The sequence below is a fragment of the Ranitomeya variabilis genome, chromosome 4, assembly GCF_051348905.1.
Source record: "Ranitomeya variabilis isolate aRanVar5 chromosome 4, aRanVar5.hap1, whole genome shotgun sequence".
In the NCBI taxonomy this organism is placed as follows: domain Eukaryota; kingdom Metazoa; phylum Chordata; class Amphibia; order Anura; family Dendrobatidae; genus Ranitomeya; species Ranitomeya variabilis.
This window is the reverse complement of record NC_135235.1, coordinates 671,811,132-671,955,310: the sequence shown is the minus strand read 5'-3', so window position 1 is coordinate 671,955,310 and position 144,179 is coordinate 671,811,132. Positions and strand designations below refer to the sequence as shown.

At 44.6% G+C, this 144,179-nt stretch overlaps 2 protein-coding genes across 6 annotated transcripts; one reads left to right on the top strand and one right to left on the bottom strand.

The window, feature by feature from the left end:
• Positions 1 to 38,115: 38,115 nt before the first annotated feature.
• LOC143766282 (uncharacterized) lies at positions 38,116 to 96,037 on the top strand. 5 transcript variants are annotated; one of them, XM_077253833.1, is made up of 13 exons: positions 38,116 to 38,253; positions 65,705 to 65,806; positions 65,975 to 66,124; positions 66,254 to 66,433; positions 66,508 to 66,631; positions 66,714 to 66,811; positions 66,931 to 67,021; positions 88,100 to 88,206; positions 88,336 to 88,515; positions 88,599 to 88,722; positions 88,806 to 88,903; positions 89,101 to 89,191; positions 94,248 to 96,037. In XM_077253833.1, the coding sequence occupies exons 3-13, from the start codon at positions 66,047 to 66,049 to the stop codon at positions 95,237 to 95,239; spliced, it is 2,163 nt and encodes a 720-aa protein (XP_077109948.1). In that variant the 5' UTR covers positions 38,116 to 38,253; positions 65,705 to 65,806; positions 65,975 to 66,046; the 3' UTR covers positions 95,240 to 96,037. The 5 variants fall into 5 exon arrangements, with proteins under 5 accessions (XP_077109948.1, XP_077109951.1, XP_077109947.1 ...); XM_077253836.1 differs by lacking the exon at positions 38,116 to 38,253 and adding an exon at positions 47,964 to 48,089 and having other exon boundaries at positions 94,251 to 96,037; XM_077253832.1 differs by lacking the exon at positions 38,116 to 38,253 and adding an exon at positions 47,964 to 48,089.
• Positions 96,038 to 114,969: 18,932 nt separating this feature from the next.
• LOC143766293 (uncharacterized) lies at positions 114,970 to 127,439 on the bottom strand. The gene is made up of 6 exons (XM_077253859.1): positions 127,395 to 127,439; positions 125,072 to 125,155; positions 119,353 to 119,505; positions 119,078 to 119,257; positions 118,872 to 118,995; positions 114,970 to 116,310 (listed from the first exon to the last, which is right to left on the bottom strand). Exons 3-6 carry the CDS (start codon positions 119,428 to 119,430, stop codon positions 115,652 to 115,654), a joined length of 1,041 nt encoding a protein of 346 aa, XP_077109974.1. The 5' UTR covers positions 119,431 to 119,505; positions 125,072 to 125,155; positions 127,395 to 127,439; the 3' UTR covers positions 114,970 to 115,651.
• Between the last annotated feature and the right edge of the window lie 16,740 nt (positions 127,440 to 144,179).

Genomic DNA, 144,179 nt, shown 5'->3' with positions numbered 1-144,179 from the left:
GGCGATCATTTAAATTCCTGTTTACACAGGCAGACCAAAGTAAATGAAGTGCAATGAGCCATCTGTATTAGATCACTAAAGGTACCTTCACACTAAGCGACTTTGCAGCGAGAACGACGACGATCCGTGACGTTGCAGCGTCCTGGATAGCGATCTCGTTGTGTTTGACACGCAGCAGCAATCTGGATCCCGCTGTGATATCGCTGGTTGGAGCTAGAAGTCCAGAACTTTATTTCGTCGCTTGCTCACCCGCTGTCGATGTGTTCACTTGTAACCAGGGTAAACATCGGGATACTAAGTGCAGGGCCGCGCTTAGTAACCCGATATTTACCCTGGTTACCATTGTAAAAGTAAAACAAAAAAACAGTACATACTCACCTTCTGATGTCTGTCACGTCCCCCGGCGTCCACAGGGTTACGCGCTGCTGCTCAGAGCTTCCTGCACTGACTATGTCAGCGCCGGCCATAAAGCAGGGCACAGCGGTGACGTCACCGCTGTGCTCTGCTTTACTACCGGCGCTGACACATTCAGTGCAGGAAGCTCTGAGCAGCAGCGCGTAACCCTGTGGACGCCGGGGGACGTGACAGACATCAGAAGGTGAGTATGTACTGTTTTTTTGTTTTACTTTTACAATGGTAACCAGGGTAAATATCGGGTTACTAAGCGCGGCCCTGCACTTAGTAACCCGATGTTTACCCTGGTTACCTGGGTGCTGCAGGGGGACTTCGGCATCGTTGAAGACAGTTTCAATGATGCCGAAGTCGTTCCCCTGATCGTTGGTCGCTGGAGAGAGCTGTCTGTGTGACAGCTCCCCAGCGACCTAAACAGCGACGCTGCAGCGATCGGCTCGTTGTCTATATCACGGCAGCGTCGCTGAGTGTGACGGTACCTTAAGGGCGCAATGTGGCTGCTAAGGTTATTGGCAGTGCAAGTCCTGTTTACAGAACAAGATTTGCTGCCAAGAGTAATTAATTTTTTATGCCATAAAAAAATCTATAGCAAAATTACTCTTTTTTTATGAAATTTTGCCCACACTTGAAATGTTTTCAAGTACATTGACGAGTAAAATGGATGGTGTCATTCAAAAGCACAACTGTCCCACAGTAAACAAGTCCTCATTTGGCAATGTTGATGGAAAAATAAAAAGAAGGATATTGGAAAACGGGGGATGAAAAAATGAAACTGAAAGGTCGCTGTGGTGGAAAGGCGTTTAAGACATTATGGTGAATTATCGAACGCCTGAATCAGCGCAGTAAGCTAAGGCATGAAGTCTATCAGCATGGATAAGAAATTGCTGAATTGAACGATTGATTTATTTTTCAGAATAGGAGGAACCTCAATTAATACCAGATAAGGAATTCAAGCAGATTAGCGTCATTTGTTACATCCGAGGCCAACACACTAGAATGAGGAAGCTAGGCCTTTATTTCTGCTAGTGATCCCAGATATCTGACCAACTCTTGTATTTCCTTCTGACTTGTCCAAGATTTTGTTGCCTATTCAGTTATCATTTGAAAATTAGTCTATATGTGTTGGGACTCTCTGATCTAGAGGAAACACCATACATTTAGTTGATTTTTATATTAATAAAACCCCTGATTACAGAATATGGACACCTTTGGGAACATTTTATTGTTACAGTTATGTCCTCAGTTGGGTTGGGCAATAATATTTGTCTAGAAGTCCTTGTTCTTGAAAATCCATGAGAAAATCTAACTTCACATGAATATGGTCCTTGGGATAATACTTTCCATCTGTGCAAGTGCCAGACAACCTTTGTTATCTTCAAAGATCTTTGTAAATCCAATTTATTATTGCCCCAAATTCACTAACATCTGGCACAGATAATGTACCTTCTAGACATGCCCGTGCTGCTGTTACTGTGCCTGTCGAAGAACGTTTAACAGAGAATTGTTCTTCGCTAGTCCAATTGACGGCTCCACGTGAAAGCAGAAGCTGATAGCCACTGGTGGATTGTCTGACTGTCTTCAACCCAGTCTGCATCTACATATCTGGTCAGTTAACATTCATCACTTGCAGGTAACCTTAGTTGGAAATACAGGGTTCCCTTCAGATAAACTTAGATTTCAAGTTTGAAACTTCATGTGTAGTACCTACTGCTTTTTTTCCTGCTTCCATCAAAAATATAGATAGGTTCCCTTTATATAGAAATGAAACAGTCAGCAGGATTGTTGTCATGACTCTGGACTGGATGATCCAGCATCCGTCCTGGTCAGGTCAGGGTTAACGCGAGTTGCCTCTCCCTGGTCTAGGGGCGGCTATTTAATACTGATGGTTCCTGGGTCAGGTGTTGATCATACATCCCTGTACTCGGTTAGTGGTTGCTGACCCAGGTTACACATCTGTAATCGTTGTGCCTCTGTGCGCGTGAGCTTTATTGTATATGACCCGATTCTCTCCCCTAACTTCTGCCTCTGTTTTCTGCTCGGTACTGATCTGTCCTTCCTGGTTCTCTGACCCCTTGGCTCGTCTCGGTTTACTCTTCGGGCTTGTCCCTGGTACCTCGCCCTCACTGACTACATTATTGTTCTCTGTCCTGTGCTCCATGCTCTCGGCTGACTTCCCATCCTCTCACACGGTAGCTATGCCCCTCTGCGTTCACGTGACTGCCTAGTTGCAGGTCCTGTGCATACTGCGTTCCTTTGGCTCAGGTCCTGGGCGCACTGAAAGGCCCTGCTCCTTACACTCCCGTCTCTCGGTCCCGACCCCCTGACCTACAGACAGTGTCAGGTTGGTGTCATCTTGCACCTATAGGATCACTGATAGATAATACTGTGCAGGCGCAGTTGGTGCCATCTTAGTGGAGACAATTTTTTTTATCAAGATGATGCTGCCGGCGCCTGTGCAGTAGCATCTATCGTATCGCTGATAGATGTTATTGCGCAGGCGTGCCTGGCGCCATTTTGAGGCAGAATTGTTTTTTCTGAATTTATTTAGACCTGCAAACAACATAATTAACCCCTTAACGACCGCCGATACGCCTTTTAACGGCGGCCGCTAAGGGTACTTAATCCACAGCGCCGTTAATTAACGGCGCTGTGGAAAAAGTGAATAGCGCCCCCCAGAGTCGGATTTTCTCTGGGGTCTCGGTTGCCGAGGGTAGCCGAGACCCCAGAAAACATGATTCGGGGGGTTTTTACCGACCCCCGAGTTGCGATCGCCGGTAATTAACCGTTTACCGGCGGTCGCAACAACAACAAAAAAAAACCGCGATTTGCCGTTTAATTTCTCTGTCCTCCGATGTGATCGCACATCGGAGGACAGAGAAATGTGGTCCCCGATGGCCCCCAATAGCCCCCCAATACTCACCTATCTCCCCCGGTGCTCCTCGTGGCTCCCGATGGGCGCCGCCATCTTTTTTCTGGGAAAAAATGGCGGGCGCATGCGCAGTGCGCCCGCCGCCCGGCACCCGGATGTTCTTTGGGGTCTCGGCTGCCGGGGGTAGCCGAGACCCCAAAGAACATGATCGGGGTCGGTTTGCACCGACCCCTGCTTTGCGATCGCCGGTAATTAACAGTTTACCGGCGACCGCAAAAAAAAAAAAAAAAGCGATCAGTTATTTCTCTGTCCTCTGATGTGATCGCACATCAGAGGACAGAGAAATAGGGGGATTCGGGGACCCTATCATACTCACCCGGGGTCCCTGGGTCCTCTTCGGTCTTCTCCTGCCAGCCGGCTTTTTCATCATGGCGGGCGCATGCGCAGTGCGCCCGCCATCTGCTGCCATCTGCCGGCCGGCAGGAGAAGACAAGTTGGGGCTAAAATTAGGGTTAGGGTTAGAGTTAGGGTTAGAGTTAGGGTTAGAGTTAGGGTTAGGGTTAGAGTTAGGGTTAGGGTTAGGGTTAGGGTTAGAGTTAGGGTTAGAGTTAGGGTTAGGGTTGGGGCTAAATTTAGGGTTAGGGTTAGGGCTAGGGTTAGGCTACTTTCACACTAGCGTTTTTTGGCTTCCGTCGCAATGCGTCGTTGGAGAAAAAACGCATCCTGCAAAAGTGCTTGCAGGATGCGTTTTTTCTCCATTGGCTTGCATTAGCGACGCATTGCGACGGATTGCCACATGTCGCATCCGTCGTGCGACGGATGCGTCGTGCTTCGGCGGACCGTCGACACAAAAAAAACTACATGTAACTTTTTTGTGCGACGTGTCCGCCATTTCCGACCGCGCATGCGTGGCCGGAACTCCGCCCCCGCCTCCCCGCACCTCACAATGGGGCAGCCGATGCGTTGAAAAAACAGCATCCGCTGCACCCGTTGTGCGGCGCTTACAACGCTAGCGTCGGTACGTCGGCCCGACACACTGCGATGGGCCGAGTACGACGCTAGTGTGAAAGTAGCCTTAGGCTTCTTTCACACTTGCGTCGGTACGGGGCGGTCGCAATGCGTCGGCCCGATGTACCGACGCACGTTGTGAAAATTGTGCACAACGTGGGCAGCGGATGCAGTTTTTCAACGCATCCGCTGCCCAGTCTATGTCCTGGGGAGGAGGGGGCAGAGTTACGGCCACGCATCCGTGGAAATGGCGGACGCGACGTACAAAAAAAAGGTTACATTGAACTTTTTTTGTGACGACGGGGGCTAAAGTTATGGTTAGGGTTGGGGCTAAAGTTAGGGTTGGGGCTAAAGTTAGGGTTAGAGTTGGGATTAGGGTTAGGGTTTGGATTAGGGTTGGGATTAGTGTTACGTTTGGGATTAGGGTTGGGATTAGGGTTAGGGTTGGGATTAGGGTTAGGGGTGTGTTGGATTTAGGGTTTTGATTAGGGTTATGGTTAGGGTTGAGATTAGGGCTGTTTTGGGGTTAGGGTTGTGATTATCGTTAGGGTTGTGATTAGGATTATTGATCGGGTTGAGATTAGGGTTAGGGCTGTGTTGGGGTTAGGGTTGGAGTTAGAATTGGGGGGTTTCCACTGTTTAGGTACATCAGGGGGTCTCCAAACACGACAGCCAATTTTGCGCTAAAAAAGTCAAATGGTACTCCCTCCCTTCTGAGCTCTGCCATGCGCCCAAACAGTGGTTTACCCCCACATATGGGGCATCAGCGTACTCGGGATAAATTGGACAACAACTTTTGGGGTCCAATTTCTCCTGTTACCCTTGTGAAAATAAAAACTTGGGGGCTAAAAATCTTTTTTGTTGGAAAAAAATATATTTTTTTATTTTCACTACTCTGCATTATAAATTTCTGTGAAGCACTTGAGCTTTCAAAGTTCTCACCACATATCTAGAAAAGTTCCTTAGGGGGTCTAGTTTCCAAAATTTGGTCACTTGTGGGGGTTTCTACTGTTTAGGTACATTAGGGGTCTGCAAACGCAACATAACGCCCGCAGACAATTCTATCAAAGTCTGCATTCCAAAATGGCGCTCCTTCCCTTCCGAGCTCTGCCGTGCGCCCAAACAGTGGTTTACCCCCACATATGGGGTACCAGCATACTCAGGACAAATTGGACAACAACTTTTGGGGTCCAATTTCTCTTGTTACCCTTGTGAAAATAAAAATTTGGGGGCTAAAAAAATCTTTTTTGTGGGAAAAAAAATATTTTTTATTTTCACTACTCTGCATTATAAACTTCTGTGAAGCACTTGGGCATTCAAAGTTCTCACCACATATCTAGATAAGTTCCTTGGGGGGTCTATTTTCCAAAATGGGGTCACTTGTTGGGGGTTTCTACTGTTTAGGTACATTAGGGTTCTGCAAAGGCAACATAACGCCCGCAGACAATTCTATCAAAGTCTGCATTCCAAAATGGCACTCCTTCCCTTCCGAGCTCTGCCGTGCGCCCAAACAGTGGTTTACCCCCACATATGGGGTACCAGCATACTCAGGACAAATTGGACAACAACTTTCTGGGTCCAATTTCTCTTGTTACCCTTGTGAAAATAAAAACTTGGGGGCTAAAAAATCTTTATTGTTAAAAAATATATATTTTTTATTTTCACGACTCTGCATTATAAACTTCTGTGATGCACTTGGGAATTCAAAGTTCTCACTACACATCTAGATAAGTTCCATGGGGGGTCTAGTTTCCAAAATGGGGTCACTTTTGGGGGGTTTCTGCTGTTTAGGCACATCAGGGGCTCTCCAAACGCGACATGGCGTCCGATCTCAATTCCAGTCAATTTTGCATTGAAAACTCAAATGGCGCTCCTTTGCTTCAGAGCTCAGCCATGCGCCCAAACAGTGGTTTACCCCCACATATGGGGAGTCGGCGTACTCAAGACAAATTGTACAACAGCTTCTGGGGTCCATTTTCTCCTGTTACCCTTGGTAAAATAAAAATTTGGAGGCAAAAAGATCATTTTTGTAGAAAAAATGCGATTTTTTTATTTTCACGGCTCTACGTTATAAACTTCTGTGAAGCACCTGGGGGTTTAAAGTGCTCACCACACATCTAGATAAGTTCCTTAAGGGGTCTAGTTTCCAAAATGGTGTCATATGTGGGGGGTCTCTACTGTTTAGGCACATCAGCGGCTCTCCAAACGTGACATGGCGTCCGATCTCAATTCCAGCCAATTCTACATTGAAAAAGTAAAACGACACTCCTTCTCTTCCAAGCTCTGCGGTGCGCCCAAACAGTGGTTTACCCCCATATATGGGGTATAGACGTACTCAGGAGAAATTGCACAACAACTTTTGTGGTCTAATTTCTCCTGTTACCCTTGTGAAAATAAAAATTTGGGGGCAAAAAGATCATTTTTGTAGAAAAAATGAGATTTTTTATTTTCACGGCTCTACGTTATAAACTTCTGTGAAGCACTTGGGGGTTCAAAGTGCTCACCACACATCTAGATAAGTTCCTTAAGGGGTCTAGTTTCCAAAATGGTATCACTTGTGGGGGGTTTCCACTGTTTAGGCACATCAGGGACTCTCCAAACGCGACATGGCATCCGATCTCAATTCCAGCCAATTCTGCATTGAAAAAGTCAAACGGTGCTCCTTCACTTCCAAGCTCTGCGGTGCGCCCAAACAGTGGTTTACCTCCACATATGGGGTATCGACGTACTCAGGAGAAATTGCACAACAACTTTTGTGGTCTAATTTCTCCTGTTACCCTTGTGAAAATAAGAATTTGTGGGCGAAAAAATCATTTTTGTAAAAACAAATGCGATTTTTTATTTTCACGGCTCTACGTTATAAACTTCTGTGAAGCACTTGGGGGTTCAAAGTGCTCACCACACATCTAGATAAGTTCCTTGGGGGGGTCTAGTTTCCAAAATGGTGTCACTTGTGGGGGGTTTCCACTGTTTAGGCACATTAGGGGATCTCCAAACGCGACATGGCGTCCGATCTCAATTCCAGCCAATTCTGCATTGAAACAGTCAAACGGTGCTCCTTCACTTCCAAGCTCTGCGGTGCGCCCAAACAGTGGTTTACCTCCACATATGGGGTATCGGTGTACTCAGGAAAAATTGCACAACAAAATTTGTGGTTAAATTTCTGTTTTTACACTTGTGAAAATTAAAAAAAAATGGTTCTGAAGTAAAATGTTTGCAAAAAAAAGTAAAATGTTCATTTTTTTCTTCCACATTGTTTTAGTTCCTGTGAAGTACGTAAAGGGTTAATAAACTTCTTGAATGTGGTTTTGAGCAGCTTGAGGGGTGCAGTTTTTAGAATGGTGTCACACTTGGTTATTTTCTATCATATAGACCCCTCAAAATCACTTCAAAGGTGATGTGGTCCCTAAAAAAAACATGGTGTTGTAAAAATGAGAAATTGCTGGTCAACTTTTAACCCTTATAACTCCCTAACAAAAAATTGTTTCCAAAATTGTGCTGATGTAAAGTAGACATGTGAGAAATGTTATTTATTAACTATTTTTTGTGACATATCTCTCTGATTTAAGGGCATAAAAATACAAAGTTTGAAAATTGCAAAATTTTAAAAATGTTCGCCATATTTCCATTTTTTTCATAAATAATCGCAAGTAATATCGAAGAAATGTTACCACTAACTTGAAGTACAACATGTCACGAAAAAACAATCTCAGAATCAGCGGGATCCGATAAAGCGTTCCAGAGTTATAACCTCATAAAGTGACACTGGTCAGAATTGTAAAAATTGGCTCGGTCATTAAGTACCAAATTGGCTCTGTCACTAAGGGGTTAAGTACACACTATACATGCGATCATGCTGCAGCGCAGGAGCCACCGCCTGCCTGCTGAAGTGACTTTTTTTTTTCAATATATATCGGTGACCTGTAATAAGCCATCAATATGAATAGCTAATCAGGGCACCACATGACGACCCCCCCACAGGTCCCCTCAGAGCACAAGCATATCATTAAATCAAAACTGAAAATAAAGAACAAACAACAACCACAAGACGGATTTCATCAACAAAGGTATCATTTTAATCAGTATAACGGCGCTGACCTGACACTGTCTGTAGGTTACTGTGCACAATCCTGCTGGCTGATTCCCTTTAAGTCAAGTTCTGTAATAATAATTCCACCACTTGTCATGCGCCTTGTTCCTCTGAACTCGATGCATCAATATTGTACTGTCTAATTATATATCACCTTAGAGGGCTTTTCCAATAAAAACATGTTACCATCTATTCACAGGATCATGGGGGCTGACAGCTGAAGCCCCTATTGATGAAAGAATGAGGCATTTTTATTTAATTCTTTTTAGAATGGATTAGCAATGCACATGATCCACCAACACTCCATTCATTCTCTATGGGCATGCCAGAAAAAGTCAAGTGCATCACTTAGATGGGGAATGAATGGAGGAGCGACACTCACTTCATTGTAAGGGCTCATACTCATTTGCGAGTAAAAAAACGGTCCGTAATCTGGACCGAAAAAATTGGATGCAAAATATGCGATTGTCATGTGAGTTCAATGCGATTTTTAATCGCACCATCCGTTTTACATCCGTATGACATCCGTATGCAATGCGTTTTTTTTCTCAGCAATTATTTTTATACAATCATTTACAGTGTTCTATGCCACAGTAAGGTAAGGTATATGTAAAAATGAACGGAAAACGGATGGTCCGTATTCCGTCCATTTTTTTCTCGCCCCCATTGACTTGCATTGGCAAGTCTTGTCCGAGAATCACAGCAAATCGCAGAATGCTGCAATTTTTTTCTCAGTCCGATTTCGGCTGAGAAAGAAATTACAAATGAGAGATCACCTATTGAATAACATTGGTCCGAGTGCAATCCGATTTTTTATCGGATTGCACTCGTCCGTTTTGCTCGCAAGTGAGTATGAGCCCTAACAGAGAGAAAAGTTCCCTTTAATGCAGATCGATTCTGGTGCAAAAGGTGGGACCTCCACTCACAGTAGGTTATAATACCTTGCTTTCACCGGAGTATGATGTGTGTATTTAGTCATGTTCATCCAATCTTAATAAACTGATAACTATGGCTGTGTGTATTTAGGCCTGTCTATTACCTGGTGATGTGAGGAGCTGAGGAACCTCCATCATGACGTTCTTGTACAGATCTTTGTGTCCTTCTAAATACTCCCACTCCTCCATGGACAAATAAACGGCAACATCCTGGCATCTTATAGGAACCTGACACATACAATGATACTGTCATCTCCCCGATCCCTTCATAGTGTTACTGTATAATGTCCCAACATTCCCAGCAGTGTCACCTCTCCAGTCAGCAGCTCAATCATCTTGTACGTAAGTTCTAAGATCTTCTGATCATCGATGTCCTCATGTATGAAGGGGTGAGATGGAGGCCCAGAGATTGGGCTCAGGGGTCTTCTCTGTCCCTCAGACACAGGGTCCTGACAGAGCTCACTAGAGGTCTTCACTACTATATAATCCTGGTTATGGAGAGACACATTAATAAATCTCACTACAGACATTTCCAGAGTTCTCACCTCTCCAGTCCTGTCCATCTATTATTCCCATAGATAAGAATGATGAAATGTGACGTCATCAGAATCTCTCACCTCTCCAGTAAGCCGGAAGAGGATCTCTAGGATGAGGTGTAACATCTTCTCCACCATTTTGTTACTGTTTCTTTCCATCCTTGAGGGCTAGATCAGGAAGGTTCTATTACATAGAAGATCTCCACTGAGAGGATAGATTATTGTACAAACCTGAATGGGAAGAAGATGAGCCGATGTAACATCATTAAAAAATCCCATGTAAAAAGTACGAAGGATGTTGAATACCATATATGAAAATAGTCACGTTCCCTACATACCAGTTTCAAAGCTGTAATCAATGTTGTGGTAGTAGTGATTTGTTATTTAAATACATACTGAATGGGGCCATGGGAACATTTGTGCTGGAGACAAATGTTTCTTAAAACAGGAGTGGTTTATTAAACTTGACTTGCTGTTCATCCACACCTTCCAACAGATATCAATAAATGTGACATTGTTTGCCCATCTCACCTCCTAATTTAAAAGTGAGCAGAGCAGGACTAATCATTTAAATAATTTATCAACCTAATCCTATATCACACTGCAAACTGTATTTATTTTACCCATCCCAAATGTTTAAACCTTGATATAGCATGAACTCAACTTTTGTATAACACACCAGAGGATACAGCACGGCCCTGATACATGTCGGATATCTTTATCTACTAATCAAACTTATTTGTATTACATAATACAAAATGACAATGCGACATGGATTCACTTCTCATAGACAAGCTGTGAGTCGGCACAGTGAAGGAGTCTGAGGTCAATAGCCAGGAGGTTATAACAATACAGAAGGAAGGCGTAGTCAGGTAACGGTCTTAGATCAAAATACCAGGAGAATAGGTGATCAGAGCAAAGGGTTAAACAAACGTATGGTCTGAACGAGGTCCAGGATCAGGTAGCGATTGGTCATCAAGCAAAGCACTAGGCACAGAGATCATAAACCACACCGAGCTGAAGCTACAGCTGGCAGCTATCTGGGACTGCCAGCCCAGGTAAGCAGTGAGTAATCAAACGAACAAGGAGCACCCGATGAGAGCTCAGCAGCTCCCACTCAGACAGCTCAGCATGCCCCTGCACTAGAATGGACGACTGAGCTGTCAATTAATGTGTTCTAAGACACACTGAGGAGTGGAATCATTACAGTACTTGATTTTCTAGCGGGGGCACTGGACCCCCAGGCAACTTCAGATGGAAGGCCTTTACTAACCACTCGGCCATCACATCTCAAACTAGGACAAAGGATCTCTCCACAGGTCCGCATCCCCTCTAGTGGATGAGGTATTGGAGGGAATTTCAGACACTACAAGAATCCACAACCCTTTGAACCTCATATTCCAAACCCCATCAACCAGAATCAGAGGCGGTTGAGATGAGGGAGATACTGCCGAAAGGACAAGCTCCTTTAACAGAGATTTATGGAAAATATTAAGGATGCAAAAGGGATGGAAGAAGCTTTATTCTGAATGCCACTGGATTGACCATGTCAAGGATCTCGAAAGGACCAATAAACTTTGGACCCAACTTCGCTGACAGCACATTAAAATTAATATTTCTAGATTACAACCAAACCTTATCCCCAATCTTAAAAACAGGACCCATTGAACGTCTTCTATCGGCCTCAGTCTTGGTGAAATTGAGAGGTCTCAATATTTTTTTGAACCTCCATCTAGACATCCCCAAGTCTCTGTACAGCGACCTCTACCCAAAAACATTCAGAACTAATCCTTGAAAACTTACCAAAATGGGGATGAAAACCATAATTACATAAAATCAAGGTTCCAGTAGACTGATTTACCAGACTGTTAAAGGCAAACTCAGCGAGAGGTAAAAACGAAGACCAGTTCTCCTGATAAGCAGCCACAAAGCACCTTAAACTTTGTTTCAAAGATTGATTCGTCCTCTAAGTCTGACAGCTGGTTTCAGGGTGGTAAGTGTCATGAATCCCCAATGGCTAGGGATAGCACAGGACAAGCAAAGTACAAATAAATAACGGACGAGCTCTAGGGTGATGGAACCTGGGCTGACCGCTGCCCTACGCCTGACCAACGCAACTAGAGATAGCCAGGGAGCGTGCCTACGTTGGTTCTAGACGCCACGCACCAGCCTAAGAGCTAACTAGTACTGCAGAGAAAATAAGACCTCACTTGCCTCCAGAGGAATGAACCCCAAAAGATATAGTTGCCCCCTCACATGTATTGACGGTGAAATGAGAGGAAGGCACACACATAGAGATGATATATATAGCTTTAGCAAATTGAGGCCCGCTGTAAACTAGAAAGCAGAAAGATACAAAAGGGGACTGAGCGGTCAGCAAAAAACCCTAATCAAAAAAAACATCCTGAGATTACAAGAACCCATGTGCCAACTCATGGCACATGGGGAGAACCTCAGTCCACTAGAGCTACCAGCTAGCATAGAGACATAATAAGCAAGCTGGACAAAAAACCAAACAACTAAAAATCAGCACTTAGCTTATCCTGAAAGATCTGGGAGCAGGTAGGCAGGAACCAAACAGAGCACATCTGAATACATTGATAGCCGGCAAGGGAATGACAGAAAGGCCAGGTAAAATAGGAAACACCCAGCCTCTGATGGACAGGTGGAAACCAAAGGCCGCAACCCACCAAAGTCACCCAGTACCAGCAGTAACCACCAGAGGGAGCCCACAAACAGAATCCACAACAGTACCCCCCCCCTTGAGGAGGGGTCACCGAACCCTCACGAGAACCCCCAGGGCGATCAGGGTGAGCTCTATGGAAGGCGCGGACCAAATCAGTCGCATGAACATCGGAGGCGACCACCCAGGAATTATCCTCCTGACCATAACCCTTCCACTTAACCAAATACTGGAGTTTGCGTCTGGAAACACGAGAATCCAAGATCTTCTCAACAACATACTCCAATTCTCCCTCCACCAGCACCGGAGCAGGAGGCTCAACCGAAGGAACAACGGGCACCTCATACCTCCGCAACAACGACCGATGGAACACATTATGAATAGCAAACGATGCTGGGAGATCCAAACGAAAAGATACAGGGTTAAGAATCTCCGAGATCCTATAAGGACCGATGAACCGAGGCTTGAACTTAGGAGAAGAGACCTTCATAGGGACAAAACGAGAAGACAACCACACCAAATCCCCAACAAGAAGTCGGGGACCCACGCGGCGACGGCGATTAGCAAACTGCTGAGTCTTCTCCTGAGATAACTTCAAATTGTCCACCACCTGATTCCAAATCTGATGCAGCCTGTCCACCACCACGTCCACTCCAGGACAATCCGAAGACTCCACCTGACCAGAGGAAAAACGAGGATGAAACCCCGAATTACAAAAAAAAGGAGAGACCAACGTGGCAGAACTAGCCCGATTATTAAGAGCAAATTCGGCCAGTGGCAAAAAAGCAACCCAGTCATCTTGATCAGCAGAAACAAAACACCTCAAATAAGTTTCCAAGGTCTGATTAGTTCGCTCCGTCTGGCCATTCGTCTGAGGATGGAATGCAGACGAGAAAGACAAATCAATGCCCATCTTGGCACAAAACGTCCGCCAAAATCTAGACACAAACTGGGATCCCCTGTCAGAAACGATATTCTCCGGAATCCCATGCAAACGAACCACGTTCTGAAAAAATAAAGGGACCAACTCAGAGGAGGAGGGCAACTTAGGCAAGGGCACCAAATGAACCATCTTGGAAAAGCGGTCACACACAACCCAGATAACGGACATTTTCTGTGAAACCGGGAGATCAGAAATAAAATCCATGGAAATGTGCATCCAAGGCCTCTTCGGAATGGGCAAAGATAACAACAACCCACTGGCCCGAGAACAGCAAGGTTTAGCTCGAGCACACACTTCACAAGACTGCACAAAGGTACGCACATCCCTAGACAAGGAAGGCCACCAAAAAGACCTGGCCACCAAGTCTCTAGTACCAAATATTCCAGGATGACCAGCCAACACAGAAGAATGGACCTCGGAGATGACTCTACTGGTCCAATCATCCGGGACAAACAGTCTTTCTGGGGGACAACGATCCGGTTTATCCACCTGAAACTCCTGCAATGCACGTCGCAAGTCTGGGGATACGGCGGACAATATTACCCCATCCCTAAGGATACCAGTAGGCCCAGAGTCTCCAGGAGAGTCAGGCACAAAACTCCTGGAAAGAGCATCTGCCTTCACATTCTTTGAACCTGGCAGGTATGAAACCACGAAATTGAAACGAGAAAAAAACAACGACCAACGAGCCTGTCTAGGATTCAAACGCCTGGCAGACTCAAGGTAGATTCTTGTGATCAGTCAAGACCACCACACGATGTTTAGCACCCTCAAGCCAATGACGCCACTCCTCAAATGCCCATTTCATGGCCAAAAGCTCCCGATTACCCACATCATAATTGCGCTCGGCGGGCGAGAATTTTCTAGAGAAGAATGCACATGGCTTCATCACCGAGCCATTAGAACTTCTCTGTGACAAAACCGCCCCCGCTCCAATCTCGGAAGCATCAACCTCAACCTGAAAAGGAAGTGAAACATCTGGTTGACACAACACAGGAGCAGAAGAAAACCGGCGCTTAAGTTCCTGAAAGGCCTCCACAGCCGCAGGAGACCAATCAGCAACATCAGCACCCTTTTTAGTCAACTCAGTCAAAGGTTTAACAATACTGGAAAAATTAGCAATGAACCGACGATAAAAATTAGCAAACCCCAAGAACTTCTGAAGGCTCTTAACAGATGTAGGTTGTGTCCAGTCACAAATAGCCTGAACCTTGACGGGATCCATCTCAATAGTAGAAGGAGAAAAAATGTACCCCAAAAAAGAAATCTTCTGGACTCCGAAGAGACACTTTGAGCCCTTCACAAACAGAGAATTGGCCCGCAGAACCTGAAACACCTTCCTGACCTGTAGAACATGAGACTCCCAGTCATCAGAAAACACCAAAATATCATCCAAATACACAATCATAAACTTATCCAGATATTCACGGAAAATATTGTGCATAAAGGACTGAAAGACTGACGGAGCATTGGAGAGTCCAAAAGGCATTACCAAATACTCAAAATGGCCCTCAGGCGTATTAAATGCGGTTTTCCACTCATCACCCTGTTTTATCCGCACCAGATTATACGCACCGCGAAGATCTATCTTAGTGAACCACCTGGCCCCCTTAATGCGAGCAAACAAATCAGTTAATAATGGCAATGGATACTGATATTTGACTGTAATCTTATTTAGAAGGCGATAATCTATACAAGGCCTCAGGGAACCATCTTTTTTTGCCACGAAAAAAAAACCTGCTCCCAGAGGGGACGAAGATGGACGAATATGTCCCTTTTCCAAGGACTCCTTAATATAATTCCGCATAGCTGTATGCTCTGGTAGTGACAGATTAAATAAACGACCCTTAGGGAACTTACTGCCAGGAATCAATTCTATAGCACAGTCACACTCTCTATGAGGAGGGAGCGAATTGAGCTTAGGCTCCTCAAAAACATCCCTATAGTCAGACAAAAACGCAGGGATCTCAGAAGGAGTAGATGAAGCGATTGAAATCGGAGGTGCATCACCATGAACCCCCTGACATCCCCAGCTTAACACAGACATTGTTTTCCAGTCCAGGACAGGATTATGAGTTTGTAACCATGGCAGACCAAGCACTAGTACATCATGTAAATTATACAGTACAAGGAAGCGAATCACCTCCTGATGAACGGGAGTCATGCGCATGGTCACTTGTGTCCAGTACTGCGGTTTATTCATAGCCAATGGTGTAGAGTCAATTCCCTTCAGAGGAATAGGAACTTCCAGAGGCTCCAGACTAAAACCGCAGCGTTTAGCAAATGACCAATCCATAAGACTCAGGGCAGCGCCCGAATCCACATAGGCATCGACGGAAATGGAAGACAGTGAAAAAATCAGAGTCACAGACAAAATGAACTTAGGCTGCAGAGTACCAATGGCAAAAGATTTATCAACCCTTTTTGTGCGTTTAGAGCATGCTGATATAACATGAGCTGAATCACCACAATATAAACACAATCCATTTTTCCGCCTATAATTTTGCCGTTCACTTCTGGACTGAATTCTATCACATTGCATAGTCTCAGGTGCCTGTTCAGAAGACACCGCCAACTGGTGCACGGGTTTGCACTCCCGTAAACGCCGATCAATCTGAATGGCCATAGCCATAGACTCATTCAGACCTGTAGGCGTAGGGAACCCCACCATAATATCCTTAATGGCCTCAGAAAGACCATTTCTGAAGTTTGCAGCCAGGGCGCACTCATTCCACTGAGTAAGCACCGACCATTTCCGAAATTTTTGACAATATATTTCCGCTTCATCATGCCCCTGAGAGAGGGCTAATAAAGCCTTTTCAGCCTGAATCTCCAGGTTAGGTTCCTCATAGAGCAATCCCAATGCCAGAAAAAACGCATCCACACTGAGCAATGCAGGATCCCCTGGTGCCAATGCAAATGCCCAATTCTGAGGGTCGCCCCGCAGGAAAGATATTACAATCTTGACCTGTTGAGCAGGGTCTCCAGAGGAGCGAGATTTTAAAGAAAGAAACAATTTACAATTGTTCCTGAAATTCAGGAAGGTAGATCTATCTCCAGAAAAGAACTCTGGAATAGGAATTCTAGGTTCAGACATGGGAGTGTGAACAACAAAATCCTGTATGTTTTGAACTTTTGCCGCGAGATTACTCAGGCTGGAAGCCAAACTCTGGACATCCATGTTAAACAACTAAGATCAGAGCCATTCAAGGGTTAAGAGGAGGTAAGAAGCAGCTAGACAGCAATTAAGGGCTAGGCAGCAAAACTCTGAAGGGAAAAAAAAAAAATAATAATTTCCCTAACACACTTCTTTTTCTCCTGCTTCAGCCCAAACAATTAACGCTTTGCGGGCCGGCTATACTGTCATGAATCCCCAATGGCTAGGGATAGCACAGGACAAGCAAAGTACAAATAAATAACGGACGAGCTCTAGGGTGATGGAACCTGGGCTGACCGCTGCCCTACGCCTGACCAACGCAACTAGAGATAGCCAGGGAGCGTGCCTACATTGGTTCTAGACGCCACGCACCAGCCTAAGAGCTAACTAGTACTGCAGAGAAAATAAGACCTCACTTGCCTCCAGAGGAATGAACCCCAAAAGATATAGTTGCCCCCTCACATGTATTGACGGTGAAATGAGAGGAAGGCACACACATAGAGATGATATATATAGCTTTAGCAAATTGAGGCCCGCTGTAAACTAGAAAGCAGAAAGATACAAAAGGGGACTGAGCGGTCAGCAAAAAACCCTAATCAAAAAAAACCATCCTGAGATTACAAGAACCCATGTGCCAACTCATGGCACATGGGGAGAACCTCAGTCCACTAGAGCTACCAGCTAGCATAGAGACATAATAAGCAAGCTGGACAAAAAACCAAACAACTAAAAATCAGCACTTAGCTTATCCTGAAAGATCTGGGAGCAGGTAGGCAGGAACCAAACAGAGCACATCTGAATACATTGATAGCCGGCAAGGGAATGACAGAAAGGCCAGGTAAAATAGGAAACACCCAACCTCTGATGGACAAGTGGAAACCAAAGGCCGCAACCCACCAAAGTCACCCAGTACCAGCAGTAACCACCAGAGGGAGCCCACAAACAGAATCCACAACAGGTAAGCAGATGAAAATGAAAAATCAATCCCCAGTTTGCTACAAAAATCTATCCAGAATTTAGAGTCAAATTGCAATCCCCTATTAGACACAATGTTAAGAGAAATCCCATGTATCCTTACAATATGAAAAATAAACAACCTGGAGAGTGTCTATACATTAGGAAATCTTGATAAAGGAACAAAATGAGCTTGCTTGCTGAATCGGTCAACTACCAACCAAACAATTTTCCCACCAGGCAGATGCAAATCCATGATGAAATCCATGGACAGGTGATTCCATCGTCGTTCTGGAATTGGCAATGGAGCCAACTCCCTGGCCAGTTATGAAAGACTTTAGCTTGTCTTTTATATCATATCATGTATGGACAGCCACCAAAAAAGCCTACAAATGGCTTTCCGTGTAGCAGTAACCCAAGGATGACCACTGATGACGGATTTATAAAACTCCTGTAGACGATGCAATGTGAGGTACAAAGGCACAAATAATTTGGACCCTGGAGTAGCAAAAGGAGGCAATGACTGGACTTTAGGGATCTTCTCTTCTAACTCCGCGATTACCATAGAAACCAAAATACCCTGAGGAAGAATGGAGGACGGAGGTTCTGGAGGAGAAACTGAATCGAGACTGAATGATAATGTGTCAGCTTTCACATTCTTAAACCCTGGCCTAAATGTGAAAGAGAAATTAAACCTAGAGAATAAATAATTTTGCTGATTCAATGTACGCTGGATTCTTGTGATCAGTGACAACAGTAAATTGATGAACCGCCCCCTCCATAAAATGCCTCCATTCCTTAACAGCAAGTAACTCACGATTCCCAACATAATAATAGATTCTTTCCTCAGATGAGAATTTTTTTTTTTTTTTTAGAAAAATAGCTCACAAACACAGGTTAGTCAGAGTTTTGGGCCCCTGCGATGAAACAACCCCTACCCAGACCTACAAAGCATCTTCTCCACAATGAATGGTTCTTGGACATTGGGTTAGATTAAAACGGGAGCAGACATTAAATATTCTTTTAATTTTTCAAAAGCTCTAATAGTATCCAGCGACCAAACCTTGAAATACGCCCACTTATGGTACATGCAATGTCAGTAAGAGGTTTAGCAATGTGAGAAAAACCCTTGATAAATTTCTTATAATAGTTGACGAATTCAAGAAACAAAGCTTGTTGCAAAGCTTTATGGTTACGAAGCTGAAACCAAAGGGGATTTCCGGAAATCCCGTCTCCACTATGCGATAAAACGCGCATGCGGCAGACCCGCGTAAACGGACATGAGGTGCGTCTTTTCAGAACACAGCATGTCTGTTACAATGCGGCGACGCTCCGTCGCCGCACAATAAATTTCCCATAGACAATCATTAGATGCGGTAAAACCGCATCTAATTAGTCACCTGCGTAGTAACTGCGGAAACGCAGCTCACTACGCATGTCTCCTAATTTAAATAAGCTCTTACCTGTTCCACCGCCGGAAGTTCCACGTCCACTGCAGTTCTCGCGATAACTTATCTTACCGCGAGAACTGCCCTGCACGTGACCAGGGGTTATCTCCGGTCACTAGTCTATTTCTCACGATCAGCTGATTGTGAGAACACTGCAGTGTAGGTGATCGTCGGAGATCTACAGCGGTCATCTACCGGCTCTGCTATGTCTGGATGTCAAGCATCCAGATTTAGCAGAGCTGGACTCATCGTGGGACACTCATTATTAAGGACCGAGCCGGACTCAGGGAGTATACTGTTGGTTTATTAGTTTTCTTTTTTTCCAGATGAACGAGGGCTTCGCTTGGATTACCAGCACAATAAAGATATTAAAACTGTGTGGTGTTTTATTTCACTAAAATACTTTATTCTGTATGTGTGTGTTTTATTAACCCTTTCACTACTATAGGATTAGTAATGGTAGGTATCTTAGTGACACCTCTTCATTACTAAGCTGGCTTAATGTAACCTTACAAAGGTGACATTAACCCCTTATTACCCCATATCCCACCACTACAGGGGAGTGGGAAGAGAGTGGCTAAGCGCCGGAATTGGCGCATCTTACAGATGCGCCATTTCTGGGGCAGCTGGGGGCTGGTATTTGTAGCCGGGGGGCAATATCCATGGCTATGAATATCAGCCCGCAGCTGTCTGCGTAGCCTTTCTGGCTATAAATTATAGGGGGACTCAACATCATTTTTTTTGGGGGGTCCCCCTATTTTTATAGCCAGTAAAGGCTAAATATACAGCTGCGGGCTGATATTCATAGCCTGGGAAGATCCATGGGTATTAACCCCTTCCCAGGCTACAAACTTCGGTCCCCCAGTTGTTGGCTTTCCCTCTCTGGCGCAGAAAATTGTGCAGGTGCCCACGCCATTTGTTTTTCACATTTTTTTAAAAAATTAAACAGATATTGCTTTTAAGGCCTGGGTCACACTTGCGAGAAACTCACACGAGTCTCTCGCCTCAATACCCGGAGTGTTCAACTGCATAGAAATACATGCAGCCACACACTCTGGTCCCGAGTGCCGGCGGCAGTGCCGGGTATTGAGGCGAGACTCGTCGGAGTTTCTCGCATGTGTGATCCCGGCCTAACTCTTTATTAACATTTTATTGTTTATTACTAAACATCGTGCTTGGTATTATCTATCTATCATATCTATCTATCTATCTATTGTATCTATCTATTATCTATCTACCGATATATCTATCTATCTATCTATATCTATCTTACAAAAACACACACAAATCCGCATGAAAAAAAAAAGCATGAAAAACGCATGTAAAAACGCAGGTGACCTGCCAGTGACCTCAGGTGCAGATTTTACCTGCGTCAAATCCTGAGCAAATCCTGATGCAATCCTGACCGTGGAAACATACCCTAAGGGTATGTGTCCACATTCAGTATTACATCCAGATTACCTGCGGATTGAACGCTGCGTACAGCCGCAGCGTTCAACCTGCAGCGTCCAGATGTTACAGCATAATGGAGGGGATTTTATGAAATCCCGTCTCCACTATGCGTGTGAACACGCATCCGGCGGCTCTGTGTTAACGGACATGCGGCGCGTCTTTTTAGACCGCAGCATGTCTGTTTACCTTGCGGCGACGCTCCGTCACCGCAAGGTAAATCACAGGGTCCTATGTATGGGGTGCGGAGATTCCGGATGAGTGAAATGAACACATCTGGAATCACCGCGCATACAGAAGGGGGCGACGCTTTGGGCGGAGCGGGTTTTCCACTCCCTCCAAAGCGCCATGATTACGAACCGTGGACACGTAGCCTTATGCTGACAAGATAAACCCCAAGAACAAAATATCCTGAACACAAAAAACATATTTCTCTAATTTCGTAAACAAAGAGTTATCCTTGAACATTTGTAAATCCACACAGACATGTTCCTGGTGAGAGTCTAAATCGGTTGAGAAAATTAGAATATCATCCAGGTAAATCACAACATATCTTCCAATGCAATTAGAGAAAATATTCCTAAAATTTGGAAAAAATAGCCTGTGCACTGGATAATCAAAATGGCCAAGATTTTCAAGTAGACCCTCAGACGTTAAGAAGGCAGTTTTCCACTCATCACCCTTCTGGATGCATTTCAAATTGTAAGCCCCTCTAAAATCAAGGTTACAAAAAACACTTAGACCCTAGAAGCTCATTATATACAGTAGGTCGGGGATGAGTGAAAGTATATAATTTTTTTAATTTAAAAACAAAACAAAAACACAGCAAATATATAGATAAAGCCATAGAACAGACATATTTTCCAAAACATCTGTAACGTGAAAAAGAATCCACATTGTGACCTTGTTTCGTCCAATTTTCATATTAACATAGGAAGGAGAAGGAGAGCGAAGAGAAAAGAGTAGAACTTCCGTCATGAAGAAAAAGACAAAAAGAGAAGTGTAGACAGGGGGAAAAACTAAAGTGTGAAGCGAGGATACAAAAACGGGATTTTGTTTGGTTATCGAAAATCGAGGCAGGGACGGAGGCCACCATGTTTGCTTACAAAAAAAATTTCGAAAGCTGCAGGGGAGGAAGGTAGTACAGATAAGACCCTTCCGTAAACGTTGGGTAACATATTCTTTTATGGTGGTTCTTCAAGGCCCAGACAAATTGTAAAGGCGAGCTTTAGGTAACTTGGCATTAGTGACAAGATTAAAGGGAATCTGATAAGCCCCCGATGTAACCAGAAAGATAAGAAAACAAGTTATATTATATTCACTTGGGGGTGGTCCGATAAGCGTTGCGGTCCGGGTCCAGCACCTCCCATCTTCACGCGATGACATCCTCTTGCTTGCTTTGTGTTGCAGCTCCTGCGCAAGCATACTGATTTGCCCTGTTGAGGGCAGAGTGAAGTACTGCAGTGCACCGGCGCCGGGCTTCTCGGAACCTTCCCGGCGCCTGCGCACTGCAGTACTTTGCTCTGCCATCAACAGCGCAGATAAAGTACGACTGCGCAGGAGCTGCGACAGAAGCAAGGAAGAGAACGTCATTGTGTGAAGATGGGAGGCGCCGGACCCAGACTGTGACGCACATTGGACCCAGAGCGTGATGCACATCGGACCGGACCACATAGGACCGGCCCTGGGTGAGTATAATCTAACACTTGTTTTTCTTATCTTGCAGGTTACATCAGGGGTTTATCTACAGAATTACAGAATGCTGTAGATAAGCCCCTGATGCCGGTGGCTGCATCTTATATACGAAAAAGTAGGTGACAGATTCCCTTTAATAGCACAATCATAAGGATGATGAGGAGGTAGTATCTCTGCCTCTTTTTCAGAGAACACATCTTCGAAGTCCTTCAGGTATCACGGCAGACCCTTCAGTCTAGTGGAGACTATTTGTACAGACTTTAGACATTTCTTGCAACAACTGGGGCTCCAATTAACTTCGCTCTGACACCAATCAATAACAGGATTGTGAAGAAGCAGCCATGGAAGTCCCAGTACCAACCTAGCAGGCAAAATATCCAAAACAAAACAGGAGATGGATCCAGACTGGAGTGCCCCCACTTGGAGCGTGAAATCCACCATTACTCTCTTAACCAAATTCCAGGCTAACTTTGTCTTGTCAATGGCAAAGATTTGAATGGGTCTTTCCAAACTAACTGATGCCTAGGTCTGAGGACCCCTCACATGATTATTCTCATCTGCCGGAACTAATCCCCTGACTGGGGACGTAGGGTAAAAAATAACCTACAGCTCTCCCTGAACACATTAAACTGTTTCTTCTCTCCCAAAAATTTAGAAAATGTATCAGGTTCAGGAGAGACCAACTGTGCATCAGAGGGTACTGAAGTCACGGGCACTGCTGGCAGAAGAGCTATAGGAAGTTTTCAAACTAATTATCTGACCCTGCAATTGATTTTGCGATGTTTCAAGACTCAGGCTTTCTTTAGCTAGGTCCACAATCATCTGTGTCAGATTCGCCACCTGGTCATAGAGCGTATGAACAGGATCCATACTGGCAAAAAAAGACAAATGTAAGGCCAGACGTAATGTGAGGGCCCCCTGCCAAACCTAACAGTGAGGCTGAGTTCACACGTAGCAGAATTGCCGCGGAAATTTCCGCGGCAATTCTGCGCCTCCTGCCGCGGGTATATCGCATGCAGAATTTGCATGCATATACCCGCAGAAAACTAGCGTTTTGCAAGCATAATTAGCTTGCAGAATGCTAGTGTTTTCCAAGCGATCTGTAGCATCGCTTGGAAAACTGACTGACAGGTTGGTCACACTTGTCAAACATAGTGTTTGACAAGTGTGAGCAACTTTTTACTATAGATGCAGCCTATGCCGCATCTATAGTAAAAGATAGAATGTTAAAAATAATTAAAAAAAATTAAAAAAAAGGCTATACTCACCTCAGCGGCTTCCGTTCCTAATGCTGTGTGTTCAGGACCTTCCATTGACGTAGCGGTCACGTGACCGCGGGTCATGTGACCGCGACGTCATCGCAGGTCCTTCACACACACCTCAGAAGCCGCTGAGAAGGTCGGGCCATCAGAAGGTGAGTATATCGCTATTTTTTATTTTTATTCTTTTATTTTTTACCACTTATATGGTGCCCAGTCTCCTCTCCTCCACCCTGGGTACCAACCGCACTTGATCTGCTTACTTCCCGCATGGTGTGCACAGCCCCGTGCGGGAAGTAAGCAGATCAATGCACTCCTATGTGTGCAGAATCGCCGCAATTCTGCAATTTTAATGAACATGCTGCGTTTTTTTCTGGATTGCGATTCTGCTCAGGAAAAAAATGCAGCATGTGCACAAAAAATGCGGATTGCATTCTATTACATAGGATGCTTAATGTTAGCGTTTTTTTCGCGGTTTTATAGCGTTTTTATAGCAAAAAAACGCGAAAAAAACGCTAACAATCTGCTACGTGTGCACACAGCCTGAGTGAGTTTAAATGGGGGCGCTTGTAATCAGTGGTGATAGAGGGGCTTATGTATGAATGAGGGCCCTATTTCCTTATCTCTCCTGACCCCATGTTACTCCTGACTGACTGAGCTCCTTCTCCTTTTATCACCCCAGACTGACTGAGCCCCCTCCCCCTGTATCATGCCTGATTTAATGCCCTCCTCATGTGTCACCCTGGACTGACTTAGCCCCCTCTCCCTGTATCACCCCCGACTGGGTTCCCTCCCCCTGTATCAAGTCTGACTGATTTAACCCCTCTCTTTGTATCACCTCCGACTGACTGAGCCCCCTCCCCTTGTATCACTTCTGACTGAGCCCCCTCTCCCCATATCTCCCCTTACTGACTGAGCCCCCTCCACCTGTATAAACCCTGACAGACTAAAGGATTTCTTCCCCCACCACTAAGAAAATGATGCCGTTCATAAAAAGTAGAGGCCTTATAGGTAACAGAGAAACGTACCTAAAAAGTGTATGGGGGGGATATGAGGGAAAGCTCTGCTTTGGTGTCACTCCTAACACCATACATAACTCATTTAGGGCCCCCATCACTATTAGGGTATGTGTCCACGTTCAGGATTGCATCAGGATTTGGTCAGGATTTTTCATCAGTATTTGTAAGCCAAAACCAGGAGTGGGTGATAAATACAGAAGTGGAGCATATGTTTCTATTATACTTTTCCTCTAATTGTTCCACTCCTGGTTTTGGCTTACAAATACTGATGGAAAATCCTGACCAAAGCCTGATGCAATCCTGAACGTGGACACATACCCTTAGAGGGTACATTCACATAATGTAAGTGCTGGAAGTTTTACAATGGAAATCCCACAGCAAATTACTAGCGGTAATCTCCACACAGATATTGCTGCGCTTACTACATCACAATCTCACACCTTTACCACTGACCTGATCCTTTGTGATGCAAAGGAGGAAATCGGCGGTGAATATCCAGAGCATAGAAGCACACATTGTTTATATCACATCCACAGAGTCGGTCACTTCACACCATGGATTTTCTCAGCGCATGGATGAGATTCCCACTACACTGGTGCTATACATCATTGGTTTAGCGGTTAATAAACATCAGGGGACATCTATCATCAAGTTTGCACCACAAGTGGGCACCAACCCCAGCTATAGCAATAAGTGTACTTTATTATATTATACCCTGATATTAGTGAGTTACCGCACAATTGGTGCTCTTGTATTAATTTCTATATAGCTACATAGCGGGCCATGAAAATGATTTTCACTTGTGGGCCCAAGGTGCTCCAGTGCGACGCTTTCTACAGCCGAGGAGAAGAGCTGAAGGTGTTAAATCCCTCCCCAACAGGACTCTCCACCACTTACCTGCAGAGCCGCACTCCACATATATGGCTGCTCTGTGCGCACAGGACCTGTGATGAGGTCACATGAGGGGAGGAGTCAGGGGTCACATGATCAGGGGCCTCAGTGTATGCAGGACTCTGCTGTGCTGGTTGTCATGGTGCTGGATGAGGGGAAGTTTATGTGTGGGGTCAGGAGGGGTTTACAGTGTGGATGTAGCAGAGCCGTGTGTGTACGAGGTGTACGGAGCAGAGCCGTGTGTGTACGAGGTGTACGGAGCGGAGCCGTGTGTGTACGAGGTGTACGGAGCAGAGCCGTGTGTGTACGAGGTGTACGGGGCGGAGCTGCGTGTGTACGAGGTGTACGGGGCGGAGCTGCGTGTGTACGAGGTGTACGGGGCGGAGCTGCGTGTGTACGAGGTGTACAGAACTGAGCATCGTGTGTGTACGAGGTGTACGGGGCGGAGCTGCGTGTGTATGAGGTGTATGGAGAGGAGTTGTGTGCGTACGAGGTGAACGGAGCAGAGTCGTGTGTGTACGGTGTTGAGCCGTTTGGACGAGGTGTATGGTCTGAGCCATATGTGTACAGAGCAGAGCCGTGTGTATGAGGTGTACGGAGCAGAGCCCCGTATATACAAGGTGCACGGAGCGGAGCCGTGTGTGTAGGATGTGTATGGAGCGGAGCCGCATGTGTACGAGATGTACGAAGTGCTGCCAGGTATGTAGGATATGTACGGAGAGGAGCCGCAATACAAATTTTTGGTTGGCTCTTGTTTTTCTATGCTATCAAACAGCATTTTACTTCTACATATAATTAATGCATTCCAGTTTCAGTACTTTGAAACATTATTATTTTTGTAAATATAAAGATGCAGAATATTTTGCTATGCCAACTTTCTGACATTTATTTAGAGGAAACATAGCAACAATTCCAAGAAGTAAAACCTGTCTAAACACTAATGCAGTTTGGTCCTAGGTTCAGTGACAAATAGAAATGAGCGCGCTCTAAAATGCTCGGATGCTTGTTACACAAACCGAGCAATTCCTAATTTTTGGATGCTCGTTTCGAGTAACAAGTATAATCGGAGTCAATGGGAAATCTGAGCAGACCCTACAAGAAGGTCTTGGGGGCAGTGAAAATTTTGAAATGAATGGAAAAAGTGCTGAATTGAAGGAGAACAGCAAGGGGAAGACCCCTGGAATCATCTTGGACTCCCAGATTGCTGCGGATGACAATTGTGTCACACTTTTACTCCACTTTAACCCCTTTCTGACCTTGGACGGGATAGTACATCCAAGGTCAGATCCTCTGCTTTGATGTGGGCTCCAGTGGTGAGCCAACATCAAAGCCGCGACATGTCAGCTGTTTTGATCCACCCGCCGCTATTAACTAGTTAAATGCCGCTGTCAAACGCTGACAGCGGCATTTAACTACCGCGCAGCAGGAAATGCGCTCATCGCTGACCCCATCACATGATTGGGGGTCAGCGATGCGTCAGCAAAGTAACCAGAGGTCTCCTTGAGACATCTATAGTTACTGATGCTGGCTCGTTGCTCACCATGTTGTGGACTCCTCAAAGTTTTGGAGAACCACACAAAAGTCAGACATCCATGCCCACTCTTCAGTTGTTTTGTGCAGAGGCTGACCAGAATACCAACAGGCGTATTGAAGCTTGTACTCAACAAATGGCATCTGCTGCTAACAAAGCCTTGCCAGCGTGTGTAGTGTGGCATTCCAGCACGTGGGCACATTGTACAACAGTTGATGAGCTGGCACTTGCATGGACTGCTGCAGCACTGCCAGAGCAGCTGTAGCCGACTTGCAGAAATGGGTGCGGATGTGATGTACCTTGACCAGAAACTCTGTCAAATTTGGGTATGTTTTCAAAAACCGCTGAACTAGCAAGTTGAGCACGTGTGCCAAGCATGGCCTAGCCAAGATTCGCAGCCACCACCAGGTTACACCCATTATCACATGACAATGTCTAGTTGGAGGTTCGGCGGCAAAAGCCACAGATCTGTCTGGTCTGTTATTCCTTTAAGTAACTCTGCTGCAGTGTTGTTTGTCTCCTTGACAAATCAGCTTTAGCGGAGCCTATTGCAGCTTCACTGAAGCCGTGCTGCAGAGCTTCCATCTGATGTGCTCTGAGATAACACATCTGAGATGGAGGATGAGCAGGAAGGGGTACAGGAACTGATGTAGCAGTTGGAGGAGACCATGTGCTGGTACACGGCGTGGACGCCACACTGGGAGAAAAAGTGGCGGTTGAGGACCGAGTACCCAGGGATGACTGCAGCCATAAGTCAGCCGAAATCCTCCTTGTCAACAACCCTAAACAACAACTTTTCCATGTCAAGCAGTTTAGTGTTTGGTTCTGTGGGTGGCTGGAAACTTTCTCTTTCGTTCCAAGACCTGGAGTAGGGACAGATGAATGCTGAATCATTTTTATTGAACAACTTAAAATATACATTTTCCATCTGTCAAATAACGTAAATGACATAATAATTCCATAGTATAAAACATAAACAAAGTATCTCCACTTCAATTCTCTAACCCACCCTAAACCCAAATCCCAACATTGCAGAGGACCATTTTCATTTTCAGATCAGTTCTAGAATTATGGAGTATAAAAGTTGGAGAAGGGGGAAAAAAATAAAAGTGAGGACTAATAATTAATAGTATTGTAAATATTCTCTCTCTAATTAGAAGATTTGTGGGTAACCCCGGAGTATCCAACCAAGGACTTTATATCTTTTCAAATTTGCAAATAGAGTTACGTTAGAGTTACCAGATTATATTATTTATCCTTCATTGTAGTTCTCCCATAGATGGAGGTTGTGTGTCTAACCAATGAAATGCAAGAACTTTACTTGCTTGAAATAAGATTCGAGAGATACCTATGAATAGGGTTAACTCGGTATCCACTCCATCTTCAAATAATCCCAATATACATACAGTGCCTTGCAAAAGTATTCGACCCCCTAGAGCTTTTCAATCTTTTCCCGCATATCATGGTTCAAACATAAACATACCAAATGTAAATTTTTGGTGAAGAATCATCAACAAGTGGAACACAATTGTGAAGTTGAACGAAATTTATTGGCTATTTAAAATTTTTGTGGAAATTCCATCCCAATAAGAAAAACCCATTAACCTTGATATGTCACCCAAATTGGGATTACGCCATAGTGGTGTGTATTTGGTGAAGCCCTTAATACCCATAAGTTTCTTTCACTTTATACACTAGCGCCAGTGTGTGAGTAAGGCCAGAGTCACACACAACATATAAAAAATCGGTCCGTTTTACACGCACGAGAATCGCACAAATGTTTCCGAAACAGTGATCCATGTGCAGTGCGAGGATGCGATTTCCTCGCATCAAACTATCCGTGTGACATCCGTATGGCGAGATTTTCTTGCCGGCTTGCAAAATGGACATATAACAGTTTTTTAAACCTGAAAGTAATTTAAATCATCATCAAGAACACTATTTATTGGCCCTAAAACAGGTGGCAGCCACCAATCTATGCAGTAGAGTCCCTGCTTGTGTTGGTGCATTTCTTCTTTCTGAGCAACATGTCAGATCTACTGACTTTTAACACCACAGAGCGTGTGCTTTACAACTGGGTACTTTCCCAATGTTTTGGGGAGCCATACCCAGTTATTGAAGATCCGAGGAGGCGGAGACGGATGTGGGTACATCCACTTTTGAAGCAACGGATCAATAAAGGACAATTCAACCATCTGTATTTTGCTCTGAGGACACATCCGGACAAGTTCTTCAACTATTGTCGGATGAGGATTCAAACGTTTGACATTTTGTTGGAGATTTTGCGCCCAGGGATCACCAAGAAGGACACCAGGATGCGCAAATCTATTTCTGCAGAGGAGCGCCTTATCCTTACGTTACGGTATGTATTCATCCTCTTTGTTTGTTTTTTTTTGTTTTTTTTCATGGCCTTATCCCTTTTTTGGAAAATAACCTTAATTGTTATGTTGCTTCAACATAATTTTTGCTATAATAATATGTTAGTGTTTAGAACATCAAAGCCATCGCATGTACTTAATTTTTCGGGAACCATTGCTTCTTAGTTATATAATCTTATTTTTTGCCAAGATTACACTGTTATGTGTTCCATTTTTTAATTTTTGATTATCATTATGTTTACTTTTAGATTCCTTTCCACTGGCCTTTCATATGCGGCACTGCATTTAGAATTTTTACTAGGCAAATCCACAATCTCAGGCATTGTGCAGGATACATGCTCTGAAATCTGGACAAGACTACATCAAAAGGTCATGCCTGAGCCTAAAATGGTTGACTGGTTGCGTATAGCCCAAGGATTTCAGGACACCTGCCAGTTTCCCCACTATATTGGAGCTCTGGATGGGAAGCACATCCGTGTGCGTAAGCTGCCGAACTCAGGGTCCCAATTCTATAATTATAAGCAGTTTTTCTCTGTAGTGCTGTTGGCCCTGGTCGACAGCAACTACAGGTTTATAATTGTAGATATTGGGGCCTATGGGAGAACTGGAGACTCAAGTCTTCAGTTCTTCCATTATGGTTCGGCGGCTGCGCAATAATGATTTGGATCTCCCACCCCCAAGTCACATACCAGGGGCTAATTTGGATGCGGTGCCTTACATGATGGTAGCAGATGAGGCGTTTCAATTATCAAGGAACATCATGAGGCCCTATCCACGGAGAGGCCTGGATTACCGGCGGCAAATTTTTAATTTGCGTCTCTCCCGCGCCCGCCGTCTGGTAGAGTGTTCCTTCGGCATTCTCTGTGCCAAATGGTGGGTACTGCAGTCGGCAATTCAACTGAGTGAAGGCAATGTCAATGGCGTGATAAAAGCATGTGTTGTTTTTCACAACTTTACAAGATGACATGATTGCCCATCATCTGCTGCTGATGAAGTTGATTCTGCAAATACTGTCTTGTCTACTACACGTGTTCTTCCTTCACGTCGTCACTGTCAGCCCTCGGGCCTAAAAGTTCATGATGTCTTAACAAATTTTCTTGTTTCACCAGAGGGATCGACTGTCTGGCAAGACAATGCTGTTTCTATCTAATTTTTTTTTCTCTTCCAACTTAATAGACTAATGTTCCTGTTTGAATTGTGTTGTGTTTTTTTTTTTAAATACAAATTTGGTTAAGTATTCACATAATGTATGTAGTCCTAACAATACATGACACTCATTGATTTAAAAAACGTTTTTACAGCTCAAAACATATATATATATACACTCACTGGCCACTTTATTAGGTACACCTGTCCAACTTCTTGTTAACACTTAATTTCTAATCAGCCAATCACATGGCGGCAACTCAGTGCATTTAGGCATGTAGACATGGTCAAGACAATCTCCTGCAGTTCAAACCAAGCATCAGTATGGGGAAGAAAGGTGATTTGAGTGCCTTTGAACGTGGCATGGTTGTTGGTGCCAGAAGGGCTGGTCTGAGTATTTCAGAAACTGCTGATCTACTGGGATTTTCACGCACAACCATCTCTAGGGTTTACAGAGAAAGGTCCGAAAAAGAAAAAAAATCCAATGAGCGGCAGTTCTGTGGGCGGAAATGCCTTGTTGATGCCAGAGGTCAGAGGAGAATGGGCAGACTGGTTCGAGCTGATAGAAAGGCAACAGTGACTCAAATCGCCACCCGTTACAACCAAGGTAGGCCTAAGAGCATCTCTGAACGCACAGTGCGTCGAACTTTGAGGCAGATGGGCTACAGCAGCAGAAGACCACACCGGGTACCACTCCTTTCAGCTAAGAACAGGAAACTGAGGCTACAATTTGTACAAGCTCATCGAAATTGGACAGTAGAAGATTGGAAAAACGTTGCTTGGTCTGATGAGTCTCGATTTCTGCTGCAACATTCGGATGGTAGGGTCAGAATTTGGCGTAAACAACATGAAAGCATGGATCCATCCTGCCTTGTATGGAGCATCTTTGGGATGTGCAGCCGACAAATCTGCGGCAACTGTGTGATGCCATCATGTCAATATGGAACAAAATCTCTGAGGAATGCTTCCAGCACCTTGTTGAATCTATGCCACGAAGAATTGAGGCAGTTCTGAAGGCAAAAGGGGGTCCAACCCGTTACTAGCATGGTGTACCTAATAAAGTGGCTGGTGAGTGTATATATATATATATATATATATATATATATATATATATATATATATATATACATACATAGTAGCCAAAAACATATTGGCATCATATGTCATTTTAGGCATATTAACCAGAGCAAACTATATATATTTTTTTTAAATAAAAATTTGGTTAAGTATTCACATAATGTATGTAGTCCTAACAATACATGACACTCATTGATTTAAAAAACGTTTTTACAGCTCAAAACATATATAGTAGCCAAAACACATATTGGCATCATATGTCATTTTAGGCATATTAACCAGAGCAAACTATAAAGCATAACATGCCAAGGACACAAATAACCTTACACCTAAAACACCGTTAATGGCAGCCAAATAACTATTACAAACAAATTACAGGTTCTGGTAGGTTGGGGGTGGTGATGGCGGGTGGCCAGCATGTGCGGAACTTGGCCTAGGTGGTTGACCAACCTGACTTTCAACCTGTGGTATGCCAGATATACAGTACATGGAGGATTTTATTGCAAGGATCTATCCTGTGTCTGAGGGAAAAATTGTTGCTGAGGGTAGAAGTGCATTAACTCCTGTGAACTGGATTGACCCATTTGGTCATACCCCCAATATGGCCATGTCGAGCAGACACATGTTGAGACCAGCCTCCAAACATGTGTCTGCTCAAGTGGCCAGATTGGGCAGGTGCTGTATACTCATACATTGGCCTAGGTTGTGTTTGTTGGTGGGTTTGGGCAGGCTGTGGCTGTGGTGCAATACGTGGCGGGGGTGCTGCTGCGACTGGTTCTGTTTGTTCCTGTGGAGGGTCTTGCACTGCAAGAAGGTTGTTAGATGACATTTGCCAACTTTCAAGATAGTTAAACACAGCAGTAGGGTTGTTTGGGTGTGTTGCCGCTTCTATCACTATTTGTAGACAACCTCTGGTCCGCAGCCTGAGCGAGCGCGGAATGGGACGCAAGTAGCGGGCAAGACTGTGGAAGTACGCTTCCTCCCCATCGTCATGGGCAGCTCTGGACAAATAGTCCAACACCCCTGTATCCACTTGCCTCCTGGTGGCAGTGGTAGAAGGCACCCTTCTGCGCCGCCCACAGTATGGTCTTATAGAAGGCTGTGGTGATGCATCCAGAGCCAAAGTTGGACTGCTGCTGTGGGCCCCTTCCTCATTCTCTGGATTGGCCTCCTGTGTGGCTGCTGGTGGTGGTGGTTGGTTGCTGGCTGTTGGTTGGGCAGATGGGCCAGCCACTTCGGCACCTTCCCCAATGGGGTCAATCACCACCTCAGAGTCAGATGCAGTCTCCCTTTCTGTAAGGTTTGAAACGCTGTTCTGGTAATCCAAAAATAAATAAAAACTTGTTTAAAAAACATATTGACGTTATAACATGTGTTGCGTTTAAAAGTTGACGTTCACGCCGGTATTGGTCCCTGCAACTCCGCCAGCGTCTATTGACATCATTCACTGCAAAGAAACACAAGAATTGTTTTAACTATCAAGCACATAACTCCAACAGGTACAGGGTTTGCAATCGCACAGAGGGAAATAAAAGTCCCTTTGTCCTATATAAGAGGACTATTGCTATTAACCCCTTCACCCCAAAGCCTGTTTTCACCTAAGTGACAGGGCCAATTTTTACAATTCTGACCACTGTCACTTTATGAGGTCATAACTCTAAAACGCTTCAACGGATCCTGCTGATTCTGAGATTGTTTTCTCGTGACATATTGTACTTCATGATAGTGGTAAAACTTCTTCGATATGACTTGCATTTATTTGTGAAAAAAACAAAAATTTGTCGAAAATTATGAAAATTTAGCAATTTTCAAACTTTTAGTTTTTATGCCCTTAAATTAGAGAGTTATATCTCATAATATAGTTAATAAACAACATTTCCCACATGTCTGCTTTACATCAGCACAATTTTGGAAACATAATTTTTTTTTGTTAGGGAGTTATAAGGGTTAAAAGTTGACCAGCGATTTCTCATTTTTGCAACAAAATTTGCAAAACCATTTTTTTTACGGACCACCTCACACTTGAAGTGACTTTGAGGGGTCTATATGACAGAAAATGCCCAAAAGTGACACCATTCTAAAAACTGCACCCCTCAAGGTACTCAAAACCACATTCAAAACGTTTATTAACCCTTCAGGTGCTTCACAGGAATTTTTGGATTGTTTAAAAAAAATTGAACATTTAACTTTTTTTTCACAAAATTTTTACTTCAAATCCAATTTGTTTTATTTTACCAAGGGTAACAGGAGAAATTGGACCAAAAAAGTCGTTGTACAATTTGTCCTGAGTAAGCCGATACCCCACATGTTGGGGTAAACCATTGATTGGGCACATGGCAGAGCTCGGAAGGGAAGGAGCGCCATTTGACTTTTCAATGCCTAATGACGTGCCTAAACAGTGGAAACCCCCACAAGTGACACCATTTTGGAAAGTAGACCCTCTAAGGAACTAATCTAGATGTGTGGTGAGCACTTTGAACCTCCAAGTGCTTCACAGAAGTTTATAATGTAGAGCCGTAAAAAAAAATTAATATTAATTTTCACAAAAAATGATCTTTTTGCCCCACATTTTTTATTTTCCCAAGGGTAGCAGGATAAATTGGACCACAAAAGTTGTTGTGCAATTTGTCCTGAGTACGCTGATACTTCATATATGGGGATAAACCACTGTTTGGGCGCATGGCAGAGCTCGGAAGGGAAGGAGCGCCATTTGACTTTTCAATGCAAAATTGGCTGGAATTGAGATCGGAACCCATGTCGTGTTTGGAGAGCCCCTGACGTGCCTAAACAGTGGAAACCCCCACAAGTGACACCATTTTGGAAAGAAGACCCCCTTAGGAACTTATCTAGATGTGTGGTGAGCACTTTTAACCCCCAATTGTTTCACTAAAGTTTAGAATGTAGCGAAAATTAAAAAATCATTTTTTCTTTCCACAAAATGATGTTTTAGCCTGCAATTTTATTTTCCCAAGGGTAACAGGACAAATTGGACCCCAAAAGTTGTTGTCCAACTTGTCCTGAGAACGCTGATACCCCAAATGTTGGGGGGAACCACTGTTTGGGCGCACAGGAGAACTCGGAAGGGAAGGAGCACTGTTTTAGTTTTTCAAAGCAGAATTGGCTGGAATTGAGATCGGACGCCAAGTCGCGTTTGGAGAGCCCCTGATGTGCCTAAACAGTGAAAACTCCCCAATTCTAACTGAAACCCTAACCCCAACCCTAACCCCAGCCCTAACCCCAACTCTAGCCCTAACCCCAGCCCTAACCCTAGCCCTAACCCCAACCCTAACCCTAGCCCTAACCCTAGCCCTAACCCTAGTCCTAACCCTAGCGCTACTTTTACACTAGCGTTTTTTTGCATACGTCGCAATGCGTCGTTTTGGCGAAAAAACGCATCCTGCAAAGTCATCTGCAGGATGCGTTTTTTCCCCATAGACTAACATTAGCGACGTATTGACACACGTCGCAAGCGTTGTGCGACGGTTGCGTCGTGTTGTGGCGGACCGCCGGCAGCAAAAAACGTTACATGTAACTTTTTTTGTGCCGACGGTCCACCATTACCGACCGCGCATGCGCGGCTGGAACTCCGCCCCCACCTCCCCGCACCTCACAATGGGGCAGCGGATGCGTGGAAAAACAGCATCCGCTGCCCCCGTTGTGCGGCGCTTGCACAGTATGCGTCGGTATGTCGGGCCGACGCAGCGCGACGGCCCCGTACCGACGCTAGTGTGAAAGTAGCCTAACGGGAAAATGGAAATAAATATATTTTTTAAAATTTTATTATTTTTCCCTAACTAAGGGGGTGATGAAGGGGGATTTGATTTACTTTTATAGCGTTTTTTGGGCTGATTTTTATGATTGGCAGCCATCACACACTAAAAGACGCTTTGTATTGCAAAAAATAGTTTTTGCATCACCACATTTTGAGAGCTATAATTTTTCCATATTTTGGTCCACAGAGTCATGTGAGGTCTTGTTTTTTGCGGGACGAGTTGACGTTTTTATTGGTACCATTTTCGGGTACATGACATTTTTTGATCGCTTTTTATTCCGATTTTTGGGAGGCGGAATGAACAAAAACCAGCAATTCCTGAAATTCTTTTAGGGGGGGCGTTTATACCGTTCCACATTTGGTAAAAAGGATAAAGCAGTTTTATTCTTCGGGTCAGTATGATTACAGCGATACCTCATTTATGTAATTTTTTTATGTTTTGGCACTTTTACACAATAAAAACTATTTTATATAAAAAAATAATTGTTTTTGCATCGCTTTATTCTGAGAGCTATAACTTTTTTATTTTTCTGCTAATGATGCCTTATGGTGGCTTTTTTTTTGCGGGACAAGATGACGTTTTCAGCGGTACTATGGTTATTTATATCCGTCTTTTTGATCGCGTGTTATTCCACTTTTTGTTTGGCGGTATGAGAATAAAGCGTTGTTTTTTGCCTTGTTTTTTTTTTTTTTTACGGTGTTCACTGAAGGGGTTAACTAGTGATATAGTTTTATAGGTGGGGTCGTTACGGACGCGGCGATACTAAATATGTGTACTTTTATTGTGTGATTTTTTTTTATTTAGATAAAGAAATGTATTTATGGGAATTTTTTTTTTTTCTTTATTTAGGAAATTTTTATTTTTTTTTTTTTTTACACATGTGGAAATTTTTTTTTTTTACTTTTTTACTTTGTCCCAGGGGGGGACATCACAGATCGGTGATCTGACAGTGTGCACAGCATTCTGTCAGATCAACGATGTGACAGGCACGTTCCACAGGCTTGCCGGCGCCTGCTATGAGGAATTCTCAGCAGACGCCGGCAAGCAGGGTCATCTCATGACCCGGAAGGAGTCCCGTGGCCATCTTGGATCCGGGGACTCCTTCCAGATCTCATCGCGTTGCTCCGGTGGGAGAGCGCAGGGAGCCCCCGTCACTGCGCGATCCCCCTCTATGCCGCTGTCACTATTGACAGCGGCATCAGATGGGTTAAATGCCCGCGATCGGCGAGAGCGCCGATCGTGGGCATTGCTTCGGGGTGTCAGCTGTCATATACAGCTGACACCCGCACCCGATCACCGCGGCGCTCAGCGCGAGACCGCGGTGATCGGCCCGCCGTACTAGTACTGCGGCTGGCACAAATGCAGTGCCGGCAGCGCCGTACTAGTACGGCGGGTGGCACGAAGGGGTTAAATGTAACACATATTTGGGTGTCATGTTGCTGATTTCGCATCCGCAAACAAGAGTTTAACAGTAACCTCACTAATAACCACATCACATATGATGTGTTCATGGTAATTTTTCTCATGAAGGCAATTTTTAATTTATTTTGTTAAAGGATGGTACTTACAAATTTCTTGCTGAACCTCATGAGGTCGCTCATCAAAATCGGGGAATATGTGGCGACAGATTGCCCTCCATGCTGCGTCTTTACGTGCGCGGTCCGCATAATGTGCGTCGCGTTGGTCCCATAATTCTGGCCTATCATGGACCAGAGCTATCAGCAGCTCTACATTTATGTGTCTGGCGTGCTTCCTGGTTTACTCTACAGCGTGGCCAAGAAATTTTCATGCCAAAGCTTCCTGATAATTTATGAGTCAATTTCCTGTCACCTGGAGAAGTCTTCCGTATTTCTCGCATTTCACACGCATGGTCCATGTGGAATCCGATTTTTTCTCACACCCATAGACTTGCATTGGTGAGTCTCGGCATGCTGCGATTTCACTCGGATCCTGAATACGGCCGAGAAAAAAACGGATGATAGGAGCTGCCCCACAGATTAACATTGGGCCGAGTGCTATGCGATTTTTTATATCATTGCACTCGGCCGTAATACGCTGTAGCGTGACTCCGGCCTCAGAGGACTCCTTCCAGGAGAAATCTCAGACTCCAGAGGTGAGGCCCATATCATTATGTAAAAGCATCGAATCATCTCTTACAATTGTCCAACAGTAATCTGCAAGCATTGATGGATTCTATTTTCCTTGATATCTTTTCTCCATAGCCACATTATCTTGGTGAAATCTCTCACCGGGCTCGTCTCTCACTGCTCCGCAGTTTGGTGGAAAAAGGTCTAGATGCGAATGTAAGAAATTAATCTTTAAAGACATGTTACAACCAAGATCCCAACGGTATGTGCACACAATCAGTAATCGCTACAGGTATGAGGCTACGTCAAAAGAAATCCCATGCCCACTATGCGAGCACAGACGCATGCAGCTCACCCCGTGGAGATGGACATGAAGCCTCTCCAGACTGTAGCATGTCAATTTCTCTGACCAAGACGTTAGTTTCCGCAATAGAAATTTCATCAGTAAAATATTTAGGACACGGTGAATCCGCATGGTTCAGTGATCACCAAGGATTCACCTGTGTTCAATAGACGGCAGCGCTTTGGACGCAGTGAACATGAACTGCTACTTCCGGATCGTGTGCACCTGGCCTTATATGTTTTGAAGAGATTTTCCACCAACTCTTCATAGTTACCTGATCTTGAGTTTCCCCAAAAATGTTACCACTAATGTGAATGCTACCCATGAAGGGCCGTATTTGCCACTAGGCACTTGTGGGCACATGCCTAGGGCGGGACGATGAGTGGGGGGCGGCACCTGAGCAAGTTTAAAAAAATAATAATAAATTTAAGTCTGATTCGCCCCGCCCACTCACCTCAGTCTTCCGGCTGCTGGGGGAGGGGGTTTCGGGCGAGTCACTGCTGAGGAGTGAGTGAGGAGAGGAAGTCCAGCAGAAAGCCTGGAGGAATCTCTGCGCAGCGCTCAGAGTCAGGTAGCTGCGACAAAGGCTTTGATACTGTAGTTCTGTACAGTTCAGACAATTAATTTCAATGGGCATCATGTTCTGCTTAATTTAACCTATGGTGGCGCTACAGGGAAACTTACTGGAGGGTTTCCACATGGACCAGAGGATCGTTGAGCGTCTCTCTCTGCTCCTAGTAGTGATGCCGCCCAACACCTCCCTCCCGTCACATTGAGCTGCAGCCCACACCTCCCTCCCGTCACCTTGAGCTGCAGCCCACACCTCCCTCCCGTCACCCTGTGCTGCAGCCCCATGCCTCCCTCCCATCACCTTGAGCTGCAGCCCACGCCTCCCTCCCGTCACCCTGTGCTGCAGCCCCACGACTCTCCCTCCCGTCACCTTGAGCTGCAGCCCACACCTCCCTCCCGTCACCCTGTGCTCCAGCCCATGCCTCCCTCCCGTCATCCTGTGCTGCAGCCCACGCCTCTCTCCCGTCATCCTGTTCTGCAGCCCATGCCTCCGTCCCATCACCCAGTGCTGCAGCCCCACGCCTCCGTCCCGTCACCCTGTGCTGCAGCCCCACGCCTCCGTCCCGTCACCCTGTGCTGCAGCCCCACGCCTCCGTCCCGTCACCCTGTGCTGCAGCCCCACGCCTCCCTCCCGTCACCCTTTGCTGCAGCCCCACGCCTCCCTACCGTCACCCTGTGCTGCAGCCGCACACCTCCCTCCTGTCACCCTGTGCTGCAGCCCCACACCTCCCTCCTGTCACCCTGTGCTGCAGCCCCACACCTCCCTCCTGTCACCCTGTGCTGCAGCCCCACGCCTCCCTCCCGTCACTCTGTGCTGCAGCCCCACGCCTCCCTCCCGTCACCCTTTGCTGCAGCCCCACGCCTCCCTCCTGTAACCCTGTGCTGCAGCCACATAGTTCTTGCTGTTCAAACCATGGACAGCTTGGATCACAGAGCGACTGCATAGTCGAAGCACAGTATGAAAAGCTAGCCAGGGAGAGATGTGACTAGTCCAGTGCTGTGGGGCTCATGCTGTATATAGGGAGGCTGTGTGGGGCTCATGCAGTATATGGGGAGGCTGTGTGGGGCTCATGCAGTATATGGGGAGGCTGTGTGGGGCTCATGCAATATATAGGGAGGCTGTGTGGGGCTCATGCTGCATATAGAGAAGCTGTGTGGGGCTCATGGTGTATATAGGGAGGCTGTGTGGGGCTCATGCAGTATATAGGGAGGCTGTGTGGGGCTCATGCGGTATATAAGGGGCTGTGTGGGGCTCATGCAGTGTATATAGGGAGGCTGTGTGGGGCTCATGCTGTATATAGGGTGGCTGTGTGGGGCTCATGCAGTATATAGGGAGGCTGTGAGGGGCTCATGCTGTATATGGGGAGGCTGTGTGGCTCATGGTGTATATAGGGAGGCTGTGTGGCTCATGGTGTATATAGGGAGGCTGTGTGGGGCTCATGCTGTATATAGGGAGGCTGTGTGGGGCTCATGCGGTATATAAGGGGCTGTGTGGGGCTCATGCGGTATATAAGGGGCTGTGTGGGGCTCATGCAGTATATGGGGAGGCTGTGTGGGGCTCATGCTGAATATAGGGAGGCTGTGTGGGGCTCATGCTGTATATAGAGAGGCTGTGTGGGGTTCATGCAGTATATAGGGAGGCTGTGTGGGGCTCATGCTGTATATAGGGAGGCTGTGTGGGGTTCATGCAGTATATAGGGAGGCTGTGTGGGGTTCATGCTGTATATAGGGAGGCTGTGTGGGACTCATGCTGTATATAGGGAGGCTGTGTGGGGCTCATGCTGTATATAAGGGGCTGTGCGGGGCTCATGCAGTATATAGGGAGGCTGTGTGGGGCTCATGCTGAATATAGGGAGGCTGTGTGGGGCTCATGCTGTATATAGGGAGGCTGTGTGGGGCTCATGCTGTATATAGGGAGGCTGTGTGGGGTTCATGCAGTATATAGGGAGGCTGTGTGGGATTCATGCTGTATATAGGGAGGCTGTGTGGGACTCATGCTGTATATAGGGAGGCTGTGTGGGGCTCATGCTGTATATAGGGAGGCTGTGTGGGGCTCATGCTGTATATAAGGGGCTGTGTGGGGCTCATGCAGTATATGGGGAGGCTGTGTGGGGCTCATGCTGAATATAGGGAGGCTGTGTGGGTCTCATGCTGTATATAGAGAGGCTGTGTGGGGCTCATGCTGTATATAGGGAGGCTGTGTGGGGTTCATGCTGTATATAGGGAGGCTGTGTGGGATTCATGCTGTATATAGGGAGGCTGTGTGGGACTCATGCTGTATATAGGGAGGCTGTGTGGGGCTCATGCTGTATATAAGGGGCTGTGTGGGGCTCATGCAGTATATGGGGAGGCTGTGTGGGGCTCATGCAGTATATGGGGAGGCTGTGTGGGGCTCATGCAGTATATGGGGAGGCTGTGTGGGGCTCATGCCGTATATGGGGAGGCTGTGTGGGGCTCATGCCGTATATGGGGAGGCTGTGTGGGGCTCATGCCGTATATGGGGAGACTGTGTGGGGCTCATGCTGTATATAGGGAGGCTGTGTGGGGCTCATGCAGTATATAGGGAGGCTGTGTGGGGCTCATGCAGTATATAGGGAGGCTGTGTGGGGCTCATGCAGTATATATAGGGAGGCTGTGTGGGGCCCATGCTGTATATAGGGAGGCTGTGTGGGATTCATGCTGTATATAGGGAGGCTGTGTGGGGCTCATGCAGTATATAGGGAGGCTGTGTGGGGCTCATGCAGTATATAGGGAGGCTGTGTGGGGCTCATGCTGTATATATAGGGAGGCTGTGTGGGGCCCATGCTGTATATAGGGAGGCTGTGTGGGATTCATGCTGTATATAGGGAGGCTGTGTGGGACTCATGCTGTATATAGGGAGGCTGTGTGGGGCTCATGCTGTATATAAGGGGCTGTGTGGGGCTCATGCAGTATATGGGGAGGCTGTGTGGGGCTCATGCTGAATATAGGGAGGCTGTGTGGGTCTCATGCTGTATATAGAGAGGCTGTGTGGGGCTCATGCTGTATATAGGGAGGCTGTGTGGGGTTCATGCTGTATATAGGGAGGCTGTGTGGGATTCATGCTGTATATAGGGAGGCTGTGTGGGACTCATGCTGTATATAGGGAGGCTGTGTGGGGCTCATGCTGTATATAAGGGGCTGTGTGGGGCTCATGCAGTATATGGGGAGGCTGTGTGGGGCTCATGCAGTATATGGGGAGGCTGTGTGGGGCTCATGCAGTATATGGGGAGGCTGTGTGGGGCTCATGCCGTATATGGGGAGGCTGTGTGGGGCTCATGCCGTATATGGGGAGACTGTGTGGGGCTCATGCTGTATATAGGGAGGCTGTGTGGGGCTCATGCAGTATATAGGGAGGCTGTGTGGGGCTCATGCAGTATATAGGGAGGCTGTGTGGGGCTCATGCAGTATATATAGGGAGGCTGTGTGGGGCCCATGCTGTATATAGGGAGGCTGTGTGGGATTCATGCTGTATATAGGGAGGCTGTGTGGGGCTCATGCAGTATATAGGGAGGCTGTGTGGGGCTCATGCAGTATATAGGGAGGCTGTGTGGGGCTCATGCTGTATATATAGGGAGGCTGTGTGGGGCCCATGCTGTATATAGGGAGGCTGTGTGGGATTCATGCTGTATATAGGGAGGCTGTGTGGGACTCATGCTGTATATAGGGAGGCTGTGTGGGGCTCATGCTGTATATAAGGGGCTGTGTGGGGCTCATGCAGTATATGGGGAGGCTGTGTGGGGCTCATGCAGTATATGGGGAGGCTGTGTGGGGCTCATGCCGTATATGGGGAGGCTGTGTGGGGCTCATGCCGTATATGGGGAGGCTGTGTGGGGCTCATGCTGTATATAAGGGGCTGTGTGGGGCTCATGCAGTATATGGGGAGGCTGTGTGGGGCTCATGCCGTATATGGGGAGGCTGTGTGGGGCTCATGCTGTATATGGGGAGGCTGTGTGGGGCTCATGCTGTATATAGGGAGGCTGTGTGGGGCTCATGCAGTATATGGGGAGGCTGTGTGGGGCTCATGCCGTATATGGGGAGGCTGTGTGGGGCTCATGCCGTGTATGGGGAGGCTGTGTGGGGCTCATGCTGTATATAGGGGGGCTGTGTGGGGCTCATGCTGTATATAGGGAGGCTGTGTGGGGCTCATGCTGTATATAGGGAGGCTGTGTGGGGCTCATGCAGTATATAGGGAGGCTGTGTGGGGCTCATGCAGTATATAGGGAGGCTGTGTGGGGCTCATGCTGTATATATAGGGAGGCTGTGTGGGGCCCATGCTGTATATAGGGAGGCTGTGTGGGACCCATTCCGCATGTGTAGTAGGCTGTGTGCGGCTCATGCTGTATATAAGGGGTTGTGGGGGGGTTAAAGATATATAGGGGGTGTCAGCATACTTAATTCTGCTCAATAATAAGTGATACAATTAATATTAATAAATTAATATTGAGTAAAATTATTTTCAAGCTATTGATTCGGCCCTCCACAACAGTCATGGTCTCTCATATGGCCCCTTGGGAAAATTAATTGCCCACCCCTGATCTAAAGACATGGAGTGAGAAGCCAACAGATGATAAAAGATTAGTCAGTTCTCTCACTAAATTACACATCCCATAAACTGTGTTGTATTATATATATTTTTTGTAATATGATTTCAACACTCCAATTAATTAATATGAATGATAGAGATATTGATTGGTTTTGTTATATAATATACAGTATATATGTATTTTCAAAGAGTATAGCAGAAAGCTAATTGAAAACTTCTCCAGCCACATGTCAATTGTTCCAAATGGTCAGTCTAAAAAACTGCTAGATCTGCCGCAAATGGCAAAAATCGCTGATGTGAAAGTAGCCACGTTCAGGAAACGCTGCGTTTTTTACGCTGCGTTTTTCCGCAGCGTCAAAAACGCAGCGTCCAGATGTTACAGCATAGTGGATGGGATTTCATGAAATCCAGACTCCACTATGCGTTAAAAAACGCATGCATTTTTGCCGCGAAAACGCATGCGTGGTGTGTTTTTTCGAAACGCAGCATGTTGCTACTATGAGCAAAACACGCAGGTACACCGCAGGTGACCTGCCAGTGACCTCAGGTGCAGTTTTGGTCAGGATTTTACCTGCATAAAATCCTGACCAAAGCCTGAAGCAAAACTGAACGTGGAAACATACCCTAAGGGTATGTGTCCACGTTCAGGATTGCATCAGGATTTGGTCAGGATTTTACGTCAGTATTTGTAAGCCAAAACCAGGAGTGGGTGATAAATGCAGAAGTGGAGCATATGTTTCTATTATACTTTTCCTCTAAGGCCGGGGACACACTTAACGTATAAAAAAACGGTCTGTTTTTCACGGCCGAGAATCGCACAAATGTTTCAAAAACAGTGATCCGTGTGCAGTGCGAGGATGCAATTTCCTCGCATCAAATGATCCGTGTGACATCCGTGTGACATCCGTATGGCATCCGTATGCCGAGATTTTCTCGCAAGCTTGCAAAACCGACATCTAATGGATTTATGTGCTCAAATGTTCAGGAAAACATATATACAGTATATATATATATATATATAATATATATATATATATATATGTCATTGAGACACATATATATATTCTGTATTTATATTTCATTCAGCGCGATATCTGTGAAAAGCCGGTAATTCAATTGCCGGCTTTGCATTTCTCCTTCACAAACCCGACAGGATATGAGACATGGTTTTCATACAGTAAACCATCTCATATTCCCATTTTTTTTGCATATTCCACACTACTAATGTTAGTAGTGTGTATGTGCAAAATTTGGCCGCTGTAGCTGCTCAAATAAAGGGTTAAATGGCGGACAAAATTGGCGTGGGCTCCCGCGCAATTTTCTCCGCCAGAGTGGTAAAGCCAGTGACTGAGGGCAGATATTAATAGCCAGGAGAGGGTCCATGGTTATTGGCCCCCCCTGGCTACAAACATCTGCCCCCAGCCACCCCAGAAAAGGCACATCTGGAAGATGCGCCTATTCTGGCACTTGGCCACTCTCTTCCCACTCCCTGTAGCGGTGGGATATGGGGTAATGAAGGGTTAATGCCACCTTGCTATTGAAAGGTGACATTAAGCCAGATTAATAATGGAGAGGCGTCAATTATGTCACCTATCCATTATTAATCCAATTGTTTGAAAGGGTTAAAAAACACACACACATGATTAAAAAGTATTTTAATGAAATAAACACAGCGTTTGTTGTAATAATTTATTGCTCTCTCAATCCATTTTCAGACCCTCGCTTGGCAAAACAATAAACACACAATATACATACCCTCTCTGATGAACTGTCACGTCCCACGAAGTAATCCATCTGAAGGGGTTAACTAATATTACAGGCAGAGCTGCGATAATCCACTCGCTCGTGCCTGTAATCCCCGGGTGCTGAAAGGAAAGCAGTGATGTGTACTTACATTCAGTCGCGGTGATGCGCCCCTGCTGGATGTTCTCATGAACTGCAGCCTGTGAACTTTTTCCCACGCTCCAGGTCATATGAGGACATCCAGCAGGGGCGCATCACCGCGACTGAATGTAAGTATAGATCACTGCTTTCCTTTCAGCACCCGGGGATTACAGGCACGAGCGAGTGGATTATCGCAGCTCTGCCTGTAATATTAGTTAACCCCTTCAGATGGATTACTTCGTGGGACGTGACAGTTCATCAGAGAGGGTATGTATATTGTGTGTTTATTGTTTTGCCAAGCGAGGGTCTGAAAATGGAATGAGAGAGCAATAAATTATTACAACAACCGCTGTGTTTATTTCATTAAAATACTTTTTAATCATGTGTGTGTGTTTTTTAACCCTTTCAAACAATTGGATTAATAATGGATAGGTGTCATAATTGACGCCTCTCCATTATTAATCTGGCTTAATGTCACCTTACAATAGCAAGGTGGCATTAACCCTTCATTACCCCATATCCCACCGCTACAGGGAGTGGGAAGAGAGTGGCCAAGTGCCAGAATAGGCGCATCTTCCAGATGTGCCTTTTCTGGGGTGGCTGGGGGCAGATGTTTTTAGCCACGGGGGGGCCAATAACCATGGACCCTCTCCTGGCTATTAATATCTGCCCTCAGTCACTGGCTTTACCATTCTGGCGGAGAAAATTGCGCGGGAGCCCACGCCAATTTTTTCCGCCATTTAACCCTTTATTTGAGCAGCTACAGCGGCCAAATTTTGCACATACACACTACTAACATTAGTAGTGTGGAATATGCAAAAAAAAGGGGATATGAGATGGTTTACTGTATGTAAACCATGTCTCATATCCTGTCGGGTTTGTGAAGGAGAAATGCAAAGCCGGCAATTGAATTACCGGCTTTTCTATAGAACACCGCTGCGTATTTCTCGCAATGCACACGCATGGTCCGTGTGTAATCCGATTTTTTCTCGCACCCATAGACTTGCATTGGCGAGTCTCGGCCGAGATACGCTGACAATCGCAGCATGCTGCGAGTTCCCTCGGATCCGAAATACGGTGGAGAAAATATCGGATGATGGGAGCTGCACCATAGATTAACATTGGGCCGAGTGCTATGCGATTTTTTATCGCATAGCACTCGTCCGTATTACGGTCTAGTGTGACCCCGGCCTAATTGTTCCACTCCTGGTTTTGGCTTACAAATACTGACGTAAAATCCTGACCAAATCCTGATGCAATCCTGAACGTGGACACATACCCTTAGGGTATGTTTCCACGTTCAGTTTTGCTTCAGGCTTTGGTCAGGATTTTATGCAGGTAAAATCCTGACCAAAACTGCACCTGAGGTCACTGGCAGGTCACCTGCGGTGTACCTGCGTGTTTTGCTCATAGTAGCAACATGCTGCGTTTCGAAAAAACACACCACGCATGGGTTTTCGCGGCAAAAACGCATGCGTTTTTTAACGCATAGTGGAGTCTGGATTTCATGAAATCCCATCCACTATGCTGTAACATCTGGACGCTGCGTTTTTGACGCTGCGGAAAAACGCAGCATCAAAAACGCAGCGTTTCCTGAACGTGGAAACATACCCTAAGTCACTGCCGACAGTGTCTGCATTAGTCATACTCGCCAATATGGAAGGCAGCACGAAAAGTGCCTAGGGCAGCATAAACTCTAAATACGGCCCTGTACCCATGCAGCCTTTTCCTTACCCGGCAACAGAGAAACTCCTCATCTTGAAGAATCTTACAAGTCTGAGGTCCAATAAAGTCCGTTTCCTTTATCATTGCTTCACTCAACCTTGGAAATTTATCAATGAGATACTTGAATGCTTTCACATTTTTATCCATTGTCTTTACAAAGTTCTTCATTGGGCCCAATGTGATATACAGTGGTGGTATCAAATTCTTATGTGGGCCAACAAGTGCTGGATGCAGGACATTATTACTCCCTGGCTAAAGTGAAAATTGGAGAGTGCAGTCTCTTATCGTAGTGATATTCTCTTGCACGACTATCTCACTCACACAGAAAGGAGCAGTAATTTGTGTCTCCACCCTGGAGACCAAGTAAGAGGGCAACCACCTTTAGGTCACCGCAGAGGCACCTCAACAGCTGCTTCATGTGATCAGAGGTTTCTATTATGGGCATACCCAACTGGAATTCAAAGTAACTGTGGAGACACAAGGGTCAGTGGGTGCTCTCGTCAGCTGGCCTGGCTGTCTTTAGAAAGAACGCATGAAATAGGGCTCATCCCAAAGAACGCCCATACTCCTTCCTTGTGGGCAGAACAGTACTCAGACAACACAGGGTGAGGGCAACTCCGCTCCATACACCTCGTACACACACGGCTCTGCTCCGTACACCTCGTACACACACATGGCTCCGCTCTGCACACCTCGTACACACATATTGCTCTGCTCCGTACACCTCGTACACACACGGCTCCGCTCCATACACCTCGTACACACACGGCTCTGCTCCATACACCTCGTACACACATGGCTCCGCTCTGCACACCTCGTACACACATATTGCTCTGCTCCGTACACCTCGTACACATGTGGCTCTGCTCTGTACACCTCATACACACACGGCTCTGCTCCGTACACCCATGGCTCCGCTCCGTACACCTCGTACACAAGCGGCTCCGCTCCATACACCCCGTACACGCACGGCTCCGCTCCGTACACACACGGCTCCGCTCCGTACACACGGCTCCGCTCCGTACACACGGCTCCGCTCCGTACACACGGCTCCGCTCCGTACACACACGGCTCCGCTCCGTACACCTCGTACACGCACGGCTCCTCTCCGTACACCTCGTACACACACGGCTCCGCTCCGTACACCTCGTACACACACGGCTCCACTCCATACACCCCGTACACGCACGGCTCCGCTCCGTACACACACGGCTCCGCTCCGTACACACGGCTCCGCTCCGTACACACGGCTCTGCTCCGTACACACGGCTCCGCTCCGTACACACACGGCTCCGCTCCGTACACCTCGTACACGCACGGCTCCTCTCCGTACACCTCGTACACACACGGCTCCGCTCCGTACACCTCGTACACACACGGCTCCGCTCCGTACACACACGGCTCCGCTCCGTACACCTCATACACACGGCTCTGCTCCGTACACCTCGTACACACACGGCTCTGCTACATCCACGCTGTAAACCCTCCTGACCCCACACATAAACTTCCCCTCATCCAGCACCATGACAACCAGCACAGCAGAGTCCTGCATACACTGAGGCCACTGATCATGTGACCCCTGACTCCTCCCCTCCTGTGACCTCATCACAGGTCCTGTGCGCACAGAGCAGCCATATATGTGGTGTGCGGCTCTGCAGGTGCAGGTAGGTGCTTGGGCCCCTGGTTGTTTATCATTATAATTAACCCTTTCGGGTATGGGCTAATTTGCCGTTTAATCCCATAGTGATGAGACCAAATCTTTCAATTTTGACCAGTGGCACGTTATGATAACTGGAACATTTCCCCATATCTTGGTGATTCTGTGATTTTTTTTTTTTTTTCCTGGCACATTGTACTTCATGTTATTGGTAAATTTGGGTCGATCTGTTTTGCATTTATTAATGAAAATATTAGGTATATGAAAGAATGAGCAATCTCCAAACTTTGATTATCCCATTAATCCAAATCATCACACTACACAAACCGTTAATAGTCACACTTCCTTCCTGTCGGCTTTACATCAACTGTCTGTAAAATGTTCCTTATTTTGTTAGCATTTTAAAGGTTTCACATTTTGCAGTAATTTTTTTACAAGGAAATTTATTGGTGGTCCTTTATATTGTAAAACCCTTAGGGCTTGTGCACACGCTGCGGATTCCATTGCAGAATTTTCCGCAGCGGATTTAGTGCAAAACCGCTGCGGTTTTTACTGCGGATTTGTCATGGTTTCTATTGCGGTTTCCTCTGCGGGTTTTCACCTGCAGTTTTCTATTGGAGCAGGTGCAAACCCGCAGCGGAATCCGCACAAAGGATTGACATGCTGCGGAATATAAACCGCTGCGTTTCCGCTCGTTTTTTTCCGCAGCATGTGCACTTCGAATTTCGTTTCCCATAGGTTTACATTGTACTGTAAACTCATGGGAAACCGCTGCGGACCCGCAGCTGCGGTTCCGCAGCAAAATCCACAGCGTGTGCACATACCCTAAGGCCGGCCTCACACTGGGCGTAAGACAATACGCCACGTATTATACGTCCGTACTACGGCCGTAATACGGAGAAATGTTCCCAAAATATTGATCCGTAGTCAGGGTGTGTCAGCGTATTTTGCGCATGGCATCCTCCGTATGTAATCCGTATGGCATCCGTACTGCGATATTTTCGCGCAGGCTTGCAAAACCAACATCTAATGGATTTATGTGCTCAAATGTTAGGGAAAACATATATACAGTATATATATATATATATATATATATATATATATATATATATATGTCATTGAGACACATATATATATATTCTGTATTTAGATTTCATTCAGCGCGATATGTGTTAAAAGCCGGTAATTCAATTACCGGCTTCTCATTTCTCCTGCACAAACCCGACAGGATATGAGACATGGTTTTCATACAGTAAACCATCTCATATCCCCTTTTTTTTGCATATTCCACACTACTAATGTTAGTAGTGTGTATGTGCAAAATTTCAGCGCTGTAGCTGCTGAAATAAAGGGTTAAATTGCGGAAAAAATTGGCGTGGGCTCCCGCGCAATTTTCTCCGCCAGAATGGTAAAGCCAGTGACTGAGGGCAGATATTAATAGCCAGGAGAGGGTCCATGGTTATTGGCCCCCCGTGGCTAAAAACATCTGCCCCCAGCCACCCCAGAAAAGGCACATCTGGAAGATGCGCCTATTCTGGCACTTGGCCACTCTCTTCCCACTCCCTGTAGCGGTGGGATATGGGGTAATGAAGGGTTAATGCCACCTTGCTATTGTAAGGTGACATTAAGCCAGATTAATAATGGAGAGGCGTCAATTATGACACCTATCCATTATTAATCCAATTGTTTGAAAGGGTTAAAAAAACACACACACATGATTTAAAAGTATTTTAATGAAATAAACACAGCGGTTGTTGTAATAATTTATTGTTCTCTCAATCCATCAGGAACACCCTCGCTTGGCAAAATAATAAACGCACAAGATACATACCTTCTGGTGAACCGTCTCGTCCCACGAAGTAATCCATCTGAAGGGGTTAACTAATATTACAGGCAGGAGCCCTGCTAAATGCAGCTGTGCTCCGTGCCTGTAATCCCCGGCGAATGAATGAAATGTAGGTCATTGACCTACATTTCCTTCAGTCGCGGTGAGGCGCCCTCTGCTGGATGTTCTCATGAACTGCAGCCTGGGAACTTTTTCCCACGCTCCAGGTCATATGAGGACATCCAGCAGGGGGCGCATCACCGCGACTGAAGGAAATGTAGGTCAATGACCTACATTTCATTCATTCGCCGGGGATTACAGGCACGGAGCACAGCTGCATTTAGCAGGGCTCCTGCCTGTAATATTAGTTAACCCCTTCAGATGGATTACTTCGTGGGACGAGACCGTTCACCAGAAGGTATGTATCTTGTGCGTTTATTATTTTTCCAAGCGAGGGTGTTCCTGATGGATTGAGAGAACAATAAATTATTACAACAACCGCTGTGTTTATTTCATTAAAATACTTTTAAATCATGTGTGTGTGTGTTTTTTTAACCCTTTCAAACAATTGGATTAATAATGGATAGGTGTCATAATTGACGCCTCTCCATTATTAATCTGGCTTAATGTCACCTTCCAATAGCAAGGTGGCATTAACCCTTCATTACCCCATATCCCACCGCTACAGGGAGTGGGAAGAGAGTGGCCAAGTGCCAGAATAGGCGCATCTTCCAGATGTGCCTTTTCTGGGGTGGCTGGGGGCAGATGTTTTTAGCCACGGGGGGGCCAATAACCATGGACCCTCTCCTGGCTATTAATATCTGCCCTCAGTCACTGGCTTTACCGCTCTGGCGGAGAAAATTGCGCGGGAGCCCACGCCAATTTTTTCCGCCATTTAACCCTTTATTTCAGCAGCTACAGCGCTGAAATTTTGCACATACACACTACTAACATTAGTAGTGTGGAATATGCAAAAAAAAAAAAAAGGGGATATGAGATGGTTTACTGTATGTAAACCATGTCTCATATCCTGTCGGGTTTGTGCAGGAGAAATGAAAAGCCGGCAATTGAATTACCGACTTTTCACTAACACCGCTGCGTATTTCTCGCAAGTCACACTGCTGGTCAGTGTGGAATCCGTATTTTTCTCGCCCCCATAGACTTTCATTGGCGATTTTTTTGCGCAATACGGTGACAAACGCAGCATGCTGCAATTTTGTACGGCCGTAGAAAGCCGTATAATACTGAACCGTAATATACGGCTAATAGGAGCAGCCCCATTGAGAATAATTGTGCAGTTTATTTTGCGAGTTTTACGGACGTAGTTTATGCGCTCATACGTCCGTAAAACTCGCTAGTGTGAGGCCGGCCTAAGGCTGCCGTACACTATCAGTATTTTACATCAGTATTTGTAAGCCCAAACCAGGAGGGTTCACACTGCGTTAACAGCAGCCCGTTTAACACATGCGTCCCCGCAAGGCATATCACAGGGCGCTATGGGAGAGAGCAATCATCCTGGATGTGAAGAGTTAACACATCCGGCATGATCGCGTCCCAGAAAGGGGGCGGGGCTTAGTGCCGAGCGGCGATACCGCCGGCCATCCTGACAGTGGAAACATACCCTTAGGGTATGTGCACGCGATGCGGAAAACGCTGCAGATCCGCAGCGTTTCCGCAGCAGTTTCCCATGAGTTTACATTACAATGTAAACCTATGGGAAACGAAAAACGCTGTGCACATGCTGCGGAAAAAAACGCGCGGAAACGCAGCGGTTTACATTCCGCAGCATGTCACTTCTTTCTGCGGATTCTGCAGCGGTTTTACAGCTGCTCCAATAGAAAACCGCAGTTGTAAAACCGCAGTGAAATCCGCAGAAAAACTGCGGTAAATCCGCAATAAATCTGCAGCAAAAACGCAGCATTTTTGCCCTGCAGATTTATCAAATCCGCTGCGGAAAAATCCGCAGTGGACCATTATACGTGTGCACATAGCCTTAAACTGAGACCCTTAGGCTAGGTTCACATTGCGTTAGGGCAATCCGTTTAGCGCTAGCGGATTGCGCTAATGCAATGTTTATTTAGGGGCCGTGTTAGGGGTCGCGTTAACGTCCCCACTCTCGCAGATCCCCGATCTGCGAGAGCGGGGAACGGACCTCGGGCGCGCCGCGGACGCTGCAAGCAGCGTCCGAGGCGCGTCACAGAAGAACGGCACATCACTAGCGCGAGCCGAAAAAGGCACGCGCTAGTGATGCGCTGCAGGAGAAATTGACATTGCTGTCAATGGGCACGCTAACGGCCCCGTTGCACGGCGTTAATTGCGACATTTTCGCCGTGCAACGCTGTCCGTTAGCGTGCACACATTAACGCAATGTGAACCCAGCTTTATAAAAACAGCACCCCTTGACATATTCAAAACTGCTGTCAGGTCGTTTATTAACCCTTCAGGTGGTTTTCAGGAATCAACGCAAAGTGGAATGACAGGAATGAAAATGTCTATTTTTAACACTAAAATGTTGCTAATATCTGAACAGGCCCCTATAGCCAGCGAACCCAAAAGCCATGGCAACCATCAGGACCACACAATCACTATGTCAGGGTTCTGATGGGGTTCAACAGAGAGCTCCCACACTCTGCTGTCACTATTGGCATCAGCATCTAAGGGGTTAAATGGCCATGGTTGGTGCCAACACCGATCGTGGCTGATGCAGCAGGATACAAATAGAGAAAAAGACCAGCGCATCCAATCTAGTGTGAACAGGTGCCAACCAAAAAACATATACCTTGAAAAACCATAAAGGTTGCACCATAATTTACCTAGAATGATTACTCTAGAACATTGAAACTGCATTACTGCCATAGAAAATGGGGAAAAAAGGGAAAAAGTGCTATATAGTGTATATATGAAATATTAATCTGCAAAATTGCTATGAAAAATACAGTTTAAAAAAAAGCTACTTAGCGCATAGATCGGATGTGCTGGTCTTTTTCAGTGTCTGTATCAAACCCTTTTTGGACATGTGTACTCCCACTCCCATCAGCCACAGGTGATTTTAAAGGGAACCTGTCAGCAGGACTGTGCACAGTAACCTACAGACAGTGTCAGGTCGGCCCTGTTATATTGATTACAATGATACCTTGGTTGATGAAATCTGTCTTGTGGTTGTTATGTAGTCTTTATTTTCAGTTTTTAGTTAATGATATGCTCGTGTTCTGGGGCGGCCTGTGGGGGGTCTTTTTGTGGTGACTTTCACTCCAGTGCAGCAGACGGTAAGAAATCACTGAGAATCCGACTAGTCATCACAGCACAGGACATACAGTTACTCCATATGTACAAAGTGATTTGAGGACAAATAATTTCTTAATTTTATTTACATTTTTTATCTGGTGTATATGTCTTAAGAACTGTTATGTTTTCCTCGTTTGGGATATGTAGTACTCGCCATACCAACTGAGGTTACAATTACATTGGAGGGATCACTCAGTACATTCTGCTCCCCCTGGGGACACGTGAGGTCAGCTTGGCACAGTTTTACTCAGCCATCCCCTGTCCACATGGGCCCAGGGAGGCATGGGGAGGGGGAATGACAGAAGGCCCACACAGCCGCTGCACCACACTCACTCCCAATTCTTACAGGCTGAGAGGCGCCTTTCAATAGCACCAGTGAAACAGAGCCCTACCAGCCTGGTAGGACTGCCACGTTATATATAAGCGCGGTCTGTCAACGGGATTATATCGGGCTAGAAACCATCCCCGGTAGCATGTGAAGTTAAAACCGAGAACACTGACGTGTGGATTCGTGGATCGAGGTAAAAGAGCTGCTCGAGGCAAAAGACATAAGCAGATGAAACATGTCAGTTATCAGTTTGATGTTCGACCACATGTGCTGGGCCACATGAGGGTATGGGGCTGCCAACTGGTTCTTGTTACTTCCAGAGAGAGAGCACATGGCCTTGCAGAAGCATTTAACACCTTGGCTGGTTACTCCTTGTTCCTCCCATGGGATGGTCCTAATCCACCTCCCCTGGGTGTTTGTAGCTAAAACTCCCAAAACCTATGAAGGATCATAACTTTCCAAGGAAAGGGAAGGTTATAGTGTTGTGGTTTTGGGGCCATTGGATCTGGACAGGTTCTTGTTTCGCTTGGAGACCAAACACGGCTATGCTACCTGACTTCTACTAACCGTTCTGGGGTGCTGGAATGGATCGAGACCCTGGAAGGTGTTCTGCCCATTTCCAAGAAGTCAAAAATGTAACCGGTTTACAGCTAGGACATACGATAACTCCATATTTCCTTAAAGGGAACCTGTCACCCCAAAATTCGAAGATGAGCTGCGGCCACCGGCATCAGGGGCTTATCTACAGCATTCTGTAATTCTGTAGCTAAGCCCCCGATGTATCCTGAAAGATGAGAAAAAGAGGTTATATTATACTCACCCAGGGGTGGTCCCGCTGTGGTCCGGGTCCGATGGGCATCGCGGTCCGGTCTGGGGCCTCCTATCTTCTTACGGTGACGTCCTCTTCTTGTCCTCCTGCCGTGGCTCTGGTGCAGGCGTACTTTGCCCTGTTGAGGGCAGAGCAAAGTACTGCAGTTTGCAGGTGCTGGGCCTCTCTGACCTTTCCCGGCGCCTGCGCACTGCAGTACTTTGCTTTGCCCTCAACGGGGCAGACAAAGTACGTCTGCGCCGGAGCTGCGGCATGAAGACAAGAAGAGGACGTCATCGTAAGAAGATAGGACGCCCATCGGACCCGGAACGCAGCGGGACCACCCCTGGGTGAGTATAATATAACCTCTTTTTCTCATCTTTCAGGATACATTGGGGGCTTATCTACAGCATTACAGAATGCTGTAGATAAGCCCCTGATGCCAGTGGCCGCAGCTCATCTTCGAATTTTGGGGTGTCAGGTTCCCTTTAAATCTTTGTGATATTCCCAGCTGACTGAATTAGGCAGTTACACAGGATGACCCCCCTGTGTAAGCTGAAGGGATTGCGAGTTTTCACTTTGCAGTTGAGAAGGTTGAACCACCTGCTGAGCCAGGTGTCCTGTTACAGCTACACATGCTGAATGAGGACTGTATTATATGACAGATTTGCATGCTTAAATACCCACATATTCTTCACAGGGATTATATAACTTATTGCTTAAATAATTATTACTATTAGAACAATATTTGCAATTTAACTTTTTTCAATTTTTTTTACTCTTTTATATACACTTTTTAAAATGCTGTAAAAATAATGTGCTACTTTTATGATTTCGGTTTTACTACAGTTGCTGTTAAATAGCATATTTCATGGAGAAAAAGGGTTTTTTTTTGTCTTTTTTACTGCATAAGTGATGCCCTTATTTAAATTCTGCAATTGATAGTATCTGAGCAGTAAATGGTCAGGAAGGTTATTAGCCAGCTGTAACCTTTGAAACATGCAAAGCATACCCCCCTTCTACAATGTCAAATATAAAAAAAGATTCCTTGTTGTCACATCTCCACCAGAACCTATTTCTGCTTCTGTTGCCAGATGCTGCCATATTGACTCGGCGGGCAGCATTGATGATTGAGGAGATGTCAGAAGCTCTGGATGGCAGGCACTGTCCAGCCACTAAGGTTAGCTGGGACTTGTAGTACATGTACTGTCCAGTTGAAGTTATCAGTTTCTGCTCCAACCAATTGGAGAGCACCATACCCTACTAAAGCTCCCATATTGTTGGAAGCTGCCAGATATAGCTTAGTGATTCTCTTGTTAGGTGTGTGCGAAGATCTGAGGTTGTGGATTGTTATAATCAACTATGTTTTATAGTTGCATCCATGGTTTTACAACAACTTTGGACAGATAGTTAAAATACATTGCCTCCAGTCCACAAGATCCCCTCCCTGGTTAGTTCCACTACACCCGTATCAGCCAATACTCACTGTGTCCCAACTTTTGGTTGGCCCACAGATTTTTTTTTATCTCTTATCATTATAGTATGTAGTCAGTCCACGCTCCTCTAGATGACAGATAACAACACAACCGTAGTACATGTATCCAGCTGCAACAGTCTTTTTAAAATGGTTCTTCAAATCCAGATGACAAATCCCATGACCGTAGCATGTGTATCCAGCCCAGCCGGCAACCGATCTCCAGACTCTGTAGGCCATCCATACATGGGCACCAGGACCTCGGCAATAAATCCTCGCCTCTCGACGTCACTGCACCAACTCCCTCACTAAATGTGTGGTTACTGTTCTCCCTCCCTGAGATCAGCCCCCTGAATGGGCAGAAATGTTCACCCCCCCGAAACCTAAGTGTGCATTTGTGGAGGTATTTTCCTCAGGCCGAACCCGCGTCCTGGAACTGCATGTGAGACCCCCTGTGGTGATGTCTCTGCTGGGTATACTATCCCTATCCACAAGATGGGGCTAGTGGTTGGTTGAACAATGGCTTGTGGCCCCTGAGACACTAAAAAGAGTAATGGAGTGATTTATTTCTTTGATTACCAATTTTGGGTCAGGTCTTATGTATACATAAGATCCAGCCTGTATGTCTTCCTCTGAATGGAAACATTGATTCCTGAGGCTGAACTGACGAGCAAGCCAATCTCCTAATAAAATGCAGCAAGCACCTCTCTAATAAAACATAGCTAGCAAATCTCTAATAGAACACAACAATAAGATTGACATAACTGGTGCTACATGCTGGAAAAAGTCTGCATCCCTTAGGCCGGCGTCACACTAGCGAGTTTTACGGACGTAAGAGCGCAGAAAATACGTCCGTAAAACTCGCCAAACAAACGGCACAATTATTCTCAATGGGGCTGCTCCTATCAGCCGTATATTACGGTTCAGTATTATACGGCTTTCTACGGCCGTACAAAATCGCAGCATGCTGCGTTTGTCAGCGTATTGCGCAAATAATACGCCAATGAAAGTCTATGGGGGCGAGAAAAATACGGATTCCACACGGATCAGCAGTGTGACTTGCGAGAAATACGCAGCGGTGTTATTGAAAAGCCGGTAATTCAATTGCCGGCTTTTCATTTCTCCTGCCTAAACCCGACATGATATGAGACATGGTTTACATACAGTAAACCATCTCATATCCCCCTTTTTTTTGCATATTCCACACTACTAATGTTAGTAGTGTGTATGTGCAAAATGTGGGCGCTGTAGCTGCGCAAATAAAGGGTTAAATGGCGGAAAAAATTGGCGTGGGCTCCCGCGCAATTTTCTCCGCCAGAGTGGTAAAGCCAGTGACTAAGGGCAGATATTAATAGCCTAGAGAGGGACCATGGTTATTGGCCCCCCCGTGGCTAAAAACATCTGCCCCGAGCCACCCCAGAAAAGGCACATCTGGAAGATGCGCCTATTCTGGCACTTGGCCACTCTCTTCCCACTCCCTGTAGCGGTGGGATATGGGGTAATGAAGGGTTAATGCCACCTTGCTATTGAAAGGTGACATTAAGCCAGGTTAATAATGGAGAGGCGTCAATGATGACACCTATCCATTATTAATCCAATTGTCTGAAAGGGTTAAAAAACACACACACACATTATTAAAAATTATTTTAATGAAATAAACACAGCGGTTGTTTTAGTATTTTATTGCTCTCTCAATCCATCAGAACACCCTCGCTTGGCAAAATAATAAACGCACAAGATACATACCCTCAGATGAACCGTCACGTCCCACGAAGTAATCCATCTGAAGGGGTTAATTATTTGACAGGCAGGAGCTGTGCTAATGCACTCGCTCGTGTCTGTAATCCCCGGGGAATGAAGGAAATCTGAGTGATCTGTACTTACATTGAGTTGTGGTGATGCGCCCTCTGGTGGATGTTCTCATGAACTGCAGCCTTGGAAAAGTTCCCACGCACGAGTTCATATGAGTTCATCCACCAGAGGGCGCATCACCGCAACTCAATGTAAGTACAGATCACTCAGATTTCCTTCATTCCCCGGGGATTACAACCACGAGCGAGTGCATTAGCACAGCTCCTGCCTGTCAAATAATTAACCCCTTCAGATGGATTACTTCGTGGGACGTGACGGATCATCTGAGGGTATGTATCTTGTGCGTTTATTATTTTGCCAAGCGAGGGTGTTCTGATGGATTGAGAGAGCAATAAAATACTAAAACAACCTGTGTGTTTATTTCATTAAAATAATTTTTAATAATGTGTGTGTGTGTTTTTTAACTCTTTCAGACAATTGGATTAATAATGGATAGGTGTCATCATTGACGCCTCTCCATTATTAACCTGGCTTAATGTCACCTTACAATAGCAAGGTGGCATTAACCCTTCATTACCCCATATCCCACCGCTACAGGGAGTGGGAAGAGAGTGGCCAAGTGCCAGAATAGGCGCATCTTCCAGATGTGCCTTTTCTGGGGTGGCTGGGGGCAGATGTTTGTAGCTAGGGGGGCCAATAACCATGGACCCTCTCCTGGCTATTAATATCTGCCCTCAGTCACTGGCTTTACCATTCTTGCGGAGAAAATTGCGCGGGAGCCCACGCCAATTTTTTTCCGCCATTTAACCCTTTATTTGCGCAGCTACAGCGCCCACATTTTGCACATACACACTACTAACATTAGTAGTGTGGAATATGCAAAAAAAAAGGGGATATGAGATGGTTTACTGTATGTAAACCATGTCTCATATCCTGTCAGGTTTGTGCAGGAGAAATGAAAAGCCGGCAATTGAATTACCGGCTGTTCACAGATATCGCGCTGAATTAAATATAAATACAGAATATATATATATGTGTCTCAATGATATATATATATATATATATATATATATATATATATATATACCGGTATATATTATATATATATATATATATATATATACACACTGTATATATGTTTTCCCGAACATTTGAGCACATAAATCCATTAGATGTCGGTTTTGCAAGCCTGCGAGAAAATATCGCAGTACGGATGCCATACGGATTACATACGGAGGATGCCATGCGCAAAATACGCTGACACACCCTGCCTACGGATCACTATTTTGGGAACATTTCTCCGTATTACGGACGTATTACGGCCGTAAAAAACGGACCGTATTGTCTTACGCTGAGTGTGACGCCGGCCTTAGAGCCACGGATTCCGCTGTACTTCCATTGGTCCAGTAGTCTTTAGAACAAGGCCAGCTCCTCACAGTGTGTGTCTTCTGCTCCTGTTTGGTATTAGTGTTTTCCTGTTTTGACCTTTGCCTATGATTCTTACGGATCCTGATTGTTGGGCAAGTTATCAGTGCCGGACACATTCCCTGGGCGAGCCTCAGTGCACTCTTGTGATGTACCCACAGACGTGAACGCGCTGCCTCCGGTGCCCGGTAAAGAGGTATTTTCCTATTTTAATGCCACTGCCTTTCACAATGACGCTATTTTACGTGCACCACCTATGTCACTCTCTGAGGACGCAGTTGTGAGACCTGAGTCAGGGTGTGTGGCTGGGCCATAGGAGAATTTCTATATCCTACAGCGCCAGTAATCGCTTGACCTTGGGATTCTAATATATATTCATCTAGATCATCTACAGTGTTCTGTTTAAATAGCTTGATATTGCTAGATATATATAATAGAGAATCATTTATATTGCTATTACTAATATATCACCACCCCACTGTCCAGCCTGGTTTTTAATCATATCCATTGTTATTTTGTACACCATATTGTACTATACGTCACTCTGGAGTAGCGGTGCCCAAGTAGGGATCCAGTCTGTAATTACATACAGAGAAAAAGCTCGGCACTCAGGGTTTGAACAGTATAATTTAGACACTTTTATTTAAGCAATCCAATTGCAATATGTGTTTGATGTTTCAGACCTAAATTCCAGACCTTCATCAGAATGCAATTGATTGCTGTGGCTTGTGATAGTTTGGCATGTGGAGCACAGAAGGGAAGGCGATCGCATTCGCACATGCAGTGGCGCTGTCCTGGATTGCTTAAATATACCTGTCATAAGTCTACTGCTCGAAGCCTGAGTGCTGAGTTTTTTCTCTGTACATAATTATTTCGTGTTTTTAGCCAATCATGTTAATAAAGTTTTTTTTATAATCCTTGAATCATGAAAAACGGATCCAGTAAAAGTTGCCGCCGGATCTTTTTTTTTTCTCATAGACTTGTATTAGCGCCTGTTTGCGATGGCCTCACGTTTCATCCGTTTTTTGCTGGATTCGTCGAAAATCCGTTTTCCGGCGGATGGGGAAAACGGACATAGAAACTTTTTTCTGTCCGTCGAAAAAATGGACAGCGACGGATCCGGCGAAAAACGAGTGAAACGTGAGGTCAAATGATGGAATCCTTCCTTCCTTCCTTCCTTCCTTCCTTCCTTCCTTCCTTCCTTCCTTCCTTCCTTCCTTCCTTCCTTCCTTTCCCTTTTCTTCCTTCCTTTCCCTTTTCTTCCTTCCTTCCTTCCTTCCTTTCCCTTTTCTTCCTTCCTTTCCCTTTTCTTCTTTCCTTCCTTCCTTCCTTCCTTTCCTTCCTTCCTTCCTTCCTTCCTTCCTTCCTTCCTTCCTTCCTTCCTTCCTTCCTTCCTTTCCCTTTCCTTCCTTCCTTCCTTTCCCTTTCCTTCCTTCCTTCCTTCCTTTCCCTTTCCTTCCTTCCTTCCTTTCCCTTTTCTTCCTTCCTTCCTTCCTTCCTTTCCCTTTTCTTCCTTCCTTCCTTCCTTTCCCTTTTCTTCCTTCCTTCCTTCCTTTCCCTTTTCTTCCTTCCTTCCTTCCTTCCTTTCCCTTTTCTTCCTTCCTTCCTTCCTTCCTTCCTTCCTTCCTTCCTTCCTCCCTTTCCCTTTTCTTCCTTCCTTCCTTCCTTTCCCTTTTCTTCCTTCCTTCCTTCCTTTCCCTTTTCTAACTTCCTTCCTTCCTTTCCCTTTTCTTCCTTCCTTCCTTCATTTCCCTTTTTTTTCCCTTTTCTTCCTTCCTTTCCCTTTTCTTTCCCTTTCTTTCTTCCCCAGAATCCAAAATAGCCGGCACATCCACAAACTCTGATCCGGCAAAAGAAAAAGGATCTGTCGTATCAATTTTTCACAATTTCCGACGGATCCGTTTTTTTTTCAAATTTCGCTGTATTGAGCCTGACGGCAAAAACCTGATGTGTGAAAGTAGCCTAAGCAACAATCTCCGTAACGTTTGTTCAGGACCTACCACTCTAAGCGGCAATCACACTGCCATATGCCAAACGTCCCTCCAAATAATAATTAAATAAACAGGGATACATCAATCCCCCCCCCATTTTTAGGTACATGGAGAGTTTCGAGCTTTATTCTAAGAGAGGTGCCCCCATTAGTATTTTAAGGAGCTCTATGCAAAGGGCGGCAAAAAAACTCTTGGCGATCCATATAGGTGAATTTTGGAAAATGTATCAAAATTTAAGTAACAATTTAATCTTAAGGTTGACCCTTCCAACCAGCATTACAGGGAGCGAGGCCCAAACCACGGCCGCCTGACTCTTTACTGTTCAAAAGAATTAGGTTATCCTAAATAAAATTGATTTGTCCACTTACCTTAATATCGAGGTATGTTGCTTTTTTAACTTAATGTAGTTGTTTTTTCCCAATTGACCTTATGCCTGAATAAGTTCCAAATTCATTGAAAACTGTCAAGACATTACCTAAAGATGTCTCTGGATCTTGCAAGAAAAGGAGTATATCGTCCGCATATAGCGCTCTGCTTTCCCCGTATCCTTGAAATTTAAGACCGGCAATAGTATGAGAGGAGCAGCCATGAATCACAAGCAGCTGCATATCAAACAGTGCAGGAGAAAGAGGGCAGACCTGATATATTCCTCTGCCCAGAGGAAATTTAGAGAAAATGTAACTGAGTCCTAATACTAGTTAATGGTGAGTTACACAAAATTTGCACCCAAATTATAATAACTGAAACCAAATCTACTCACCACCACCCAAAGGTTATCTGTCACTGAGTTAAATGTTTTGTCCTGATCAATAAAAGCAATGCTCGATTTCCACAGTCTGAGTGCTTCAGCACAAAATAATTAAACAGTCTATGAAGGTTATTATCAGTCGTCTTATTGGGCATGAAGTCTGATGGTTTTGCATATATAATTTCAGCAAGAATCCCACTGATCCAGGTTTTCAGAATAAAATCTTAAAGCGGTTGTACACTAATTATCCTTAGGATAGGTCATTATCGTCTGATCGGCTGGGGTCAAACACCCGGCACCCCCACCTATCGGCAGCTTTCGGTGGTGGCGGCGACTGCTGGCTGGAATTACTCACTTGCGGAGCTGGCCATCTTCTGGTAGTGGCCGCCACAAGGTACTACACAACCTCCTCCCTTTAATTTGAATAGGAGGCGGATGTGTTGTACTCTGCCTCGACCACTATCAGAAAGCAGAGCAGCTCTGCAAGTGAGTACTTTTGGCTGCTGCCACCTCCGACACCATTGACGGCTGATCGGCGGGGGTGCCGGGTGTCGGATTCTGGCTGATCAGACACTGATTACCTATTCTTAGGATAGGTCATCAATGAAAATGTAGTGGAAAACCTCTTTAATATCATTATGTAGGAGTGAAATGGTTTTAGAAAACCCACAATCAGTAGGGTCCTTACCAGGCTTAGGGATCAAGACTATCAGGGCTTTCCATAAAGAATCCAGTGCCAATCTAGGTTATAGCAAAGAATTGTACAGATTTAGTGGCCAAAAAAAATCTATATTTTGATTGTATCACTTGGTAGGAAAACCATTAGTTTCCTGGTATATTCTGCTGGGAAAGGACATGATTGCGTCAATCACATCCTTTTCAGTTTGGTGTCCATAGAACAAAGCTACACTGTCCAGGGAGAGACCTGGAAAGGAGCTGGCTTCCAAGTATGTCACTAATTCTTCATCTGATCGGGCTAGCCTAGAGGTATATAAAGACTTGTAAGACTCTACTAAAGCTGAGTATACATCAAAAAGTTCAGAAACAATGATACCATTCATATCCGCAACAGCTACAAAAGTGAGTATAGTGTCCCTCCTTGCTAGATAACCTAACAATACGGGAAAATGTTGTGTTGCAAAATGACAAGACTACATCACATCATGTGGGTGCAGCAGTCTCCACACCTTCTGCAGTGAGTATGCGGAAGCCCAGTTGGATAAATGTGGAGATGGTGGGTTGATATGTCTAAGCCCATGCCTGACAGAATATAGTACACGGTTAAAATCTCCTAATAATATTACTGGGGGTCAGATCCAATTTAACAACCTTCATGCAAGATTTGTAGCTCTGCAGGAAATGGTTACTATAAATTATCTAAAGCTAGGGGACATCTATGGAAGGTAGCATGGAGAATGAGATCTGGGACTTCTAGGTTAGTGTAAATCCAGTCACATACAAGTTGTGCCATTTTCGCCACTAATATAACACCTCTAGAGCAATTGGTGTATGTGGCATGGTAAATTGAGTCAACGAAGACGCATTTATACGCCAATATCTTAGACATCGGTAAATCTTTCTCTTGCCAGTATATGTTCTGAGGGGAGTTAGTTTTAAGAATGTTGAATACCAGTGCTGTTTTAAATTTAGAGTTCATGTGTCATGATGTTACGGTCTTCAGTAAGGAAGAGGGGCCTCAAACTGTCCCTAGAGCTGGGACCCTAACTATCCCTGTCCTGGGTGTACTCTTAAAGGAAGAGAGGCCCAAGTCTCCGCCCTTACTATGCTCCTGTAAAAACCCTAATCTGCCCCTTCACTACCCCATGAGGCATGAGACAGAAATTAAAGGTGAAAAAGACACAAAGACAAAACAGGGATAACAGAAAACCTCTACAATACAAAAGCACTAACCAACAATAGGGATGAAGATAGGGACAGGGAGAAATAAACTGAATGGGAAAAGGGATCTGGAGATAAACACACACAACAGCAAACTACAGAACATCACAACTCCAAACTTCAACAACTTAGCTTTAGCACACAGCATAGGAAGATGATTCTCCAATCACAACAATGAACTCCTATTCAGCACTGCATCTCCCAAGCGCAAGAAAGCAGAGCTTTCATTGGCAGAACAAAGAGAGTCTGGCCTGGTTTTATAAGAAGAGTTAACAACCAGATCAGAAGCAGCTGAAATGGAGCTGCATGTTTCTGACCAGCATAGAAAGGGTCTTTAACCTCTTCAGTAGCAAAGGCAACCAAATTCATTTAAAGGGCCACTGTCACCCCCCTCCAGCCGTTATAAACTAAAAGAGCCACCTTGTGCAGCAGTAATGCTGCATTCTAACAAGGTGGCTCTTTTAGTTTTAGGTTCAAGTATACCCCAAAAAACGCGATTTGATACTTAGCCATAATTGGTGTCTCTAGCCACGTAGGCTGGTCCTCCCTCCCCAGCTCGAAACGCTCTTCTGCCGTCACTCACATCTTCTTGGTCTTTCTGCGCCGCCCCCTCAGCGCTGTTTACGTTTTCAAACCGGCGCCTGCGCTGTGTAGTACTGTTCTGCGCAGACGCAGTAAGCTCTGGCCGTCTGCCGTCCAAGCCAGGCTTTCACACTGCGCCTGCGTGGGCAGTGCGGCCCCCACCTTTGGAATCCCCGCCCCACACTGTGTTATGCATTATGCACAGTGCGGGGCTGGTATTCCTGGGCATGCGCACAGCGTGTTGCATCCTGTCAGCCCGGTCCCCCGCCTTACTGCTTCTGGATACAATATACAGATCGTGCCTCCTCCTCCTCTAGCAATCGCCGGGCAAGAAGCAACTTTGGAAACTTGCCTGCTAGGTGGGTAAAGATCACCCCCAATTTATTATCAGATCAAGACCCATAAATAACACACCTAGACACAACACACACCACCTAGCAGGCAAGTTTCCAAAGTTGCTTCTTGCCCGGCGATTGCTAGAGGAGGAGGACACCAATTATGGCTAAGTATCAAATCGCGTTTTTTGGGGTATACTTGAACCTAAAACTAAAAGAGCCACCTTGTTAGAATGCAGCATTACTGCTGCACAAGGTGGCTCTTTTAGTTTATAACGGCTGGAGGGGGCGACAGTGGCCCTTTAATTTGGGATCCAAACCCTCAGACTAAATGGAAGAATACACAGTGATCTTCTACCCCCAGATCTCTCAGGTTGGCAGGACACACTTGTGGCAACATGCCTGTCACATTCCAAGAGACAACTTTAAACTTAGTATTAGCCATTTGGACCTGTGAAAAAGATTGAGACCCTCATACAGTGGTCACACCATGGGGAAAGCAAGGGAACAATAGCATTCTATGTAGAAAAAAACAGGGACATACTATCTCTGAGCACCAAACCAAGTTATAATTTAACCTAATGTTTCCAAAAAGAACCATAGTCCAGCGGGATTTGACAGAAAGCAACTGCTAGGATGTTCTGGTAAATAATTTTGTTTCAGCCAATTAATGAGATCTTCCAGCCTTTCAAAGAAATGAGAGCAATTGTCCTTAGCAAACTTCAGTTTAGCTGGTTATAGCATTGTATAATTGAGTTGTTTGGATCACAACTTTCTTTTGGCCTGTGTGAATTTTCGTAGCCGCCTCTGCGCTTCCAAGGAGAAGCTGATAAACACTTGGACTTCTTGGCCATCAACTTTGAAAGGGGAGGAAGGATCAGCCCCATAAGTATTCCTGAATAAAGCTTCAGAACACAAATTGCATTTGACATCTTCTGGGAACCCAATCAGTTTGAAGTTAGATCTACTCAGGCGGTTTGCAAGATCCTTCATCAGATTTTTTGAGAAACAGAAGCAGTTATTAAACATTAAATTCTCGCTCTGAGTGGTGTAACTAGATTCTTGAGATTAAAGACTCAGTTCTCCACATTTGACATCCCCCTCTCTTAGGTTCTGGACATCTTCATGCAGAAGACCAAAATCCACTTGTAAAAAATTAATTTTGTGTGTACGGAGCAGCATTCAGTTATGGCTTTGAGGTCGTCCAGTAAGGTAAGGTTTTGCTCATGCAATTTCCTCCAGCTTGCTGTTGCTGTTTTATTCTGCTTTGCAAGAGGCATGACACACAGAACTAGACAGAACCAGGTGTGGTATAATGTGAATAAGTGACATCTTACCTCCCTCATCTCATCTTATCCGGCTCATCATCTTGCAATTTAGGTATTTACAATATTGGATCCTCTCAGTGAAGATCTTCAGTAGAAGATAATTTTCTTAATTGACCTATCAAGGATGGATATGGACATGAACAAGGTGGCAGAGAGGATATTACATCTCACCCTAAAGATACTCTTCCGGCTTACTGGAGAGGTGAGAGATTCTGATGACGTCACATTACATCATTCTTATCTATGGGAATAACAGATGGACAGAACTGGAGAGGTGAGGACTCTGGAAATGTCTGTAGTGAGATTTATTAATGTGTTTCTCCATAACCAGGATTACACAGTAGTGAAGAAGACCTCTAGTGAGTGCTGTCAGGACCCTGTGTCTGAGGGATGGGGAAGACCTCTGAGCACAATCGCAGGGCCTCCATCTCACCTCCTGATACATGAGGACATCAATGATCAGAAGATCCTAGAACTCGCCTACAAGATGATTGAGCTGCTGACTGGAGAGGTGACACTGCTGGGACATTATACAGTAACGCTATGAAGGGATTGGGGTGATGACCGTGTCATTGTTTGTGTCAGGTTCCTATAAGGTGTCTGGATGTCGCTGTTTATTTCTCCATGGATGAGTGGGAGTATTTAGAAGGACACAAAGATGTGTACAAGGATGTCATGATGGAGTTTCGCCAACCCCTCACATCATCAGGTAATAGACCGGACTAAATACACACGGCCTATAATTATCTGTATGTAAAGAATGATTTAGTCCCTGTATGTGTTTCCTCTAGTTCTATCCAGTAAGACGACAACACCAGAGAGATGTCCCCATCTTATTCTTCCACAGGACTGTAAACAAGAAGATCCCAATGTTCCTCAGGATGATAAGGTAGATGGAGAGAAGGTGTCATGAGATCTCCCCTATGATGTGTAGACGGCTGTGAAGGTCTTGTGCTCAGTCTTGTTTTATTCACCAGTATTATGTAACTTTTGCAATATTTGTTTCAGGGTGAAGATCTGACCCATATTAATACTACAGAGACATATGTGAGGAGTGATGAGCGGTGTAAAGAGGAGATTCCTACAGACAACCACCCAGGTGTGTAGTAACCACTGTGTGATAAAATAGAGAACATAAAATAATATACCCCCAAAAAAGACATTTTGAAAATGTAGGGATCAGATGGCCATTCTCTATAGCTTCCAGCTTTAAATCCTGACTCATTTCATATTTGCATGAGCACTTTTCCCTGGCATCCATGAGAGAGCGCTTCGCCCTATCACTCTATAGAAAGCAAAACCTAAGGTCACCTCTCACTTTATCCTTCATTGGTCTTCTTGTCCTTTGTAATGAGCAGCATGTAGTTTGTACAAACCTGAATCAAACACCCTTAGAGATGTTCTAGAGCTGCCACAGGAGGGATTGCATGGAGTGTATTGGGCTCTGGGGTACTAACATTAACTTGGAGCAGTCTTGATATATTGAATCCAGCACTTCACAACGTCTGGTGTTTGACCTGATGCCTTATGTTTGGTTTGATTTAGAATTATTTCCTCATGGCTTGATTTAGTGTTTGATGTTTTGGCTTTGATTAGTTCAGCCATTTGGATCGTTGCTTGTGTTAGCATTCAACTTTTTAACTTGGTTTAGCTTTTAGCGTAATAGCATGATTTAGCCTTTGGCCATGAAGCTTGATTTAGTTTAGCCTGCTGCCTCGTGGGTTTATGTGGCCTGTTGCCTCTTGGCTTTGTTTGAACCTCTATTTTTTCATGTGGTTATGGACTGTTGCCTCATGATGTGACTCTCCCAATGCTTCACGACATAGTCATGGCCTGTTTATTCCTATATCAAGATTTCATTATCTTTTGGTTTGCAGCATGGTGCCACTCAGCATATGTACTAGGAAGGGGCTCAGAATGAGGGACATGTATACCATGATGAGAGACCTATATGCCAGGATGAGGGACATATATTAAAGGTTGGGCCCAGGATGGAGGACGTATATACTAGTATGAGCTCAGGATGGGGGACATTTTACAATGAAGGGGCCCTGGTTGGGAGACCTATACCAGTAAGGGCCCCAGAAGGGGCAACTTACAGCGGGTGAATTAAGTATTAAACACGTCACCAATTTACTAAGTAAATTAATCTCTAAAGGTGCTTTGACATGAAATTCTTACCAGATGTTGGTAACAACCCACCCAATCCACACAGGCAAAGAAATCAAATAAATCAATCCACAGATGTCCATAAATTTAAGTTATGTGTAATAATGAGAAATGACACAGGGAAAAAGTATTGACAACGCTTAATGATATGTATTTAATACTTTACCAACAAAGGCTTTTGTACAATGACTGCTTCGAGACGCCTGGGTCATTCCAGTAGCTTTATTTTCTTTCTCTGAAACCAATTCAGAGTTTCCTTGGCTGTATGTTTGGGATCATTGTCTTGCTGAAATGTCCACTCTCATTTCATCTTCATTATCCTGGTAGATGGCAGTAGATTTTTATCAAGAATGTCTCAGTACATTTATCCATCAATCCTTCCTTCAATTATATGAAGTTTGCCTGTGTGTGATGCTCCAGGGTCCTGGTTGTCACATTGGCATTGCTTTCCTCATGGGGAGAGTGATGTCACGCTTGGAAGCGATGGAGGATTCCTTTTAACAGGTAACTATCACATATAACGCCATTCTGACTTCAGGCCAAAATCAGGGGAGCTGCTCTGTCTTTGGTCGGAAGGAGGAGTTAGTTGCTAGGCAGTTGGGAAGATTTAGTCAGTTGGTGGCAGAAGGATGAGGGAAGGGGCCGTACAGCCTGAAGTGCTGTAGCTCCTAGATGGCGAGATACAGAAGGAAGAACAGCTTTTAGCTAACGTGCCGGAGAGCAAAGCACAGGAGAGTGACAACAGGGGAGAATAGCTGGGTCTGGGCTACATCCCTGATTGAGTGCAGACACCGGTAGCTGGAAGACCGAGGCTTTTGTGGGACTCTAAGACACATAGCAGAAACCGGCTGGAGAGCTGGATTATACATCACCTGTTCGCCCTAACACCCAGGAGACACAGTGACACATAGAGCCCGGGTTGTGATAGAGACCCTGTAAAAATGCTCGAGTCACCTGTGATACGGGTTTGTGTCCCAGTTCAACGAAGGACAGAGATAACTGAGAGGACCTTGCTACAAAGCCATAGGCCGTAAGGAACTATAACAACACAGTGCTAGAAGGAAAGCTTTTAATTCCACCTGATAAACCTGGACTCTGGACTCGCTTCCAAGCCGGCTGGACCCTGTCTGTACCTGTGACCTGGTGCCCTGGACTGTGGCTACCTGCTACCATCAGTAAACCATGTAAAAGACTGCACAACTGTGTCCTTCGTTCTTTACTGCACCACTCACCATTCTCCATCTATTCATCGGGAACCCTGGGGACCTACTTCACCTGTGGGAAGTTATACCATCCGGCTGCCATAACATCACCCCAGAGGACCCCTTTAAGCAGTGTCGGTCCCCACTGACCGAATACCACAGGTGACGTCACGAACTTTCCTAATTTCAAAAAACCCTTTAAAGACCTTCCCTTTAACATGGGCACCCAGGGCCACAGACCGGGTCGCCGTCACCGTGACACATCCCTTTAAGTAACGGACCCAGTACCAAGTACCCCACTGCCATGACGGGCGACTCATGTGCCATCTGCTAACAAAAACAGCCCCTCACCGTGATGTTCCCACCTTCAAACTTCACTGTTGGTGTGGTGTTTGGGGGGGTATTCAGTGCCTTTTGGCCTCCAAAAATAGTGGTATTATGGCATTCAACGAATTGAATTTTAGTCTCATATGAACAGACTTTATTCTCCCACTATTTCACAGGCTTGTGTAAATGTTATTGAGCAAACTTTAAACATGCTTGAACATTATTTTTGTTCAACAATGGAGTCTTGCGTGGTGAGCGTGCATACACTCCATGAAGGTTGAGGGCATTACGTATCGTATTCTTTGAAAACAATTGTATCTGCTGATTCCAGATCTTTCTGTAGCTCTCCACAGGTGGTCCTTGGCTCTTAAGGCTGAGTCACACATAACGATATCGTTAACGATATCGTTGCAACGTCACGCTTTTGGTGACGTAAGCAACGATCCCGCTAACGATCTCGTTATGTGTGACAGCGACCAACGATCAGGCCTCTGCTGGGAGATTGTTGTTCGATGGGAATGATCAGGACCTTTTTTTGGTCGCTGATCACCCGCTGTCATTTCTGGATCGGCGTGTGTGACGCTGATCCAGCGATGTGTTCACTTGTAACCAGGGTAAATATCGGGTTACTAAGTGCAGGGCCGCGCTTAGTAACCCGATATTTACCCTGGTTACCATTGTAAAAGTTAAAAAAAAAAAAAACACTACATACTCACATTCTGATGTCTGTCACGTCCCCCGGCGTCCACAGGGTTGACTGTGTCAGCGCCGGCCGTAAAGCAGAGCACAGCAGTGACGTCACCGCTGTTACTGCCGGCGCTGCCGCTGACACATTCAGTGCAGGGAAGCTCTCGGCAGCAGCGCGTGCATTACCAGCGCTCCTGCCGAAAGCAGTTTTAACCCTGTGGACGCTGGGGGACGTGACAGACATCAGAATGTGAGTATGTAGTGTTTTGTTTTTTTTAACTTTTAGAATGGTAACCAGGGTAAATATCGGGTTACTAAGCGCGGCCCTGCACTTAGTAACCCGATGTTTACCCTGGTTACCTGGGTGCTGCAGGGGGACTTCGGCATCGTTGAAGACAGTTTCAACGATGCCAAAGTCGTTCCCCTGATCGTTGGTCGCTGGAGAGAGCTGTCTGTGTGACAGCTCCCCAGCGACCACACAACGACTTACCAACAATCACGGCCAGGTCGTATCGCTGGTCGTGATCGTTGGTAAGTCGTTTAGTGTAACGGTACCTTTAGACAACTCTACAGATAACTCTTTTCACTCTTATGTCTTAAATCTTGCAGAGAGCATCTGGTCATTATGGTGAAATTGTTCTTTCCATTTCTGGTTTATGGCCACAACAGTGCTGACTGGAACCTTCAGTAATAATAATCTTTTATTTATATAGCACTAACATATTCCGCAGTGCACACATTATCATCGCTGTCCCCGATGGGGCTCACAATCTAAATTCCCTATTAGTATGTCTTTGGAATGTTGGAGGAAATCGGAGTGCCCGGAGGAAACCCACGCAAACACGGGAGAACATACAAACTTCTTGCAGATGTTGTCGTTGGTGGGATTTGAACCCAGGACTCCAGCGCAGTACTAACCACAAAGCCACCGTGCTGCCCGAGTAGTTTGGAAATTCTTCTGTAACCATTGCCGTCACTGTTTTGCAGCGATAATGTTGCAAAGGTCTTGAGACAGCTCACTGGTTTTAATCATCATGAGATGTTTATTCCGTGGCACTTTAGTAATGAGACATCTTTTTATAGTCTATCAGTTGAACCAGCTGATATAATTTTTTACTAAGTGGCAGAATTGCTTTCTAATTACTGATTAATTTCAGTTGGTGTTATGCCCTTCCATGGATTTTGGCACCTCTCTTTCTCCATGTGTTTAATATTTTTTTTTCCTGTGTAACTTCTCATTATTACACCATGATTTATGGCCATTTATGGTTTGATTTCTTTGCTTGTGTGGATTGGATGGGTTGTTACTGACATCTGGGGAGAATTTCAGGTCATTATGTAAGAAACACAATTATCACGAACAATATCAATATCGGATGACAAAGGTAAGACAACACCAATATGAAATGATAAGAATATCGCACGACTACGATATCCCTACATAGATTCTTGGGGACGGTCAGCAAAGAAAGCACACCAACAAAGGTGTATATACAAATATGATTTTATATCCAGAATCAAATGTGAAGCATACAATTGATAAAAAAAAACCTTTAACAAGATTATTACAATATTAAACCAAGGACCCCTACATTCCATAAGCGTACATTCATTCACATAATGTCATAGTTACCAGAAAGAAACCCTTCATGTCATGCCTCCTGGTTAAGCGACCTTGGTGTGACCCTCATCTCCTTGCAATGTCCTTGGTATGGCCTATTTCTTTCAGGGACCCATCCATCAATTCAAACCTTCTTTCAGTCTCTCCATCTCCCATAATCTCTCTTCCACCCTTATTTCCCACTTTGGTACTTTTATACCCCATTTTGGGACTTCAGCTATATATCTCCCCCACTAATCCTGAGGACACGATGTCTCGCCTTGTGTAGGAAGAACTGTATTCATCAATGTGTTCTTTCCCTACAATATGCTTATAAAGGATAACGACATCCTGATTATTTTCCGTTTACACACTGTATTGAAATTACACGAAGACATGTTGACCAGATGATATTACCACCTAATGGTGGCAATATATCGGAGTTATTCTTGTCATCTTAGGCACCTTTGTATTTTATATGGACAATCCTGATTACCATGTCCAAGGCTTTTTTACAAATACTGAAATGGTTAAAAGACGTGACAAAAGATGGAACATTTGCAGAGCTATGCCTTTTTTACATTGCTGTGTATTATGCTCATTTTATGGGCAGCTTTTGCGAGGTCCTTTTATTAGGCGAATTCCGGTCAAAATCTACCTGAAAAAGACATTGTGTGAGGATTTACTTGTATTTGCCAGCACCACTACTTACTCACTACTAGGGTTGAGCGAAACGGGTCGATCATTTTCAAAAGTCGCCGACTTTTGGCTAAGTCGGCGTCTCATGAAACCCGATCCGACCCCTGTGCTTGTCGGCCATGCGGTACGCGACTTTCGCGCCAAAGTCGCGTTTCAATGACGCGAAAAGCGCCATTTCTCAGCCAATGAAGGTGAACGCAGAGTGTGGGCAGCGTGATGACATAGATCCTGGTCCCCACCATCTTAGAGAAGGGCATTGCAGTGATTGGCTTGCTGTCTGCGGCGTCACAGGGGCTATAAAGGGGCGTTCCCGCCGACCGCCATCTTACTGCTGCTGATCTGAGCTTAGGGACAGGTTGCTGCCGCTTCGTCAGAAGCAGGGAGAGCGTTAGGCAGGGTCCACTAACCACCAAACCGCTTGTGCTGCAGCGATTTGCACTGTCCAACACCACCTTCGGTGTGCAGGGACTGTGGAAGCTATTTTTTTTTTTTTTCCCCCTCAGCGCTGTAGCTCATTGGGCTGCCCTAGAAGGCTCCGTGATAGCTGTATTGCTGTGTGTACGCCACTGTGGAAACCAACTGCTTTTTTCAAAGCACATATCCTCTTGTTCCTTCCTTTCTGCACAGCTATCTTTTTTGTTTGTCCACACTTTTTATTTAATTTGTGCATCAGTCCACTCCTATTGCTGCCTGCCATACCTGGCTTAGATTACTGCAGGGAGATAGTAATTGTAGGACAGTCCCTGTTTTTTTTTTGTTTTTTTTGTGGGAGATTAAGATTGGCATTTCTGCTACAGTGCCATCCCTGTGTGTGCCATCTCTCACTGAGTGGGCCATAGAAAGCCTATTTATTTTTTCCGTGATTTGTGTTCTAAATTCTACCTCAACACAAAAACACTACATCAATCAGTGGGAGAAAAATATTGGCCTCAGTCAGGGCTTGTGTGTCACTGCTGTGTGTGCTATCTCTCATTCAGTGGGCTATAGCAAGCCTATTTATTTATTATTTTTTTTTTTTAATATTATTTGGTTTCTAAAGTCTCCCTGAAAAAAAAAAAAAAACCTAAAAAAACAGTGGGAGAGTAATATTGCCCTTTCAGCTTGTGTGCCAGTCTTGACTCCTGGGTGTGCCACCTCTCTCTCTCATTCAGTGGGCCATAGAAAGGCTATTTTTTTTTTGTTTTTTTTTATATTATTTGGTTTCTAAAGTCTCCCTGAAAAAAAAAAAAAAAACATAAAAAAACAGTGGGAGAGTAATATTGCCCTTTCAGCTTGTGTGCCAGTCTTGACTCCTGGGTGTGCCACCTCTCTCCCTCTCATTCAGTGGGCCATAGAAAGCCTATTTATTTTTTTTTTTAAATATTATTGGGTTTCTAAAGTCTCCCTTAAAAAACAAAAAATACATAAAAAAACAGTGGGAGAGTAATATTGCCCTTTCAGCTTGTGTGCCAGTCTTGACTCCTGGGTGTGCCACCTCTCTCCCTCTCATTCAGTGGGCCATAGAAAGCCTATTTATTTTTTTTTAAAAATATTATTGAGTTTCTAAAGTCTCCCTTAAAAAAAAAAAAAAAACATAAAAAAACAGTGGGAGAGTAATATTGCCCTTTCAGCTTGTGTGCCAGTCTTGACTCCTGGGTGTGCCACCTCTCTCCCTCTCATTCAGTGGGCCATAGAAAGCCTATTTATTTATTTTTTTAAATATTATTGGGTTTCTAAAGTCTCCCTTAAAAAACAAAAAATACATAAAAAAACAGTGGGAGAGTAATATTGCCCTTTCAGCTTGTGTGCCAGTCTTGACTCCTGGGTGTGCCACCTCTCTCCCTCTCATTCAGTGGGCCATAGAAAGCCTATTTATTTTTTTTTTTAAATATTATTGGGTTTCTAAAGTCTCCCTTAAAAAACAAAAAATACATAAAAAAACAGTGGGAGAGTAATATTGCCCTTTCAGCTTGTGTGCCAGTCTTAACTCCTGGGTGTGCCACCTCTCTCCCTCTCATTCAGTGGGCCATAGAAAGCCTATTTATTTTTTTTTTAAAATATTATTGGGTTTCTAAAGTCTCCCTTAAAAAACAAAAAATACATAAAAAAACAGTGGGAGAGTAATATTGCCCTTTCAGCTTGTGTGCCAGTCTTGACTCCTGGGTGTGCCACCTCTCTCTCTCATTCAGTGGGCCATAGAAAGGCTATTTTTTTTTTTGTTTTTTTAATATTATTTGGTTTCTAAAGTCTCCCTGAAAAAAAAAAAAAAAAACATAAAAAAACAGTGGGAGAGTAATATTGCCCTTTCAGCTTGTGTGCCAGTCTTGACTCCTGGGTGTGCCACCTCTCTCCCTCTCATTCAGTGGGCCATAGAAAGCCTATTTATTTATTTTTTTAAATATTATTGGGTTTCTAAAGTCTCCCTTAAAAAACAAAAAATACATAAAAAAACAGTGGGAGAGTAATATTGCCCTTTCAGCTTGTGTGCCAGTCTTGACTCCTGGGTGTGCCACCTCTCTCCCTCTCATTCAGTGGGCCATAGAAAGCCTATTTATTTATTTTTTTAAATATTATTGGGTTTCTAAAGTCTCCCTTAAAAAACAAAAAATACATAAAAAAACAGTGGGAGAGTAATATTGCCCTTTCAGCTTGTGTGCCAGTCTTGACTCCTGGGTGTGCCACCTCTCTCCCTCTCATTCAGTGGGCCATAGAAAGCCTATTTATTTATTTTTTAAAATATTATTGGGTTTCTAAAGTCTCCCTTAAAAAACAAAAAATACATAAAAAAACAGTGGGAGAGTAATATTGCCCTTTCAGCTTGTGTGCCAGTCTTGACTCCTGGGTGTGCCACCTCTCTCCCTCTCATTCAGTGGGCCATAGAAAGCCTATTTATTTTTTTTAAAAAATATTATTGGGTTTCTAAAGTCTCCCTTAAAAAACAAAAAATACATAAAAAAACAGTGGGAGAGTAATATTGCCCTTTCAGCTTGTGTGCCAGTCTTGACTCCTGGGTGTGCCACCTCTCTCCCTCTCATTCCTTGGGCCATAGAAAGCCTATTTATTTTTTTTTTTTAAATATTATTGGGTTTCTAAAGTCTCCCTTAAAAAACAAAAAATACATAAAAAAACAGTGGGAGAGTAATATTGCCCTTTCAGCTTGTGTGCCAGTCTTGACTCCTGGGTGTGCCACCTCTCTCTCTCTAATTGTGGGCCATAGAAAGCCTTTTTTTTTTTTTTTTTTTAATATTATTTGGTTTCTAAAGTCTCCCTGAGAAAAAAAAATAAATAAATTAGGTGGGAGATTAATATTGACATTAGTGCTTGAGTGACAGTCCTGCGTGTGTGTCATCTCTGTGATTTTGTGCCACAGAAAACAGAGTGTGTAACATTGTGCCTGATTTTCCTTGTGGTCTCACCAACCTGTTAAGGGATATTGAAATCATACTGAAGTTATAGCTCACCGTGTAAGTTGTTTGACAGCAACAAATAAAGTTACTTTGGTTAAGATTTTAAAACAATGAGGAAGTCTGGTGCAAGAGGTCGTCGTGGGCGTTCATTGTCAGCTGGTAATGATGGTAGTGGTAGTGGAGCATCAGGTGGTCGTGGGGATAAAAATATTCCACCTAAGTCTGGAGCTGTGGAGCCAGTTTCGTCGTCAGGCTACACAAGGCCTCGAACGCTCTCTTTTCTGGGAGTAGGAAAACCGCTTTTAAAGGCGGAGCAGCAACAGCAAGTTTTGGCTTACATTGCAGACTCAGCCTCTAGCTCTTTTGCCTCCTCTTACGAAACTGGTAAATGTAAAAGCAGCGCGTCGCTTGTGGATGTTCACGGTCAGGGACAAGTCGCTTCCTTGTCCTCCTCAGCAAAAACTACAACAAGAGAGAAGGATGCAGCAGGCGACACAACGGGTCACTCCATGGAGCTCTTTACACATACCGTCCCTGGCTTAGAAAGTGAAACATTTAACAGGCCATGCCCATTACAAGTATATTCTGACATGGAGTGCACTGATGCACAGCCACAGCCAGAGTACTATGCTGCTCCTTTGACTCAGACCACCACATTGCCCTCTCAGGGTACAGATCCACAATCAGACCCTGATGAGACTATGTTGCCCCGCCACGAACGCTATACCACCGACCGACACAGTGACACAGACGAAGTTGCACACGAGCTCGAAGAGGAGGTAATAGATGACCCAGTTATTGACCCCGATTGGCAGCCATTGGGGGAACAGGGTGCAGGCGGCAGTAGTTCAGAAGCGGAGGTGGAGGAGGGGCCGCAGCAGGCATCAACATCGCAACAGGTTCCATCTGCCGGGCCCGTATCTGGCCCAAAACGCGTGTCAAAGCCAAAACCTGTTGGAGCACAGCGTTGCCATCCGGTTAAAGCTCAGTCTGCAATCCCTGAAAAGGGATCCGAGTCTAGGAAGAGTGCAGTCTGGCATTTTTTTAAACAACATCCAACAGATCAGCGCAAAGTCATTTGTCAAAAATGTTCAACTAGCTTAAGCAGAGGTCAGAATCTGAAAAGTCTAAATACTAGTTGCATGCATAGACACTTAACCACCATGCATTTTCAAGCCTGGACTAACTACCAAACGTCCCTCAAGGTTGTAGCACCCTCGGCCAATGAAGCTAGTCAGCAACGCAACATCCCTTCCGTCACTGTAAGGCCACCATTTTCCGCACCACCGGCAGTATCTGTGCAGGTTTCTTTGCCAGCCAAAAGCAGTCAGGGTCAGGGAACCACCAGTTTTGTAGGAGGAAATATTGCATCTAGGGCACCGGCGGAAACAATACCGTCTCCAACCGTCTCTCAGTCTGCCATGTACACCGGCACACCCGAAAGTTCCACGATCTCCAGCTCTCCAGTCCAGCTCACCCTACATGAGACACTGGTTAGAAAAAGGAAGTACTTATCCTCGCATCCGCGTACACAGGGTTTTAACGCCCACATAGCTAGACTAATCTCGTTAGAGATGATGCCCTACCGGTTAGTTGAAAGCGAAGCTTTCAAAGCCCTGATGGAGTACGCTGAACCACGATACGAGCTACCCAGTCGACACTTTTTTTCCAGAAAAGCCATCCCAGCCCTGCACCAGCATGTTAAACAGCGCATCGTCCATGCACTCAGGCAATCTGTGAGTACAAAGGTGCACCTGACTACAGATGCATGGACCAGTAGGCATGGCCAGGGACGTTATGTGTCCATCACGGCACACTGGGTGAATGTGGTGGATGCAGGGTCCACAGGCGACATCAATTTAGGGACAGTTGTGCCTAGCCCACGGTCTAGGAAACAGTTGGCTGTAGGCGTTCGCACCCCCTCCTCCTCCTCCTCCTCGTCCTCCTGCAGAAGCTACAGCTCTTCCACAGAACGCAGTCTGCCAACCACTCCATCGGCAGATGACACTGTTGCACACCAGTTGTCCCATTATGGGCCAGCTACTGCCAAGCGTCAGCAGGCTGTATTGGCTATGAAGTGCTTGGGCGACAACAGACACACCGCGGAAGTTCTGTCCGAGTTCTTGCAACAAGAAACGCAGTCGTGGCTGGGCACAGTAGATCTTGAGGCAGGCAAAGTAGTGAGTGATAACGGAAGGAATTTCATGGCTGCCATCTCCCTTTCCCAACTGAAACACATTCCTTGCCTGGCTCACACCTTAAACCTGGTGGTGCAGTGCTTATTGAAAACTTATCCTGGGTTCTCCGACCTGCTCCTCAAAGTGCGTGCACTTTGCTCACATATCCGACGTTCGCCTGTACACGCCAGCCGTATGCAGACCTATCAGCGGTCTTTGAACCTTCCCCAGCATCGCCTAATCATAGACGTTGCAACAAGGTGGAACTCAACACTGCACATGCTTCAGAGACTGTGCGAACAGAGGCGTGCTGTTATTTATTTGTGGGAGGATACACGGGCAGGCAGTAGGATGGCAGACATGGAGTTGTCAGGTGTGCAGTGGTCGAAGATACAAGACATGTGTCAAGTCCTTCAGTGTTTTGAGGAATGCACACGGCTGGTTAGTGCAGACAACGCCGTAATAAGCATGAGCATCCCCCTAATGCGTCTGCTGATGCAAAGTTTGACGCACATAAAGGAGCAGGCGTCTGCACCAGAGGAAGAGGAAAGCCTTGATGACAGTCAGCCATTGTCTGGTCAGGGCAGTGTACAGGACGAGGTAGCGGGCGAAGAGGAGGTGGAGGACGAGGAGGATGATGGGGATGAGTATATTTTTAATGCCGAACCTTTCCCGGGGGCACAGGAAATTGGTTGCGTGTCACGGCCGGGTTCTGGTTTTTTGAGGGACACAAGTGACGTAGATTTGCCTGCAACTGCCCCTCAACCAATCACAACCGGAGATTTGACAACTGGAACTTTGGCCCACATGGCGGATTATGCCTTACGTATCCTAAAAAGGGACACACGCATTACGAAAATGATGAACGATGACGATTACTGGTTGGCCTGCCTCCTTGATCCACGCTATAAAGGCAAATTGCAAAATATTATGCCACATGAGAACTTGGAACTAATATTAGCAACCAAACAATCAATTCTTGTTGACCGTTTGCTTCAGGCATTCCCAGCACACAGCGCACGTGATCGTTCTCACACGAGCTCCAGGGGGCAGCAGACTAGGAGTGTTAGGGGTGCACACATCAGAAGTGGCGTTGGACAGAGGGGTTTTCTGACCAGGTTGTGGAGTGATTTTGCTATGACCGCAGACAGGACAGGTACTGCTGCATCAATTGAAAGTGACAGGAGACAACATTTGTCCAGTATGGTTACTAACTATTTTTCATCCCTTATCGATGTTCTCCCTCAACCGTCATTCCCATTTGATTACTGGGCCTCCAAATTAGACACCTGGCCAGAATTGGCAGAATATGCATTGCAGGAGCTTGCTTGCCCGGCAGCAAGTGTCCTATCAGAAAGAGTATTCAGTGCTGCAGGTTCAATATTAACCGAAAAAAGGACTCGTCTGGCTACCCAAAATGTTGACGATCTAACATTCATTAAAATGAACCACAACTGGATTTCGAAATCTTTTGCCCCACCTTGCCCGGCCGACACCTAGCTTTCCTATGAAAGACTCTTGCCTGTGAATTACTTTTCTAATGTCTAATTTGCTGCAGCTGATTGTACAGCATACGACATGTTTACACCTCCCTAAATGGCCAAACTCCCCACACGGGGCCGTGGTATCGCGACTTGGCGCAAGCACCCGTGAGACTGCTGTTTGTCTGAAGAGGTGGGTGTGCTCGCTTTTGGTTGACGGCATTGCTACTGGGTCCCTCATAGTACAATGTAGTGTCTCTGGCGGTGGTGGTGCGCACCCAACATCAGACACACCGTTGTAACATGAGGGGCCCTGGGGCGGTCCCGCCGGCCTCTAGAGAGTTCCCCCCTACCCCAGCTCAAAATGTGCTCTACCACATGCAAAATTATGTCGCACAGCTCCACCAATCTTTAGTCTATTCGCTGACATCATTCAATGTCTGGCACTGACAATACACATTTGTAGACATCTATGATGCAACTTAAAGTAGTCTGTGTCTGTGTCCTATATTGGCACCATTAAATAGTTACTGCCAAATTACTATGTCAGAAACTCAGCAGATGAGCCCACCCCTGTACCTAAGTATGCCACCTTTTTTTTTGTTTTGGTTGTTTTGCGAGACATTAACATCTATTTATATTTTGGGAGTACTGGGACAGACACTCCTTGCACTACTCCTCCACTCACCACCAAGCTGCCCGTGTATCCATGTAACCGCTGTAAAACTGCCATGAGCCTATTGTTTGTTATTTTAGGCCTTTGAAGCCTGTCTGCGGTCCCTCCTTCCACTAGTCCTCCACTGACCAGACCACTGCTGCCCGTGTACCCCTGGAACCAATTATAAAGTGCCTACAGCCAGCCCATTTTTTTATGTTAGGCCTTTGAAGCCTGTCTGCGGTCCCTCCTTCCACTAGTCCTCCACTGACCAGACCACTGCTGCCCGTGTACCCCTGGAACCAATTATAAAGTGCCTACAGCCAGCCCATTTTTTTATGTTAGGCCTTTGAAGCCTGTCTGCGGTCCCTCCTTCCACTAGTCCTCCACTGGCCAGACCACTGCTGCCCGTGTACCCCTGGAACCAATTATAAAGTGCCTACAGCCAGCCCATTTTTTTATGTTAGGCCTTTGAAGCCTGTCTGCGGTCCCTCCTTCCACTAGTCCTCCACTGGCCAGACCACTGCTGCCCGTGTACCCCTGGAACCAATTATAAAGTGCCTACAGCCAGCCCATTTTTTTATGTTAGGCCTTTGAAGCCTGTCTGCGGTCCCTCCTTCCACTAGTCCTCCACTGGCCAGACCACTGCTGCCCGTGTACCCCTGGAACCAATTATAAAGTGCCTACAGCCAGCCCATTTTTTTATGTTAGGCCTTTGAAGCCTGTCTGCGGTCCCTCCTTCCACTAGTCCTCCACTGGCCAGACCACTGCTGCCCGTGTACCCCTGGAACCAATTATAAAGTGCCTACAGCCAGCCCATTTTTTTATGTTAGGCCTTTGAAGCCTGTCTGCGGTCCCTCCTTCCACTAGTCCTCCACTGGCCAGACCACTGCTGCCCGTGTACCCCTGGAACCAATTATAAAGTGCCTACAGCCAGCCCATTTTCTTATGTTAGGCCTTTGAAGCCTGTCTGCGGTCCCTACTTTAAATACTCCTCCACTCACCACCAAGCTGCCTGCCCGTCTATCCATGTAACCGCTGTAAAACTGCAATGAGCCTATTGTTTGTTATTTTAGGCCTTTGATAGCCTGTCTGCGGCCCCTACTTGCAATACTCCTCCACTGACCACAATGCTGCCTGGAGTGCCTGCCTGTGTATCCATGTAACCGATGTAAAACTGCCATGACTGCCTACTGTTTGTTATTTTAGGCCTTTGATAGCCTGTCTGCGGCCCCTACTTGCAATACTCCTCCACTGACCACAATGCTGCCTGGATTGCCTGCCTGTGTATCCATGTAACCGATGTAAAACTGCCATGACTGCCTACTGTTTGTTATTTTAGGCCTTTGATAGCCTGTCTGCGGCCCCTACTTGCAATACTCCTCCACTGACCACAATGCTGCCTGGAGTGCCTGCCTGTGTATCCATGTAACCGATGTAAAACTGCCATGAGTGCCTACTGTTTGGTATTTTAGGCCTTTGATAGCCTGTCTGCAGCCCCTACTTGCAATACTCCTCCACTGACCACACCAATGCTGCCCGTGTACCCCTGGAACCTATTTAAAAGTTCATAGAGCCTAGTTATATATTTTATTTACTATTAATAAGGCCATGATGGACTACGCTGTACCACGCTACAAGCTAACCAGTCGACACTTCTTTTGCGAGAAAAGCCATCCCAACCCTCCACCAGCATGTAGAAGACCGCATTGTCCATGCACTCTGGCAATCTGTGAGTACAAAGGTGCACCTGACAACAGACGCATGGACCTGTAGGCATGGCCACGGAAGATTACGTGTCCATTACGGCGCAATGGGTTAATGTGTTGGATGCATGGTCCACAGGGGACAGCCTACTAAGTCTGTCTGCAGTCCCTAATTCAAATTGTCCTCCACTGTCTAAATCGGAGCTTCCACCTTCTGGCTTTCGGCCTATAGTATCAGAAATTAAACTGCATTTGGCCTTCAACTTTGGTTAGGGCCTACTAACGGCTTCTGCCCCTCCCTGGTGTTGCCCTCAACTAAATAAAGCTGAGCTTCAACCTTCTGCTCCAAATTACCATTTTAAAAAATGCAATAGGCTTTTCCGGCCTACTAAAGGTGTCTGTCTGTGTGCCCCTGCCTGGTGTTGTCCTCAACTAAATAAAGCTGAGCTTCAACCTTCTGCTCCAAATTACCATTTTAAAAAATGCAATAGGCTTTTCCGGCCTACTAAAGGTGTCTGTCTGTGTGCCCCTGCCTGGTGTTGTCCTCAACTGAATAAAGCTGAGCTTCAACCTTCCGGCTCTCATTAAGTGGTTTTTAAAAAACAAAATGGTGGTTAGGGCCTACTAACGGCTTCTGCCCCTCCCTGGTGTTGCCCTCAACTAAATAAAGCTGAGCTTCAACCTTCTGCTCCAAATTACCATTTTAAAAAATGCAATAGGCTTTTCCGGCCTACTAAAGGTGTCTGTCTGTGTGCCCCTGCCTGGTGTTGTCCTCAACTAAATAAAGCTGAGCTTCAACCTTCTGCTCCAAATTACCATTTTAAAAAATGCAATAGGCTTTTCCGGCCTACTAAAGGTGTCTGTCTGTGTGCCCCTGCCTGGTGTTGTCCTCAACTGAATAAAGCTGAGCTTCAACCTTCCGGCTCTCATTAAGTGGTTTTTAAAAAACAAAATGGTGGTTAGGGCCTACTAACGGCTTCTGCCCCTCCCTGGTGTTGCCCTCAACTAAATAAAGCTGAGCTTCAACCTTCTGCTCCAAATTACCATTTTAAAAAATGCAATAGGCTTTTCCGGCCTACTAAAGGTGTCTGTCTGTGTGCCCCTGCCTGGTGTTGTCCTCAACTAAATAAAGCTGAGCTTCAACCTTCTGCTCCAAATTACCATTTTAAAAAATGCAATAGGCTTTTCCGGCCTACTAAAGGTGTCTGTCTGTGTGCCCCTGCCTGGTGTTGTCCTCAACTGAATAAAGCTGAGCTTCAACCTTCCGGCTCTCATTAAGTGGTTTTTAAAAAACAAAATGGTGGTTAGGGCCTACTAACGGCTTCTGCCCCTCCCTGGTGTTGCCCTCAACTAAATAAAGCTGAGCTTCAACCTTCTGCTCCAAATTACCATTTTAAAAAATGCAATAGGCTTTTCCGGCCTACTAAAGGTGTCTGTCTGTGTGCCCCTGCCTGGTGTTGTCCTCAACTAAATAAAGCTGAGCTTCAACCTTCTGCTCCAAATTACCATTTTAAAAAATGCAATAGGCTTTTCCGGCCTACTAAAGGTGTCTGTCTGTGTGCCCCTGCCTGGTGTTGTCCTCAACTGAATAAAGCTGAGCTTCAACCTTCCGGCTCTCATTAAGTGGTTTTTAAAAAACAAAATGGTGGTTAGGGCCTACTAACGGCTTCTGCCCCTCCCTGGTGTTGCCCTCAACTAAATAAAGCTGAGCTTCAACCTTCTGCTCCAAATTACCATTTTAAAAAATGCAATAGGCTTTTCCGGCCTACTAAAGGTGTCTGTCTGTGTGCCCCTGCCTGGTGTTGTCCTCAACTAAATAAAGCTGAGCTTCAACCTTCTGCTCCAAATTACCATTTTAAAAAATGCAATAGGCTTTTCCGGCCTACTAAAGGTGTCTGTCTGTGTGCCCCTGCCTGGTGTTGTCCTCAACTGAATAAAGCTGAGCTTCAACCTTCCGGCTCTCATTAAGTGGTTTTTAAAAAACAAAATGGTGGTTAGGGCCTACTAACGGCTTCTGCCCCTCCCTGGTGTTGCCCTCAACTAAATAAAGCTGAGCTTCAACCTTCTGCTCCAAATTACCATTTTAAAAAATGCAATAGGCTTTTCCGGCCTACTAAAGGTGTCTGTCTGTGTGCCCCTGCCTGGTGTTGTCCTCAACTAAATAAAGCTGAGCTTCAACCTTCTGCTCCAAATTACCATTTTAAAAAATGCAATAGGCTTTTCCGGCCTACTAAAGGTGTCTGACCCTCCCTGGTGTTGTCCTCAACTGAACAAAGCTGAGCTTCCACATTCTGGCTTTCGCCCTATACTATCAGATATTAAACTGCATTTGGCCTACTAGTGTGGTTAGGCCCTTGAAACAGTGTCTGCTGCTCTTGGGTTTGCTACTCCACTGAACAAAGCAATGCCGCCTGTTTAGTCCTGTTACCAATTTTGAACTGCATTTAGCCTACTTTATTCTTTGGCCCTATATCTGTTTCCTCCTCATCCTGCCCATTGCCCAGCCACTGCTAAATGAGTCTGCTGGTACATTGACCTAGACCACTACATTCCCCTTGTACTCTACACAGCCAGAATCTGACCCTGCTGAAAGTAAGGTTCCCCTTCCCGCATGTTATACCACCTTACACAGGGACAAAGAGGAAGGTGCAGATGAAAGTGCAGGTTCCTTCATCAGGTGGGGGGGCATACTCGTTGGCGACGTCACTGGCACAGGGCCCCTCAGAGTACGCAAAAGTGTCGCTGCTGGTGGGAGGCGCCCCCGCCATGCAAACACACCGCCGTAATTGAGGGGCCCTGTGCCAGTGCCAATGCGAACGAGTGGGCCCCCCCCTGCTTGCTCAGGATCACAGCACTTGCAACGTTTAAATACTTACCTTTCCCTGCAACACCGCCGTGACGTAGTCCGCATTTCCTGGGCCCACGAAAAACTTGAGCCAGCCCTACTCCCCCCACAACTTTCCCCCAATTCCCTATGCCCAACTATTATTATACAGTTAATTAAGATTGGCAAGCTTCAGAAACAAGAATGGATGTTTTTGGCATTAAAATGGGCACTGTAGGTGTTTTCCTGGCCTCCACTCACTGCCGACTATGCTTCCCCATTGACTTGCATTGGGTTTCGTGTTTCGGTCGATCCCCGACTTTTAGCGATAATCGGCCGACTGCACTCGACTCGACTCTGGACAAAATCGGGTTTCCCAAAACCCTACTCGATCTTAAAAAAATGAAAGTCGCTCAACCCTACTCACTACCACTGTCTTGTAGTTGGTTGAGAATTTCAGTATTTTTTTTCTTCCTCCAGTACTAAGCAGGGTGTAATGATAGTGGTTTCAGAGGGAGGCATGCCAACACCAGCGCCTATTCCAGCTCGATGTGCACCCAAGGATGCAAATTCCTCTGAAATCTATAGCAGCGCAGAGACCTGCCGACTCCCTGCCGAATCGAGTGTTGCCATTATTGTAATGTTATAAAAAGTGGCAGCAGCATCTGTGTCATGAAGGGAGGCTATGTCTGTAAGAGGGAGAAGGGGCTCATAGAGTGATTGTAAGTTGAGATGTTTGAGATTTCTGCGAGTGAGTGAGTTTGTGGAGTGGGGGTTGAACACTAAGAGAGGAGAGGGAAGAGAATGTCAGTAGGATGTGGTCAGACGGGGAGGGGTGAGTTAGTGAGATTAGTAAGGGAGCAGAGGCAGGTGAAGATGAGGTCCAGCGTGTGGCCATCTATGTGAGTGGCCTCAGAGGACCATTGAGTGAGGCCAAAGGAGGCAGTCAGTCATAAAAGTTTAGAGGCAGCTGAGGTGGAAGTATCAATGGGGATATTGAAGTCACCCATGATGATAGTGGGCATGTCAGCAGAGAGGAAATGAAGTAGCCAGGTGGTGAAGTAGTAGAGAAAGGTGGAGATGGTTAGTTCTGGGGGGCGCTAGATGACAGCCAGCTGGAGGTTGGAGGGGAAATAGATGCGGACGGCGTGCACCTCGAACGAGGAAAGAGTAGCGGAGGGTGGTAGCGGGATTGGAGTAAAGGAGCAGGTGTCGGACAGGAGCAAACCAACCCCTCCACCACGTATGTTGCTGGGGCGAGGGGTGTAAAAGAGGTGGAATCCGCTATAGGAAAGTGCAGCTGGAGAGGCTGAGTCAGAGGGAGTGAGCCAGGTTTTGGTGATGCCGAGGAAGGAGAGTTTGTTGCTGATGGTCATGGATAAATGGCAGTTTGTTGCAGATGGAGCGTCCGTTCCATAGTGCTCCAGGTAGGGGAAAAGGGGGAGTAGTGGCTGGATGAATGGGTATGAGGTTCTCATGGTTGGGAAAACGTGGAGGGGATCGTGGCAGGGAGTTAGAAATGAGTGTGGGGATGTGTTGAGGGGGGCCGGGATTTAGGAATACATCGCCAGAGATGAGAAGTAGCAGACAGAGCATTAGAAGGTGGGAGCAGGATAGGACATGATGCGGCCGTGTGTGTCTGGAAAAAAAGGATTGTATGTGGAGGAACAGTTCTGAGGAGAAGGTGAGATGGCTGGAGAGTATTGAGGGAGAAATGACTAGTTCTTTACTAGGTGGAGGGATTGCAGGAGATTGTAAGAAGGTGAGTAGTATGGGGGTGAAAGAGAAAAGAAACCGAAACATTGTAGAGGTTTGGTATTCTGTTACTTTCCCGTCAATTCCTGTCCAATTCAGTCTAATTCATCAAATTAATTAAAAATATGTAATTTAAAAGATGGAAGTTAAAAGATGCATGTAGCAGACTACGTCTGGAGCAGACTGCTGCATCTGAATATATGTGTTGTTAAGAGAACTCAGCTGTGAGAGCATGTGAGGGTGTGTGACCAGAACACATGGTCAGAGTAAAACAAAGCTCATAAAAGGGGTGGAGGGGTTAGACTGACCGCCCAGAGGTATGCATGGAAGGCACCAGAGAAGTGAAATACATTATGGAACAAAAGATGAAGGTGAGCAGTGCATACCAGAGGGAAAAAAAGGCAGTGAAGATAGACATTCAGTTTCTATAAAAGTTGGAGACATTCAGTGCATACCAGAGAAAAAAAAGGCAGTGAAGATAGATAGACATTCCGTTTCTATTCAAGTTTTTTAAAAATGTGTGCTATTTTAAGAGAACATAGGATTTTTTTATGACTTTTCTTAGTGAAATGGAATTTTTTTCTTCATTGGGAACTGAGAATTGAGACCTTTTTATATTGTAACAGCTGAAAAAAAATCTGAATGTATCCCGCCTCGATTACTGCACCACCCTCCTCTGTGGCCTCCCCCCTAACTCTCTTGCACCACTCCAGTCTGTCCTCAACTCTGCCCAACTAATCCACCTCCACACCCTGTTTCTCACCTCTGCAATCCCTCCACTGGCTCCCAATTCCCCAACGAATCCAGTTCAAACTACTAACACTGATCTACAAAGCCATCTACAACCTGTCCTCTCCCTATATCTCTGAAATAATCTCCCAATATCTCCTCTCACGCAATATCCGATCCTCCCAAGACCTCCTACTCTCCTCCACACTTATCCATTCCTCACACAACCGCCTCCCAAATATCCCCCATCTTCTGGAATTCCATGTCTCAACACGTCCGATTATCCACCACCCTCGGATCCTTCAGACGGAACCTGAAAACCCATCTCTTACGGAAATCTTACAGCCTGCAATAACCATTCTGCCACCTCACCACCACCCGAGCTGCCGCCTCACCACCACTAGAGCTGCTGCACCCCGACCTTCTGTCTCTTCCCCATTATCTCGTAGAATGTAAGTCCGCAAGGACAGGGTCCTCACCCCTCTGTACCAGTCTGTCATTGTAAATTTGCTTACTGTAAATGACAGCTATAACTTTGTATGTAACCCCCTTCTCATGTACAGCACCATGGAATTAATGGCGCTATATAAATAAATAATAATAATTTATAACTCGCATGATCCCAAATAAAAAGACATAAATATTCTGAGTCTGACCTCTAGATATATGAAGAGCTTTACCTCATTATAGCTTTATACTGGCAACACAACTGTAGTCATTAAATATTTTATGTGATATGTGTTTTACCCAGACTTATCTTCAATTTTTCTTTCCATTTAGGTTTCTACAATTCTCCTGACTTATCAAGGATGGATATGGACAGGGTCAAGATGAAGGAGAGGATATTACACCTCACCCTAGAGATCCTCTTCCGGCTTACTGGAGAGGTGAGAGATTGTGATGACGTCACATTACATCATTCTCATCTATGGGAATAACAAATGGACAGAACTGGAGAGGTGAGGACTCTGGAAATGTCTGTAGTGAGATTTATTGATGTGTCTCTCTGTAACCAGGATTACACAGTAGTGAAGAAGACTCTTAGTGATCGCTGTCAGGACCCTGTGTCTGAGGGATGGGGAAGACCCCTGAGCCCAATCACAGAACCTCCACCTCACCCCCTGATACATGAGGACATCAATGACCAGAAGATCCTAGAACTCACCTACAAGATGATAGAGCTGCTGACTGGAGAGGTAACACTGCTGGGAATGCTGGGACATTATACAGTAACACTATGAAGGGATCGGTGGGATGATGGTATCATTGTATGTGTCAGGTTCTTATAAGATGTCAGGATGTCTCCGTATATTTCTCCATGGAGGAGTGGGAGTATTTAGAAGGACACAAATATCTGTACAAGGATGTCATGATGGAGGTTCCCCAGCCCGTCACGTCACCAGGTAATAAACAGGACTAAATACACACATCCTCTAATTATCTCTTTATAAAGAATGAGTTCAGTCCCTGTATGTGTTTCCTCCAGTTCTATCCAGTGAAAAGACAACACCAGAGAGATGTCCCCGTCCTCTTCTTCCCCAGGACTGTAAACAAGAAGATCCCGATGTCCCTCAGGATCATCAGGTAGATGGAGAGAAGGTATCATGAGATCTCCCCTATGATGTGTAGATGGTTGTGAAGGTCTTGTGCTCAGTCTTGTTTTATCCACCAGGATTATATGTATTATACTTGTGTAATGAGAACGGTGGAGATGGCAGGATTAGAGCCGATCATAGATGTGACTTCTCCATCTGTCTGTGACTTTTACAATATTGTTTCAGGGTGAAGATCTCAACCATATTAATACTACAGAGACATATGTGAGGGGTGATGAGCCGTGTAAAGAGGAGATTCCTACATATGACTACCAAGGTAAGTAGTATCCACTCAATGCTGAGAGGTCGCAGATTCTTCTCATTCGCATTGCGGTCTATTGGTTCTTTTTTATTGTGTATTTTCTCTCCTTCAGCTAAAATAGATATAACATATGGATGAATTTGTAAGTCTGTTATAGGTGGTAATACAAATAAAATATATCTGAAATACAGGTGGAATATGGACATAATATTTTTCTTCATAAATGAGGCTTATTTCTACACTATCTGTCAAGGGCTTTTGACCACTAGATATTTATTAGCTCCTATCAGACTCCTACATAGTTTCCGTGGTATAAAAAATAAAGAACATAAAATCATACAACTGCAAAAAAAAGTTTTGGTAAATGAATGGCTCAGATGACCTTTTTCTTTGGCTTCTAGCTTTAAATTCTGACTCATTTCAGAATTGTATGAGTTTCTCCGATACCCCTGAGAAAGCATGCCGCCCTATCACTGGGTAGGAAGCCTAAAGCAAAATGAAGAGACACCTCCTACTTTTTCCTTCACTGATTTTCCTATCTTTTGCACAAAGAAGATTGGAGCATGTGGTTTGAACAATACTGAATCATGTAACACCCTTAGATATACTCTGAAGCAGCACCTAGTGGAGACCACTGAGTTATTGGCCCACTTTGGTTCTGTGGTTTTAACCTCAACTTGGGGTAGTCTAGATATCCTGAATCCAGTACCCAATGTCTGCTGTTTGATGTTTGACGTGCTGCCTTAAGTTTTGCCTTCTGACTCTGTCTCATGGTATGGCTTGGAATAGCTTTTTTGTCCCATATCTTGACTTGGTGTAGCCTTTGGCATTATGATTTGGCTGGATTCAGTATTTTTGCCTTATGACCTGATTAAGTCTTTTGGCTTTGCTTAGTTTAGCCTGTTTCATTGTGGTTTTGGTTAGCTTTCGGTTTCATAGCTTGAGTTAGCATTTAGCGTTGTGGCTCTGTTTGCCTTACTGTCTCGTGGCTTTGTGTGGCCTGCTGTTTCTTGATGTGGTTCTGGACTGCAGCTTTGTGATATTACTGACGAATGTCACACAGCATGGTTGTGACATGTTTATTTCTGTATAAATCAGGACTTCATTATCATTTGGCTTCCATCCTCATGCCACTCAGCATGGTGAAGCTTGAATTCTAGATTATTTTTGAAGTCTGTTGTAGCTTTATCAGACATTATGTGAAGTAATTATCCCCCTCTACTCCTCGATGGTCAGGCCTCATCCGGAATCCTGTTCCCACATTTTAAAAAAGACAGAGAGGAGCTACCAAAATGGTGACAGGCCTGCAAGCACTGTCCTATGAGGAATGTATACCGGATTTGGGAATGTTTAGCTTGCAAAAGAGAAGACTGAGAGGAGACTTAATAGCTGTCTACAAATATCGCAAGAGCTGACAAATTGTAGAGGGATCATCTTTCTTCTCATTTGTATAAAGAAAGATTAGAAGCAATGGGATGAAAATGAATGGGAGGAGGCACAGAGTAGATTTATAAAAAATATTTTGACAGTGAAAATGATCAACAAGTGGAACAGGCTGCCACGAAAAGTAGTGAGTTATTCTTCAATGGAAGTCTTCAACCAGAGGCAGGACAGACATCTGTTTGGCATGATTTAGTGAATCCTGCATTGAGTGGGAGGTTGTACCAGATGACCCTTGAGGTCCTTTCCAACTCTTCCATTCTATGACTAATGAAGGTGTACAATCAGTTCTAACTTTAGTAAATACAGTATGTATGCCTGCAGGAAGTGTGGTAAATCCAAAAAAATTCCAGTCTATTCCTCCTCTTTGGATGTGCATGTTGCTGTACCTCAGATTAAACCATTGTTTGAACTGTCAATCTTCCTAGCAAGTGTTGTAAAATGGGCTGTCAATCCTGCTAGTTTGAAGCTATACAGTGGACTCATCACCATCAAGTTGGTGAGCAATCAATGTCTCAGTCAGTGGAGACTGGGAGGATGGATGGTTTACCAACAGTAAATTGGATGAAACCATTTTAAGCCAAGTCAATTCTTCAAGCCATGTGTTGAAAAATGGGCTTTTCCGTATTACGTAGGTTAACCATTAATGTACTTGTCAATATTACTAGTTTGGAGTAGTTAGGTGGGCTCATAAGCATAAACTTGGTAAACCATCAAAATCCTAGTCAATCCTCCTAGTTTGGAGTGGTTAGGTGGGCTCATAAGCATAAACTTGGTAAACCATCAAAATCCTAGTTAATCCTCCTAGTTTGGAGTGGTTAGGTGGGCTCATAAGCATAAACTTGGTAAGCCATCAAAATCCTAGTTAATCCTCCTAGTTTGGAGTGGTTAGGTGGGCTCATAAGCATAAACTTGGTAAACCATCAAAATCCTAGTTAATCCTCCTAGTTTGGAGTGGTTAGGTGGGCTCATCAACATCAGGTTGTAAAACAGTCAATATTCCAATCAATCCCAAATAAATGAATTTACTGGGACATTGATGGTTTATTAACAGTCAATCCTCCTAGTGTGGATTCTTAAAATGGGCATGTTGGTAGACACTCAATGTCCAAGTCAAGCCTCCTGGTTGGAGTTGCATGATAGAATGGTTTCATCATATCTAGTAGTAAATTGATCTTTCTTTCTGGGTTACTACCTCTTTTGAAGAAATGGATTATGGGTTGTTGTGTTATTTAAAGTTTTTCTATCCAATCAGTCTTTTTTCATTATCCACTGATTTTTGTAATGAATATCTCCTTGGTTTCTCCCTCTTATCGCCAGAACAGTGATGTGTATTTAATATTTTTTTGTGAGTCCCTATGTGTGTAGTGTGTTATAAGCAGCCATTACAGTTTGATGCCATAACATAGAATGGAATAATTCTATCTTTCTCTGTAAGAATGTATGAACATGACGAATAGTAACGAATACCGCAGTCCAGATTTTCCTACTAGGTTCATATAGGAATTTTTGTGTATTGGATCTGGGAAGCAGTGAACAGAAGTTCTCCTAGATAGAATTCATTAATTACAGTGGTTTAGGCTGTAAGGCACAATTTTTTATTTTTCCTGTGAGGACCAAGAAGATTGTGCCGTTATGGGACAAACTGGATAGAGAAGCAGATACCACAACAACAGAATAGTGAAGATCTTTTATTTATATTTTTGGCTATTCAAGTTTGCTTATCTGTCAGGGAATGAGTTAAGCCTAAAATCTTAGGGGTGCTTTAAATCTTTTGATCTCTAAAATAGTTTGGCATACGTGGGTTTTCAATCTATACTTGATGGCTTGGTATTCAAGGAGATATTTATAATCCACAGAGGGTGAGGGTTCTCATTAAATCTAATTTGTACTTTCCTAAAGATTGGAATATGTTGAACTGTAATTTACACTAGAAATGTTATTTATGAGGTTCAGATCTTGACGTGAAGTGGCTCATTTGAGCGTAATTAAGTTGTCCATAACTTGATAATCTGGCTGATTTTAGACCAAATGCAGTTATTGGGTCTGAAGTCCCTCTTTGAAAACGTAATTTGGTCCTTAAAGTTAATTTGTTTACTTGACTTCTGCTCCATCATTCTACTGATCCTTCATGCCTGTTTTGGGGTGTTCAAGTGTTGCTTAGATGGGTTAACAAGTTCAGAAAATGTATATGAACTCTTCTACAGTTTAATAGCTAGTTTCTTTTGTTACACCGAACCTGCACTTTCTTGGATTATGTCCACCAAGGTGTAGAATTAACCTGCTTTCTTCATTATATGCCAAAGAAATCAAGCATATAGTCATAGCTGAAAGTGTTGGTATCCTTGAAATTATTGCAATTACATATATGGTATACAATGTGTATTGGAACAACGCAAAAAAAATCAGGTAAAAAAAAGACATCATTTCACACACAACTGCAAAAATGGGCCGGTCAATTTTGTTTTCACCCTTCCAAAAATGCAGGTGAACAACTTTGTTTCAAGCATGTGATGCTTGCTCAAACTTACCTGTGGCAGGTAACAGGTGTGGCCAATATGAAAGTAACACCTGAAACCAGAAAAAAAAGGGGAGAAGTTGACCCAATCTTTGCATTGTGTGTCTCTGCATGCAACATTAAGCATGGAGAACAAAAGAGGAGAAGAGAATGGTCTTAAGGACTTGAGAAAAACACCGGAAAAAGGCAGATGCTTACCTGCTCAGGCCTCCAAACAAATGCACTATCGGGGTGGAGCAGACCCAAATAAAGATGGCAGCACAGGTGCAGCAATACCAATGAAATAACCACTCTCAACCTACTAATCCATGGAGGGGGTGGCTATTTGGTATTTTAGTGCACAAAAAATAATCTGTATGCGGCGCTGTTCACTTACAGGTAATGCAGAGCATCCGGCTTACAGCCTATTAGTGACACTCATACTTTTACATCAGGCGGGCTGCCCAGTGCTAACCAAAATGTATCCTGTGTGAACAGAAGCCACAGTTTACAGAGCCATCTGGGCCCAACTGCACCCTAAAAGATAAATAAAGTGCAAAAAACGCATAAATATACGTGTGGTATTAGATGATATAATGGCCAAAATATGGAAGCTCGTCAAGGGTCCCCACACTTGCGAGTCCTATCACTAAAAAGAGAGTAGTTATTTAATTGGTTTTGCTGCACCTGTGCCACCCTCTTTAATTGGGTCCGCTGCACGCTGTAGTGCATTTGTTTGGAAGCCAGGGCAGGAAAGTATCTTCCTTTTTTTCGGTTTTATTTTATAATTTTGGAGTATTTCTAAGTCCTCTCTTTGTGGTTTTAACTGTTTCGTGATAGGACTCGCAAGTGATAGGACCCTTGACGTGAGTCAAGGAAGGTGTGAAACCGATACGCACATCATGAAAAAACACTGACCGATAAGTGACTTTATGATTTTCTACTGCCTTAATTTACTAGAAAGGGAGTGGTGATAGGCATATTTAAACTTAGGATGCCGAATAAAATAGATATCAAAAACTTGTATTAAATTGTGATCCGTTACAGCTGTCTTCATCAGTTAATTAATAAACAACTGACTACATGACTTGCATTTCTTATGAAAACCTTTATAAAAATTGAGTTTATTTTTAGCAGGTGCCTATGCTTTGAGCCAAGAAGGACATCAAAGATCTTCAGATTTTAAAGCAAGTGATCATGGAATCACACAAGTTGCAAATGAACAGCACGCCGTTAACCCGTATGAAAACTCAGCCCTACAAAGCAAAGATCTATCATCTTATCCTTTTCTGTTGGTCCTATATTCACCGCAGATTGTGAAACAAAATCAAAGTGTTAATGCCGGAATTAAGCCTTATTCCTGTTCAGAATGTGGGAAATGCTTCAACCATAAATCCCAACTTGCGTCTCATCAGAGAATTCACACACAGGAGAAGCCATACTCCTGTTTAGAATGTGGGAAATGCTTCAACCATAAATCCAATCTTGTGACACATCAGCAAATACACGCAACAGAAAAGCCATATTCATGTTTAGAATGTGGTAAAGCTTTTAAACAGAAGACCGTTTTAGTGGCCCATCAAAGAAGTCACACAGGGCTGAAGCCTTATTTATGTTCAGTATGTGGGAAATGTTTTAGCCAGAAATCAGATCTAAATAGACATCACAGACTTCACACAGGTGAGAAGCCATTTGCATGTCCACAATGTGGTAAGTCTTATAAACAGAAGACCGTTTTAGTGGCACATCAAAGAAGTCACACAGGGGAGAAGCCATTTTCATGCTCAGAATGTGGGAGATGTTTTACACAGAAATCAAATCTTGCTGCACATCAGAGAGTTCACACAGGAGAGAAACCATATTCATGCTCTGAATGTGGAAAATGTTTTGGCCAGAAATCTGGTTTGGTAACGCATCAGAAAAGTCACACAGGAGAGAGGCCTTATTCATGCTCAGAATGTGGGAAATCTTATAAGTTGAAACAACATCTTGTTGAACATCAAAGAGTTCACACAGGGGAGAAGCCTTTTTCATGTTCAGAATGTGGGAAATGTTTTAGCCAGCAATCGGTTCTTTTAAGACATCAGAAAACTCACACAGGAACAAATTTCCTGTTCACAATGTGATAAATCTTTTAAAAAGAAGGAAAATTTAGATGCACATCAAATAAGTCCCACCGGGTAGAAGACATTTCGTGCTCAGAATGTAGAAAATATTTTACTAAAAAATCACATGTTGCTACACATCAGAAAGTCCTTACAAGAGAGAAGCCGTATTCATGTTCTGAATGTGGGAAATCTTGTTCTCAAAAATCAATTCTGAATATAAATCAGACGACTCACAAAAACCACAACTGAAATCTACATAATTGCGGATCAAAGATCTCACAGTGTAAAACACAGGATGCGAGAAATGTTTATTCCACTCACTTCTTAGACAAATAACTCTGATATAACTAGTGTAAACATAATAACATCTTAAAGTGCTTTTGCCACTTGTCTTTTTTTACCAATGTCACATTTATTCTCTTAAACCTAAATTTAGAATATTGTTTTATTTTTTTAATTAAATGTTTTGGGTCTTTTTTGATGTTCTCAAATTAAATGATTGATAACAAAGAGACATTATAATAGTTTTAGTCTTTGGTCACATTCGGTGTTTGGTCAGTATTTTAATACATCAATATTTGTAAACCAGGAATAGGTGAAAAATGTAGAAGTGGTGACGTGTTTCTATTGTACTTTTCCTCTGATTGTTCCACTTCTGGTTTTGGCTTACAAATACTGATGGAAAATTCTGAACAAATAGTGAGTGAATGTGGCCTCCAATTCAGATATTCTGTGGATTTATTTGTATGGCCAATACATTGTAATCATCAAATCACAGAGCTAATAAAGTAATTAACATTTTAATTTCATACATCACTATTTGTTTTATGTGTGTGTTATGTTTATTACAATTAACTACGAACATCATCATTTCTTTTCCTCTTTATTTTTTTAAAACATTATCATCTAATAAAGTTTTCGGATTTAGGGTTATAGCTCTGTTGAGTTCTTTTCAATTAATGTTCTACACATTTCCACTCTCTCAATCCTCCGCAGAGTTAGTTGGTTTTTGCTTTAACCCCTAAAGGTCATGTTTTTATGTATTTTTGTTTTTCTCTCGCCTTCTTCCAAGAGCCATAACTTTTTTATTTTTTTTGCCAACGTAGCAAATTACGTCTTGTTTTTTTGGGACAAGTTGCATTTTGAATGATACCATCCATTTTATAATCTCATTTACTGGATAAAATCACATGGTAGGCACTGTTCAATTAGATGTTACAACTTTCTTGGGTCCATTTATCAGGCAGAATTGCATCTGATTGAATTTAATAATGCCTATGAAAATAAGGAAAATGCTGTGTCCTCTAAAGAAAGGTCTACGCCTCTTAATACATTTAGGACATCTTTAGACTGCGCATAGGAAATTTAATTACATTATTGTAAATTTGCTGCAAAATGTTTGAAACTGCTACCTCCTGCTAAGCTCCATCCATTTCTCAAAAAAAAGTCTGCACCCATGCATAAAGTTTGTCACTTTTTGATGCCTTTTGTCTTCAATATCTCATATTTATAGGGCACATTCATAAAAAGTGTATATTTGGGATACCTGTCCCCTGTTTTCGTTACAAGGGCCATTTGAAGATCTGAGGTTGTGGGTTGTAATAATCACCTATTTTTTATTCCTTACATGCATGGTTTTACAACCTCTCCAGGTAGATGGCCAAAATATATTGCCCCAAGTCCACAACATTCCCTCCCCAGAGCCAGTAGTCTCACTGCCCCAGTACCAGGATATACTCCCTGTCTCCCAACTTTTGGTTGGCCCACAGATTTTGTATCTCCTGCCAGTATAGCCTGTAGTCATGGTTCACACTCCTCCAGTTGACAGAAAACACAACTGAAGCCCATGTATCCAGCATCAACAGTCCTTAGGAAAGTTCCTTAATTCCAGAAGACAGATCCCTTAACTGTAGCATGTGTGACAAGCCCAGCCGGCATCCGATCTCCAAATTCCACAGGCCATCCATCCATCCATGTACTCCAGGACCTCATCCTATCCCTTCGAGGACACGCTCACCAACCCCTGACTAAACATGGCTTCTTCCTCCCTCCCTGGGATCAGCCCCTGAATGAGCAGAAGTGTTCCATCCTTAAACATTTGCGTTTAACTCAAAGAATGAAGAATATTCCAGAAGCCAATCACCTGAGATTGCATGTGAGACCCCCTGTGGTGATGGCTCCCCTGGGTCTACTATCCCCACCCACACGATGGGCCTAGTGGCTGGGAGAACAATGGCTTGAGGTCCCTTAGATACTAATAAGATTAATAGAATGACTGCTTTACATTTACCTTTAGCAACCTCCTGTCTAGCGTTTTGTATAAGTAAGATCCAACCAGCACGTCTTCCTCTGCTAACTGTCACTGAATGGAAACATTAATTCCCGAGGCTGATCTGATGAGCAAGCAAATCTCTAATAAAACACAGCAAGCAAATTTCTAATTAAACGCCAAAATAATATCTATGTAACCGGTGCTCTGTGGTGGAGAAAGTCTGCATCCCTTAGAGCCGCGGAATTTCGCTCTTCATCCATTGGTCAAAAAGTCTTAGAACAAGTCCAGCTCCTTACAGGTCACATTAAAGGGAACCTGTCACTTGAATTTGGTGGGACCAGTTTTGGGTCATATGGGCGGGGTTTTCGGGTGTTTGATTCACCCTTTCCTTACCCGCTGGCTGCATGCTGGCCGCAATATTGGATTGAAGTTCATTCTCTGTCCTCCGGAGTACACGCCAGCGCAAGGCAATATTGCCTTGCGCAGGCGTGTACTCCGGAGGACAAAGAATGAACTTCAATCCAATATTGCGGCCAGCATGCAGCCAGCGGGTAAGGAAAGGGTGAATCAAACACCCGAAAACCCCGCCCATATGACCCAAAACTGGTCCCGCCAAATTCAGGTGACAGGTTCCCTTTCAAAAATAGTCAATTTGGCACTTGCTTTTTCCTAGATTGACCTCCCTGCTGTTGTAGCATTATGCAATTTGTGGATTGATTGTTCAAATCTACTCTTCAAATGTAATTTTTTCTTAATTCAGACCTCCTCACGTGAATGCATCTGAAGACAGATTTCTCAAAAAACTTTTAAGGCAACGTTCCCACGATGAGCTTTTGGTGCGTTTTTGACTCTGCGTATTTTTGCAGATAACAAACCCAAGCAACAGTATTATGGCTGCACCAGGGAGACCAAACTGGATTATAAAATAATATCTTTATTAACTAATAGTAGCAATACAGAATAAAATAATTTTTAAAATAAAACAGACTGTTGTGCGAATCAGGACAGTATGTATAATAAAATTAAACTCATGAACACAATTCATATAAGTGCCACCAATGGGCATGTGCAAGGTAATTCCCTATATTCCTTAAAGGGGAATCATTACCTTGCACATGCCCATTGGTGGCACTTATATGAATTTCAGGGAATTGCCTATATCAGGGTGCATCAGTTTGACTCGCTCTACCTGGCCATTGAATTGTGGATGGTAGGCTGAAAAGAAATTCAAGGCCACCAGAAGCGAGATGTAAACTGGATGCCTCTATCTGAGACTATATGGCGAGGAAAACACCAAAATGTTATCCAGGTAAATTACCACACATGTACGTGTAGAGGAGGTCCTGGAAAGTGTGGTTTACCAGTTATTGGAAAACTGCAGGGGCATTACAGAACCCAAACGGCATTCCACAAAACTCATAATGGCCATCGTCGTTGAGTACAAGAATATTGCTTCATTAAATATGGTGATGGTGTGATTCCACTATAAAAAAAAAAAGGGATTCAAATCACTGAAAAAATACAATTAATTCACTCATTGATTCATTCTGATTCATGGTTATACTTTGGTTTTATTGGTCTAATAAATACATTAATTAATAAAAGTTGAGTACTAAAGATGGAATCAGTTTTTAGCACAGTAAATTTTGAGTGCAGCCATTGATCTATTTGCTATATGACTTTTCTGGTTATGCACCAGTTCAGACTATATTGCTGTTCAGTCAGTTTACCTATATTTACTATGTACTATTTTTTCTGACTTGAACGCCTCGCCCTTCACCATGCTGTGATTTTAATTACATCCAGACACAGTTGGTTCCGACCTTCCTATAAATGCAGGCTTTACCATGTTATTAGCCTTAGGTAAGTGTTCACACTAGGCAGTCAGCTCAGGTACCCATCCGTTTTGAGATTACCTTGACGTTTGGTGGATGGGCTCACAACTTTTGGCCAAATCTTGTGCTAAGAATCTCATGTGTTTTTTCATAGATTTCACAAGCCATTATGCTATTCACATTTCATGTATTGCACATTTCCTTGCCTTAGCACAGTAAATTTTGAGTGCAGCCATTGATCTGTTTGCTCTATGACTTTTCTGGTTATGCACCAGTTCAGACTATATTGCTGTTCAGTCAGTTTTCCTTTATTTACTAAGTTTTTACATCAAAACACACATTGACACCTATGGGTTGAAAAGGTATTTACACCTATGGAAAAATGTCCAATCAAAGGAGCGACATGGTTAATGTATTATTATCTAATATTTGTTTTATTATTCTAAATATCAATCATATTAATACTCTGATAATAATTCTTGGGATATTACTGATTGCTACGGTACGCTGTAAGGGTATGTGTCCACGTTCAGGATTGCATCAGGATTTGGTCAGGATTTTCCATCAGTATTTGTAAGCCAAAACCAGGAGTGTGTGATAAATGCAGAAGTGGTGCATATGTTTCTGTTATACGTTTCCTCTAATTGTTCCACTCCTGGTTTTGGCTTACAAATACTGATGGAAAATCCTGACCAAATCCTGATGCAATCCTGAACGTGGACACATACCCTAATAATAAAGGGGTTGTCCACTACTAGGCCAACTCCTTCTTGATCTAAATGTTTGGTCCTGATAAAAAACATTGTTATGACACATGAGCCTGTCACCCAATGAGTGCTGGCGTTTCTGTCCCCGCCGTGGTATGACTAGAACATGAAGAGGAAGCCAGGGCTGCAGCTGATCTCTTACTTTTTCATGTTTATTGAGGCAGAGACAGTGACGTCAGCCTTGATTGGGTGATGGGCTCACGTGTCAAAACCACATGTGAGACCCGGGACCCCTGGGAAGTGAGTATAGGCTTTTTTATTTTATCGGAACCAGACATGTAAATCAAGAATAGGTTGTCCTAGTAGTGGACAATCCCTTTAAAGGTTAGAAAATTGCCAGATTTGGTATTAGATTAGTATAGAATTACGTCTAAAATCAAGATCCCTGGATTATGATGAAAGACTGTTTAATATTTAATTATGACTTTTGCTGTTTCTAAATTCAAATAATTCTCAAAAGTTACAAGAAGAAACAGCTGATATCCAGAAATCCCAAAAAGGTAACAAAGATATGAATGTTGAGTAATAATGGACTTTGTCAATTATGATTCATTCTCACTACTGACCACCTCGAATGCAGAGGACGATGATCCTATGATGTGGCTGCCACTATCAAAAGACAGCCAGATCCGCAAGTGAGTATTTCCAGCCTGCGCCCACCGTCGATTCCGATGTCAGCTAATCAGCAAGGGTGCATTCTAACATTTACTTTGGGGGCTTATTGTGCCCTGTGCTCTTGTAATACATTCTAAGTACCCGGGCACATACCCCGGACATTTGGTCCAATCCAAGAGAGAGCGCCATTTTCTACCGTTGATGTATTTGGATGAATAGGAAGTCGTAAACCACAGGCTGCCTTAGGCCTTCAGCTTACAGGAATGAAGGACGTTACACAAGAATGGAAATGAGCAAACCCAAACTTTCGTACCGGAAAGATCGTTGCAAAGTTCAGAGTTTCAAGGGGAGAGAGAATTTTTTTCCAGATCCAAAGTTTGGGTCTCCATTGTTTTCAATGAGGTTCGGGTTCTAATTCAAGTTCGAGTATAGTTCTGGGACCCGAACCATACTTTGGACTAAAGTTTGGGTCAGGTACTAAAACCAAACTTCCACGGGTCCATTCATCCCTACACAGCACAGGATGTCAGCAGACATCAAGTGGACATCGCTGTATTCCCACCACTTGCAACTGAGCACTGACTTCAAAGGCACATAAGGTTTCAGATGCTGTGCTCATCAAAGGAATAATGTGGAAAGTTTAAAGGGCCACTGTCACCCCCCCCCCCCAGCCGTTATAAACTAAAAGAGCCACCTTGTGCAGCAGTAATGCTGCAGTCTAACAAGGTGGCTCTTTTAGTTTTTGATTCATTTATTACCTCAAAAAAGCGTTTTAAAAATTGGCCACACATACCAGATATTATACCTGGAGGCGGTCCGAAGCGTCCTGTATGAATCCCCCAACTGCCGTCACTCTTCTCTTCAGGGGCGATGGTACCCGCCCCCTGAGCGCTGTTATCGTCTGAAATCCGGCGCCTGCGCTGTGCGTGCCTGCCTGGGGCCTGCGCAGTGTTCATTGTCAGTGCGGCCACCTGAATCCCCCGCCCCGCACTGTTATTCATTATGCACAGTGCGGGGCTGGGGTTCCTGGGAAGGCGGGGGAGCGTCGGAGCTGGGGAGCGTCTAAAAAGCGCAGTGCGCATGCCCAGGAACCCCAGCCCCGCACTGTGCATAATGAATAACAGTGCGGGGCGGGGGATTCAGGTGGCCGCACTGACAATGAACACTGCGCAGGCCCCAGGCAGGCACGCACAGCGCAGGCGCCGGATTTCAGACGATAACAGCGCTCAGGGGGCGGGGACCATCGGCCCTGAAGAGAAGAGTGACGGCAGTTGGGGGATTCATACAGGACGCTTCGGACCGCCTCCAGGTATAATATCTGGTATGTGTGGCCAATTTTTAAAACGCTTTTTTGAGGTAATAAATGAATCAAAAACTAAAAGAGCCACCTTGTTAGACTGCAGCATTACTGCTGCACAAGGTGGCTTTTAGTTTATAACGGCTGGGGGGGGTGACAGTGGCCCTTTAAAGCGAACCTGTCACCAGGTTTGGCTGATATGAGTTATGGCCACCGCCTTTTAGGGCTTATCTACAGCATTCTATAATTTTGTAGATAAGCCCTCGATCTGACCTGCAAGAGAAGAAAAATAGCTTTTATTATACTCACCTGTAGGGCGGTCCGATCTGATAAGTGTCGCAGGTCTTGGTCCGGTGCCTCTCATCTTGCGATGCCGCCTTTCTGCTTACTTCATGGCTCCCCGGCATTGCGCTCCTACGCAGGCGTACTTATCTTCCCTGTTGAGGGCAGAGCAATGTACTGCAGTACGCAGGTGCTGGGCCTCTCTGACCTTTCCCGGCGGGTCATAGTAGCATGTTTTGGCCACGCAAGCTGTTCACAGTAGCACGAGCAACATGGGTCTGCTGTTGTCAAGATGAAAAATGGCCGTACTACCGGTTCCACAACCAAATCAATTAAACTTCGAGCTGTCAGTGTACCTGAAATGAAGACTAGACGAGTCCGGTTACCGTACGTTATGACAACTTTTATGTTAACTTCATGCTTCTGAATCCAAAAGGGACCACAGTTTTTCTCTATCACAACAACTTTTTAAATTACAGGATACCCCCCCGTATCTCCAAAACCATACAAAATGTACTTAAAATGGAAAATAATGCAAAAAAAAACCCTGAATGTAATGTTTATATAAAACTATTTTGTTCATACAAAGGATATATTGTTAGTCAAATTATGCGCAATTAGTAAAGTTAGGTGGCAGTTAAGGTAAAAATTTACATTTATAGCTTTACTGGGAGTGTTCAATCAGGGGGCATTCTCGCCCGAGGCTCGAACAATAGTCAGCCATTATATATGCATTAATGCAGAACACAGCACTTTTGAAAGGAAGGTGCTCAAGTAGTATTCTGACCCATAATGATGTGGATATGAAAACTTGGCATTCAATTATAGTGAAAAGCATTAGCGTATGATCTGCATACATTCGCATGTGTCATGCGTACATATCTTTAACATGGTGTACGCAGGGACATGTGTTTGCATACGTTCACATGCGGATGCGTATGCATACGGCGTTTCGCGGTGTGCGGCGGTGTCCAGCGAACGCAACATGTTGCATTTTTTGAAGCATCAAATATTGCGCAATCGTCCGCATGCAGACGATTGTGTCAAAAAACTCTTTACTGTCTATGGGAACGCATTGGTACGCATGGACATGTGTACACATGTGTTCAATACGCATGCGTACTTCACACTAATCACGTCCAGGAAACTATGTTACCACCTGCAAAATCCCTGATGTATAAAAGGGGGTCTGGAGACAGGTAGTCCATTACTCTCAAGACTCTGGATGGAAGCACAAGACTCTGGACAAAACTCTGGATATAAGTACAGAAGCTTTGAAAATGTCTGTTTTGTCTTTGCAGTCTGTACTCTGTACTAATTTTTTTCTTTTCCTTGTAGACTGTTTGCTGCTCCGGTGCTGGTGCTGCTGCCGTCTTCGAGGTGCTGACGTCTTTCTGGTGCTGAGGTCTTTCTGGTGCTGCCGACCTGGTGCTGCTGCCGTCCTGGTGCTGCTGCCTTCCTGGTGCTGCCTGACTGCTGTGTTGTTGGACTACTGCCTGTGATGTAAGTTTTGGTGTCCATTTTTTTGTGCTACATTGTGTTTGGCTTTTACCAAGTTACATTTTTATTTTTTTTTCTTTAGTGTTTCACTTGACTGCTGCCTGCTCTTCCAACATGTCCTCCACTGAAGGTTCCGAAAGTGGACATGACACTGATTATGTAATCACATTTGATTTACTGATTGGTATGTATTGACTGGAAATACTATACATATGTTAAATCATGTATTTTTTTTACAGACACCTGACAGTGCAGAAGAGCAGGAGCAGTCAAGTAGAAATGATTCTTCCCAGGGTCGTCGGCCTCAAGTTGCTGAGGAGGCAAGACGGGGTGTAAGTAGCCATTATCAGAGTTGTAATTGAATTTGTTTTCAGTTTTACTTACAATTTTTTTTTGTATTTCATCTATAGGTTACACAACGTGAGGAAGGACAACTGGATGTCGATAACAAAGTCCTTATTCAAGCTGTGCAAGAGTGAGCAGCATTGTGGGACCCCCCGTGATCGGAATCATTCCGACACAGCCTTGATCCGACGACTCTGGGAAGAAGTGGCCAGATCACTGTTGGATGATTGGGACCATGCAAGGCCACAAGTCAGAAAGGATTTTCGTAAGTATTGCAATGTTCTCTTTTACGCTTCGGTTTTGCTGTAAATGTTGGTGTCTTTTTACAATAACTTTTTTTTCTTCCCCCTCCACAGTGAAGAGAGCAAAAGTTCATTGGCACTCAATGAAGGATCGCTTCAATAAGGACATGAGAGAGGAGATTCGGGTTCGAAGTGGTTCTGCTCAAAAAGGCAACAAAATATAAGTATCATCAGCAGCTTTTTTTTTTCTGAGGCCTGCGCTTGTTCAGCGAACGCAAGTATCTTTTGGGTTGTCTTACTATTATTTAAACTTTTAATTTTTTTTACTAATGTTTTCCATTTATTTTACCACAGAACCTAGATCTTCCTCTGTTGGAGTGACCCCTCATCAACCAGCCAACGAACAGGCCCAGTTCCAATCATCCACCAGCGATGGAGCAACCAGGCGGCTTCACAGGCTGGGGAACAGGAAGCCGGTCCATTAGGTTTTCCCCTCTCCCAGCCCTCTGCCACTACATTACTTGGGTCTGGTCGCCAGCGGCAGAAGGCCTGGGAGAGGTCAGTCATGCCCAAGTTTATTCACTTAAGCTCGGTCTTCCAAGCTGGGATGAAGGCAGTTGTAGAAAGACTGGATAGTGGGTTCACTCACGTGAACACACTTTTCCAGGACGTCCACAGACACCTTGACTGCCTGGAAGCTGACCTTAATAGACCGGCGCAACATTATTTTTCCGCTATAGAACAGGGTGTGATGGAAAACCTTAGCCCTGATCTCCTGCTCTATGTGATGAAGGCCTGTCAGGATGCTTACACCAAGGCCATGCAGCGGTCCCGATATCAGCAGCAGGTACAAAGTTCTTTCCTTACAGGGCAACAAGCTGCAGGACAGCATCAGTGGCACTATCCACCACAACTACCGCTGGACATTAGGACTGTTCCAACACTACACCATGCAGCCAAGTGCAGCAGCCCAGCCTTCCACTTCTACTATGCAGCCGAGTGCAGCAACCCAGGTTTCCACTTCTACCACTTAGCTGAGTGCAGCAGCCAAGACTTCCACTCCCACCACGCATCAACAGGAAGGAAAAGGCCGAGGAAGCAGCAAAACCAAATCCAGGAAATGTAGAAATTTAAAAAAAACAGTCACCCCCTCCACCCTCACCTCCGAATGTGCCTTTGTTTTCAAGTCTGTCCACACCTTCCCTTGGTTCTTTCCCATCCAATGTGTCAATCCCTTCCAACTTGTTTTCCACTCCTAATGTGTCCTCTTCCCCGAATGTCAAGTACTGAAGATCACGGTCAAAGGAGCACTGAGAATTATCGCAGGGGGTTAATCCTTTATTCCACTACGCGTTTCAACGGTTACAACAGTCTTCATCAGGTGGAGGCTTGCCACCTGATGAAGACGGTTGTAACCGTCGAAACGCGTAGTGTAATAAAGGATTAACCCCCTGCGATAATTCTCATCGCTCCTTTGACCGCGATCTTCAGTACTTGTCATTATTCTTCCGTCTCAGAGGGCTCATGGCTGGAGCTGCTACGGACTTATCGCTTATCTAAATCCATTTGACCCCTCTGGCCTCTTCTTCAGCGCTCCCCAGAGACCGCTAATCCGTTTTCCTTCTCTTCCCCCAATGTGTCCTTTGCCAATGTTTCTGATCCAATCCTCCAATTGTCTGCAACTTCCACATCCCCAACCACTTCAAGCCTACCATTACAGCCCAACACCCCCAGATCTACCATCTCACTCCCTCCCGCAGAACCTGAAAGTAATGACATTTTCATTTTTTTTTTAAATGAAAAATAGTTTTTGTTTTTGTAAATAAAAATTCTTTTGATTCACAATAATGGTCTCACTGTGTTTTCTTTAGCTCTTTATTTAAACATATGTGTATTGTTGAGTGTATTATTGAGTGAAGTATTAATGGGTGTTACAGTTAAGGTGTTTATTATTAAAGATACAGTCAATGTGTTAATATTACAGTCAGAAAAAAGCACAGGTACATAACATTAAAGGTACATTTCAGCGATGACATCTTCTCCGTCTCTCTCTTCTCCTTTCTTCCTCACAAGCCACAGCAAATGCAAAAGCCAATTTCAATGATAAATCCAGATTCAGATTGAAGCTCTCCACGCTAAGATCCATCTTGCAGCAGGATACAGCATCAAAAGAAGAGGATTTCATCTGTGCATGGTCTTTCTATAGAAATTGCATATGCCATGCCCATTGGGATATACCGTACGCATGCAAAAACTTATAGAAAACGTAAGCACACGCAGCGTTTTTTTGCCGTCATGCGTAAGATCAGCGTAAACATGCATTTCCATACGTTTTGGCATGCGTTTGCGCATGCAGATGATACGCTGCGCACAAACGCTAATGTGAACCTAGACTAACGGTGGTAGATCTTGTCACCCTTCTGTACATTATTGCACTTGCGGTAGTGGAGGCAAGGGAACATTCCATGTTTGAGTGTTAAAAAAAAAAAAGCATTGATGAGAAATTTTGAGGGACGAGTCAATATCTGCTCTTACCAATTTATCCTTGAGACTGGTTGGGTGTCTGAAACATGGGAGAAAATGGGCTTGAAACCTATATGTTGGGATAACCAGTTTACAGCATGTGCCAATGTCTCCGTATGGCTTTATGTAGTTAGTACACATGTGGATGAAAAATATATACAAAGGGGATGTGATTGGGAGATTTTACACGTGTTGATGGAGTGGCGTTAAGGCACTGGTTGAGAACCCCTGATTGATAGCCTCTGTCACTGAACTTTTCCTTCATCTTATCTTCCTCTAAAAGGTGTAGATTTTTTTTCATCTGTGACTTCCATTCATGCATTTGAACGGAGATATTGGCAATGATTTTTTCATGGGAAAGGGGTGAAAACTGTCATAATGTAACAGAATATTATGATCTGTATACTTAACATGTAAATCAGTAGTTAGTAATCCATCTTGACTCTTTAGGACAAGTGTCTAGGAAATTGACAGAACTCCTGTCAATATGCATGCATAGTAAATTGTAGGCTCATCCATGCTGCATTAAGTATGGTGAAAAATAGATTAAGTGTATCGATAGGGATCCATATGCAAAAGATATAATCTATCAAATGTTTCCATAACAAGGAATACCTTTGGACTATGCTATTGGGATAAGAAATAAGTTCTATAACGGATGCCATGTAGTAATTTGCATATAGGGGGCCTAAACTCAAGCCCATTGCGGTCCCTTGTGTCTGCAAATAGAGATCTTCTTGGAATAGGAAGTAGTTTTCAGTGAGTATAAATTTAAGAAAGTCCATGCATAACTAAATAATCGAAGGCTCCTGTTGCAACTTAGTGAATTGTGTGCCAGTTATACATTTAGGTAGCAGTTAAATTTACGCTTATAGGTTTTCCTGGACTGTTCAATCAATGGACAATTTTGCTTGATGCTCCAAAAATAGTCAGCAATCATATGTCCATCCCATCTACCCTGATACCGTCCCCTCACGACCTTCAAATCTTAATGGAATCATTCTTCTTGCTAATCACTGACTGCACCAAAGTTTTCAGGGAAGTTAGCAAGATGGCTTGATGTTCATGTTGCAACCAAGCATTTTGTAGCTCTCCAAGAGCTTCGTTGTAAATAATGCATATGTATTTACAAGAAAGTCCTTGACAAGGTCTTTGAATGATAACCAAGTATTCTTTTGGAGTTCTGACATTGTCCCGATGAAATATTCATCTTTGATGAGCTGCTGAATCTGTGAACCATAAAACATACTGGCCTCTATTTTTTTTAAATGATTAATGACAATTAAGTACTTGAAACATCTCCTACAGTAGGCAAAGCTTTAATGAATTGTTTCATGAGACCCAGTTTCATGTGCAGAGGTGGAAATATAAGGTTCTTTCCGTCAACAAGAGGCTCATGTAGAATATTTGGATCATCAGGTTTGATGTCAAACCTTGGAGGCCAATTCATCTCCACCCAATGCTTCTCATGAGCTCTGCTGTCCCACATACATAGAAAACATGCTGTAGTGCAGCGGTAGCACCCTGTGCAGTGATGTGGCAGTGACCCAGGAAAGATCAAAGCAAATGTCTCTAATGTTCAACTCACAAAAACACAGCACACGATATCCTCTGGATTGCAGCCAATAAACACACCAGTTCACCTTTGAGACGGTTGTCGTGGGCGACTGCATCGCCGTGTTAATGTTCAACTCACAGCACTACAGAGTACACGATATCCTCCGGATCGCAGCCGGGAACCATATACTCCAGTTTGCAGCCGATAAACCTGCCAGTCCACCTCCGAGACCAGTCGCTGTGTACACTGTGGGTGCCAGACCTTCCAGCTGCCTTGGCTGTTTGGCTACGCTTGCCTGCGTTGCCTCACACAGATGAAGATCTGCAGAGCCTCCTGCTCTGTACTCCTAACACCAAACTGACACTGAACCTGACACACTCAAACCCTATACTGCAGGGTTTTTAACTGGAATCTGTGACCTTCAGCCACATGGAAAACCCGAGCCAGGAATGAAATGGACTGCACCACTACCATCCTGTAGTCCATTTCAAAACACAAAAGCCCAGAGCAGGTTTTCTTAATTCTGCCATGGGCAAATAGTTTGCCCAAGACTAACACTTTTATTCTGCATTGCAATCACAGCTATGCCTGTGACTGCAATGCACTCCCATGGCACCAATACATCTCCGTGCGCATCCTGGGGGGGGAACACACAGCGACCACCACAAGTAACACCAGTCACTGCCTCACATATCCCCTCCCTCTGTTCAAACCTGAGGGGTTGAACACTTGTCACCCCACATGGGCACGTGACAGGGCATCTGCATGACCCTGTTATACCCCCGCCCAACACTGTACTGAGAAATCAAAGTAGAGACCGGAACCATTGGTTGACGCAAGCATCCCTCCACTTTTCATTTCTCCTCTATACTTTGTTACCACCTACCTCCATGTTCTCCGTTGCATAAGACATGCCCACTTTCCTGACAGTAGATTTGGGCCAGTTTTGGGTGGTCTTGACCTTGTTTATTTGGGGTTCACTAACCCCTCAGCTCATCCTGTGACCTAAGTACCTGCCTTCGGGCACCTGGTACTGTTTCCTCTGTACCCTTACCCATGCCTTGTGACTAGGTCCCATCAAAATGCCAAGGTCCGCCCCAGCAATTCCAGGCCTACATCCATACAGCGTCGCACCCGAACCCGAGCCTCCCGATGCCGCTGTCTAGTGAGAGCTCTATCCATTTTATCCTGATCCCTGGCCACATCCTTGGCCGGTGCCAGAGGGCTACTTGTGCATATGCCCCTAGTTGCCTCCGCAACCACACACTCCTTATTCCTCACGGCATTCTTTTTATACGCGCGTCTCTGCGTGGGACCCTGGAACTGAACTGTCCCAAACTTACAGGGGGACATTTCCAGCTCAGGGTCTGGAGGGGTCTCCTCGACCTCTCCTGCCACAACTTCTAGGGAGAACCTGTAGGGTTATCTTGTAGACCTATGAAAGTAGACAGGGAAAGGTTTTTAGGGAGAGACAGACGGGATGATAAAATGGGTAAGTGTTAACATTTGTTTTTCAGAATATGTTTGTTTTTCTGTGGTAATCATCTGTGTCTCCATAAGTATTCTTTTTTCCTAAGATTGAGCAAATGGTTGACCTTGTTCGGATGGGTGTACAACAAAGAAAAAAAAACCTTTTCTTGGAATCCATGGGAAAGCATAGAATGTTCTATACCAGCCAAGGAGAAATTGTTTATGGTGATTTTTGAGACATATTCTAGGCGTCATGATGGTGCCAGAAGTATAAACCATCATTAGAGATGGACGATCCCGAACAGAAATGTTCGGTGTCATGATCAGGTCAGTCTTTGTTCGGGCCTGAACACCAAACACGGACATTCGGCTGACGTAAGGGTAAGGAGAGAGAAATCATTTTTTTTCTTCCTTTCTTAGCAGTTCGGGTATCCATATTGCTCTGAAACTCAAACGAAACTTTCTAAAAAGTCTGCTAAACATTGTGATACAGGAAAGATATATATCTTGGAACCGTGTTAGCCAGTAGATAGAAAAATATTTAGGATTGAGAGTCCTCAGTGGCTGATACCTTTTAATGGCTAACTGAAAAGATGGTAACAAATTGCAAGCTTTTGAGACTACTCAGGTCTCTTCAGGCAAGACTAAAGCAAATTCTGAAGAATCACATATTTATGCACAACCTAGCACAGAACTGTCATTATGGGAGAGTGATAAGTGATAAACAGTTGTGTCCATAAATATTGGAAAGTTCCTAGATTAGGAGTGAAGGTTTTGTTGTCCTCTGATTGGGGTCTGGTTCTGTTATGATGACCCCACATGGTCTGAAGTGCAAATTTCTTAATTGATGTAAAATTGGGGTCATCATAATAGAACCAGACCCCAATCAGAGGACAAAACATTCACTCCTAATCTAGGAACTTTCCAATATTTATGGACACACCTGTTTATCACTCTCCCATGACGACAGTTCTGTGCTGTCCTATATTCTTACACACACGTACAAACATACATACACACCACCATGGAAACTCCTGTCAGGCATCATAGCCATCTATCTACAGAACCAAATGAACTAGTACATGAATCCACCTCGTTTTTTTTCCTCAGCTGAATCCTCTTCGGCATTCAATGTTTTTATTATGCATTTTTCTTCACCACTTTCTAAAATGGCTGAGGTGTGCTGTGCGCCATTCTGCGCATGCTCACATCCAGCCTAATGGGTCAGGTCTCATGTAACAGATGGCAGGCCTACCCTCCTGTGATGTGCGCCTCTCTCTTAGCTCTAATGTCCTGAGACAGCTCTTTCCTTTGCTTCCTCTGGTCCATGTTGAGTGTGATACACATCATGTCACCAAACAGCACAGTAAGTATCTGTAACCCTATATACAGGCCACTCACTGATTCCAAGATTGTAGACACCTGTGATGCTAACTAGTGGACACACCTTGATTTACCATGTCCCTTTTATTACTTTATTTTCGGGAGTTAATTTTTTAATTTTTTTTTAATTCTGTGGACACATGGTTGGAAAGCAATGTCTGACTTTCATTTGTTCATTTTCATAGATCTTTTGTTTATTATTACGTTTGTCAGATTCAAGTTATTTCTGTGACCATTGTGGGCTTTTCTGTCATTAAATGAGGGGTACCAACAATTTTGACTACGTGTGTATAGATGCTGATGCGTTACTGTATTTATAGCACGAGCGACCAGATGTTAATGGTATATTCTCTAACTGGGTCACTATGACCAGTGGGGTACCGCAGTGGTCAGTGTTGGGACCTATTTTCTTCAACATACAGGTCCTTCTCAAAAAATTAGCATATAGTGTTAAATTTCATTATTTACCATAATGTAATGATTACAATTAAACTTTCATATATTATAGATTCATTATCCACCAACTGAAATTTGTCAGGTCTTTTATTGTTTTAATACTGATGATTTTGGCCTACAACTCCTGATAACCCAAAAAACCTGTCTCAATAAATTAGCATATTTCAACCGTCCAATCAAATAAAAGTGTTTTTTAATAACAAACAAAAAAAACATCAAATAATAATGTTCAGTTATGTACTCAATACTTGGTCGGGAATCCTTTGGCAGAAATGACTGCTTCAATGCGGCGTGGCATGGAGGCAATCAGCCTGTGACACTGCTGAGATGTTATGGAGGCCCAGGATGCTTCAATAGCGGCCTTAAGCTCATCCAGAGTGTTGGGTCTTGCGTCTCTCAACTTTCTCTTCACAATATCCCACAGATTCTCTATGGGGTTCAGGTCAGGAGAGTTGGCAGGCCAATTGAGCACAGTAATACCATGGTCAGTAAACCATTTACCAGTGGTTTTGGCACTGTGAGCAGGTGCCAGGAAGCATGAAGTGCTCCAAAATCTCCTGATAGCTAGCTGCATTGACCCTGCCCTTGATGAAACACAGTGGACTAACACCAGCAGCTGACATGGCACCCCACACCATCACTGACTGGGTACTTGACACTGGACTTCAGGCATTTTGGCATTTCCTTCTCCCCAGTCTTCCTCCAGACTCTGGCACCTTGATTTCCGAATGACATGCAAAATTTGCTTTCATCAGAAAAAAGTACTTGGGACCACTTAGCAACAGTCCAGTGCTGCTTCTCTGTAGCCCAGGTCAGGCGCTTCTGCCGCTGTTTATGGTTCAAAAGTGGCTTTACCTGGGGAATGCGGCACCTGTAGCCCATTTCCTGCACACGCCTGTGCACGGTGGCTCTGGATGTTTCCATACCAGACTCAGTCCACTGCTTCCTCAGGTTCCCCAAGGTCTGGAATCGGTCCTTCTCCACAATCTTCCTCAGGGTCCGGTCACCTCTTCTCGTTGTACAGCGTTTTCTGCCACATTGTTTCCTTCCAACAGACTTACCATTGAGGTGCCTTGATACAGCACTCTGGGAACAGCCTATTTGTTGAGAAATTTCTTTCTGGGTCTTACCCTCTTGCTTGAGGGTGTCAATGATGGCCTTCTTGACATCTGTCAGGTCGCTAGTCTTACCCATGATGGGGGTTTTGAGTAATGAACCAGGCAGGGAGTTTTTAAAAGCCTCAGGTATCTTTTGCATGTGTTTAGAGTTAATTAGTTGATTCAGAAGATTAGGGTAATAGGTCGTTTAGAGAACCTTTTCTTGATATGCTAATTTATTGAGACAGGTTTTTTGGGTTATCAGGAGTTGTAGGCCAAAATCATCAGTATTAAAACAATAAAAGACCTGACAAATTTCAGTTGGTGGATAATGAATCTATAATATATGAAAGTTTAATTGTAATCATTACATTATGGTAAATAATGAAATTTAACACTATATGCTAATTTTTTGAGAAGGACCTGTATTTATTAACGATCTGGTAGAAGATTTACATAGCAAAATATCGATATTTGCAGATACAAAACTATGTAAATCAGTCAATACAAAAGAAGATGGTATTCTGCTACAGATGGATCTGGATAAGTTGGAAACTTGGGCCGAAAGGTGGCAAATGCGGTATAACAATGATAAATGTAAGGTTATACACATGGGAAGAAGGAATAAATATCACCATTACACACTGAACTGAGCAGCCAGTGCCAGACAGCGGCTGTCAAGGCAAACAGGATCATGGGGTGCATTAAAAGAGGTCTGGATACACATGATGAGAACATTATACTGCCTCAGTACTCAATGTGCGGTCTAACCAGAAATTTGTACAGTGTACAGTTTTGGGCACCAGTGCTCAGGGAGTATATAATGGAACTAGAGCGAGTATAAAGGAGGGCAACAAAATTAATAATGGGGATGGGGGAACTACAATACCCAGAGAGATTAGCAAAACTAGGATTATTTAGTCTAAAAAAAAAAAAAAAAAAGACGACTGAGGGGCGATCTAATAACCATGTATAAGTATATAAGGGGACAATACAAATATCTCTCCAAGGATCTGTTTATACCAAGGAAGGTGACGGTCACAAGAGGGCATTCTCTATGTCTGGAGGAGAGAAGGTTTCTCCACCAACATTGAAGAGGATTCTTTACTGTTAGGGGGGCAGTGAGAATCTGGAATTCCTTGCCTGAGGAGGTGGTGATGGCGAACACAGTCGAGGCGTTCAAGAGAGGCCTGGATGTCATCCTGGAGCGCAACAATATTGTATCTTACAGTTATTAGGTTCTTTAGAAGGACGTAGATCTGGGGATTTATTCTGATGGAATATAGGCTCAACTGGATGGACAAATGTCTTTTCGGCCTTGCTAATTATGTATTTTACTATGTTCACAACTTCAAGTGCCCTAAGTGAACTATCACATACATTTGGAAAAAAAAAAAAAATCTGAATTTATTTATTTTTTTAATATAAGTTAATTTTCACTCCCTTTTTGCCCCATTAAAAACAAAGCAATTGAAAAAATAAAAACCTATCTTATATCGTTTTGTTCGTAAAAGTCTGATCAAAATATAAAAAGCACCAGAATTCCAGTTTTTTGGGTACAACAAAATGCAGCAAGAGGTGATCAAAACATGTCTACCCCAAAGTGGTATCAGTAAAAATGTCAGCGCAGTGTGCAAAAATGTAAAGACCTCACACAGCCCCATAGTCCAAAAATTAGAAAAAAAATAAATAAATATGGGTCTCAAAATGAAGACGAAGATGAAGAAGACGACGAAGAAGAAGACGAGAAAACTAAAGCGTTTGAAAAGAAAAACACTATACGTTTGTCATCTGTGTAATCATACTGACCTGGAAATTATATTGGCATGTCAGTTATGCGACAGTGCGAAAAAAAATAAATAAAAATTGTGAAATTGCATTTTTTTTTGCAATTTCAATGCTTTGGATTTTTTTATCCTCTTTCCACTGAACAATATGATCAATTGAATGACATCAAAAGTACAAACAAACATGGAACTTGGCCGCGGCAGGAAAGAATCAAATACAGAAAAGTGTCCTAAGAAACCGAGATCCACAGTGTAATTTCACTTCGTTTCTCTACAAAAGGCCTACAAGCTCTCAACTCCAAGTTCAAAGCCAACATCAAAACTATACAAAAAAGAAACATAAATCCAAGCAAATGGAAATTAGTATTAAAAGCAGATCTTTATTAATCTTTGGATACAAATGATGATGTTCTAAAATGCTTTCTGTTCCTCTTAGGCTACTTTCACACTTGTGTCGTTTTAGATCCGTCGCAATGTGTCGTTGTGGGAAAAAAACGCATTCTGCAAATGTGCCCGCAGGATGTGTTTTTTTCCCCATAGACTTGTATTGCCTTGCCGACAGATCGCAACGTGTGGCCATACGTCGCGTCTGTCGTGCACTGGATGCGTCGTGTTTTGGTGGACCGTCGTCACGAAAAAACGTTCAATGTAACATTTTTTCGTACGTCGGATCTGCCATTTCCTACCGCGCATGCGCAGCCGGAAATCCGCCCCCACCCCCTGGGACTTAGAATGGGCAGCAGATGCGTTGAAAAACTGCATCCGCTGCCCACGTTGTGCCGAATTTGCACAACGTCAGTCGGTACGTCGCGCAGACCCTTTGTGACGGCTGCGTACCGACGGAAGTGTGAAGGAAGCCTTAGATGTGCGACTTCGCTTCAACCATAACATTTCTTGTACAATTTGTCAATAGAATGATTACAATTTTTTTTTTTTATATAAAATGGTAATTTCTTTGATGTTTAAGATGTCATTTCTTTTGGTAAACATTTTCCACATGCTCAGTTTGAAAATGGCATCTCCCCTTTGTGAGTTTTCAGATGCACAAAGAGAGTCGCTTTACAAGAAAAGAGCATCCCACATTCCAAACATGAAAATGACTTCTCCTTCAGGTGAGTTCGCTCATGTGCAACAAGATAGGATTTCCGCCTAAAAGTTTTCCCACATAGCAAACAGAAAAATGGATTCTCCAAAGAGTGAACTCGCTGATGTACAAAAAGAGAGGTTTCATTGTGATAACGTATCCCACATTCTGGACATGATAATGATTGATCCACTGGGTGAGATTTCATATGTTTAACAAGATCTGCTTTCTGGCCAAAACATTTCCCACATTCTCGACATGAAAGTAACTTCTCCCTATTGTGAATTCTTTGATGTATAACGAGGGCGGATTCAAGTTTAAAATTTTTCTTACATTCTAAACATGAGAATGGCTTCTCCACTGTCTGAGCTACTGGATGTTCATCATTTCTCTTCAAGTTTTCATTTTGAACAGTCTGTAATGAGCTCGGAGATGGGACATCTTGAACAGAATCAGATGAGAGATTTTTACTCTGAAGGACTGAAGGAATATCTGGCTTAATGGTATGTTCTTCGCTTGCATCAGGTGAAGTAGCATGGTCATCAGTTTTAACATCTGAGCTCTTGGTGGAGTCATCTGCCAAGAAAAATAAATAATTGTAATAATATTCAATTACCAATTGATCGAGGCAACAGAAGTCCTCAATTCACACACACACACACACACACACACACACACACCAAGCTTGAGCTTAGGCCAACAGGTTATACTCACCTATTCATTCATTACGGCACAACACAAGGGAGAATCAGTATAGTCATGTTACATGAAAAGTATTTTGGATCAAGTGTAGGGCATAGTTTGCATAGATTTTTTTTTTTTAAACCAAAAGTAAGAAGTAGATCCAAATAAGTAGGACTTGTCTTTTATACTCCCTTACTAAAGCTAATGTATACAATCAGGGAGGTTAATTCAGACCATCTGGAGTTGATTTGCACCATTGTGGCATAAATCGATGTGCTACTTATGGCCAAGTGGACTTTCGCTAAGCTCTGATCATTGTTCGAAAAGTGTTGAGAGGGGCATAATGCGTTTAAAAAGTTACAAATTAAGGGTACGACCACTGACCTGTAAGCAATTACCAATACACAGTCGTTTAAATTCCTGTTTACACAGTGTAGTGCAGCGGGAGCACTCTTCTGCAGAGAGGAGGCAGTGACCCATCAAAGTTCCAAACCAAAGTCTCTTTAATGTGATTACTTCACAGCCCTAATGTCCATTTCACACATCTATGTACCCTTAATGTCCAATTCCCAGCAGTACATAGTACCCAGTATCCTCCAGGTCACTGCCAGGAACCATATCCTCCGGTTTACAGCCGTTAAACAAGCTAGTCCACCTCCTGAGACCAGTTGCCGTGGGCAATGATGCTCATAACGTTACTACATATATACTATATATTTGAGACAGATTGAGTGATACTATCAGTGATGTAATTTACGTACATTGATATACCATTGCTACCATTGATATACTTCTATTTGCTCCCTCTTGATTACGGTCTTTTCTATCTCTGGGTGTGCGGCCAATTTTTAATTGTTATTCTAAACATTGGTTTGTGTTCATTTGTTGTCACCAGATTCAATAAAATATAATCATGTTTCACCGAATCCATGTACATGGGACTTTACTGATCAGTTTTTCCTCCCCCTTCCCTGTTCTTGATACATTACTATGCACGATTGCTTTTCTTGTAGCTCTGTTGGCGTCACTCATGGATATCTTCTTCTGCACCTTGATTTAGATTTCTAAGACCTGACAGAAGTCTTCCCAAGTTGTATATTCAAAAACATTGACTGTGCTTGCCTTATATGAGGAACATATAGGTGGTTAACTTTTGTTAATCCCCAGCTAAAAATGCATTGGTCCTGTATTTGCGTTTGGTCTTGTGATGGCTTTTGCCATCCGATCACTGTTAAGATTTCTTATCTGTTTTCACAATGAGGTCATCACATTAACTTTTTGAACGTTTTTCAGCATCTCCTTTGTAAGTTTCTTTACGAGTTCTGGATGTCTGTGACCCAGCCATTTACATGTTGGCACATAAGGACACAATGACCAGAACCATATGGGCAGAGTCTCGCTTGTTCCTTCAAAGGGAATCTGTCAGCAGGTTTTTGCCCTGTAACTGGACAGCAGCATGAGGTAGGGACATAGACCCCAATTCAAATGATGTATCCCCCTCAGCTCAGTTAACTGGGTGAAAAAGTCATGATAAAGTCAAAGTTTTATCTCTGAAGTTCAGATGTTGAGCTGTGTGTAACCCCACTCACACAACAGCTGTGTACAATGTGTAGTAACAGCTGCTAATCAGCACTAGAGGCGTGGTTGGACTAGGATGCACAAGGCCAATTGTCCTAAAGTGATAATCATCTGTTGGTAAAAAACTGATTGTATTGAAACAGCAAAGCTCAGCATCGTGCGACATCGCTGTAACCGGGGTCACTACTCCTACTCCTCTTTGGTACCATTTTACATAGTAAAATCCTGATGACAGATTCCCTTTCATGTATGATGGATAATGCCAAAACAGATACGCATTTCTATCACCCACTATCCATCAAGGTCAGTATATTTGTCACCTTGGAATTGTAGAGTGACTTCGTTGTCATACTTTTTACTAATACTAGTTCTCCTTCGAGACTGGGATCAAACAACATGTCTTCTACCAGCATGGCTAAATTCTGTCCATTTTTACAAGGGGCATGTACAGGGATTTTCTACTGAAAACAAAGTTACCAACTATTCATAAGACATTGATTGTGAGGGCCGGGCACAGCCGGGATTCCTGACGATTGGCAGAACAGGGAACTTTTATCCTTGTTAGAATGGGTTGGCTAACTACACTCTCAATTCAGTCTCTATGAACTTGCCGTAAAAAGCCAAGCACATAACTCAGAAGCCTCATAGTTAATGATTGGAGGGTGGACAAGCATATACACTGCCACTGCATTGTAAGGGAGAGAAAAGTTCCCCATACTGCTGATCTAGGCTGGTGACAAAAGGTCGAACTCTCACCAATGAATGGGTTCTAATATCTTGTTCTCACTGGAGTAGGCCATGTTCATTTAATCAAGTTCATTCACCCTTTACATAGAGATAATTATAGGCAGTGTGTATTTGGTCCCGTCAATTACCTGGTGATGTGAGGGGCTGGGAAACCTCCATCATGAAGTCCTTGTACACATCTTTGTGTCCTTCTAAATACTCCCACTCCTCGATGGAGAAATAGACAGCGACATCCTGACTTCTTAAAGGAACCTGACACATACAATAATATCATCATCCCCCCGATCCTTTCATAGAGTTACTGTATAATATCCCAGCATTCCCACAGTGTCACCTCTCCAGTCAACAGCTCAATCATCTTGTAGGTGAGTTCTAGGATCTTCTGTTCATTGATGTCCTCAGGTATTGGGGGGTGAAGTGGAGGATCCAAGATTGGGCTCAGGGGTCTTTCCCATACATCATACACACGTGCACGATGGCGCTCATGAGAGGTCTTCTTCACCAATGAGAAATCCTGGTTATGGAGAGACACAATAAATCTCAATCGCTGTCCATCTGTTACTACCATAGATAAGAATGATGTAATGTGACGTCATCAAAATCTCTCACCTCTCCAGTAAGCCAGAAGAAGATCTCTAGGGTGAGTTGTATTATCTTTACTATCTTCTTGTCCCTGTTGCTATTCATCGTTGATTGGTGAAGTAGGAAAATTCTCTTATATAGCAGAAGATCTCCAATAAAAGGATCAGATATTGTAGGGATCTGAATAGGAAGAAGATGAGACTGTGTAAAATCATAAAGAGACAAGTGCTCCTTAAAATGGGACAGGTTTAGAAAACTTGCCAATTGTCCAAGTGCCCCAGCAGGTATCAATAGATCAGAGCAGAGATGGACTAACCCTTTAAGGAATTCACCATCCTAACCCGATGTCACACTACACTTTCACTCATCCTACATGTTTACACCTTGCCTTGGCACCAACTTGACTCTTGTATAACATACCAGAGGGTATAATATGGCCCTGATACATGTTGGATTTCTGTATCTACTAATAAAACCTATTCAGATTACTCTACACATTGGAAATCATTTTTTTCCACCATGGCAGCGGTTCCCTAAGAGCCTGGAAGCCAAATATGGATCCAGTTGACCTAAATCTACATCAGATTTCCTTAGCAGGATTAAAAGTCCTAAAAATAGAGAGAACCACAAAACAAAAATCAGACAAGTGAGTCCAATAATAATTATATATATATATATATATATATATATATATATATATATATATATATATATATATATATATATATATATATATATATATACACATACAGTGGGGCAAAAAAGTATTTAGTCAGTCAGCAATAGTGCAAGTTCCACCACTTAAAAAGATGAGAGGCGTCTGTAATTTACATCATAGGTAGACCTCAACTATGGGAGACAAACTGAGACCAAAAAAATCCAGAAAATCACATTGTCTGTTTTTTTATCATTTTATTTGCATATTATGGTGGAAAATAAGTATTTGGTCAGAAACAAACAATCAAGATTTCTGGCTCTCACAGACCTGTAACTTCTTCTTTAAGAGTCTCCTCTTTCCTCCACTCATTACCTGTAGTAATGGCACCTGTTTAAACTTGTTATCAGTATAAAAAGACACCTGTGCACACCCTCAAACAGTCTGACTCCAAACTCCACTATGATGAAGACCAAAGAGCTGTCAAAGGACACCAGAAACAAAATTGCAGCCCTGCACCAGGCTGGGAAGACTGAATCTGCAATAGCCAACCAGCTTGGAGTGAAGAAATCAACAGTGGGAGCAACAATTAGAAAATGGAAGACATTCAAGACCACTGATAATCTCCCTCGATCTGGGGCTCCACGCAAAATCCCACCCCGTGGGGTCAGAATGATCACAAGAACGGTGAGCAAAAATCCCAGAACCACGCGGGGGGACCTAGTGAATGAACTGCAGAGAGCTGGGACCAATGTAACAAGGCCTACCATAAGTAACACACTACGCCACCATGGACTCAGATCCTGCAGTGCCAGACGTGTCCCACTGCTTAAGCCAGTACATGTCCGGGCCCGTCTGAAGTTTGCTAGAGAGCATTTGGATGATCCAGATGAGTTTTGGGAGAATGTCCTATGGTCTGATGAAACCAAACTGGAACTGTTTGGTAGAAACACAACTTGTCGTGTTTGGAGGAAAAAGAATACTGAGTTGCATCCATCAAACACCATACCTACTGTAAAGCATGGTGGTGGAAACATCATGTTTTGGGGCTGTTTCTCTGCAAAGGGGCCAGGACGACTGATCCGGGTACATGAAAGAATGAATGGGGCCATGTATCGTGAGATTTTGAGTGCAAACCTCCTTCCATCAGCAAGGGCATTGAAGATGAAACGTGGCTGGGTCTTTCAACATGACAATGATCCAAAGCACACCGCCAGGGCAATGAAGGAGTGGCTTCGTAAGAAGCATTTCAAGGTCCTGGAGTGGCCTAGCCAGTCTCCAGATCTCAACCCTATATAAAACCTTTGGAGGGAGTTGAAAGTCCGTGTTGCCAAGCGAAAAGCCAAAAACATCACTGCTCTAGAGGAGATCTGCATGGAGGAATGGGCCAACATACCAACAACAGTGTGTGGCAACCTTGTGAAGACTTACAGAAAACGTTTGACCTCTGTCATTGCCAACAAAGGATTTATTACAAAGTATTGAGATGAAATTTTGTTTCTGACCAAATACTTATTTTCCACCATAATATGCAAATAAAATGATAAAAAAAACAGACAATGTGATTTTCTGGATTTTTTTGTCTCAGTTTGTCTCCCATAGTTGAGGTCTACCTATGATGTAAATTACAGACGCCTCTCATCTTTTTAAGTGGTGGAACTTGCACTATTGCTGACTAAATACTTTTTTGCCCCACTATATATATATATATATATATATATATATATATATATATATATATATATATATATACACACACACACATACATACACCGATTGTAACGCATCGGGTATTCTAGAATATGTATGTAGTTATTTATGAAGATTTTAGAATAATACATTGAATACACAATGTCGCTGATTGTTCGCGGCCGGCCACGCAGTACATTGCACAGCCCACGCAGTACATTGCACAGCCCACGCAGTACATTGCACAGCCCACGCAGTACATTGCACAGCCCACGCAGTACATTGCACAGCCCACGCAGTACATTGCATTGTGGGCATCATATCCCTGTTAAAAAATAAAAATAAAAATAAATTAAAATAAAAAATAGTTATACACTCACCTTCCGTTGGCCCCCTGGATCCAGGCGAAGCGGTTACCGACGCTCCTTGCGCGCTCCGGTCTCAAAAGTGCATTGCGGTCTCGCGAGATGATGATGTTGCGGTCTCGCTATGTCATCATCTCACGAGATCGCAATGCATGGAGCGGTCACCGGAGCGTCACGAGGAGCGGGAAAGGCCAGTTCTGGATCGGAGGGGCCGACTGACGGTGAGTATATAACGATTTTTTATTTTATTATTTTTAACATTAGATCTTTTTACTATTGATGCTGCATAGGCAGCATCAATAGTAAAAAGTTGGTCACACAGGGTTAATAGCAGCGTTAACGGAGTGCGTTACACCGCAGCATAACGCGGTCCGTTAGCGCTGCCATTAACCCTGTGTGAGCGCTGACTGGAGGGGATTATGGAGCGGGCACTGACTGCGGGGAGGAAGGAGCGCCCATATATACACACACACACACACATTTGGAGCCGCATATTCATCACTGTAATGAGCGGTACCACGTGACCGCTCATACAGGACAAGCTGCGGCGCTGAGAGGAAGCATCGCGGGAGTTGGGTGAGTATTTTAATGCCAGCGGGCAGGCGCACAGGGGGTGGGAGGCGGGAGCTGACCAGGAACTTTATTTTAAAAACAAAACAAAAAAACAAACAAAAAAACCCCATGATTTTTCATTCCTTCTCTCCAGCGAATGCTGCTGGGGAGAAGGAATGAATGGCGGCTTCAGCACCACACGCTGGGGACAGCGCTGTAGCGCTGTCTCCTGCACGGTCCGTGTGTTCCTCATTCGGCACACGTCTGCCACACGTGTGCCACATTGATGTGCCACGTGAGCACACGGAAACACGGACACGGATAACTCCGGTACCGGAATTATCTGGACGTGTGAGACTGGCCTTATAGAGTCCACGACAGCACCTACTGAGAGAGGGGATCCGGCCCTAGGAACAGGAAACCTACAGAGATAAAAGGGGCGGCTCCCCTCACACCCTTAGTTGGATTACAGAGAATGAGAGGAACCGCCACACAAGCATTAGTCAATTGCTCCGCAAGTTATTTAAAGTATGAATCTATTTACATCTCTAGATATATACAACTGTATATCCTTCTATATATAAGGTTCTCCCCTTATGCTGAGTATACCAGACCAATCGCCTTTCTGATCCATCGAGAAAGCATGATTCCAGACCCCTTTCTTTGGCCCTGAAAGGACACAGAGTCCTGCTCTGCCTCTAGTCCTATCTAAAATAGGCTAAGACAGGTCTCTTCATGTCTAACTTGTGAAATTTTTCCTCCTCCGGTGTTGTCGGGTTATCAAAAAAAAGGAGGGAAGATAAATCTCCTGGGATCTATGGAATTTAGTAGACACCTTAGGAAGGTAGGAAGGGTCTGTTTTTAAAACTATCCTATCGTGGAAAATTGACAGAAAGGGAGGATCTATTGACAGGGCCTGGATATTACTCACTCTTCTTGCTGATACTAAGACCACTAATAAGGCTGTCTTTAATTAAATGTATTTTAAAGAGGCTAAGTAACGGCTTAAATGGACCCCCTGTCAATGCATTTAGAACTAGGATGAGATCCGGAGGTTGTATATGAGAAATATGCACTGGGTCCTCTCGCTGACATGCTGAAATGAACCTAGCTACCCATCTGTCTACAACAACATTGTAACTATATAAGGCTCCCAGAGCCATATTTGGACCTTCAAGGTGTTTACGGATAGACCCAACTCCCAACCTTGCTGCAGGAATTCTAGTATAGCAGGGACATGAACCTCATTTGAAAAGGCCTCCGAATGAAAACTAAGACATTTTTTCCAAATTCTAGCATAAATTTTGGTTGTGGCCTCCTTCCTACTATTCAGGAGAGCATGTATTAAATTTTCTGAGAATCCTCTTAGTCTCAGCAACTGCCTCAAGTTCCATGCCGTCTTGCGTAGGCCCTTCACCTGAGGAGGATAAAAGGGCCCTTGAGAAAGCAGGTGCCGATCCCAATGGAGGATCCAAGGGTCGGAGACTGACATGGCTCTGAGCCATGAAAACCACAGCCTTTTGGGCCAAAACGGGGCTATCAAGATCACTTTCGCTCTTTCCTCCCTTATTTTTCTGATGACTATCGGTAGAATTATCATCAGGGGAAAGGCATAAGCCTGATGAAAGGTCCATGGGGACTGAAGGGAGTCGAATACATCTGGATGGCCCTCTCTGCATAGCGAAGCGAACCTTTCGACCTGCCGGTTGTTTCTTGTAGCAAAGAGATCTATCTCCAGCATGCCCAACATGTCCGTTATCTTCTTGAAAATACAATGGTTGAGCACCCATTCCCCCTGATGCAGGGTATGGCGACTTAGGAAGTCTGCTACAGAGTTGTCTACACCCCTGATGTGCAGGGCTGACAGGGACAAGAGATGTTCTTCGGCCAGATTTAGGATCCGGTCCATGGTAGACATCAGAGTTCCTGATAGTGTTCCTCCTTGATGATTTAAATATGCTACTGCTGTGGTGTTGTCTGATAGAACTCTTGTATGAGTTCCTTGCAGCTGTGGCAGAAAATTATGTATGGCATGATAAATCGCTTTTAACTCTTAAATTTGAAGAGTCGTTTTCTTCAGTTAGAGACCACTGTCTCTGAACTATGTTTTCCCCAAAATGCGCTCCCCCCCCCCCCCAAAGGGGCTATCATCCGTGGAAATTGTTTTTGAGGGTCTTACTACCCACAGAACTCCTCTCGAGAGGAGTCTTAGATCTAGCCACCATTCCAGGGATCTAACTACCTCAGTTGAAAGTGACATTACTCCCTCCAACTGTCCCTGCAGTCTTTCCTCTTCCTGTAGGATGGCCCGCTGTAGCTGTCTAGTATGGAACTGGGCCCACTGCACTGCAGGGATACATGATGTAAGAGAGCCAAGCAGAGACATACCCTCCCTCAGGGACATTCTAGGGTTGTCAATTGCTAAACGTACTTTATTAACTATTGTTAATTTCTTCGCTTTCGGAAGGAGGCATTTCTGACTTACAGAGTCTGGATGAAAGCCCGGGAACGTCTGGCAGGTTATTGGGAGCAACCAGGATTTTTTGTAGTTGATCAGCCAACCCAAATCCTGCAAAAGATGAAATTACATCAACTAGCCGCCGCTCACATTGGAAGGCTTAGTTTCCTACCACTAGAAGATTGTCCAGGTACGGGACTATTAAAAAGCGTCCTTTAACCGTAAATGCAACACCACCTCCAGCATTAACTTGGTGAAGACCCGGGGCGCCATGGACAATGCAAAAGGCACTGGAGATGATGGATCTGACCTTCTAACATGTCCGCCAACCGGAGGTATTGTTGATGCAAGACATGAATTGGGAGATGGTAATATGCATCTTTGAGATCCAGGACTGCCATGAAGCACCTGGGAAATACATTTTTTATGGCTGATCGAATGGATTCCATTTTGAAGGTCTGAGATCTTAGAAAGGTGTTCAACCTTCTTAAAATTAATTATTGTCCTATAAGAGCATCTGGCTTAGAGACCAGAAATAAGGGGAAGTAAAATGCCTTCCCTCTTTGATCTGCCGGAACCTCTTTAAGTAAATTAAGGAGATAAAAAAAAGCCCAAATAGAGTCTTATCCTTCGGATTAATTGTAGTTTTTAACAAGGAGCTGCTCACCTGATGGCATAAAGCAAAAGCATGTGTGTATTGGCTGCTGCAGATCCATGGACCGCCCACGCGACCTTCTCAGACATTTGTAAAAGGATAATTTGTGGATTAAATCTGCGCTGCCACAATGATACCTATCATTGTGGCAGCGCGGATTTAAGCCACAAAACATTTACAAAAGGAACCTCTACGAACACGTTTAGCTAACAGACCCTTAGTTTCCAACTCCAAAGCCTCCTGCTGAGCCTGAGACTTTAGAGAAGTCAATAGGAAGGAGTCCGGAGGAACCCGGGCAAACTCTAATCTTAAGCCAGATGTCACGAGGCTAATGGCCCAGGAGTTAGATGTTATTGCCTTCCATTGTTGGCAGAAGTGTAATAACCTGCCACCCACCGGCAGGTCGGAGTTACCTGGATTTAACTCCACTCCTGAAGGGACGTCTGCCAAACAGGTTACCCTTCTGCTTAGCATCTTTATTGCCCCAGCGGTCTTGGTTCCTATAGTCTTTTTTCCTGTTGAATGACTGTCCAAAGCCTCCCTTCCTGAAAGCTCTCCCATAGGATGGAATGTATGCATTAGGTAACCCCTTCTTCCTTTCGCCCGCTTTGGTGAGAATTTAGTCTAATATTGTGCCAGACAGGTACTCACCTTGGCATGGTAGAGTTTCAATTAGATATGGGCGTCACCTCTCCAGCCTTTTAACCATAAGGCCCGACAGGCTTCATTAGATAATCCTGCTGATTTTGCCGCTAGATGCAGAAAATTGGCCGAGGTGTCTGCAAAGAATGCTGCTGCACCTCTGATTAGAGGGATAGAGGCACGTAATTTGTCCCTGGATAAACCAGCTTTAATATTCTCCTCCAATTGATCTACCCAAACTAGTATGAAACTTGCTGGTTTAAAGGCTCCCGTACATGCCTCCCAGGATTTTTTTAAGGATAGTATCCGCTTTACGATCTAGGGGGGGTCGGAAAGCATTCCTGAGTCCCCCACTGGTAAAGAAGAACAATGGGAGGTAGAGGCTACGGCCACATCTACTTTGGGAGCTTTTACCCAAGAGGCTAGATCATTATCATCGAAGGGATACCGTCACTTAGATGTTGAGGGAAGGAAACCTCTCTGACCTTGCTTCCCCCATTCTTTTTTCACTAGTTCTTTGACCGCCGGTATTACCAGAAAAGCTTGCCTCTTCACCCGAGAGAGACCTGCAAGCATAATTGCCTGAGGTATTTTGGGGGTCTTTGGTATCCGTCAACCCCATAGTCTTCCGAACTGATCTGACAAGGTTGTTAATACGGTCAGTCAGAAAGCAATTATGCACCTCCTCTGAAGATAATATCTCCCAGGAGGAAGCTGAGCCGAGCTCGCCACTCTCCGAAGAGGACTTGGACCTAGGGGAGGTATATTCCCTGCTGGGCCTCTGCCCTTTGGTTCCGCCGGAACCCACCCCAGGGCCTGCAGCTCTTCCCTAATCATACATCTAATGTTCTCCGTTTTTACTGTTTCACTGAGGACTCCTCCTGCAGAGTATGCCCAATGCAGATCTGACATAGCCTTTTGGGTATAACTATCCGGAAGGGGTTGGGAACACAGGGCACATTCCTTATGCTTAGATTTTCTGGTCTTTTTAGCCTGAATGATATATAGAAAGAAGGAGCTGTCAGCTTAATAGGTGTAATTAGTAACACTCACCCAGTGAAGCTTGTCAATATGGTATCGGTTGCGGAGGTGAAGGCACAGGATGAGATGTGGAATGACTCAACTTTTTTGCCTTTACCACTTTTATATGTGGAACCGGTCTGTCCAGAGCATCCACTGCCACGTTTTCTGCTACTGTGCATAGGCACCACCACTTCTTCCAGTGGGTGCATAGCGGGGTCATTTGGGGATGACATCGCTGCACACCAGTAGGAATGTAGCCAGTGTTTTTATGCAGCATGCCCCATTAGCGATGGAATCCTCAAGAAATTTTTTTTTCTTCCCCCCTTCACCTGGAAGTGTTACCATGACTTCCGGGTCACGCGTCCCCACTCTGTGCGCATGCACGGCCTTGCCGCTCTGTACAGGCGCACAGACTCTTCTGCCTCCCTGGTATCCCCGGAAGCTAAAGCCAGCACTTCCGGGGGAGAGCGCCCTCTTGAGTAACTGCGCATGCGCCCGCAATCTTCGGGGAAACAACGCGGCCTCACCGCTCTGCGGCTGATACTCACACCTCACAGTTTCAAACAAGTACCGGCCAATCCAGCCGTACCACACTCTCCACGTAAGCCTGGGCTGCCATCCCCGGACCCTGGCCTCACGGTGTCCATCAGCTGAGGGGGAGCTGAACACAGTAGTCCCCCGAAGCTGCATCCGATGCTGGAGCACTTGCCGTTCCCACAGACACCGCACAGGCAGCATCACAGCCCAGGTATCCTCTTGCGACCTTCTCTCCACAGGTTCCCTTAGGAACAGGAAACCAACTGAGGGAGCAAGTAGGGTCGCCCCTTTTATCTCTCTGTAGGTTTCCTGTTCCTAGGGGCAGATCCTCTCTCTCAGTGGGTGCTGACATGGCGAAGAGAAAACCCATGCTTAAATTTCGAGGGGGTTCTCAGCCGTTTCTCCGGAAACTCCCATTCCTGAGAGATCACATCCAGGATGTTTTCATGTACCGGGAAACCAATCTGTTTCCCGGCTTTTAATCCTCCAAACATTTCATCCTGACCAGTTTAGGGAACCAATTCCTCCTCTAACCCTATAGTGCCGCGGACTGCACTAACTCCTCCATATATTCTGAGGAGAAGATATTTTCTAGACTCCGATATCCTATGGGCTGATGATTTCTCCCTTTTTTATGAGGCTGAGTTATGAGAGTCCTCAGAATCAGAATCGTCGATTTGGATCCCTCTCTTTTTAGAGGAAGATGGTCCCGGAGAAAGATGTGGAAGAGGGGGGGGGGGGGGGGAGGGACGGTGTAAAAGCAGCCAAGGAGGACTGAACCTCCTGCTTGACAAGGGTACGAATTTCATCCAGGAGAGAAGGAAGGATGTTCAGCTCTGACCACTTTATCCGTACACTCCTGACATAGCTTTTTCTCCCATGGAAAGAGAATCTTCTTCTACAGATGACACATTTAGGAGCCTTCTTAGCAGGGTTTCTATGGGCAGACTTGTCTCCCTAGAAAAAAAAAAAAAAAAAAAGAGAGAGAGAGAAGTGTAACTAGTGGGACCCCAGTAAAATACTATGCCCAGGACCGTGGACTAGGAACCCCTATGACTTACTGAGGCTGGGGCAGCGCTGGGCTCTGCAGGTGCAGGGCAGGAAGCAGACACACCATCCATACTGTAGGGATCAGCCTTACCTGGAGGTGTCTACTGACAGGTTTATGTAGAGGTAAACTGCCCCTAGTGTCATTCGAATTTCCCTCCTCCCCACTGGGTCCTGAGCCGGCTTCAATGAGTTCAGCTTGCTCTGAACGCCGTTCGGGAGTCGAGAGGCCCCGAAAGTGCCTGCGTTCCACATTGGAATGCAAAACCCGGAAGTGACTCTCGTGAGGTCTGACGTCACCTCCGTGTCACGCTGAATGGGGTGAGCGAGGGAAAGGCAACAGAGGAGCTCAGGGAGGCCCCCAGCTACGGGGACCACTGCCCACTTTACCCCCGACAGGAGAGCAGGTGGGCCAGGAGGTCCCGAATCCTCTGACAAGCAGGGAGACGGGAGCAGCACAGAGGAGGAGAGCGCAGCCTACGACCACCACTGCCTGGCTACAAAAACAGGTATACTGCAGTCGCCAGCTACACAGCATACAAAAAATAAAAAACCTCTCTATGCCCCATGGGGCACAGGAAAGACACTGGTGAGTAGAAGGTTGGAGGGGCTTTTAACCTCTTGTGCTTCCTGTCCCCCATTAGGGTGTGGAGACGATCTGCTATGCTGTCGTGGAAGGTGACTAGAGAAAATATGAAAAATCAAGAGTGGTAAATGTATGTGTACCTTTAGCAGATAATTTGAAGGTGAAATTACAGTCTGGTGTTTTCAATCAATGGAATAACAATCAGATGCGAGTTGTCGTGGTGTTTTCAATCAATGGAATAACAATCAGATGCGAGTTGTCGACCTGTTTTATTTAACCCCTTAGTGACAGAGCCAATTTGGTACTTAATGACCAAGCCAATTTTCACAATTCTGACCACTGACACTTTATAAAGCTATAGCTGCAGAATGCTTAAACGTATCCCATTAATTCTGAGACTGTTTTTTTTCATGACATATTGTACTTCATGTTGGTGGTAAAAGTTCTTCAATATAACTTGCGTTTATTTATGAAAAAAAATGGAAGTTTGGCAAAAATTTTGTAATTCTCTAACCCTTAAATCAGAGTTGTGTCACACAAAATAATAAATAAGACTTCCCACGTCTACTTTACATCAACACAATTTTGAAGACAATTTTTTTTTGTTAGGACATTAAAAGGGATAAAAGTTGACCAGCGATCTCATTTTTCCAACAAAATCTACAAAACAGTTTTTGTTTTTTTGTTTTTTTTTTATAGAAGGTGTATCGGCAGTTGTTAAAGAATATGGATCTGTCAAAGTTGGATGTTCACAACACATTTGTGATAGTATACCATGGCATGAACAAAAGACATTTCTGGGAACCTGGGAAGAAAAGGTTACAAAACCAACTGTAAATAGTTTGGACTCCACCAATCCATAGTCAGATAGATTGTTGGTTGACCGCTCCTGGAGAGCGTAATGATGGCCTTGGATTTTCTTTCATTTGTACACAAAGATCACGATAAGAGCAAAAAGTATAGTAGTATATGAGGTCACTCACAATACAACACAAGATATCCTCTAAGCAACTAAAGGTTCATTGCACGTTAGCTAATAATAATATCCATGAGTCCAACAACAGGATGACACTAAACAATGCTGTGCATAGCAGAATTGCAAGGGGAAAGCCTCTGCTCTCCACTGCTGCCCATCTGCAGTTTGCCAAAAAGGTCAACGGTGCAAGCCAGAAGGCTATTTAAAGAATGTTTTGTAGACAGAGGAGACAAAGATAAATTTTTGTTTGTTTGTTTAAAAAGCATTAGGTTCGAAGAAAGAAAAAACTATAGAAATGTGATGTGAGCAGTTCATTGGAAAAAAAAAAAAATTTGAATTAGACTTACCGGTAATTCGGTTTCTAGGAACCTTCCACGACGGCATATGGAGGTTGTCCCTTTGCCCTAATGGGGAACAGGAAACACAGAGAGGTTAAAAGGACCTCCAACCTCCCACTTGCCAGTGACTTACAACTGAGACCATAGCACCGGTTTACTTTCTGAATCCCAGATTTAATCCAGGAATATACTGTATATAGGGGGGAAATTAGCACCGTCGTGGAAGGCTCCTAGAAACCGAATTACCGGTAAGTCTAATTCTATTTTCTCTAGTCACCTTCCAAGACGGCATATGGAGGAATACCAACTAATTTGGCACTAGGGAGGGACAACGGCCTGGAGAACTTTACAGACGAAGATTAAGTCCCTATTGGATAATACGTCCAATCTATAATGTTTGGAAAAGGTATGAAGTGAGGACCACGTTGCTGCCCTGCAGATCTGCTCTGGAGATGTGCCTGCTTTTTCTGCCCAGGAGACTGATGTGGATCTGGTTGAGTGAGCCTTGATCATTACTGGAGGTAGTTTATTCTGAGCAAAATATGCTTGTGTTGTAGCTTTTTTAATCCAGCTAGCAATGGTACTCTTATCCACCTTTTTCCCTTTATTTTGTCCTGAAAGGTGGACAAAAAGGTTATGATCGATTCTGTAAGAGCAGGTTTGATCTAGGTAGTGTAAAACAGTACGTCGCACATTGAGAGTGTTGAATTTCCTCTCTTCCGAATTTGCAGTTTCGTGGCAAAAAGATGGTAGAATGATCTCTTCGGAACGGTGGAATTCAGAGACTACTTTCGGAAGAAATGATGGGTCAAGACAAAGCACTATTGAATCTTCCCTAATCAATAGATAAGGCTCTCTTATTGATAAGGCTTATTAGTTCACCCACTCTCCTAGCCGTAGTTATGGCTACCAAAAAGACCGCTTTATATGCAAGGTTTTGTGGAGAACAGGAAGACAAAGGTTCAAAGGGTGGACCTGTAAGCCCCTGGAGTACCACGTTGAGATCCCATGGATGAACTAGAATCTGTTTTTTAGGGTTCATTCTGACTGCTGAGGTCATAAATCTTTTGATCCCGCGATGACCTGCCAGATCTTGGTCAAAGACAGAGCTGAGCGCAGAGGCCTAGACCTTCAGAGTACTGGGTCTCAGACCGATCTCTAAGCCTTTTTGTAAGAAATCTAGTATTCTTGATATATTTGGTTTGAGAGGGTCTGGAAGGTTGGGTAGACAAAAGGATGAAAACTTTTTCCAGACCTTATTGTAGATGGCGTTGGTTACTGGTTTCCTGGATTTTTGCAGGGCAGCTATGACTGGGTTTGATAACCCTTTTGCTTTCAGCACCTGGGCTTCAGTAACCACGCCGCTAAGTTCCATCTCTGAGGGTCTGAGTGGAGAATGGGTCCCTGAGAGGAGGTTGTCTTTTTCTGGTAACATTACTGGCCAGTCCACCTGTAGCTGGATGATCAGGTTGAACCAAGTTCTTTTGGGCCATAATGGGGCTATCAATATGGTCGAGGTCCGTTCTACCCGAATCTTCCATAGAACTTTTGCAAGAATTGGGATTGGTGGAAACGCGTAAGCTAGATGAAAATCCCAACTCTGGACTAAGGCAACCACTCCTTTGGGATTGCCTCTTGGGTTCAAGGAGAAGAAGGTTTCAACTTTTGCATTTTGGTGAGAGGCAAAAAGGTCAACTTCTGGGAGACCCCACCTGTGTACCAGCATCTTGAAGGTTTGATAGTCCAGGCTCCATTCGCCGGGGTGAATGTCCTGGCGACTTAGATAATCTGCCTGAATATTGGCAGAACCTTTCAAGTGAATTGCCATCAGGGACAGTAGGTGTTTTTCGGCCCAACAAAATATTTGAGCGGAAATCTTCTTTAGGCTGTTGAAGTTTCTACTGCCTTGGTGTTTAATATGAGCCACCGTGGTCATGTTGTCTGAATATCTGAACGTGTTGACGACGTGCTGCTAACAGAGCTTCTTCCACTGCTTTGAGCTCTCTGAAATTTGACGATTTTGACTGGTCCCAAAGACCTTGAAAAGGAACATGGTTTATTATGGCTCCCCAGCCCCTCCTGCTGGCATCTGACTTGATCGTGGTTAGTGGAACCTGAATCCAGCTCACACCTTTGAGGAGGTTTTTGGAATTCATCCACCATGTTAAAGATGCTTTCACTCGCCCTGGTGTGCGAATCCTTTTGCTTAATTTTGCTTAAGGTACCAGGACGACCGTCCAAATTGTCTAGAATGTGAGCTTGAAGGATTCTTGAGTGGGCTTGAGACCAGGCCACCGACTGTATACAGGCTGTCATGGAGCCTAAGAGCGACATTGTCTCCCGGAGTGTAGGAGATCTCATCTCTTTGAATTTTTTGACCTTTTACTACTAATGGTAGCCTGTGATAGTCTGGAAGAAAGGACACCTGTTTCGCAGAATCCAGGAGTACTCCCCAAAATTTTCTGGTTTTGGAGGGTTGAAACTGGGATTTTTTTTAGATTTGGAATCCAACCCAGAGACCTCAATATCTCTAAAGTGGTTCACACATGTGATATCAGGATCATCTCGGTGGGAGCTACTATCAGGAGCTCGTCCAGATAGGGCACTATGCAGACACCTTGTCTCCGGATAAATGACACCGCCTCTGCCATTACCTTGGAAAAGACTCTCGGTGCTGATGAAATGCCGAAAGGAAGGACTCCGAATTGATAGTGCTCCACTTGACAACTCCCCTGTACCGCAAACCTGAGATATTTTCTGTGTCTCGGGTGGATTGGAATGTGAAAATACGCATCCTTTAGGTCGATGGTTGCCATAAAGGTGTGATGTCCTAGCAGAGGAATGGCTGATCTTACAGACTCCATCTTGAACTTGCGATACTTCATATGTTGATTCAGACCCTTTAGATTTATAATGATACGAACGTCTCCTGACGGTTTGGGTACCAGAAATAAACATCCTAGCCCCCATTCCGATTGTGGAACTGGGGAGATCACGTTTGATTTCACAAGATCCATGAGACCTAATAATAAGTTGTGATCTTTTGATGTTGGAAGTGTAGTGATTTTTAGACCCTGGGGGGGGGGGGGGGATATTAACTCTATCAATAGGCCCTCTTTGATAACATTGAGGACCCAGTGGGAACTGGCGATGTTCTCTCACTGACCAGCATATTTTGAGAGTCTTCCCCCCACTGGGTCGAAGTCATTGTTTGTCCTGTTGGGATTGCTGCTGCTGCTGTTGTGGGACAAAAATATTTTTTCCTCTACCCTTTGCATAACTCCATCTGCCGGTCTTGCCTTTACCTCTCGCTTGAGAGGGCTGAGACACAGGCTCGAAAAAAAACATTTCCTAGGAGGTTTTTGCTCTGGGAGTGCTTTTTTCTTGTCAGTAGCTTTGTCAAAAATGTCGTCTAGGGCTGGACCAAAGACATATTCTCCTTTAAAAGGTATGGCACACAGTTTGGCCTTAGAAGTAATGTCACTGTTCCACATTTTGAGCCAGAGAGCTCTTCTGGCAGAGTTGGAAAGCACTAGGGACCTGTTGGCAACTCTAACAGATTCCAGAGAAGCGTCTGCCAGGAATCCAGTAGCCTTATGAAGAATAGGGAGGGAGTCCAACATTTCACCTCTTGAGGTACCCTGAGAGATATGGGCTTCCAACTTTTCTAGCCAGCGGGAGAGGGCCCTAGCTACACAAGTGGAGGCGATGTTAGCCGACAGATGTAAAAGCTTCCCATGACTTTTTTAGGAGACTTTCAATTTTCCTGTCCATGGGATCCTTCAATTGAGAAGAATCTTCAAAGGGGAGCACGGTTCTTTTGGCAACTCTAGCCACCTGAACATCAACGCTGGGAGTGTCCCACTTAACAAATTCACCCTCCAGAGGAAATCTATGTTTCATTTCCGAGGGGGTGCTGAGGCGTTTCTCTGGCAGTTCCCATTCCTGATCTCTCATACTAAGGATATTAGCGTGTGCCGGGAACCCAAACCTTTTCTCTGATCTAAGCCCACCAAACATTTGATCCTGGATGGACCGGGGTTCAGATTCATCCTCCAGTCCCATGGTGTTATGAACAGCAGACACTAGATCGTCAATATATTCTGAGGAGAAGAGATATTTCCTGGCCTCAGCCTTGGGTGAAACCGTATCCTCCCATCCAGCGGACGAGGTATGAGAGAGGTCTGATTCAGAGTCAGAGTCCACTATCTGGATTTTCCTCTTTTTAGTTGGAGAATGTGGTGGCACAGGTGGGGGTGGAGGAGTAAAAGCTGCCAAGGAAGATTGCACCTCCTGTTTCAAGAGAGAGCGTATTTCATCTAATAAAGATGGTTGCTCGGCTTTCACTATCCTGTCAGTGCATGTCTGGCAGAGTTTTTTTTATCTCATAGAGGAGGGAATTTGGTATTACAGACCAGGCACTTCTTCCTATAGGCGGCTTTGGGGGCAGACTTTTCTCCCTAAAATGAAAGGGAGAGAGGAGTGAGGACAGAGGATCCCACTAATTATTACTACCTCCCAGACCCAATCCCTGCATACACTCACTGTAGCAGGGGCAGCGCTGGGCTCTGCAGACGCAGGACATGAAGTGCTATCCATACTGAGGGAGCTTCAGTCTTACCTCAGTGGTGACTTCTGCAGGGTTTTTATAGTGGGCCATCACCAGCACCTGCCTCCAGCGTGGTATATTCCCCTTCCCCCTCTGGGTCCATGTGTCAGCGATGTGCAGGACCACGTACGGACTGGGGTTGAAATTCAGCCCCGGCATTTGAAATCACACAGGCCCATGTTGTCCCTGTCCCCAAACACCAGATGGGATATATTACCAATATTACCCTGGATAGAGGAAAGCAAGATTTACTACATGACCAATATTTCTAATGACACCAGTGGCCTGATGGGGTAAGGGACTGAGTCAGCAACTTTGAGCTCCATCACAACTCTTAACAGTATGGGTATCTTGAAAACACCGATTCTGTTAACAACGTTGCAAACAAGGCAGCCCACAACCAGACAGGCCCTTCTAGCATTTACCAGAATTTCCAGATGGCCAGTCTGGCCCTGTGCAGGACTAAGGAGATAACAATAGATACTGAATGCAAAAGGTTCACATACTTTTATAACTGACAGGACTTAAATGATGAAAATGATCCAATAACAGTCTCATATTTATAACTCATTTGTTTGGTTTAATTCACTTTATCTACTTTTTGACTATGGAGAAATATGGAAAATTCTAAAAGATTCAAACTTTTAAACGTCAATGTTAAATTAGATGTTAAAAATGCCCAAGCTAAAAGAAGAAATTTGTCAGAAATCAAAAAACAGGCTAAAAATGTGAAGAAATTAAACATTGGCTAAAATGCAATAATGAATCAGGCCATTACAGTAAAAATGAGCAGACAACTCCTATACAGATGAATTTAGAGAGCTGCACATGCGCAGCTGCCTCCCCTTTGCCAGCAGTGTGCTATGAGGTTCCATACTGGAGAGACTGTGTTTTGTTTGAGAGTCCCAAACATGACATCACGGGAGGCCGAGACTGCACTCACTCCCTGTAGCGTCCATTGCCCCTCCTTGAACAGGAAGTCACAGGGGATGGAGCTGCAGTTACTCACTAGTTTCATGCATCGCTACCCCCTCCAAAAACATCCAAGATCCTGGTTGATGGATAATGTGGGAAAATGAGTGCAGCGTCGGCACTCTGTCTTTCATAGAAGCTGCGGTGGAAATAGAAGCAAAGTCAGGGTGTGCAGATACTGTAAAAACAATGACTGACACCAGTGCTGCACTACTGTGCCTGGTACCACCCTCAAATCAATCTTCAGGGGTAGCACTGATGTCACACTTCTTTTAGCAACACCCTCAAACAAAACAGTGAGTGGTGGTAGAAGCAGTGAGTGACAGCAGTGCCGCCGCCTGTTGACGATTCATCTGAAAGTGGTGCTAGAAGCTGTGGGGCAGCGCTGGTGTCATTCACTGCTTCTATCTCCGCTCCCCTGACAACGTCTTCTTTCAGTTAGAATTATGGCAGCAGCAAAAACAGAAGCAGAGTGACGGCGCTGAATACCCTCTCCCCCAGAGTCCATAACTCCAAATCAAGGGTGTCTTCAGAGTGGGTAGCGATGAGTAACTGCAGCACTGTCCCCCTGTGATGTCCTGTTGCAGGAGTGGCGGTGGAAGCAGAAGAGAAGCGAGTGCAGCCCCAGCCTCCTGTGACATCACGTTTGAGATGTCTCCCAAACGAAACATCACAAGTACAGTAACATAAAAAAATTAAAAAAAACACAACACACATTTATGGATGTAGCGTATTGTGTAATAAAACAAATGACAAAAGGTTAAGGGGCAATCATTTTCTACCTTCACAGGCACAAGTTAAAGGACGACTGCAGTGATTTCTTTTGTATTTGTCTCTGTTAGCAATCATGAGTAATGAGCACAATAACATACTCAGTCTCAGTTTTCAGCGGTCTGCTCCAGCTTCACATGATCACTCTGGGGTCACATGATCATAGTTGTAGCCTGCAGGATCACAGTGTCTTCTGTGTGGAGCAGCAGTTACTTTCCCAATGTAAAAAATTCAAAAAGTGACCTCCGCTCCACATAGCCGACCCTATGTAATTTGGCCGGTCACAAATGTTGTCATGTGACGAAGGATCGCCGCTGAAAACAGCCACCTATCAGCATGTTATTGAACTCATTACACGTGTAAACTAGAATGTTAAAGGAGGAAATAAACAGACTAGAGTGGCCCTTTAAGAAAGTGAAGCGCGTATGGCCGATGGCCTTGGTCCTGTGAAATGCTTTGCTCCGATCAAGTCCAGGTACTTAAAAAGGGATGGTGTCAAGATTTTTATCTTAATTATTCAATAAATTATGTTCAACACAAAATTCAAATTTACCATTTTAGCTTTTTTTTGTATTCAACCATTGGAGGCTGCCATATGCTGGTGTGTAACGACACTTACAAAACAGCAGCCCCTGTACATAAGAGTCTGCTGTCTCTGCCTGCCCACATCTCCTATACTTTGGCGGCCTCCTACTGTGACCTGAGCACACCCCCACAGCTGTGGGAGGACTTGGCACCATTTTTGGGAAGTCCACAGTGTATGCTGTGGGCTACACTTTCCTACTGTCACCATTCAGTGCTCAGCGCAAGCCGAGCGGTGACAGGAGCTGTCAGCCAGGGAGCGATGACAGCAGATGTGGGGAGCGGAGGTCCTGGATGAGTCGAGCATTGCAGCTAGACGTCAATATTACACTACAAAGCTGCAGATCACATCACTGCTCATCTACATGCTCAGAGAAGAGAGAAACCAAAGTGCTCTGAACACACTGGCAGAGGTCTGCTATATCACTGTAAATTGACATAATAGAGCTGTGTATATAATGGCCATCATGGTGATTATGTGGGGATATTATACTATATGGAGCACAATGCGGGGACAATATACTATATGGAGGACTATATTATGGTGAATCTAAGGGGCTCACTAGGACGAAAATTACTTTGTAAAGGCTGCAAAGCTATGAGGTCTTCTCCTCCATGACTCCGCATAATAATACTACTTTTTTTTTTTTTTTTTTTTTGGGGGGGGGGGGTTTGGGGGTTAATCAGAACTTCAATGGGGCCCCATGATTTCTATATACGCCTCTGGTGATACCGCCCACAGCAGTGTATTTAATGCCCCCCCCCCCCATGTATCTAATGCCAATTACATTACACCACTGCTCCCATAAAAGTATACAGAGTGAAGTAACACATTTCTAAGGGAGCAGTGGTGCAATGTGTGATTCCGCTCTGTCCACTTCTAAGGTAGTAGGAATGTAGTGGACAGAGTGGGGGGTCACACATTATACCACTGTTCCCATAAAAGTGGACAGAGCGACGTCATATTACACCGCTGCTCCCAGAGAAGTAGATGAAGCTGGGGGTCACACATTACACCTATAGAAGAAGACAGAGCAGAGTCTACTTGGGAGCAGTGGTGTAATGCGGTATATATAAGGAATAGGGTGCACTAAACAGCAGACTACAAGATGTAACAATGGGAGCAGTGCTACATCCTGCATGGGAATTATAATAAACAGGAACAAAAGAGCCAATACAGATTGGATGTGCACATCTAATATATAAATGAGTACGTTTTATTGATACATAGGAACACAGAGGTAAAAAAAAAAAAAAAAATATAGGTTCCGAGCCGCACCCCTGTTTATACAGAGTATAGAAAATCCACATGAATAAACAACATGAGAGTAATATGCCCAATATATATGTGCAGAACCTTCTGGAAACATGGAATAGTGTGCTTTATAGGAGGTCTATAGAAATACATGCCACGAACCATATATAATAATATGTAGTGAGGCTTAATGTGAACAGAGGCACACTTGTCGTATGTCAACCGGTCTATTGGGGCTAAGAAGCTCCAAAGTGAGCAACTAAATGCTGGAAATAAGAGCAGCCTGGCGTCCCCAGAAGAAAGCAGGAGGTCTTATAGGAATACAGACCCTTGTAGGCTCACGGGAAATCACCACATGTACAAAATACGCTGAACAATACAGGAAAGGTCCATAGTTATAAATCAAGCCTCAATGCACGGTGGAATAACGTACCCATGGGAGCCAAAGGGTGTGACAATTAGAGATCAAGCTGATACAAGCATGCTCCCAAGATGGAAGGAAATCATGAGAGAAGGGGAGCAGTGGCCCGAGGACAGGCACATGTATCACTGCAAAGCAGCTACCTCAGAGTAAGGCTGCCGTCACACTAGCAGTATTTGGTCAGTATTTTACCTCAGTATTTGTAAGCCAAAACCAGGAGTGGAACAAATAGAGGAAAAGTATAACAGAAACATATGCACAACTTCTGCACTTATCACCCACTCCTGGTTTTGGTTTACAAATACTGATGTAAAATACTGACCAAATACTGCTAGTGTGACGGCAGCCTAAGTGGGTTCAACGTATTTTGCTTGTATGAGAGAAGCAGTATTGTGCATGACCCCGCTCCGTCCACATCTACGGGAATAGTATTATAGTGGACAGAGTGGGGTCCCACATGACACTACTGCTCCCATAGACATAGCAGGGTCCCACATTACATACTGGATATTTAATCCCAACATGTGTTACTCTAAGCGTATCTAATTACACATGTGATACACTCCACATAGCTAACCCTAGCTTATAATACAGCGAGTAGCACCAACTAACAGAATCGGTGCTGCTGGCCATCACAATCTGAATATATCACTTTGCAGTCAGTCACCAACAAAATGGCTCCTCACTGTGATCCTAAATTTCTTACCCTCTGATCCTTTTACAAACACCCAGAAGGGGCGGGGAGCAGTGACATCACACATGTGATCGGACCCCACCCACATTTACTGCAGTAGTAATGTGAGCTAGTTATACAACAGGTTTTCAAGGCAAATTTCAGCAGCTCCTCCCCCTAGAGTTTAAATGTGGAAATTATCAAGCTTTTTAAAAATTTTCATATTTTACTTCATTAAAAACAAATATTTTAAAAAAACAACATTAATACTTTTAATGTCATTTTTTTTTTTTAAGTCACACTTTCAAAAATTATAAAATTTGAAGAGGGCGTACTTAGTTTTTCTCATGAAAGTAGATCACAGGGAAGACCTTACAGCTTCCTGTACCTTGATGTAACTGTACATGACTGTACTGAGGCCGATCACACTCCGTGGCCTGATATTAATCATGGTGATAACCAAGAACAGCTTCTAAGCCTCTGTGATCACCCTGATTAAGATGTCAAACTGGACGCCTTAAAATTACTATTGACCGAGCACTGAGAACCCAAAGTAACAGCCGTGATCAGAGATAACTCCGATCTCAGCTGATGAACCTCTGAAGAAGCGACACCGAAGGAAGAGCCGCCTCTGTCGCCCCATCCGGGAACAACCACAAAGTTGAGGGTCTAATAAAGCAGTGATAGTATGATTCTAGGAAAAATATGACTCATAAAGCAACAAAAAAAAAATAAAATACAGATACAGCAACAGCAACAGAAAGATATCTGTCTATATTCTGGAATTATGTGTCCCTTCTATTAGCAGATCCAGGTAACAGCGCAGATACCGGCCCATCACACATCTACATCACAGGGAAAGGAAGAAGAAATGTCACCTGGAGCGTGACCACACAAAATCACCGGAATAGTGTCAGTAATGGGGGACTCTCCAAGACAGACCTCCACCTGCACAGCCCCACTCCACATATATGGCTGCTCTGTGCACACAGGACTTGTGATGAGATCACAGGAGGGGAGGAGTCAGGGGTCACATGATCAGGGGCCTCAGTGTAAGCAGTTAATGCTAATATCTATCTAAAGTGCTTGTGCTTTTTTATCAGTAATTGCTCACAACCCCAACATTCAATGTTCAGTCAAGAGCATATGTAACATAACCAGTTCCTAGCCATATTTATAAATGGCATAGTGATGCCCAACTATCTGGTTTCACTTTCTTTTAGATCAATCTACCTGAACTTTGGTAAGTCCAGACTCCACTATCATGCTCAACTAGCTGTTTCTTAGATCATATGTAGCGGTTCCCTGCCTATTAATCCACTTCCCCTGCCTAGCACATGCTGCTAAAATCAGTAGCCAACATGTTTCGCCACAAGGGGTCATCAGGGGAACGAGGCTATTCTGGATAATAGAGCACAAGCAATTTACATAGATATTAATAGTCAGCACTAGGTATGTTGCTATGAGATAGTGACCCCGAGAGCCGGTTACATAGGCATACCAGTCCCTATAGATATATACTAGAACCTCTTCCTACGCATCTGCAGATTTTGCATAGTGAGGGCACTGCTCAATAAGTATTATATATCCAGCTATAAGATCTCTTGATCAATAAGACCCTCGCTGGTTCTATATGTTTTTAAAGCATATGATTTCCGTTAATAATTAAAATGCAGAGCCGCATGTGTATGACGTGAACAGAGTGGAGCATTGTGTGTACGAGGTGTACGGAGCGGAGCCATGTGTACGAGGTGTACGGAGCAGAGCCGCATGTGTACGGAGCAGAGCCGTGTGTGTATGAGGTGTACGGAGCGGAGCCGCATGTGTACGGGGTGTACGAAGCAGAGCCGTGTGTGTACGAGGTGTACGGAGTGGAGCAACGTTAGTATGGGGTGTATGGAGTGGAGCCTTGTGCGTACGAGGTGTACGGAGCGGAGCTGCATGTGTACGACGTGTACAGAGTTGAGTCACGTGTGTATGAGGTGTACGAAGCAGAGCCATGTGTGTACGAGGTGTACGGAGTGGAGTTGTGTATGTACGAGGTGTATGGAGTGGAGCCATGTGTCTACAGAGTGGAACTGTGTAAGTACGACATGTACGGAGCGGAGCCATGTGTGTACGAGGTGTACGGAGCAGAGCCGTGTGTGTACGAGGTGTACGGAGCAGAGCCGTGTGTGTGTGAGGTATACAGAGCAGAGCCGTGTGTGTACGAGGTGTATGGAGCGGAGTTGTGTATGTACGAGGTGTATGGAGTGGAGCCATGTGCGGCGCCCCAGTGTCCTGGTCATCGCAGTGATGTCATTATCCTTTCAGGGGAGAAGTGATGTCATGTCTGAAGGCAATGAAAGACAACCACATTCAGGTATCACACACATGCAACATGTTCACACTCCAGACCAGAAGGGGGAGCTCTAAGCCTGTTTAGGGTGAACTCCCCTATTTAACATCCTGATCTGGAGGGAAAAAGAGTTGAGTTCCTGTCAGGCAGCCAGGACGAGAGGAGCTCTGCTGGCATGCTGCAACTCCTGGGAAAAGACACTAAAAGGTGGACATACTGCAGAGAGTGTGCAGGAAAGCAGAGCACAGGAGAGGAATATCAGAGGGAGATCAGCCAGGAGCAAGCTGCTCCTTTCTGAGGTGCAGAAGCCGGTAGCCAGGAACACCGAGGGAGCAACTGTCTCTAAGCCTTGCTCCAGAGACCGGCAGGACAGTCAATTCCAAGTTGGCTGCCCGACCTTAATACCTAAGAAGACACAGTGGCAACTGTGGGGGGCGGGGTCGTCTCTAGGGTCTCCATAAACAAGCCTCAGGCCATCAGTCTACGGGTTTGTCCTATCCACACCATCTGGGGGACAGAGAGGAAGAAATAACATCTAGAACATCTACAAGAGTTGTCAGGACCTTACTGGGAAGCTCAGCAGGGAGGTACTACAACACCCAGGTGCTATTAGGAAGGCTACTGATTTCCACCTGGATAAGGGGACTCTGGAATTGCCTTCAGAACGACCGGACTCTGCCTGCCCTGTCATCTGGCACTCCGGGCTGAGGATACCATCGGAAGTCTTCTGTAAACAAGATAAAAGACTGCAAACCTGTCTCCTCGTTCTTTACTGCACCTTGCCCATATATAAACTCTTTTACTGGACACCCCTGAGGGCCACGGACCGGGTCAGCCACCGTGACATCCCCCGAACCGCAGGACCCGGTACCGAGTACCCCATTGCCCTACTCTGGGAGCGATCCACATGTGTCTACGGAGTGGAACTGTGTAAGTACGACATGTACGGAGCGGAGCTGCGTGTGTATGAGCTGTACGGAGCGGAGCCGTGTGTGTACGAGGTGTACGGAGCGGAGCCGTGTGTGTACGGGGTGTACGGAGCGGAGCCGTGTGTGTACGGGGTGTACGGAGCGGAGCCGTGTGTGTACGGGGTGTACGGAGCGGAGCCGTGGGTGTACGGAGCGGAGCCGTGTGTGTACGGGGTGTACGGAGCGGAGCCGTGTGTGTACGAGGTGTACGGAGCGGAGCCGTGTGTGTACGAGGTGTACGGAGCGGAGCCGTGTGTATGTAGGAGAAATGATTGGGATAAAACGCTGTAATGTCGTGCGGCTTCCAGGCCTGAACAAAACCTTGCCGAACTGATCTTAAGGGTAGAGTCAGACTGCCGTATTTCTCGTGCGAGAATAGCATTGTCTACTGCATGGACTGACCCGGCACCTCTCCTGACCTGCGCAAGACAGCAGGAGAGCTGACAGACAGTACTGAGGTTTACGATGTGATTCACGCACGAGAAATACGGCCATTTGTCTCTGCCCTAAGGAGAGAAGTTGCAGGAGGGATGGAATTAGCCAGTGCTCAGAGTCAGGTAATGGCGACAAAGAGAACCTTGGATACAAAAGGCCAGCGTGCCAAAAGGAGAGAAGTGACATTTGGTCTTTTGCAGCTCCAGCAGCCAAGACAGTTGGCTGAAGCCGTGTGTGCCAGCAAGGCCCAGACTAAGAAGACAACGGTCAAGCACCAAAGACCAGAGCTACACTAGTTAAGGACCAG

Coding starts and splice junctions, on each gene's coding strand:
- LOC143766282 (XM_077253833.1), top strand. CDS start 66,047: ATGGATATGGACATGAACAAGGTGGCAGAGAGGATATTACATCTCACC. Junction 67,022..88,099: donor TCCTACAGACAACCACCCAG/GTGTGTAGTAAC, acceptor CTTTCCATTTAG/GTTTCTACAATTCTCCTGAC. Junction 88,516..88,598: donor TAGAGCTGCTGACTGGAGAG/GTAACACTGCTG, acceptor TGTATGTGTCAG/GTTCTTATAAGATGTCAGGA.
- LOC143766293 (XM_077253859.1), bottom strand. CDS start 119,430: ATGAATAGCAACAGGGACAAGAAGATAGTAAAGATAATACAACTCACC. Junction 119,258..119,352: donor TCTTCTGGCTTACTGGAGAG/GTGAGAGATTTT, acceptor CTCCATAACCAG/GATTTCTCATTGGTGAAGAA. Junction 116,311..118,871: donor CCAGCCCCTCACATCACCAG/GTAATTGACGGG, acceptor TTTTCTTGGCAG/ATGACTCCACCAAGAGCTCA.